The sequence below is a fragment of the Cyprinodon tularosa genome, unplaced genomic scaffold (assembly GCF_016077235.1).
Source record: "Cyprinodon tularosa strain WSP-4 unplaced genomic scaffold, ASM1607723v1 ctg79, whole genome shotgun sequence".
NCBI lineage: Eukaryota > Metazoa > Chordata > Actinopteri > Cyprinodontiformes > Cyprinodontidae > Cyprinodon > Cyprinodon tularosa.
In genome coordinates this window covers 1,698,482-1,842,660 of record NW_024039551.1, presented here as the reverse complement: position 1 = coordinate 1,842,660, position 144,179 = coordinate 1,698,482, and the positions used below count along the sequence as shown (strand labels likewise).

General features: G+C 41.2%; 1 protein-coding gene across 10 annotated transcripts; it reads right to left on the bottom strand.

Moving 5' to 3' along the window:
• Nucleotides 1–57,599: 57,599 nt before the first annotated feature.
• On the bottom strand, nucleotides 57,600–133,516 carry gab1 (GRB2-associated binding protein 1). 10 transcript variants are annotated; one of them, XM_038271119.1, is made up of 14 exons: nucleotides 133,072–133,516; nucleotides 132,843–132,994; nucleotides 86,974–87,102; nucleotides 83,286–83,451; nucleotides 76,164–76,383; nucleotides 75,206–75,298; nucleotides 74,250–74,926; nucleotides 71,443–71,537; nucleotides 71,012–71,312; nucleotides 68,813–68,905; nucleotides 65,749–65,842; nucleotides 62,315–62,390; nucleotides 59,450–59,578; nucleotides 57,600–59,337 (listed from the first exon to the last, which is right to left on the bottom strand). In XM_038271119.1, exons 2-14 carry the CDS (start codon nucleotides 132,912–132,914, stop codon nucleotides 59,179–59,181), a joined length of 2,304 nt encoding a protein of 767 aa, XP_038127047.1. In that variant the 5' UTR covers nucleotides 132,915–132,994; nucleotides 133,072–133,516; the 3' UTR covers nucleotides 57,600–59,178. The 10 variants fall into 10 exon arrangements, with proteins under 10 accessions (XP_038127047.1, XP_038127045.1, XP_038127053.1 ...); XM_038271117.1 differs by lacking the exon at nucleotides 62,315–62,390 and adding an exon at nucleotides 64,901–65,024 and having other exon boundaries at nucleotides 133,072–133,515; XM_038271118.1 differs by lacking the exon at nucleotides 62,315–62,390 and adding an exon at nucleotides 64,901–65,024 and having other exon boundaries at nucleotides 59,179–59,337; nucleotides 132,843–132,997; nucleotides 133,072–133,515.
• Between the last annotated feature and the right edge of the window lie 10,663 nt (nucleotides 133,517–144,179).

Here is a 144,179-nt window from a genome sequence, read left to right as displayed (position 1 = left end):
ATGACCTTCGGCCACTGGTATTGGACACTTTGGTGAAGAGAGGGAAGGAGCTGTCCACCGATCAACACTTGGTGGTGAGCTAGATATGCTGGAAGAGGAGGAGGCCGGACAGACTTGTCAGGCCCAAGCAAGAGGTGGTGGACACTGACAGTAAGGGATGCCATCAAGCTGAAGGAGGAGGCTTATGGAGCCTGGTTGGTTTGTGAGACTCTTGAAACAGAAAGCAGATATCATGAGGCCAAGCATGTCGCTGCCTGGGCAGTTGCTGAGGCAAAAAAATAGGGCCTGGGAGGAGTTTGGAGAGGACATGGAGGAAGACTATCAGCTAGCCTTAGAGCGATTCTGGCAAACCGTTCAGAGGAGGAAGCAGCGCTTTGCCTACACTGCTGTTAGTGGGAGCGAACAGTGGCTGACCTTGAAAGAGGACGTTGTTGAACTGTGGAAGGAATACTTTGAGGATCTCTTCAATGTGGCTGAAAAGCCTTCTGTGGTGAAAAGCTTGGATTCGTTTATCACCCAGGCTAAAGTGTTGTGGTGGTCAGAAAACTCTGCGGTGGCAAGGCTTCGTGGGTGAATTAGATCTGCCCTGAGTACTTAAGAGCTCTGGATTTTGTCAGGCTGTCTTGCTGACACACCTTTTTCTACCTCAAGTGGAGGTCGGGGACAGTGCCCCTGGATTGGAAGAACTGGGTTGGTGGTTCCCATGCGTAAGAGGGGAGAATGGAGGGTTTGTTCCAACTATAGGGGGATCACACTTCTCAGCCTCCCTGGGAAGGCCTATGCCAGGGTCCCGAAGAGGAGAGTCCAGCTAATTCTCAGACCTTGGCTTCAGGAGAAGCAGTGTAAGGACCACAGATGCATTAAAACACCATGAAACTGTATCTTCCATTAATGTCGTCCATTTATAAAATATCAAGCCTGCTTACAGAATTTCTTCTGTCATACTCGTAGGTCTGGCTGCAGGCCCGGTTTTTCCTTTCTCTCTCCTCAGCAAGGCTGGACAGGCAGGTGCTCTTCATGTGAGCTGATTACCACCCTTCTTAAGGAGCTGAAGGAGGGTGTCAGTTCGTTAGTGCTTCTGCGTGGTACAAACTGATCCTTTACCTAGCCTTGCTTTCAAATTTACCCAGATCCTAATCCCGCTCTCTGTTGCCTTCATCACAGAGCCCTGGATCCCAAGCCCGAAACCACTCCATAGAACTCCCCTCACTCTGGACTCTCGCCAGAGACACTACCAGTCTGCCTCCAGGAATCCGTGAGGCTACGGGCCTCTGATCTGCTTAAGCCCTCCTGCCCACCATCCACCCTCTGACACTACCATCGGTAACACAAACCAGACCTGCACCATCCGCATGGACCACTGGTCACATCCTCCTCAAACTGACGCAAAGCCTCCCTCTCTGTGAGTTACAACACCCCTCATCATTTAAACCAGCACCAACCCGTTGCTCATCTGTCACCTCGCCTCTTCCAGCAGAACCCAGAAAACCCTGCCAGCCGGGAATCCTCTCTATACCTACCAGAACCTTCAATAAAAACTCTTAACTGCTCTTTGTCTCCGTGATCGCTCTCATTCAGAGTCTGTCAACTTAAAACGTGACATCTTCAGAGAATTTTTGTTGCCAAATAATCCTCAGATTATAACAGGATATGCTCAGTTTGAGCGGCCCATTGGTACATCAGTTGGTTGGCAGGATTACTTGAAAAGTTATGAAAGGATTTTAATGAAATGTTTTACTAGAAAATGTGCCTTATGGAAAGGGACAATCACGTAAAAAGTTGATGATGTACGTCATAAGGACTCTTCTACATTGTGAGATAGGAATACTTGGATCTCACAATATGGGGGCGAAATAACACCTTTTTTCTACATTTCTTAATTGATAGAAAAAACATGTCAGATATTTTTTTATCATAAAATTTTCCAAGTTGAGTGGTCTCTCACCCTGAATTATCTGCATTTATCCTGAATAAAGACAACAAAAGCTGTTGTCTACTGCAACTATTTGCTTTTATAAAGGCTCCTGTCAAAGATGCTGAGCGTTTCCTCTAAGTGCTAGCTGTTTTATACATGTTTGGGCATCCAGTTAAAATGAGATGGAGGGTAGGTTGTTTATTGTTACAAGAGCAGAAGGCCTAATATCTGTTTCGTCTGCAGGCTAAAGTTTTTTTTGCTTAGTCAGTTTACTGTTTGATAAACTTTGTATTTTTTATATATATGCTAAAAGGAACTGATTTTCATGACGGATACTGTCATAAAACAAACACAAGTGGAGAGTAAACAATTGTCACTTCTTACACAATTTGGCGACATTGAGAAGAAACCAGACATTTTCACTTTTTTTTTAACCAACAGTTTAATAAAATATCCTTATACATTATCAACTGATATACATTTCCTTACACCTCGGCTTGTTTTCCTCCCATCTTCTCTCTGTTGGACCGTTAGCAATTCTACAACGTCTCAACCTGGGTGGTGCATCCGTTTAAATTATTTAAGAGGCATTCAGTCATTTGTCTGATTCTTGTCTTTTCTCCTACATTTGCAATCTTGTTCTCCTTTTTTGTATAGTTATCATTCTGCTAACCAAAACAACATATTGTATCCATTTACTCTGTTCCCATTCCCCTTCGACTATTCAAGGGTAACTACATCAGCTCTTGTTTGTTTACTATTTTAGTAATTTTCTACTATAAACTCTCATGATTAGAAGGAGTGGGATTTTCAGGCTTATTTACTTCGTTCTGAAGAAAGCATCTTTTTCATCTTTATGAACCCCCTTTTTTATGTTTCTGAAAATTTCCCAAAAGGAATTGCAGATGACCTTTAGGTTAATATCTTGCAAGTAACATCATTGTAAAACAATATTAGATAATTTAACAAATAATGAGTATATCCATGGGTATTTTTTTTTTTTATTATTATTATTTCATAGTTTCACTCTAGGAATCATACACCCTGACAATGGTAAAGATGTTACCAGTCTGTTAATATTGTTAGACTAAGAAATCTCCATCACTGTGCATCCATATTGAATTTAATATATGCAAATTGTGATATGCAATCAGCAGTGGTGTCAAAAGTGCACACATTTGTTACTTTAGTAGAAGTATAGATACTGCAGTTGGTAAAAGTTGAAGTATCAACTTGACCTCTTTACTCAAGTAAAAGTGTAAAAGTATGTGCTCCAAAAACTACTTAAAGTATAAAAGTATAAAGTAACCTTTAAAAAAACAGCCAGATGCCACTATATGAATTGAAAGCTCAATATTTTTGCGTAATTCGAAAAATTCTTTGAGATAGGACCAAAGATGAGGGAGGTGTTGTTGGTCTCCGTCTCCATTTCCCGATACGCTCTCGCCTAAAACCCTAGCCTTAAATCAATATCAGTATAAATGGCAAGAAACAAGACATTACTCCGTTTCTCTTTCGTGGCAACATACATTTATGCTTAAGAAAAATGTTCTCCAGTTTTTCGGTTTGCCGGAAAACTTTAGTTTTTAAGTCATGCAGGTGGCACCAATCTCCACTTTCCACACTTTCTCTGTATCAGAGTCCAGTTAAAGCTGCAGAACCAATTCATTTGTCCTTCAGAACATGACACCTTAGCCTTACTAATGAGCCATTTAACATCACTGAGAAGGAACAGCACTTCAACGAAAGGCCCCTTGTGGCTTTGGAAAGTGCATGTCAAGACTGGAGGAGACAGTAATGCTTCACACTGACAGGTGGAAGAATGAATAATGAGAAGTTTTGCACTTGGTTCTGAACGAGGTTAATCCCACAGCATTTTCCTTTGCAATACCTCTCTCTGGAGAAATACCAGTGCCAGCAAAGAATCTGCACTCTTATCAAATGTCCATTTATCAGAACTGATCTATTAGAGAACTGTTTAAAAATTCATTTCTGTGATTTAAATCAAAAAGTGAAACACATGCAGATACATAAAACACAGGGGAAAATATAACAAGGACAAAGGACAATATCTGTGGTACTTTTTCAGATTTTGTATATTTGTTTTTTTTTTTTTAAGTTGTGGTAAAAAGATTGATAATGTATCTCGGCTCTATCTTGTTTTTGTTTTTCTATAGCTCCAATTCATGTTATCTCAGATCTCGTTATAGATCCAATTCAACCAGATTATCCAGTCAGATTCAAGGTTCAAAGTTTTTTTATCAATAGGAAAACCAACTGATTGCATCCAGTCAATGACTTTGAAGGATTCTCTCCTCCTGGATGAGCAGGTGGACACACTAGGTATTAGATTGACTCTATAGCAGGCATATCCATTGTCCAAACTCGCTTCTTAATTACCCTTGTTTTACAGGTTTTCAGTTTTTCTAAGCTTGAGCACAGCTGATTCTGATTATTGCAATTCAACAAAAGCCTTTTAATCTGCTGCCAATGGAAATTAGCTGTGTTGGAGAAGGGAAACTTCTAAAACCTGCAGGACTTTGAACATGCCTTCTCTATTGCAATCCCTCACTATGAGCATGAATGTAGGGACAGAAGAGAGGAAAAACTCCCTTTAACATGATGAAACCTCCAGTAGAATCAGAGCCAGGCTCAGTGTGAGCAGCCTTCTGCTGAGGCCAACTGAGGTTCAAGGACACAGAAGGAGACATTAAACATAGCATAGAAGCAATGATCTATACATACTTCCTATGTTAGAAAAGTTTACCGTAATCTAGTTCCACAGTTGGCCCTGTCTGGTAAATAAGCAGTTTAGTAATAAACATGCAGAATATTGGAGGAACAGAAACTGTGTGTATCAGACATGGACTTGGTTCGTCTTCAACACAAAAGGATTAAAGCACCTTGGCTTCACAGGTCATTTTAGTGTTGCTTAACGTAAAGGAAAAAAAATTATTATTATTAAGAATCAAAAAATAATTCTGTCACCAGACCTTAAAAACTGGGAGCCATCTGAAACTGAACAAAACTCTGCTACTCTCAGCAGATGGAAGTAATGCTAAAGCAGCCTGTTTCTGGATGACCTTCAAGTTCTGCTGCATAGTGAATTTGATTAGGTAACCATAGCAACAAATGTGTTTGTTTGTAACTTTTGGGTGTACCTTTGTGAGGTTGGAGAGAACGGTACAAGATCTGCCATCCAGAGCACCTAAGCGCACCAGACCGGACGGAAGACTCTGGCACGAAGAGTCGCAGTCATCCCAAGATACCAGATACAGGGCAAAACTCCATAAGGCACAGGCTACCAAAGCACACTTATCCAGCACAAGCTCACCGCAGCTATTACACTCAGGTTGTGACAGAGGAAAGATCCAGATGCCAGAAGATACTCCACCATGTTTTTGCCACAGAAGTGAACTGAATACGATTTGGAAAAGTGGCAAATAAATAGATCGCCCCCCCTCCTCTCTATACCAAACTATTTTAGAGACAAATGTGCAGAAAACCAGTTTGAGAACAACATATTTATTTAAGTAAAGAGTGCGGAAAGACTTGGAGCAAGCCACAGAAACCCAGAAGAACTGTTTACAGGTTCTCCTTAAAAACACGATAGGATAGTCGGTTTTCTCAGGCTCATAAAGCAGATGGAGCACACGAGTGAGCAAGCACAAATGCAAAAACTTCTGTCAGATGTTTGTATTGAAAGAATAATAACTGCAGCTCTTTTCCTCTCAATTGCATTTAAAATCTCTGGGGCAGCAGACTGGGGGGAAGAGCATATTGACAAAAGTGACAAAACAGATTACTTTCTTCTGTTTATGTACCAGATGCTCTGAACCTACAGCTGATTGCATGGAATATGAAGGAGATGTAAGGATTTGACTGCATACCAAGAGAGGATAATTATTTCCAACTTTATCTGGTAACGCTGCACATTTTCATAAACATTTCAATTCTACTAACAACAAAATATTTAAACAAATCAAAAATTCAAATCATAATTTAACAAGTTTCAGTCTGACTCACTGGGCTTATTTAGCTTTGTAAATAAGAACATGTTTTAATGTTTTATTTAATCCACATGTTTGTGATTACTAATTCACATTTCTAGGTCAAAAACCATTTCAACTGCTCATAAATGTACCCGCAGCAACATTAACAGGAAAGCAAAATTATTTTCTTATGAATGAAAAGATCTTACCATTTATTATGCAATGTAAACCAAATTATACAAGGTGAAAACTATACAGCTTAATGATTAATACTTCATTATTCCTTCTCTTTTTATTACAATGTTTCTGCAGCATTTGTCTGAACTCACAATGACAGAGAGGACAGATGTGGAGAGACACTTCCTCAGACAGGACAGCCAAAACCCTCCCTGGGAGAGATTCTGGGCAGCCTGGTTGTTCTGTTTATGGGAGCTTCACCAAGATCCTGCGAACAGCTGCAGTCACTGCAGCATGGCAGCCACCAGCACCATAAAGGAAAGAAAACACTGTTCTCCAGAAAAGATATTTGTACAATGAACAAAGGCCTTTTTGGCTCTGTAAATATTGCTATGGTTTTTATGTAAAAATTACTCCAAATTGTAATGTACAAAAATCCATCCATCCATTTTCTTTACACGCTTAATCCCAAGTGGGGTCGCTGGTGCCTATCTTCAGGACAAACAACCATCCATGCACACACTCACACCTAAGGGGATGTAGAGAAACCATTTAACCTAACAGTCATGTTTTTGGACTGTGGGAGGAAGCCGGAGTACCCGGAGAGAACCCATGCACACTCAGGGAGAACATGCAAACTCCATGCAGAAAGACCCTGGGCTGGGAACTGAACCCAGAACCTTGTTGCTGCAAGGCAACAGTGCTACCCACTGCACCACTGAGCAGCCCCAAAGGCAGGTAGGATTGATTTAAAGCAGTGCTTGAAAGTGACACATTTTATTTAATGTGTAGAATTAATTTGTAAATATATATCCGATAAAAGTAAGAACAGCAGAGAGGATCATCGAGCTCCTCTTCCCTCCATTGAAGACATTTCATCCCAGCGCTGCGTGTCCCCTTACATCATCAATGACCCCTCACACCCCCACCACGGACTGTTCCCCCTGCTGCCCTCTGGAAAGAAGCTTCAAAGCATCCGATGCAGGTCCAGCAGATTCCAGAACAGTTTCTTCTCCACTGCCATTAGACTGCTGAATGTTGTGTAAAATGGGTTATTTTATTTATATATTAAAAAAAGGGAACTGTAAATACAGTCCTATGTTTATATTACTATTTTTATGTATTTATTACTGTTTTCAAGGCTGCACTTTAAAAAATGAAATTGTCTATAGCTGTTTTAAACTAAATTTCTTTTTGTATACACTAGTGTATACAAAATGACAAGTCTAAGTCTATAAGACAAGTCAATTTAATGCATTTTACTAAATAGTATTGATTAGACAATTTAAATAAGTTTCCATGTTAACAAATGCAAGTAAAATGTACTAGGATATTACTGGTAAACTTGGTGCTTTTTTCTTTGCCTGACCATGTTTGGGTCAGAAGTATAAAATATTGCTTACTTGCATGCGTAGGTTCTCTCCAGGTACTCCAGCTTCCTCCCTCAGTCCAAACACATGAGTGTTATGTTAATTAGCTTCTTTAGATTCCATTTCTGTGTGCATGTTTTTAGGTCTCTGTGCCTCTCTGTGTAAACTTTACTAACAAAACAAAAGTACATCTTTTGTTGATAGGAAAAATTTGGTATTGAAATTTAGTCGAGTTGTTTCGTGAAACCAACTGTTCTTTGTAAGTAAAAGCTTAGATTTCACTTAGATTTTAGAGTGAAATCTAACAAAGAATTTCTTGTGGAAAAAATTATCAAGCTTTTTCTAAGTAAATGTCATTACCAAAGGTTATTGGCTCTGACAGGAGGGCAACCACAGAGATAAGGGATCAACAAAGAAAGTTTATTTTATAAGAGGGTGGATGGATGAGACAGGGAAGCTGGCGGACTGGATCGCTTTTGTTCTGCAGAAAAAAACAAGTTTGCTGGTGAAAGCAAGACTGAGGCCGGTGAGTAAGAGGAGAGCAGAAGCTGACTCAAAAAGCTGTTAGGTTTTCTCCAGGGAAGATGACAGGGTTTCAGAGCGTGGCAGTGACTGTTAGTCCCGAGCAGATCATTCCTCACTATTTTTGAGAGGAAAAAAGGGTTGAACAGTGTTGGAGGGTGAACAGGCAGGAGAGCAGAAGTGGCCAGGCGACAGAGGATTTCCTTGTTCCACGAATCTCTGGCTGGAGGCACTTGCATAAGGATCTTGATTACTAGGAGAGAAACAGATACAAGTAAGGTTTATGGTTTGTAAATGATACTCCAATTTTTTTCTGTGTAGGTATGTTGGACACGGAGAGCTGTGCTGGATGGAGACGAGCGAGAAGAGAGAACACTGATGTCTGAGCTGCAGCAAACCATGAAACTGGGAGAGGGTGCTGTGGAAAAGCTGTACAGTGACCAATGAGGTTTTAAATGTTGTTTGTTGCTGTGTTTGCTCTGCCAAATAGATTTGTGTTGCTCTGTTTCTGTCAAATACACTTAGAGGAAAATAAAACCTGCTTTTTAAGGTCACTTTACTTCTTCCTTGCGGTCCAAATGGGTTGTGTTCTAAGCAAGTGCGTAGGTTTGATTTCAACTTTGGTAGTGACACTATTCTTCAGTTTCATTGGTCCTTTGCAAAAATATGCATGCTCTTTTTTATGCTTAATGTGAGCTTCAGGGTTCATTTTGTTTAAAGAGAACAGCAGCATTTCTTGCTACATTAATACAAATCATATAAACACTACATGCACTAGATGCTGTTTATCAATATTTAAAGCATAACTGGCTCTGATGAATGTGGAATTAGGACTTTTTCCACTTTGAAAAGGATTGAATTTAAATTTATCTGCGACTAAGACAGTGTCTGTTTAACCAAATATAGTCTATAATATGTGGATTTATCCTGTTTTCTTTTGATGATATAGAATTGTGCAGAGGTAAAACCCACTCTTATTTTTTTAATCTAATATGCTCTCTCTGGATCATGCAAAATAATACATTTAAGGGACAGCATATAAATGTATTGTATTTACATGTGCACTGGAACTAGAAGAGGAACTGACACTGAGCATTTAAAATATTAATATTAGAATTTGTACATATGGGCTCTAGTTACTCTGTGTAGCTAATTTCATGTATTTTATCTATGGCTGAAACAATTAATCATATTAACAAATTATTTAAATAATCGTGAACTATGTACAGTAATTGATTAATCGTAAACTGGAGTATAGGGCCACTAAAATGTGCCTTTAGCCGACAGAGCGACCCACTTAGAGCAGGAATTATACCAAGATTGTAAAATATATGTAAACATTTTGCATTTAAGAAGTAAAAAAAATAGTTTTTGTCTGTCAATATTCTCCATCCAGAACTCCTCCAAAGGAAACGTTAAAACGTTTCTGTTTCACCTGGTTTAATTTCATAAAAGATCTTCTTTAAGGAGCCTTTGGCTGATCTGATTAAAAGATAAAATAAAAGAAATCCTAACGTTGTTAACTTACATTTTTCAAGTTCCACAAATCAAAAAACTCTCTCCTGCTTCTTTACAGAATTCCAATTAGAAGCTTTCGCCAGTTTTAGCGTAGATAATATATTTTTTAATTCGGACTAGTTTCGTAGCCCAATATTAATTTATTTTAGAGTCTTTTTTTTTCGCGCTCCAAGCACCCGCGCACGCACATACAGACTAGAAAACACGCAATCAGAAAGAGAGAAGGCGGAACTTAAGGCAGAATAATCAGAGTTAAACCGCACAGCACAGTTGATGCGCTGCTATGTGAAAGGGACAGGAAAGAGCAGGCAGCTGCAGCTACCAGGCAGACAAGCTGCGAGAGGAAAAGAAGCGGCTGCTGTATAGTAAATTATAAACATGTTTTTCACATCCAATTATTGGTAGGGACAAATAGGTCCTTCCAAAATTTTGGTAGGGACATGTCCCTATGGTCCCTATGCAAACCTACGCCCATGGTTCTAAGGATGTTCTAATTCTGTCGGTCTGGCTGCCTGATCATGGCCTTTAAAATGTGTTTACAACAGTGTTTTTAAGGTTAGTCTGGATTTAGCTACTTTTTCAATGATTATTAAAGACAAAACAGAAGTAATTTTCTTGGTGTTATTTTTTTGATCAAGATCTGTCATCTCAATCCCATATCAAAGATATCTAGAATCTCCCTCTTTCAAATTCTGAAAATTTCAAAAATTTGAAATATCCTGTCCAGGGGTGATGCTGAAAACTAGTTCAAGGTCGGACTATTGTAATTCTTTAATCAGGAAGTCCACAAACTTTAATTAAAAGCCGTCAGGTGATCCAAAATGCTGCAGCCAGGCTTCTGATAAAAATTAAAAAGAGAAATCATATCTCTCCTATCTTAGCTTCTCTTCATTGGCTTCCTGTTAAATCAGAATAGTGTAAAATCTTCCTTCTCACATATGAAGCCCTAAATAACCAAGCTCCATCTGATAGAAATATGATTGCAAATTAGGTGCCTAACACTTCACTATCAATCTGCAGGTTTACTTCTAAAAGTAGAATTAGAGGAGGATCTTTTAGTTATCAGGCTCCACTCCTGTGGAACCAACTACCAGTTTTAGTCCGTGAGGCAGATTATCAGCGTGGGGGTGGACGTTGGTTGAGGACCCAAATGCAGAGATGAGGGAGGCAGAGATTAGTTTTTGCAGGTTTAATGAAGTCAAAGAGTATCAGAAAAAAAATCCAAGGACAAAACACTAGAAAACAAAAAACAGGAAAAAACACTCATGATGAGCCAAGAAACAACAAGGAACCAGCACTGAAGAACTGCACAGGTAGAGTATATATGGGAGACAGAACAAAGACTGGGGTAATCAGCTGATATGGAGCAGGTGTGGATGGAAGTGACTAGAAGGGAGGTAGGGGAAAGGGGACAGGCACAAAGGGGCAACAGACAGTAACTTAAGGCTGCTTAAATATAACACAAAATGGACAATAAACCAAAGATCAATAAAACAGAATTACTTTGATAACTGAAAACTAAAAACTCATAGTCCAAAAGGGGAGAACCATAACACAGACACCCTGTCTACTTATAAAGTTAGGCTTAAAACTTTCTTCTTTAATAAAGAGTTTAGATAACGTAGCTCAGGTTATCCTGAGATATCTCTACAGTTATGCTGCTATAGGCTTACACTGCTTGAGGACATAGATTTCACTTTTCATCATTTTGCTTCATTCTATCTCTATTCTCCCACTCTGCGGTATTTCTTAGTTCAACTACTAATTCTATGCTCTCTCTGTTTTTTCTCATCATAGTAGCTTCATCTAATCTGTTTTTGTTATGCTGTGTTTCCATCCTGGGGAGAAGTATCAGCTGTGCTGCTGCCTTCAACACCTTAGATTATAGGAGACAGAGTTTGGCCTGTGTTCCAGTGTAATCTATTTTTCCAAATTTCTCTCCTAGATGTAGCTATGGGCTCAGATTTTACAGTGACTCTAACTGGCTACATGTATGCTTGGTGTGAGGGATTGTTGTAGAAATGATGAGTTGATACAATCAACTGGTTTTCCTTAGATAGAAAATTCTGAACTAATGTGACTGTTTAATCTGGTTGAACTGTCTCTGTAAAGTTCCTTGAGATGACATGTTATGAACAGACATTTCATCATGCTGCTGACATGTCATGATGATGCTGATGCAGCAGATGTTTTTTCTGCAGCATCAGTTGGTAATTGCAGTCATAGTGGTTTGCTTTTAGCAAGAATCTACTACGTTGCAGCATGAACCTATCGTGCTGGAGACCAAAAGAGACATTTTAATTGAGGCTATGTTCAAAATGCAGGTCTTGATGCTTAATTATAAATTTTGCTGAATTGATTTTTATATGCATTGTCACTCAGACTATTACTAAAAAGCAAAATGTGACCAGCATCTACGGAAGGATGTAGACGTCACACAGCAGAGCACTGTTTACTGAAGCAATAACTGATTTCAGCAGCTCTGGATCATCATAGGTTGTTGAACGTTGGGAACCTATAAAACAAGAAAAGAAAAAAGAGAGCAGAACTATTTTCAAAGTTTTTTTGTTTGTTTTTTTTTTCATTGAAGCAGTAACTCCAGTGCGGGAGACAAGTTCTTATGGATGTGGTCATTGCCTGGATGAGAATATGAGTGTTCAGACCACAAACACATTAAACCAGCGGGGGGCAACTCCAGTCCTAGAGGGCCTGTATCCTAGAACGTTTAGATATGTCCTTGACTTAACACACCTGAATCAAGTAAATAGATAATAAAAAACACAGGCGACATTGATTGCATACTGGGAAGGTAATTCAACCATTTGATTCAGGTGTGTTGGACCAAGGATGAATCTAAATGTTTCAAGAAATCGGCGCTCAAGGACTGGAGTTGCCCACCCCTGCTTTAAACCAACAATAAGTAACATTTCAACTTTCATTGAATGTAATAACTTGACTGATAATAACTTAACTGATAATACGTCAACTTACAACTAGTTGAATGATGTCACCAGCATTAAGCAACCTTAAGGAGGGTGGCAGTAACTCTGCCACACAAAACAACTATAGATGTGCAGGCTGTTTTACCTCAATTCCCCCTTTCCCCATTCGCTATAAAGACAGAGGTGGACATCTCTAAATTTCCCTGAGAGATTCGATATTCATGTAAATGGGGCAGAGTTGTGCTTCCAACCTGTAACTGGGTTCTGGACTTCCTGACTGAAAGACCACTGGTGGTGAAGGGGGACGACGAGTGTCTGCTGTGCTCACAGTTAGCACAGGGTCACCACAAGCCCTAAACTTTTCATTGTGTATCAGCATGCCTGTGTTTCCAACCAGGACAGCAACACCAACACAAAATGGTTTGATGAAACCACCATCCTAGACTTATCAAGGGGGAGATGAGTCAAAGTACGAGGCACTGGTCATCAACATTGTTGTCTGTGGAGAGGAGAACAATATCATCCTCATCACAGAAAAGACCAGGGAAGTAATTCTACACTTGGAATCCTCCTCCTCTTTGGCCTCTCTCTATCAAAGGGACTAAGGTGGAGGGGGCTGACAGTTACAGACTCCTGGAACTGCAGATCACCTCTGACCTGAGCTGGACCTGCAACACCGCAGCCACAGTGAAAAAGCCCAGAAAATAGAATTTTGTCAAGCTGCTCATAAAAGCTGGCCTGAATTACCTCCCTCTCACCCAGGCCTACAGAGGACTGGTAGAGAGCATTCTCACCACCGGCATCACAGTGTGGTATGGGAATACCCCACAGGCAGAGAAGAAGGCTCTGCAGGGGGTTATAGAGCACGGAGATGATTATTAGGACAGAACTTCCCTCTTTGGACAGGTTGTACATAAAGCACTGTCAGAAAAGAGAGAAGGGGATCATCAGAGACTCACTCCACCTGCTCACTCTCTGCTCAGACACAAACGTTTGAATAACCTCAAACACAGCTTCTTCCCAGCCACAGTCAGACTAATATCACCTCACCTTGATAACGTGCAATTTCTCACTCCGAGCTGCCAGGATTAGTCTATTTATTTGATAGTGATTAAACTATTATGGTACAATCATTGTACTCTATTTTTTATATTCTTATATTTGCTATTTTAATTGTTTTTTTGTTGCTTGTATTGTCTATTTTATACTGTATGTTATATCAAATTTTTAAGTTTGTGACTCAGAGTTTGTGACTCACTTTGCACAAGAATTCAAATGGGCCTGACTGCTGGTTAAGCACGAATGGCAAATAAAAACCTTGGACCTTGAACATGGAGAAGCAACATTCAGTTCCTGCGCTCCACTAATCTGGAACAAACTCTCATAAGACTATAAAAGGGCTGAAAGCCTGAATTCTTTAAGTCAAAGTTGAAAACCCATTTGTTTAGAACTGCCTTTTATTGTTAAAGTTAAAATGTTAAATAAGGTATTAGTTTAAGGTTTTGGATAAACTGTTTTATTTGTTTTAGTGCCTGCTTTTATCGTGTTTAGCACTTTGAAAGTCTATGTACTGAATTGTGCAAAAAAAAATAAACTGGCCTTGCTAAAAAGAAAGACGGAAATCCTGCTAATGTATTAATGAATATCAACTTCTTAAAGACTGGTGAGAAACAGAAGTTGTGGTGTTTAATGGCACATCAGATACAGGGGTTGACGTTAAGGATTTCATTTACCCAGAAACAATTTTTACTTGCCCAGTATAATGTTTGATAAATATAGTTCCTAATATTCATTTTTGTATATATATCAATGAAACATGTTTGTTTTTTAAATGTTTTTTGTAATTCAGTATTTGTTAAGTTTCCAGGTTCCTGGTGTGTATATGCATGCGTCAGATAATGAACTCAAGCCTACATCACCGTGTTAACATGCTTTTCAATCCTTCCTGCACATTCTTTTCAAACTATACTTTGCTTTAAACTGTTGTTTGCTTGGAAAAATATAAATTTTAATGTTAAAAATCTAAAAAAAACTTGACAGGTTAAAAACTTAAGATAAATCACAAGACAGAAGTCAATGTCACAAATGAATAACTTTTATTTTAGAGTCACGGTATGTTTATGCAAAATAATACTATTAATATAATGTGACTTTTCTAGAGAATCATTATACATAGTTATTTTATACAGGGTTTCCACAGTCTGACATCATTTCAGAATTCCCTGACTTTTAACTGACTCAGGATTAGTTTTCCCTGACAAAATAAATGCAGCAACAAGACAATAATAACATAACAGGTCACCAATCTAACATGTTTAGCTCTATAACATTTAAATGCACCTCTCCAATCTCTAAGAGAAAAAAATTTAATGAACAATTTTTAATGTATGACCTGCATCACTGTACAGAAGACTGCCGTATGATAGCGCTTTCTAGCTTGTTTGTCGTTTTGGTATCACGCCATCTGGCGGAAAATCACCCAGCTTTTTCAAATCACGCTAGAATGTGTACAAAACACCAAAAATGGCGCCGGCAACGCTTGTGGGTCGTTTTCATCCAATGTCGGTGATTTTAAAGTCATTTTGAGTGATAAATAATTTTTTTTTGCCGCCGGGCAAATGCAATGAAATTTGTACTCTCCTGACAATAAAAACTACTTGCCCCGGGCGATTGGGCGATGGTTAACATTGAGCCCTGTCTTAGTATTTGTCCTGATGAATGACTGAGTATTGTTGAGGTCAGTTCAAGTTTCAAACTCAATAATTAGGGCAATAGTGCATTCTGTCATCAGTTGAAGAATTTTTTTTTTTTAAATCATCAGGGCTTGAGCCAAAAGTGTGATCTACAATGAGCATTGAAGGTATTTGTGTAAAAGAAGTATAGAACCAAGCATGCAAAGTTAAATATATACATGTCAAAGTGTAGTCAAGTATCGTAAACTTTCTAAGGTAAATTAAAACATCGAAAGAGGTACCAAATCTTTTGAATGTCCTTTTTTAAACCTGTACTCAGGTATTGTAATCGTTATCAAAGCTATAGTCAAGTATCATAATCTTTTAAGAATAATATAATCAGTTAGATGAGAATAGGGAGCAAAGGAAGCTAATGGAGAAACAGGAATTAAGATGGGGTCTGTGGCGTCTTGTGGGAACCCTGTGTCAGAATCATTGACTTCCTTTTAAGATCAATACATTTGCATTCTGGCTAATATTGGACATGTAGGTTTCACTGGCATCTCTCATAGGCTGAGAAGTCTCTCAGAAGTTCAGGGGTATATAAAGGAAGCAGGATTCTGTCCTATTTTGCTCAATCTTTTCCCCCAGCAATCGATTAACTCAACGTTGGCAGCCTAGAAGGGAATTACCATTCTGATGGGTTTAAAAAGTTGAGTCGGTTTGCCTCCCTTCTTGCTTTTTCTATTTTCCAACCAACGTTGAGAGGATTATGACAACTCGACATTATTGTTGGTGTTTCTACCTGATCAGTGAAGTTGAGGACTGACTCACAGAGGATGTGGAATTAATCTTCTCCTCCTTGATTTTTGTTTGGATTTACTATTCGAATTTCTGAACAGATTATTTACTTCACATGGACAAATCTGATGATTCATTTTGGTGTAGATTTTCAGGATTGCAAAACATTAATTGTAGCAATAATCTTTCTGTTTAATTAAATTTTGAATTATACTTTTCTCACTTTTCTATGGATTCAAAATAATATTCACATGTTACTTGACAGCACTGCTGCCTTGCAGCAAGAAGGTTGCAGGTTCGATTCCCAGCCCGGGGTCTTTCTGCATGTAGTTTGCATGTTCTCTCTGAGCATGTGTGGGTTCTCTCTGGGTACTCCGGCTTCCTCCCACAGTCCAAAAACATGACTGTTAGGTTAGTTGGCTTCTCTAAATTCTCCTTAGGTGTGAGTGTGTGAATGGTTGTTTGTCCTGTTTGTCTCTGTGTTGCCCTGGTGGACTGGTGACCTGTCCAGGGTGTTCCCCGCCTCTCGCCCGTTGACAGCTGGTGATCCTTGCAACCCCACTTGGGATAAAGCGTGTCAGAAAATGGATGGATGGATGGATTTTACTTGTCAACTGTTAGTATTGTGCTCAACCTCCTTTACTAAGAAAACGGGAAGATTTTCTCCCCTATAGACAATTATCATTACACCTGGAATATGAGTTGTCAGCTCCCTTGCCTAAATTTGGAAAGAATCTCCTTCAGTGTTCATTTTAACGTGAGGGGTTCAATGACCCCCACCATGGACTGTTCTCCCTGCTGCCATCTGGGAAGAGGCTTCAAAGCATCTGATGTCGCTCCAGCAGATTCGAAAACAGCTGCCATTAGACTTTTGAATGTTGAATGAAATGGAGAAAAAAAAAAGAAATTGTGCTGAATGTTGGAAAACTCTAAATCATATCTCAGTCTTATGTTTACATTTGACCATTTTTACATTTTATCACTGCTGCAATTTAAGAATTTTTGTATATACCCTATGTGTACAAAATTTCAATAAAGTTTGTCTAAGTCTAAGTCAGTTTAGTTAACATTATAGTGCCATTGATTTGAACTTATAACTATGCTAAATGCAGATGCTGCTATTCCCTGTTAGCAACATATTAATAAAGCATGTTAAAGTTAAGTTTGATGTGTTGATATTGAGTTTTTGAATGTGGCTCTGGGAAGAAGACAGTAAGATGGTCAATGGATTCTGTTCACCCAAGCAGATGGATTTCACAGGGTTCCTATTTGCAGTAATACCTTATATATCTAAAGATCCAAGGACACAGGTTGATAACTAAGCTGTAGCCCTAAGACAGTGAGAGGGGGGATGGGCTAGGCATTGAGGTGCAACAAGGTGTCGACTGAAAACGGATATCCCAGAGTGTATCGTCCTTGCAATGAGTGGTGGGAATTACAGTACTTTGTAAACCACAACAACTGACAGTATGAAAGGGAGTTAGGTTGTTAGTGTCAGAAAATGTGGTAAGATGGACCCAGCATTTTAGGTGAGACAGATAGTGGGAAAGCTCAAAACGTCTATTAACCCAAAACACATGCTGAAACAGAAACAGGCTGCTGTGGATAAATAAGATGATCTGGCCCTGATAGCTGGGCTGACCCATAGATAAAGCAAAACGAGCAGATGGAGGAGATGAGTGATGATTAGATACTGAGCAGAGTTAGGCAGGTGAGTGGAATTAACAATTAAGGTCAACTATCAGGGCAGATCATGACAGTTAGACGCTGACTTAAGTCTGTCAGCCAGGTCCTTTGCAGTAACCTCTAACAGAGTGGGTGGAGGAAAGGGCTTTTTTGATCACAAATGACCAGACCCAGGCAATAAAGATAGTGGTCAGTAGTTTGCACTCATCACTCCAAAAAACATCTGGACAAAGGTCAAACTCTTTCAGTAGTATGAGCTGAAATAAAGAGAGTTGGGGCCCCATCCGGATACCTCCGAGCCGGTGAGACAGACTACTCTTGCATAAATAGAAAATGAAGTATAGTGTTACGACCTCAAGGAAGTATTATGAAGAAAGAAGAAATCCACACAGAGCCCAAGCCCAGGAATCCACACAGAGAACTAGCCAGCAAGGAAGACACCTCATCCTACAATAGAGTATAATTATAATACGTTAGAGACTGAGCAGAGTTAGGCAGGTGAGTCCAAAGAAAGCCCAAGAAGGCTGTAGAAAATGGTATCAAGGATTGTGAAAAGCAATGTGACTTTTACAGACACAGAGCTACAACAATGGTATAAGTCAGTTAATATACGAGAGGTGACAGAGCAGCCGGGACAGAGAAGGTATGGCAGATCATAGCCTCAGCTAGTCAATTTATAAATGACTGTGGCGAATTGGTACCAAGATTTATGCACCTCATAGAAGGGGGAGTTCAAGCACCAGTTCGGCAGTATCCCCTAAACCCAGGTACAGTCGAAGAAATGGATAAGATCATGAAGAGTTAACAGCTTAACCCCGTCATGAACAGTCCAATACAGGCTGTGAAAAAAGATGAGGGGGCTTTGCTGTGGCAGGTCCTTAAAAATGGAACGAGGAACCACATAACATCAGACAGACAATTGACACATCTGGGGTGTTGTTATTAGCTTCTACTTTTTGTAGTCTTTAATTGCATGACTGGTAACGTATTATAATTATACTCCATATCTGTTTAGTTTTGTGTCTTGAATGTTATAATCAGCTGATTTCTTCTAAAGCACTTTCTGTGGCACATAGCTTTATAAAACGCAGTAATAAGCCCTATTAAGCTAAATCGACCAGAGTTTGTTTGTTTCTTTTGTGCAGGTCTGATTTAAGCCCAGCAAAATCTGGTCCAGACCAAATAACTGGATTGAGTCTAACTTGCTGAAATGTTCTGATCCACTTCCTATTGGACTCTGGTGCAAGTCGCTTCAGGAATCATTACAAACTGGCCTCAGTCTCACCCAAATTCAAAAAGCTCAGAGCTTTTGGGCTTAGAAAGCTACTGTTGTAGTCAATGTAATACGGAAACTATACCTGATCCACCTTATGTTGCCTAGCAACATCGCTACCAGCAAGTGTTGAACCTTCTTGGGTGGTATAGGCAGAGATGGCAAAAGTACTCACTTTCCGTACTTGAGTAAAAGTACAGATACTTGTGTTAGAAAATACTCTGGTAAAAGTGGAAGTACTGATTAAACTTCTTTACTCAAGTAAAAGTAACAAAGTACAGGCTTGTAAATTTACTTAAAGTATCAAAGTAAAAGTAGAAACCACTTTTTCCATGCCGTTGCCTACATTTTAAATGGATGTCTGCCAATAGGACTAGATCTCCGTTGTGTTCATTTTCAATCATCTCGTCGTCCATGCTACTATGCTAACGCCACCGCCACCAAGCTGCAATGATTTGCCACGAATGAATACCGCCGAATCTGTCGATTCATCTTGTAGTGGTGCGTCAAATGCAACATAGATTCCCATCCAATTAGATTGAATTTGGTATTTGTGAGAAAACGGCTCGCCAGCTCCCGTCTCACGTCAGAGGAGGTGTAAGCAGATGGCTTGCAAAAAGGTGGTAAGAACCAGCGGACAACAAAATTCGAGTTCAAAAGCGTGTAGTGGTTTATTTACTGGTGCAACGGTGAAGACAAAAAAACAACAAAACAAACAAAATACTTTCAAATAAAGAAAACAAAACCGGCCGTTGCAGGCAATACAAAACACTGACAACCTCACAGCAAGCTGACTTTAAATATAGTCTCTCTAAGCAGACCTTCAAAAGCAGTTTCTCCAACCAGTCTCTCCAAGCAGCCCCCCTAAGCCATTGGGTGTGTGCCCCTTAAATAGACCCACCAATAATCAGCCAATTGGGACAGTCCAATTAAACAGGAAGGCAAATCCCCAATAAAGCACAGTTAACATTGTAGAAAAATAAATACAGACAATAGCATCATTCATACAAAAACATACATATTTATGAAATAATTTAACCATACTAACATTACCATTTCACCTACTTATTACCATGCAAACAATTATTACATACGTTGAAATCCCACTTAACACCCCTGCCCCCTAATAGTCTTTTCCAATGCCCTGGGACAATGGATAAGAGACTGGCTCCGATGCGGTACGTGTTTCCACACGGACCAGTATGCTGACGGACCAAGGGAAGATTTGACTGGGAAGTTTTATTGCCGACTACGGAATGTATATTAAAGCTGTCGCAGTGGGTACCTTCACAGTTTGCTACGCTGGTGAGTAAGTAAAGTGTTGAATGAAAGGTGACGTTGTAATTTCGGAACTAGTGAGAATTACCGGGTGAATTGTTTGGAACTGCTGTGGTGCGTGCTGGGAAATGTAGTGAAGGATGTGATGCTGTGTGTGATAGACGGCGGCTACACTTTGGGAACAGAGGGGGAAAACTGCTCCGTTTTCACAGTATTGATGACGTGAAAAATAATAACGGTAACTCCATTGAAATGATTCAAAACTAAAGTAACGAGCCAATTTTTTTAAATGTAAGGAGTAGAAAGTACAGATATTTGTGTAAAAATGTAAGGAGTAGAAGTAAAAAATCGCCATAAAAATAAGTAGTAAAGTAAAGTAAAAATATCAGAAAAATCTACTTGAGTACAGTAACGAAGTATTTGTACTTCGTTACTTCCCATCTCTGGGTATAGGGTAGGTAATGAGGTCTTTGAAGACAGTAATACTTTAGTTAAATACTGTTTATAAATGTCTGCATTTGATTTTAAAACTGAAATACAAAACTATGAGAAATCTTAAAAAGTATTCAAGGACAATTACATTTCAAAGCAAATATTTTTCTTTGAATAACTTTTATCTGATCAGTAAAAGAAAACCAAAAATAACCCAAATTGAACAAAGAAGAAAGTTATTGTTTAAAAAAACAGCTAATCTATTTTAAAAAAATGCATTCCGTGTTCAGCAGTTGGGATTAGAATGTTCGATAACACCTGGCATGTGATGTCACAAAGATCCTGCTGATGACATCACAGACTTTGGAAGGGATCTGAGCATAAACCCACCCAGTGTTCTTATCTGTTCCCGACCTTTCATCCAGACGGATGGCTTTTGAGAAGCACTTTCGAACCTTAGCGAAACCGGCCAGACATCGTTCTCAGATATCACACGCCTTTTAGGTCGATATTCTGATTGATAGAAAGTTAGCCATGGAGCAAAAACAGTTTGTTTGTGGAAATGAAACCTCTCCAGCTAAACTTTCATGGGAAGACATGATTGACCTTCCCATCCAGGTCGACTATGATGCCATTATTTTCCCAACTGAAGATGACAGCTCTGTCACCAGCGAGCTGCATCTCAGCAAAGCACAAGATGGTCCAGAGATCCAAGGGGAAGCGGTTTCTTCTGCTACCATTGAGGCTCCCCCCTTAGCGGAGGTTCAGCTGAAATCATCTATCGCTGCTGACTCTACGTTTCTCGACTCGGATGAGGACCAGCAAGCATGTCAGCCATCTCCGAGGTTAGAAGAACCAAAGACTCACCCCAGTTCGGGTCTTTCTTCTGAGGCACCGTACTCACACCATCATGGTAAGTGTTTTATGGGTCAATACTAGGGTTGTCAACTCCATACAGATACTAAGTAAAACATTCGATACTCGATGTCATTTTCGATACCACAAGGATAAAAACAAAGACTCCAAAATTCAACAGAAATTTTCTCATTAATAAACAAAATACAATAAATAGATAAATAAATACAATAAACAACATTTTGAGGTTGTATGCTGCGCACAATATTAAGCAAGCTTGATAAAAAGCTTCCAAAATTAAAATTTAGTGTTCCTTCATTGGCTATGCTTTGCACCAGACATGGGCAATGTCAACAAGTCATCTCCATGTCATGTATTTGTTCTACCCAGCCAATTAACCAGGTGAGTCCAATCTTCACCGTGAATTAAAGGAATAGTACACCCAAAACATGGTTAGCCTTCATTTTCTACTCACCCCCATGCTGAACAACACCCTGGAGTACTTTTTTGATATCTCAAATGCATCTGGAGATCTGGGAGGCTTCTTGCTGTCTGCTGACATTCAAATAATGGAGGTCTATGGTGCCCGAGGCAGAAAGGTCCATAAAAGTCCACAAAAAACGTGTCAATATTCCTCCATACTGCTCGTCCAATGTATTCCAAGTGTCCTGAGTGGGTAGCGTCCATAATGTACTCGAAACAAAGTCATTTAGAATATTTTTAGAGCATAAACAGAAGTGTATAGGATTTCCTGAAAGCGCGTTCACGAGTCTACGGAAACCGCGGCAGACCAAACCAGACGAAAGTGCGCATTAAGCATCTGCTCTGCCGATAATGCAAGCGTAGAAGAAGAAATGTGTTTTACCTGTGCAAAGAAAGAAACAACGAAAGAAAAATGTCTGAGGACTTCAGTGTTGAGGAAGAGCATGAGTTCTTTGCCGAGCTGAATGCGCACTTTCATCCGGTTTGGTCTGCCGCGGTTTCCGTAGACTCATGACACGCTTTTAGGAAATCCTATACACTACTGTTTATGCTCTAAAAACATTCTAATGACTTCGTTTCGAGTAAATTATGGACGCTACCCACTCAGGACACTTGGAATACATTGGACAAGCAGTATGGAGGAATATTGACACGTTTTTTGTGGACTTTTATGGACCTTTCTGCCTCGGGCACCATAGACCTCCATTATTTGAATGTCAGCAGACAGCAAGAAGCCTCCCAGATCTCCAGATGCATTTGAGATATCAAAAAAGTACTCCAGAGTGTTGTTCAGCATGGGAGTGAGTAGAAAATGAAGGCTAATCATGTTTTGGGTGTACTATTCCTTTAACCTGTGCAGATTGGACTCACCTGGTTAATTGGCTGGGTAGATTAAATACATGACATGGAGATGACTTGTTGACTCCACATTGCCCATGTCTGCTTTGCACACATAACAATGACACTAGCCAAACCAGTTAAAAAACAAAAATAATTCACCTAATGCATTGTCCTCTATTCTGCACTTTAGATGAATGACTGCTTAGGTGCCACTGGTGGTAGCAATGTATCGATACTTTTGAAAATGAAAATTGTATCCAGATACAACTTTTCAGTATCGATACTTCCTTGAGTATCGATACTTTTGACAATCCTAGTCAATACAAACAGGCAGTTTGGCCACATTTTGATAACCCAGTTCATTATGTGTCTTCCAAACCAGATAAAAACAGGAGAAAGCCATGGCACACCGGGACCAACAGAAAAACTGATGTTGAACGCCCCAAGTTCTATCAAAGCAACAGGATGCCACGCCATGCATCAGCGGTTACGATGATCCCTCGCTCAATGTGCATCGAAGAGGCTATCAAACATATCAACGACCTCACTCAGCAGGTTACTGCTCTAAAACAAGAGCTGCACGAAAGAACATGTTATCTGCATGAGGAGAGAGAACAAAGAATCGAGTTTCAGGTTGACTGCAAAACTCAGATGAAACTAATCGCAGAACTGGAAAAGAGTTTAGAACTTGAACGTAGCATGAGACTCAAAAGTGAAGAGAAAGAGGAGAAGCAGGAAACATTCACTGTAACCCAGCCTAAAGGTGCGTCAAAGTTACCACGCATTCCCACAGTTACAGTGTGCGTCAGTGTCCTGCATGAGCTCGCCTTCCTGAAGAGGCAGGCTGAGAAAAACGCCAGTAGAGAAGGGAGGATGGCAGAGGCTTTTGTAGAAGAACGAGAGCTGAGGCTCAAATATGAGGAACAGCTGAAGACTAAAACTGAACATGACTCCAGACTCAAGGAACAGGAGGAACTGATCAAATCTCTGAAGAGTCAAGTCTCACAATTGACAGCAGAGTTGAAACTTCCTTTGAAAAAAGAACATCATGAAGCTTCCTCACAAACAGAGGAGTCCATGAAAACTGAAGCTTCCAGTCAAAAAGAGGCGCCCATGCAAAACAGGCCCCAAAGAAACAGATGTGGTTCCACAGTTAGAGGCCCCCACCATGAAAACAGGAGACAGAATCCAAACGGAGGCTTCAACGCAAACCCAAGCGTCTACATAAATGCTGGCCATCATCTGCATACAAGCCACCATCGAGACGCAGGGCTGTACATGAACCAAGGCCCCCCCACACATGGAAACCACCATCCGACCAGAGGCCTGCAGGCAAACAGAAGATTTCCTCCCTACAGAGGCTATTAGACAAACACAGGCCTCCAGCTTGAAAATGTTTTCTGGCCTAAATAAAGGCCACAGCTTTTAATATGCACATTAAAAAAACACAACAAAAAAAAAAAAAAGAAAAAAAATTATGAATCATGAACCGAACGAAACACACGCGAACCGAACCGAGACAGTCGAACCGAACGATTCTGCCGGTTTTCATAAATCGTCCCATCCCTAATGTGTATAAAAATTCTATTAAGAATTGATAGTTTCAGAAAAATATGTTTATTACTTTAATTGAACACAGATGTTTGTTATTTCATTGCTTTGTTTCTACTGTAATCAGCTTTGCAAAGGTTATTCAGTTTTTCAACTGGGGCAGACAAAACATGGACTGATTTTCTTCCTGCTCCCCTTTGCTTATGGTAAATGTGTGACAAAGTGCCTGTTTTTTCTAGTGATTTTTACCATGGAGCAATAAATGAAGACATTGCACCCCTGCACCTTCAGATAGGGTGGAGGTCTCTGTTTTCAGAGGCAAAGAGGTGGGAAGAAGTGCCAGACCTACTTTGTATCCCTGCAAGGAGGTTTTGGACAGCACCCATTTAGGGATTTTATCATTCTGCTCAGGAATCTTAATTCCCATGTGGAAAATAACAGTAATACCTGGAGCGGTGTGATCAGGAGCTGGGACGTGCAGAAGGGGGGGCTGAGGGTGCTTAAGCACCTGCCGCTAAGCTCCTTTATACCCAAAATGCCCTTTTGCCTTTTTTTTATTTATTGTGTGCTTGTATCTATGTGCATGTGTGTGTTTGTGTGTGTGTGCATGCCCAAAATAATAATAATTTAGATCAGGGGTCACCAACATGGTGCCCGCGGGCACCAAGGGGCCCTCAAGGACCACATGGAGTGCCCTTAGAGTCTTCTGAAAATAGAACAACTCAACAGTGAGCTACGTTTGAAATTTCACTGTATTCTGTTGCTCTTCTTTTTTTAATTGGGTTATAGAACATTTCATCATTTAATCATATATAGCATTTAAGCATTTATAGAGATTTCAAAATGAAAATGTCTAAAAGAAAATTATGAATTTAAAGAAACAACAAAGATATGTTTAGGATGTATGAAGTTTAGGTGAAAGTTGACCCTTGCAGTTCATAGGTCAGTATTGGTAGCCCTTCCTGTGACTCGGTGCCCCTGAATTAGCCCTCAACTGTAAAAAGGTTGGTGACCGCTGATTTAGATCTACCGTGCCACGGTAACCGTGGCTGGTCACATGATGAACTTAACGTGCCCTCCCTCACTCTGCCTTCACTGCACTGATGTGCCCTTCTGCAAATAACCAAGCGCTGCTTCAGAAAAACACTATGACTCCCGATTCCAGAAAAAGTAAACATCTGGTCCAGTAACGAGGTTCTGCGGCGGTGTTAGTTTGTGCATGGTGTATTGTTGCTAGATGAGTAGAGTAGACTGACCAATTAAAGTGAGCAATGAGCATCCTCTGTGCTTTCCAAATTTGCACACACCGCCTCTCTCAAGTTATAGCAGCCTGTCAGCGGCGCAAAAGTGGGTATGCACTATAATACGCCGGCCTGGCTGAACTGGAGAGAGCGCAGATCTAATCGCAGTAAAATAATTTATATTACAGGTGTCGCATCCCAGCCGCTAGCAGGTTGACTACACATGCAAAGCGTGTTATGGGGAAGAATAACGTCAGGTTTTTACTGTTTGTTTCTCCTGCCATGAGCAAAGTGCATTAGCACTAGAAATCCTGGAGAATTCCAGTTTTCCTGCAAGCCCCCCTCCCCTCTTCAAGTTTGTGTATTCACTCTACCTTGCTAAGTGTCCTTGTTGTAATGCAAATAACCTGTGATATGACCAGCCCTTCTAAGGCCCCGTCCACACGAAGTCAAACCCTGGCCTAAACGCACAAATTTTTCACCAAACCAGCCTCTCATCCACACGAAGCCGGCGTTTCGGGGGTCTGTAAACGATCTTTTTTTTATTCAGCCTTCAGAGTGGGAAGATTTTGAAACGCCGTTTTCGCGTTTCCATCTTTAAGCTCTAACCGCATTTTTTTTTTACATGCATGCGTCATAGCGTCGCCTCAGTACACAGTATCACAACAACAATGGTGCCGTACTGTGTTGAATGGTTGCTGCTAATGCTACTCACCCTGCTGTCGGGTTTACAACAGAATTTTCTTCTTCTGGAATATCTCCAGGAAGAACAGAGCAATATCGACGACATAGTTCAGCACCTGAATTTGACTGAACCACGAAAATGAACCCACAGGGCAACCATATATAAATATTAGTGCGCATGCCCAACATTTCGTCGCCTATTTTATGCTTTGGCACCACAGCGCCACTTACAGGCCTGGCATACATTTTGCAGCGTTTTCATGCATTCGTGTGGACGATCACATTTATTTTGCGTCTCCGTCTTTACGACAGACATTCTGGAAAATATTTGCTTTTCGTGTTCGTTTTGACTTTGTGTGGACGGGGCCTAAATGAGACTGGATAAAGGCTGAAACAAACTGGCATCAGAACAAGAGCATGCTCCAAACACTTTTCATTACCTGCCCCTGCAACATCAGACCTTTTTGCAGGAATATCTTGATAGGTCATATCTAAATCTTTTATTTAGGCAAACCTATTGGACAACCAGATATCATACGGGTCCTAGTTCCTGAGCTGAGAACAGGTCATAGCCATGCTTTTCCAACAAGGCAAGGCAGAGCCTATTTATATTGTTCATTTATATTGCAAAGTTCACTATGGGAAAGAAAGAACAACTTAGAAAATAATTGTATTTTGTCTTGTCTCGCCTTTTCACATCATACAACATTTCAGCTTAGATAATGGCAAACAGTATGATTTCAGTTTAGCAGTAACATTTATTCCACCCAAGGAAAAGCACTACATATGAATCTACAATTTAGCAGTTTTCACAAACCCAAGGTGAGTCCTTCCAGTTGCAGAGATTGCGCAACTGGCTTACTTATAAAAACAATTAAGAAATCTCAAAAAATAGAGTTTAGCACATTTTCCAAAAGTAAGAGTTGTAGTCTGAACTAGGTGAGGTTATCTATGTGTGCTACAAGTTTTGTGGAACTACAATGATATATACTGTAATTATCGGCTATTACATGCTTATAATAACAATGAAATAAATCTCCATAAATACATATTGGCCTCTCTTCCCAAAGTAAGAGTTGTAGTATGATCCAGATGAAGCTATCTGTGTATCCTGGAGGTACTACAGTGATCTATAGTCATTGCTCATTTTATACTTATTCTGATAATAAAATAGAGGTGCCATTTGTCATCTAGGCTTTGGAAATTCCTCAGAAAAGCATTATTTTCTAATCCAATTAATGTCATATGAATGACATGAGATGAGATACACATGAAATGAATTTGATAATAATCCACCTCTCCTTGGTGTCGCTTTTTTTATTAGAATAAGTATAAAATGAGCAATGACTACACTATAGATCATTGTAGTGCCTCCAAACTTCTAGGATACACAGGTAACCTCATTTAGTTCAGACTACAACTACAACTCTTACTTTGGGAAAATATGCTAAACTTTATTTTATTTTATTCTTTTTACATTTTTCATTGTTATTAAGCATAAAAATAGCCAATTATTACACTTTAGATCATTGTAGTGCCACCAAACTTGTAGCACACATAGATAACCCCATCTAGTTTAGAATACAACTCTTACTATAGGAAAATGTGCTAAACTCTATTTTTATTTTTTTTACATTTGTCATTGTTATTATAAGCATAAAAACAGCCAATAGGGCTCGGGATCCGCGTTGCATTGTGGGACGTGGCAGCCATATTGAGGGCTACGCGAACGTAAACATAGCTCTGATACAACATTGTTGTTGAAAGAAGAGATGTAGAAGTAAAGAGAAATAATATGTTAAAATCCTGAAAAGGATCTGGAATTTACCGGGACACATTAAATAGAGAAGCCAGGGACCGGTATGTTGACAAAATCAGCATTAGAGTGGAGCACCGATGAGTGAGTGCCTATACTTCAAAACAGATCAGAAGCTACAAGTTCTTGGAGTCTCATGTGCAGTTCATGAAGGAATGGGTTCAGGAGCATCCAAGCTAGCCGACGACTCTTTATCTCTGACACTTCGTTTCTGTGGTTGCGCCTCCAGGCAGGAAAGCAGTGGAAAGTTAACCTATTTTCTATGTTGTTCCCATGGCGATCATGTGTTGCGCTGTTACAGCCCACAATACAGCAACGGTTTACCATGGTTGAAATCAAGTTAAGGTGAAATAATTAAAACACGGCTGAGAGGAAGTACAGTATGCAGTAGTTGTAGGCAGTAGTATGAGCAGCGGTAAAAGAGGCATTCAAGATGGCGGCGACGCAAAGTGCTTACGTCATGACGACCAAGCCCTATTATTACACTTTAGATCATTGCAGTGCCACCAAACGTGTAGCACTTGTAGCACAGCACAGAATGCAGGCTGTGAGGATCAAACCGGGTACTTACAACCTTCTCAGAGCACAAGCGCACTGCTCTAACCACTAATATATTAGCCTACACAGCCCCCTCATGTCAACAGGAAGAAAGCCTCAGCGTCATTTACCAAATGGAAAGCTTCAGAGCGAAGTGTGGCGCTGCTCTGCTTCATCCCTCTCTGCTCCAATAAATCAGTCATTGTCACAACATCTGAAAGTATTTCACTGCACAAGTCCAGAGGATATAAAAAATAAACACCTGAATTCATTGTGAAACTTCACTGTTTTAATATGGAGCATATAGTTTCAGAATGTAAGCTATCTTTTACTATATAGAGCATAAAACTCCTTCCTTCCATTTTAATGTAAAGATGCCTCTAATCTTAAAGTTCAAACAGAAAGGAGTGCATCTAGAGCAGTTATAACGCGTGTGATGATAGATTATTCTTTCTTTACTCTATGTGGCTGGTCTAAACCGAGTTAAAAATGCTCCAAGTAATAGAAATCGAGAGAATTTTACAGTATCCCAGCGCCTCTAGAGCAGTAACGTGACGAAACCCAGCTGCGAAGTCAGTGTAGTCAAAGGCCATCGGGCAGGTGTGCACTATTTCACACATTGTTAAGCACTCTGAAAGGATCATTGAAACATCATTACAAAGGTCTATTGTACTGCTGCCAATTTTAGGAATGGCTTTAGATCGGGAAAAGGAATGTTTAATTATCCGAAGTACTCGGTTTTGCGTCAAATTTTGTTCCGGAAAGTAAATAGATTAGACAAAAATCAACCAGACAATCTGTGGCATTGAAACCGATACAGCAAACAATGTGCGGATTACTTTACGCCAGATTCCTTTATCATCAATCCTGCTCTCACAGCATTATTTGGATTCAATATACTAATTAAAACACAGAACCATCTGGAAAATGTTCTGACAGATAATGAACTTCAACCGGCTCTGCATAAGATCAAAGAACATTTAGCAGCGGTGATTAAACCAGCGAGCATTAATAAAACCACCAAGACTGATTGCTTCTTATTTGTCCTCATTAAAGGATAAAATCCCGACTACACTGATGTCATGGCATCCCTCAGCGGGTCACGTGACCAATGAGGAATTTAGGGTTGTCTGCTATCTTAGTGAATTATTTTATGCTATAATCAACAAAATGCTGGACATTTTTTCACTTGTGATGTATTTATTTTAAACATACTATCAAATGAGAAACGATGTGTTTTCTATTTGAAATTTAAATATCACAGATGAACAAATTGGTGTGGCAATAGAATTATTTAGGAGCTCAAACAAATGCTTCCATCTGGACTAAATACAGGTAAAGGAAGTCATAAATTATACTGACATTTCTCATTTGAATGAGGAAATCTGATATTATTTTAAAAATAGAAATATTTATATTTTACATATTATTTTATGTTTTATTTATATTATACTTTTAAACTATTCATGTTATTGCAGGGTTGTTTTTTTCTGGTAATATAAGCAGACACTTTAATCTGGTCTTAACTTCCTGTCCTGTAAAGTACTTTGAATTGTAACAAGTTAAGGTCTTAACTTGTTACAATTCAAAGTACTTTACAGGACAGGAAATGACAGAAAGAAAGAAAACAATGAGAGATAAGTATGCTTAAGATTCTGTTCAGTCATAAAAACTCAACAAAATTATTTAAAATATAAAAATTACAAAAACAATAAGTAGGGAACAATGTCAACCTGATCATCTCTTCCTTGTAATGCAGAGAGGGGCTTGGATACATTTACTGAACATATAGATTAAGAGCAAAGTTTGAGGTCACTTCCACTTAAATGATTGCATCCTGATGTGGGTCTGAACAAATTAACCTGTTTTCCCCTCCAAACACAAACACTGATAAAGCAACTGGTTTACATTGACACGGTTCGACCCTCTCACTATGGGACCAATAAAACACCGCTGCCCGAGACTGATGCTGTTCTTCAGCGTACCAGCCAGAGGTCACTGCAGGTCGACTGTCTGGGGTCTGAGAGCACGGAAGACACTTTGAGCTGTAAAAGAAGAAGTTCTTTGTAAACAGTGTTAATTAATTTAATGACCTTTTCAATGCCTTACAATTGATTCAGGAAGAAATCTTTTCAGCTCTTAACTGTATGTCTGGAAACTGTAGATCCAAAACACATCCAGAGCTTCATAAAGTCTCACTTAATATTAGAAACCTGTGTTGGGATATTTTACCTGTAGATTATGTAATTAACTAGGACTGGGAGTTCTAATTGACAGATCATTAGAAGTCAAGAGTGAAACCAGTTGAATGTTCTCGGTTAGGCAATTATAACTGTAATCCGCGTACTCACCTGGATTTTGGCCTCTTATAATCTGGGTGGCTTCTGGACCGGCTGATAAAATCCACTTATTCCCAACCAGTTTAGTGACTTAGGCTAGGCTATCAGAAGGATAATACAGGAGGGTGTTAAATCCTGCTTGGCATTTCTGCCTGTCGCACCTCCTCCGGTGCCCATGGGTCAGCTGCAGGGTCATCAGCCAGGAACCACCATTCACCAACGTTTCGCCCCTTTAATCCTGGAACGTCTCCTGGTGGCGGGGCAGTGACAGGGACGTCTCCCTGTCACCCCCTGCAGCTGAAAGATATTATTCCCTGCAACTGTTATCTGGGGGTTAGGTGTTATTCCCCCAGGTTCTGTCCTTCCTCCGCAGCCAGAGCCAAAAGCTCCCTTTCTCCGCCTCCTCAGCCAGTTCCTTTGTTGCCTTCCTCAGCCTTCCTCCCCTGACTCCCACGTCTTTCAGGAGGCGTATGGTCGACAACCCTGTGAAGCCTCGGCATCCGACCTCTACTGGGTAGATGGTAGTCTTCCAGCCCGCCTCCCGGCACTCTGCAGCCAGCTCTGAATACTTGGCCTTTTTTCGCTCAAAGGCAGCTTCGATCCCTTCCTCCATTGGCACAGTGAGCTCAATGAGGGCTACCGCTCTTGCCTTTATGGACCACGCCACAATGTCTGGTCGGAGAGATGTGGTGGTGATTTCTGTGGGAAACTGAAGCTTCCTGTCCAGGTCAACCTTCATGCTCCACTCCTGGCCAGTAGTGAAGGGCCTTGAGGTTTCTCTTTGCTTGAAGCTTCTGATTCCTCCTTCCGCGACAAAGATGGTGGGGTCCTCTGCTGGCGATGGTGTTCTACTACCCTTTCTGCGCTCCTCCAGCACTTCGGCTAGCTTTCTCAAGACCTGGTCGTGGCGCCATCTATAGCGGCCCTGTGAGAGGGCCACTTTGCAGCCTGACAAGATGTGCTGGAGGCTTGCGTTGGGAGCATTGCAGAGTGCACAATATTCCTCGTTTCCGAACCACTGATGAAGGTTCCGAGGACAGGGAAGCGTGTCATATGTTGAGCGGATAAGGAAGCTAAGTCTTGCCTGTGGGATCTTCCACAAGTCTGACCAACTGATGTTCCTGGTTGAGATTCCCTCCCAGGTTGTCCAGCTTCCTTGTCGTCCCTGAGACACAGCCTTGATCTTATAGCGGTCTTCCTCCATCCTCATCACCTCCGCCACCACCATTTCCTTTCTTTCCTTGTGTTGGGCCTTGGACCAGAAGCGTGGTGCTTCTCCCCATCCTAGGCCTGCTCTTCCTACCTGCACCCTGCCTACAATCTCCTTGTGCTGCAGCCGGCTTACCGCTTGGTCGACCTCGGTCTGGGCGTTCCACTTGCGGCCAGTCAGGACCCTGGCATTAGCATTCCTAACCAGCTCATCTGTGGACTCCCGTAGCTCGAGCACCAACCTGGTCTTTTCTTGCATGTAGCCCAGCTGTAGCGATCTTAGGGGTAGCTGGAGCATGTTCCTCCCAAATAGGCCAGCTTCAGAGAGGCACCGTGGCAGCCCCAACCACTTTCGGATAAATGAAATGACAGAAAGAAAGAAAACAATGAGAGATAAGTATGCTTAAGATTCTGTTCAGTCATAAAAACTCAACAAAATTATTTAAAATATAAAAATTACAAAAACAATAAGTAGGGAACAATGTCAACCTGATAATCTCTTCCTTGTAATGCAGAGAGGGGCTTGGATACATTTACTGAACATATAGATTAAGAGCAAAGTTTGAGGTCACTTCCACTTAAATGATTGCATCCTGATGTGGGTCTGAACAAATTAACCTGTTTTCCCCTCCAAACACAAACACTGATAAAGCAACTGGTTTACATTGACACGGTTCGACCCTCTCACTATGGGACCAATAAAACACCGCTGCCCGAGACTGATGCTGTTCTTCAGCGTACCAGCCAGAGGTCACTGCAGGTCGACTGTCTGGGGTCTGAGAGCACGGAAGACACTTTGAGCTGTAAAAGAAGAAGTTCTTTGTAAACAGTGTTAATTAATTTAATGACCTTTTCAATGCCTTACAATTGATTCAGGAAGAAATCTTTTCAGCTCTTAACTGTATGTCTGGAAACTGTAGATCCAAAACACATCCAGAGCTTCATAAAGTCTCACTTAATATTAGAAACCTGTGTTGGGATATTTTACCTGTAGATTATGTAATTAACTAGGACTGGGAGTTCTAATTGACAGATCATTAGAAGTCAAGAGTGAAACCAGTTGAATGTTCTCGGTTAGGCAATTATAACTGTAATCCGCGTACTCACCTGGATTTTGGCCTCTTATAATCTGGGTGGCTTCTGGACCGGCTGATAAAATCCACTTATTCCCAACCAGTTTAGTGACTTAGGCTAGGCTATCAGAAGAGCTATTAATTACCAATTAAGGAAACCTTGGACGTTTCTGAAATCACAAGAATGCGAGTACGGACTCGTGTCTTTGCCAAGTATGTTATTGAGAAGAACACAGGAATGTGGACTCCAGGAGAATGGGACCTGAGTGAAGTTGGCCCCCCCACCTTCTTCAAATCAGAAAAAATTAGAAGGTGGGGGGGTTGACCTTTGATGACCTCTAGAAACGTTTCTTTATATCTTTAAAATGACAGCGGCACAAACGAAAATTTTTGCTGCATAAACCAGCACAAACGTTTGACACCAATTTTGTCTAATTTGAAGAAGGTGGGGGAACTGGGTGACCTTTTGACCTTTACATTTTCATTAATATCTTCAAAGCCAAAGCAGCACAGAAGACAATTTTTGCTGCACAAACGGAGCTGAGTGAATTGACACCCATTTCATGGGAAGGTGGTGGGGGGGGGGGGGGGGGGGGGCTGGTTGACCTTTAATGACCTCTAGAAATATTTCTTTATATCTTTAAAATGATAGCGGCACAAACAAAAATTTTTGCTGCACAAACCAGCAAAAACGTTCGACACTAATTTTGTCTAATTTTAAGAAGGTGGGGGGGGGGGCAACTTCACTCAGGTGAGAATGGTAGCACGCAGCTTAAATATGGGTCAATTGGAACAGAAGCGTACTTATGACGTCGCCACATGCTCAGCTCGCCTGGAGCTGCATTTCACCTCCTATTATAAATAGTCTCTATATAACAATAGATTCTTACTTTTTTTCATTTAGTGGGGAAATAATGATTAACACAGTCAGATAAACGAAAATCAAATGAACTTTTTGCCAAATAAAACAAAAAAATCACCATTGGAGCCAGCCGTACTTCACACATGCCGAGAGAGGGCTGCTCCAGATGGACTAAATATAGCCCTGGCTGCAGTTAGCCCCGCAGGTCCGCTGGTTGACGTAGTCCTCTCAACATCTGAACTTTTTTTTTAAATATGCACTAAATCAGTAAATGGGCTATATAGTGAGGCTTAAAAGTATAATGTTCTCGCCTTAAATTATCTTAAAACGTATTTTTCTGGAACAACGGCAACAAAAAAGAGATCTTTTAACTTAATACCCGGCTGTCAGTCTTGAGAACGGACAAGTCTGCTCTGATGCGTACTGGGTAAAGAGGGAGGGGCGGAAACAACATCCATAGACTTTGACTCTTCTCTGTCTTCTTGCTTTGGGTGTGGGCTAATTTCAGTCCACGCCAGTCTGTCTCCAAAACCAGGTCAGAGATTTAGATCAGTCTGATGCAAGCAACAAGGGAATTGGTTGGGCTTAAATCCATGTACTTAACTTACCTTTCTCCTCAAGGCAAAGGTCCGTTCAGCAGTGCAGGACAGCTGTTTGTGAGGTGGAGGCTGCCACTTTCTCACCTGGGATGAAGCTATACTGTAATCAGTAGCTCTGATGGCAGGATGAAGGAAGGAGCTTTGATAGCTTCTTCTAGACGTAATCCCACATAGAATTTATCTCTTCCTGGTAGGCCAGAATCCCTGGGGAAAAGAGGCTGAGCGGTTTATGCTTGTAGCTTTCGAAGTTGTATGACGTTGGGAGGTTGTCTTGCTGCATCACAGCTTTCTTACAGTTGATTGGTCTCACAGGCATGACGTCTGGTAGGGGTCAGTAGTAATTTTCCTGAAGAGGGGGAATGGTCCCGGGCACTCACTCACTCAGTGGCTCTGATCAGACTGATCATTTCAGCAATGTTGTATCACAACACCTGGAAATGTGGCCGTTAGACTCAGTTCAACCAAACAAAACCACCAAGCAGCTATGAGTAGGTGGACTGGGCTCCCTCGCTGGCCTTTGATAGCCTGGGTGCCATTCCGAACTTAGTCCCCCCCACAACGTTTAAGGTCGGGAAGTTCGGTCTGGCATTGCTCAATATTAGCGCGAGTATGTTGGCACAAAATCTGGCGGGCCAATCAAATTGTCAGGGCGGGCTTTATACGATGATGGACAGATGATCAACAGTAACGTAATCAACCACGTCACCAAAGCGCGCTTGGGTGACAACAACAATGGCTGCCGGTGGAGAGTTTAGATGTGTAGATTCTGCTATTAGGTCTGTTCTAGAAGATATTGACAGCAAATTAATTTTAAAAGAGGAAAAGAGAAACGCGATCAAGGCTCATCTTCTTATTCTAGGCGTGAAACTGCACGCTTTGATTTTTGTGGACAACAACTATGCGTCGCTTAACATACGTCACGCACTCTGTTGCACTTATTGGTTGTAGGTCTATCCAATTGAGTGCAGAGGCATTTTTTTTCCTGGTTCGTTCAAAACACGCCCCATAATCACAGCTCTATGGAGCAGTATCAGACTCATATTCTGACTAGAATTGAGTCGGACTACGTCAGGCTAGGCCTTTGAGCCCCAGAAGCAAAAAATCAATCAGAATAATTTTATCAAGCTTTAAACCAACAAATATTAATAGTTTAAATGTTATTTTGTTCAGTTGATTCATACTAATGCTTTATTTAAAGAGCACATTAAACACCTGCTACAATCTTATTGTCGTGATTTTAACCAAAGTCATATTATTTGCTTCTGTTTCCCAACTAAGCCAATTAAGGTGATTGGATCAAGTCCCTCTGAGGTTGGATCTTGGGTATCTCTCCTGTTTGTGGATTTTGTGATGAACATTTTGCTCCCATCTGGGCAGAGATTTTATTCGTGAAGTGGACTGAGTCATCTTCATCCTCACGGTGACTGTGAAGATGAACCTGGACCAAGGCTCCTAGGTCCTATCCTCACAGCTGGTAGGGAGGCACTGATCACTGGCTTTCAGTTAAAGTCTAGAAACTTCTCCTGTTGAACTTCCTCACACCTCATCATGATGTTAATCCTCTATTGCTGTTGAGTCCCTTACTTAAAGGAACTACACCTGATGTTTGATTGTGTGATTAGAAAAATCTTTCTTACATTATTAATTATGAATGAAAAAAATATAATTTGGCTAACTGATTGGGTACTGGAATGAATATTTTTTTGAGAATAAGCAAGTAATGGGGACAACCTTGGATGGCTTTTCTTTGCTCGGCGAGCAGCAGTTCCTCTGGCAGGACAGGGAACCCAAACAGAGAAGCATGGTGTTGGGATCCAGAGGTTTGCACTCCAGAGGGCGACGTGGATCCCATTCTGTGGGCTTCTGTTTCTGTTGAGATCCAGGGGTTTGCCCTCCAGAGGGCGATGTGGATCTTTCCCCTGGGAGCTGCTGTTCAGCACTCACACCTGATCCCCATCAGCTCTGCTGATTAAGCTCTCCCTATTTAAGCTGAGTGAAAGCTCCCCCCTCGTTGCCGGATCGTTGTCATTGTCATTGTCCTGTCCTTGCCATGGAAGCAAACCTGTGAACCTGAAGGTTTGTAAATCTTGAATCCATAAACCTGTGAACCTGATCTGCTCTGTCTTCTCTGCCTTCCAGGGCAGAACCCTGTGTGGACCCAAATAAATATTCGACTTTAATCCTGCCTGAGTTTTCTGTGAGTCTGCATCTGGGGCTAGAAATCCTGCTAAATCATGACACATGGTTGCTGTAGTGATACCACCTGTCCCTGCACACAGAGATAGCTAAACATTTACTGTAAAAGGAGTAAAACAGATGAAGAGAGACCTGAAGCATGACGGAGACTAAAGAAAAGAATAAGGTCCGCCTTGGATTAGATTTGGACTCAAATCTGATTGCAGTTCTGCTAGACGAGAAGCTTATCAATGTGTTATTAGCAGACTGTGTTACTTCCTGCTTCAGAACATTTGATTTAACACTGTCAGTGAAATGTTGCACACGAGCTTGAGGATCGTGTTAAGACCCATGCATGTCTGACACAAGGTTTCTCATTGGTAAAACACAAGCATCTGGGGCCAGGGCCTAAGTTCATGCTGTGAATAATCATTTTATAGTTGCTTTAAAGCAAATGAATGGAGATTTGATTCAAGTTCATCTGAAAAACACCTTCAACAGAAGCTGACCTTTTTTTTGTTTTGCTTTTTTACTGTTTTTTACATTGTTTTCCTATCTCAGGTCGTATCACCGTGTTGAACTCATGGTTTATGTTGACTGTATCATAAACTTTCAGGAGATTCAGTTTCTTTACTCAAACTGGAGGTCATTTGCCAGAGCAGAGCTGGTTTTATTCAGCTGCAATACATGTCTCTCCTAATAACTTCTCACACTCTGTCTAGTTAATATTTAGCAGTTCTTGTGTCCTTTAGCATAAAAGATATAAAACAGTGTTGTGTCAAAATCCAGAATCAAACCTCCTGTGCAAACTGAGAGTGGGAGAGGTAGTAAATATCAGGCATGAAGCATCAAGGTAAAAAAAAAAAAAACAGCTGAAAGAAACACGAGGAGAAAAAACAGAGGGATGAAAACTGAGGGGTGAGTAGAGGAGTGGAAACAGTTGAGATGAGTGCTGGATAACCAGTGGCGGAGCTAGAGGGTGGGGTGGCAGGGCCCCAGTTAGGCAATCATTGGCCACCCCTATAAATATTTCCTGGAACCGCCAATGTGGGAACTAAGGGTGAAGGTTCCAACAGAACGAATAACCAATGACCAAAATATCCCCGCCACACAAACCTGACCTCAGGATAACAGATTATGGCTGTGATATCTGTAGTCTGAGGGATGATTTCTTCATTTGCTAAAGAAAATGAAATACGTTTAAACTTATATTAGAGTAAACACAATTATGTTTGATTATATTTAAAACTAAACTTGAGAACATGTGGAGAGTCAGAAAGAAAGAAAGAAAGAAAGAAAGAAAGAAAGAAAGAAAGAAAGAAAGAAAGAAAGAAAGAAAGAAAGAAAGAAAGAAAGAAAGAAAGAAAGAAAGAAAGAAAGAAAGAAAGAAAGAAAGAAAGAAAGAAAGAAAGAAAGAAAGAAAGAAAGAAAGAAAGAAAGAAAGAAAGAAAGAAAGAGTACAGAGGTCCCTCAGTGGACCATCAGGGTGTGGCTCTGCATTGATGCGCAGGGCCGCCTTGGTGGGTCTCCTCCTTCCAGATGCTGTCGGCTCTCAAAGTGAACGGCTGATTGGCGGTGACCATTGACAGGGCCTATTACACTGATGGATGACTGCTTCCACTGGGGAAGCAGAGCCCAGATGCACTGAGCCATGTTCCCTGTCAGAAGTGAAGCCCCGTTAAAAACACTGAGGCTGCTCTGATCTGATGAGGTCCAGCTTTTATGCAGCTTTATGCACCAAGCCGCTGCTTCATCACAGTTACAGTGATCTGGTCCCCTGACCCAAAGATCCAAGAGATGACTGCCCGCCATCCCCGACAAAATTATTGCTGCTGTTTGTGTCAGTCTTTTTATACACTGAGATGCCCCTTTCCTCTTTTACACATTTTGAACTTTTCCCCAAAATAATTAACATGTTTTAATGTTCTAACTGTTCTGCCATCTTGTAAGAATACTCAACTATGAATGATCTCACATTTACTAAATAAACAAAAATAAACTCAGGGCAACCGGCTCTCCCTTAAAGAGATAGGATGAGGAGCTCTGCCATCTGGGCGAGACTCAAGGCTGGTTTATGCTCAGGAACCAGGTCGTCTTCATGTGGTTCGCAGTTTATGCAGATGTTGCCCCGCCCCTTCCACAGACACTCTGGTGCACCTCTCTGAAATTGTAGGTGACCGCAGACAGTGCCGCAGAAAGAGGACCGTTGATTGGCCAAATCTACATCCACTGTCTTGAAACGAGAACAGATGGACCCAGTATTCAAGGAGGCAGTTAGTAGGCAAGTTAAAAACATTTATTAAATGAAGAACAAAACTAAAAATGGGAGCTGCTAGGATGTGTGGCACGCGGCGACTGCAGGTGGGGGGTGGAGCACCTCCCCATGTCAGACACTCCGTTTATGGGAGAAACACAGTTAAGTGACCACGATCATCTGACAGAGGATGATTATCTGAGTTGTTCCCTTACCTGGTTTAACAGTCCAGTCCAAGGGTGTCCCCAGTGCTGCAGTCCCAGAGGTCTTGCAGGAAGCCGATCCTGGTCAGGGATCCAGAACAGAGAGGAACAGGCAGGATCCAGGCCTTGTAGAGCTCCCAGGCAGGTTCAGAGTCCAGCAGAGTCCGAAGCGTGACCAGGCAGTCACGCACAGGAGCAGACAGGATCAGGTGCAGACGGGGAAGCTCAGTGGAAGAGGGTAGCTGAGGCAGGACGTGGAACCAGAACTGACTGCAGGACCTTTAAACTGGTCTCCAGCTTGGAGCCAGGCTTACTTGGATAAAAACTGAACCAGCACAGAGCCAAAAACCCAGAGGACTCAGCAGGGGAGGAACAGTGGACGAGCAGGAGACGAGACAAACACAAAACCCTCCTTCCACTGGCTGCCAGGATCCTGAACATGAACCGTGGCCTCAAATGAACAGAACGGGACAGACTAACAGAAAAACAAATAATGATCTGGCCAGGAATGCTCAGGCTGAACAGAATATAACCCAAAGGAAACAGGTGAGAGGAATAAATGATAATTGAGACAGGGAGGGAAAACGACAGGTGAAAGAAATAACCAATTAAGGGAGAACAAACAAGCCAGATCATGACATCCACTCTACACTATGCATATTTCCTGTTTGGTACTTTAACAGCTTGTTTTGTTTGTATGACCGCCATTGTGGAAAACGACTCATGAAGATGAACCAGCTAGAAGAGCGAGGTGCATGAAAACGCTGGGACCCTTTTTCCACCTGGATCCCTCCTCTTTTTCACCCTCATGTCCCTCCGTTGTTGCACAAACTTGCCCCTTGGGGTTTTTCCACTTCCTCACTGCCTTGGCCGCATCTAGACCCACAGCTAGATTGTGATTGTCCCTCTTGTGTTGTGGCGTGGAATAACAGCACTAACCACGCTTCAAAATTTTGTATAAATCAAAAATATCTGTATCTTACCTGCGACAAGCTCACTGCGACACACTGCTGCGGGAATATAACCAGCCCTTCAGAGTAGAGCAGCTACTTCTCAAGGACAGCCAGGGGAGGGAGGGATCTTCCAGACAACAGCAGCCTTTCATGTAAACACATAAGCAACATGTTAGTGTTACAGCTATAATTAATCTGTCAGTCATAAGCTGTTTCTTTATGAGGTTGTAATGCATTTTTCTGCATCAGGGCAGCATATGTTTGCAGGTGTACGCTTTTCTGCATGTCACCGGTGTTATGCTGTTCCGTATTTCCCCTGTTGATCATTCTTAACAGTAAAACCACATTCAAGCAAGTATAAAGATGTGAAGGGGATGAGAAAAACGACCTTTGGTGCTTCTGTGGAGAGATGGAGGACGTAGACTACCCCCAACCTGCTGAAAAGCTTTTCACCCTCTAGAGGATCCACCCTTAACAATTAGAAATGCCCTCTAGTTGGGAAATAATGGCAGAATGCTGCAGTCTGACAAACCAGGATGTTTGGAGAGTGAGGTTCCATTTTCTCAAAGTCTGGGATGTTTTCCGTTTTCCATCACATGCTGAGTTTTTAAGAATAATTACACTTCATCCAGACCAGTCCTATTGGAAGGTGAGCCTCAGCTCCAGTGTTACCTCTCAATGAGCCTCTAACCAGTTCATCTCCTTGGGTTGCTCTTTGTTTGATGAAAAAAAGCAAACCCCTCATCATGATGCAGTCACCACCATGTTTTCCCATCAGGACAGTGTGTTCAATGTTATCAAGTGCAGGGCTTTATAGAGTGGGCGTTGGAACCCTAATTTTTGCTGGCAAAAACAGGTTGTTTTCTGTTTCTCTTTTCATCATAATGTCTGCATGCTCTGAAGCAGATGAGAAAAACTATTTGGTTTTCAGCCTGGTCAACCCTTGTTGCCGGCTACAAAACAGTTCTGGCCCAACTGTGTTGCTGCTGCGCCGCTACTACGAAGCTGACTGAGGAGACATCCTCTCAAAGCTGCTGTAAGTGATGAAATTAAGCCTTGCAGATCTTCCTCTGTTGTTTTGCATCAGACTAATTTAAGTCTCCCTGAGAGCTGCCTTTTGGACGTGTGGGCTAGGATTTTGAGACGAATCAAGCTAGATGTTCCCTCCTCCGAACCTGCACACAATAACCCTCACTTTACCCTCTTTTTATCCAATGCTTTCTGAGGTATTCTAAGCTTGGGTGAGGTATAGAATAGATAATTGCATATAGTTATCTGAATTAAGCTTTTCAATTTAAACTGTTAAGGGTTTTTAAAGCTGCAGTCTGTAACATTGAGAAGAGAGCAGACTTCGACTGAAAATTTGAAGAAAAACAGGTTTCACGCCACTCCCCCACCCTCTCTGCTTCACTCATGCCCCACCTCCAAGCTCCACCCCTCTCACAGCATCTGCGCGGCTACCGCATGCGACCAGAAGCGTCCAAGCAGCGTACGCGGCATGGAGTGTGAACCGGTAAGAGCGATAACAATCACCTCCAAGCAGCTAGATATAAGATGCTGGTTATACCGAAGTTTGCCGTGTAAGCAGTTGTCGGCAGGGGCAGTAAGGGCAGTTTCTCTTTCACTGGTGGCTGTCGCTCCGCCATGACTTCCACGCGCGTCCTCCTGACTGCGGCAGCCGGGCGGCAGCGGCAGGTTAAGCGGTGTGGGGGGGGTGGGATTCAGCGTGTGTGAGCTGTGATTGACACTCCATCAGACGCTCCTCTGGTTGTGATTGGTTGTTTTGACTCGTCTCCGGATTATTCTTTCCAGATTGAAATACAGGCAGTAGGCGGTACCAATTGAAGCAGTTTTTTTCACAGGTTACATATCACATGTACTGCTGTCTGGGCATAGGGACAGTTTTAGCCAATATGACAAAAAAGTGATTTTTAAAAACTTACAGACTTCAGCTTTAAAGCTACAGTGTGTAATAATTACAGACTTATAAAGTCAGAAATTTAATATATTATACATAACTATGTTATTTATCATCACCTATGAGCTCAGCCTTTTAACCATAATATTTGCGTTGCCTTAGAATTCGTTATTTATAATTACATAGGAGCGGGTCTCGCAGCCATGGAGGCAGACATCTTTGCGCTACGGCAAGCGCAGAGGCAACAAACTAGCGATTGCGAGATCTCCCATGACGCTCAAAAATAACTACGGCAAGTTGAGAGAGATGAACTGAGACGGTACTGAACAGTAGATGGCAGTATTATGCCTGAGAAGCGTTTAGTCTGCCTGAAACCAAAGAAGAAGAAGAAGCAGGTATACTGCGCATCAGTAACAAGAAAGGTGAACAAGGCGGCAGGCGTGAGTGACTTTGCAAACTGTTTGGCACTGTGTGGCCAAACATCAGACGAATGGAGGATCATGCCTACTCTGTATCACAACGAAAAGCGGCTGACACCGAACCCCCGTCATCTAAGAAGCGGAAACACGACGAGAATAAACGCAAGCGTGACAAGAAACGACAAAAAACACGGATCAACATTGGCACGGCATTTACACGATGGAAGTCACTGATGGAGGAAAAAGGTTTTCAAAGTGACGCTCAAGTTGCCAGTTTTCTGTTGGACAGGTAATTAATCCTACACACACAATTGTCTAATATCACTGCAGTTAGGAGTACAGGATGCTCAGACCTGTCTAAAACAATAACATGCTGCGGCGTGATGATGCTGTTCCTCTCTAGTATACTTATTCAGCAACGTCCCTGACGTTTCATAGGTAATGATTCAGTAATTTTCTGTAAAATAATTTTCTGGATATATACCTCGGTTACTTCTCTCCGGCTCCTTTGGAGATCTTCAAGTGTTTCCTCCTCTGCTCTCACCCCGCTGGCACCCCTCTCTCGCCTGGCCCTAGCTGCACGGCCTCCCTGCCTTCGCCCTCGTCCTCTCCCTCTTCCTCGCGTTGTAACCCCCGTGCCACCAAAATGACTTGGACTCTGTAAACGGGGAATATATATTCTTCCAGCGAACACAATCTCGCTGTTAAACTAATGACTACAATTACTTGTATATCACCATGCAAAGCAGCTCACCAAAACGTCACAACGATGTAGAAAAAATAACGGGTATATTTCTTATCTTAAGTCTACATGAAATCTATACCCTACACAGACTAATGAAATACTATCTGTAAAATTATCTATGTAAACAAACCTCATCACTTGAGAGGGTAGGTGATGTGGACGTCGTGGAAGAAATTTTGTCTCGTAACGCTCGCCGTACTGTTGGGGGGGAGAAGCGGTGGGGGGGAGATGTTCATGTTGCTGCGGTCTGCAGTCTGACCGCTAGATGTCGCTGAAAATTACACACTGTAGCTTTAAGTAAAATTGTGCTGAACTGAATGCTAATGATGACTGCGCCGGACTGAACGATTGGCGCTCTGTATGTTTGTCTATTATTTCCCTTTGTCTGACGAGTTAATTTGCTAATGTTGGATTGAATAGCATTGCTGGACTCAAGCTACCTCATCTTCGGCCACGCATATGCGTGGTGGCAGCCATCTTAGGACAACGTTAAAAAAACAACGATAAAAAGACAAATTCCTTTGGTTGGTGATTAAAAACTGCTGATTTTGACATTGTTTTTCAGTTTTTTTTTTGTTTTACTGGACAAAAGACCTATGAGCCTATAGGCCTATTTAAAATACAATAAAAATAAATATGTAAATAGATTGAGATTCCCCACTTTATGGTCAAAACTTCAGTGTAGAAAACCAGGGTCTGTAACACTCAGACATCATAAGTCCTCTGGTGAATATATGCACTATTAAATAAACTTCAAAATAACACTATAATGACGTCAATTTGGTGAGCTGGCATTAACCTGTGGAAATCATTATTTATTATACTATATTATTATACTATATTATACTCTTATTATACTCCATTAGACGAAGAACATAAGATTAAAAAAAAACACTCTAAAACACTATGGTTACGTTAAACTGCACAAATAGATATGGAAGTGCGTGGCATCACCATGCTCTTACTTTAAGCTACAGGCAGGCTGCCCTGCCTGGTTACAGGTGCCCAAATGTTCAGGTGCGCGCTGAGGTCGTGGAGATAAAGTCCCTCACAAGCGGAAGAATACGAAATGCCTTTCTGTGCCTTTTTTCCTCCTGGTTTCTATTATTAGATTATGTAAATTTACTAGTCTGTTGCTGCGAGCAGCAGACTTTTTAAATCTCCCTCTCGCCACTTCCTGCGGCCATGGAGTTTAACAGCCGGTCCTGGAGTCAAACCTTGGGTAAAATACTAAATAATTTTGTTGAGTAAGCAGATTTATGTTTTAATCATTTAACTAATAATCATTCATTGGTTTTACCCTTGATGTTAATGACCTATCAATCAATTATACCTTCCAGTTCTAGTTATTCAGTATATTCATAATCTGCTAGTAAAGTTTTCGTACTCGTACTCGTCGTCTCCCGCTTTATCCGGAAACGGGTCGCGGGGGCAGCAGACTAAGCAGAGACTCCCAGACTTCCCTCTCCACAGACACCTCCTCCAGCTCTGTTGGGGGAAGCCCTAGGCGCTCCCAGGCCAGTCGAGAGACATGGTCTCTCCAGCGTGTCCTGGGTCGTCCCCTGGGCCTCCTCCCAGTGGAACGTGCCTGGAACACCTCCCGAGGGGCATCCGAAGAAGATGTTTGAGCCACCCCAACTGACTCCTCTCGATGTGGAGGAGAACCGGCTCTACACTGAGCCTCTCCAGAATGACCGAGCTCCTCACCCTATCTCTAAGGGAGAGCCCAGCCACCCTGCGGAGAAAGCTCATTTCAGCCGCTTGAATCCGGGATCTCGTTCTTTCGGTCATGATCCAGATTTCATGACCATAGGTGAGGGTAGGAAGGTAGACCGACCGGTAAATTGAGAGCTTTGCCCTTTCGCTCAGCTCTCTCTTCACCACGACAGACCGGTGCAGCGTCCGCATTATTGCAGCAGCCGCACCGATCCGTCTATCGATCTCCCGCTCCATTCTTCCCTCACTCGTGAACAGGACCCCAAGATACTTGAACTCCTCCACTTGAGGCAAGGACTCTCCTCCAACCTGAAGGGGACAAGCCACCTTTTTCCTTGCTGGTAAAGTTGCACAACAAAATTATTTGATGTACAAATAATTATAGTATGGCATATTTATGTGAATTTTATTGGGTCGCCAGTTGGTTTCATGTTTATTTTGGGGGTTGAGGTTTCTCCAGTCTATTCGTACAACTTTTTTTCTTGCAACTCCTCGTGAGTGAAGGTCATGTTTGAGGAGAGGTGTTCTGAAGGTTGTAATAAAAACAGCTTCTTCCTCCTGAGTTGTGGATCTTCACAGCTTCTCCCGTTACCAAGTTCATCTTGGCTGCTTCTCTGATGCTCTCCTGTCACTACGTCCATACCCACTGACCAGAATCCTCAACAATTCTTCAAGGCTTTATCTTCTTAAGGATACATTTTTGTTTTAAATTACTATTCATTGTTTATCTTTAAGATCCTACTTCCTAGTTTCTGTTTAATGCTCTCTACATCCTGTGTTGGCATCACAACTTGCACATCAGTTAGACTGGAAACTCCAGCAGCTGCTCTGATGCTTTATCATGAAAACCATCTGTTTATCTTATATGTAGGAACCGTGTGAATTCCCGTTATTACTTTATTTGGGGGGTGTGAGCTGCAGAATTTTTAATCTGATACGTGCAGAAAAAAAAAACACGGCAGAATATTTCTTGAGGATAAATAGAGGTGTAATATTCTGCTATCCAACTGACCAGGTATTAGTCTGGCGCTGAGGTAAACTCTGTATTGTGTGCTTATGTTAATTTAGTTATTCTTAATTGGAAAAAATTCTGCTAATAGTTACAGATATTTTTTTCTTTTTGTGAGTTAATCTGAAAACGTTCCCTCAGGAATACAGAGCTGGATCTTACAGAACAAAGCAAATTTCTCCAGTGGTTCCCAACCCGGTTCCTCAGGGACCCCTGTCCTGCATGTTTTAGGTGTTACCTTGTTGCATCACACCAGCAAAGAAGGGCTGGTTAACAGGCTTCAACAGCACTAGATTGAATCAGGGGTGCTGGAACAGAAACATATCTAAACATGCAGGGCAGGAGCCCCTGAGGACTTGGGGACCAGGGCCGGGAACCACTGGATTAATCACTGCTGAGCATTTGTTAGGCACCCGGTTGCTCTATGGTTCCTCAAAGGGACACAAATAAAATCATCACAATTGTCCCCCACATAATTTGTCTTTATGTAGTTTTAGTTTGGAACAAGAGTAAAGCAGGTTTCTACTAAATTCAACATTAATCTATAGGCCAGTTTGCTAAACCTGTGGTTAGTTTTTTCTTAAATTTCAGACTCTTATTGGTTTTTACTTCCCGTGTTCCTCTGATTAATAGACATCCTGACTGAGACTTTCTACTGACCACAGTGAGGCTGAAAACCTCATCTTAAGAGGCTGTGGAGGAAGAACGGCTGATGTTTCAACAGGCAGAAAGTGGCGAAAGAGGCAGAGACTCATCCAGACACGCCCTGGAGCAGATCTTTAGGTCTGTGGATACAAACACTCCTGTTCCTCTGGAGGCTGTGAATCAAAGACAGAGACATAAATCTGCTTAGCTTAAGGTTTGCTGAGCTGAGGGGTAAGCAAATCTTTTTCATGAAACATTGAACTCTTGGGCAACATTTAGACCTGCGGTGCATGGAATAACTGAGCATCATTGCACATGATCAGATGGGATAAATTTAGGATCGTCTTCAGGCAAACTCCTAAAGCTATAAAAAATTAATAGTGCCTCATTATACTGTGTGAAGTTAGTATCTGGGGCAACATAATGTGCGTTTTTATTCTTGCTAAAGCACCGATCATAAGCTAAGTTAATGAACCTGTACCGATGTGCAGCCAAACTGAGGTGACAATGATGGAAAATCACAAGCTGAACGATGGTTCTGTTCAGTTCTGTCCCTAAATAAAATCACCTCTCTTCCCTCGGCTGTAATGGTTTTACTTCTTCAAATCTCTGCTGATGACATTGCAGCTGCACACAAAAGCCCACTCCTCACACCTCGGCTCAATCTGATTAGAGACAGCTTTGGAGCCGAGGGGAAAGAGAGAGCCTCCTCCCCCCTCCCTGTGGCCTGTTGCCAGGAGGCAGGATATGAAGTATAATTTCGAAAACATGGCACACTCAGGCGGTGGGGGCCATGTTGTCACTGAATGCTGGGAATGCTCCGAGGGAGGGGGGGTGACTTTGATCCTTCTTCTTCATGTAATGTAAAATATTCAAACAGAGTAAATAGATTGTAATCAGGAAACAGCTTCTGGAATCACTATAAAAAATATTTCTATACCTTTTCTATACTTTGAACGTCTCTAATCGTGAAAATGATTTTGAACACAAAGGAGGGAAGTTATCCCAATTTATCCAGGTGTGTGAAAAGGATAAAGAAAGGGGGGCTTTATCCAGACTGGTCATAACAGTGCATCTAATAAGGGTGAACCCTGTCTAATTGTGTAAGTGTGTGATCCGTTATCAGTGGTTACGTTTAACAAGTCCACAGGATTTGTTCTCAAATCTCTGCTGCTAATTCAAGGTGTTTGTTGTAAATCAGACCTTTGAATTTCCCTCTATGAGCCTTTTCTGACTCTCTTTCTTGTTACTGATATTCTTTTCACACTATCACCTCCAGAACTTGGTAGAAGGATCTGTGCAGCCGAATCATTGTTACCTAAACCTTCAGCTCTTTGAGGGGTCCACCATAGCAAACTGGCCTCTATGTAGGATTCAAACTGGTAGTAGTTAAAATGATATCACCACACCCCCCACCCCATCACAGAGGAACGAGGGACCTACCCGCTCCAGCCGGTGAACAATACCTCCTTAACAACCGACTCTTAACAATCATAGACAGGTTTCAGGTATTACAGGAGACAATCCCCCCATTAACGGCAATCCCCCCCCCTTTAAAGACCGACCTTCAGAATCATAGACAGGTTTCAGATATTACAGGCTAACAATGGAACCAAACGATACACTCATCCGTTACCGTTTGCATGTTTCCAAGCAATACGAGGCCTTGTCTATATAAGACTCAAACTCACTGCGGATCCAGACATTTGAATTGAGAAAGCTTCCTGGAGAGGTGGCGAAACGTCTTCAAATCTTGGAAACCAAGTCCAGTGGATATTTTTTGAATTTTTACGGAAGTAGTTAAAAACCTTTGATGAATGGCAGTGTCATGGTTTTGGTTATGTTGTGCTTTACTTTGCTCCTTGTTTTCTAGTTTTATTGGTTTAATTTCTATTTTGTTGTAGTTTCTAGATTTATGTTCTCAGGTTTTTCGGTTGTTTTCCTCTGTTGCCCTCGTGTGTGTTCCTTTCCCCTTGGCTTCCTCATTGTCTCCTCACACCTGCTCCTTGTCAGCTTGTTAGCCCTGCCATTGTCTCTACAATGGCAGGGCTAACAAGCCCTGCCATTGCCATTGCTACAAATACTCTTCCTCTGCAGCCACTCCTTTTTGGTTCCTTTTTGTTGCTGGTCCTTTCGTCGCTGTTCTCTGCTCACCTCGTCTCTCCCTGGCTCCTTGTGCGTGTTTTCCCCTGATGTCTCCATGGTTCTGGTTTGCTTTACATTTTTAGTTGGATTTTTGGATTCCTGCCTTTTTAAACTGTTTCCTTTGATTAAATCTGCAAGAACTCACCCCTGCCTCCCTGTCTCTGCAGGGAGGCAGCACAAGCTGATGTATGGTAGGGATTTGGTGAAGAAATGGACAAGGACTTTAAAATAGTGTCTAGAAATTTCTGAAAAAAGAAAAAGACTTGAAAAGAAAAACAGGAAGAACCTTGGATTGTATGGGTTTCAGTTGGTGATGACTTCTGACCTTTCCTGAGGAAATCAAACAGGTTATGAGGTGGGAGAGGAGATTTGAGGATCTCCTGAATGGGCTCAGCATGAGTGAGATGGAGAGCTGGAGGACACTTTGGAAGAGTGAGCCCATTGGAGAGGAGGTGGAGGGATTGCTGAAGACTGTGGAGGTTGATATAACTCCTTGATATTTCTGTGCCTCCCTGAGAAACTTTGAGACATTTTTCAATATGAATTTATTTATTAAATTTGAACAATGAGATAGAAGGAATTCTAGGATTTCAACCCGGCTGGCATAGAAACAGTGGTGCTTGGTGACGGACTTGTTCACTACCCGATCTGAGATCACAAAGGTGCTCAAAATACTCTATGTTGACAAGGCTTTAGGAGTGAAGACAGCAGCTCTGAGAACCACAGGTCTCTGGGTGTTGAGCTGTTAATCATTGAGACGCACTGGACTGGCAGAATGAGGTGATGGTTCCCCTGCATACAAAGGGGGACCAGAGGGTGTGTTCCACTACCGGAGGATTACATTTCTTAGCCACTCCCCACCCCCCTGAAGGCCTATGCCAGGGCCTGGAGAGGAGAGGGAAGCTGAGGGTCAAACCTTGGCTTCAGGAGGATCAGTGTGGTTCTGGTCCTGGCTGTAGAACACTGGATCAGCAGACCAGCTCTTGCAGGGAGCTTCAGGGTTCATAGAAGGTAGCCCAACTGGTCCACTTAAATTTGTTGGACCTGGAGAATGCATTGGACCGTGTCCCTCATTGTGCTCAATTCATTTTAAACTCTCCATGTAGCTTTACTCTTGTTTTATACATTTGCAGCAGTTGCTCATATTTATTTTTTTTTTTTTTTGCCACAACATGATAGATCTAAATTGTAAATCCCTTTTTTTTTTTTTTCAATATCAAATACATTCTGTATATAATCTGTTTTCTTTTTGCATGCTTTTTCCAAACCATTTAACCATGGTTAACATCTGTCTGAGATCCTTCACTGGACAGTGTTTATCTTACATTTTCAAAATTGTTTGCAGAAAAAGCATTTATGTCTTCTGCATAAACATCCTGCCAGTCATTATTTACAAGTTCTATTGTTAGAGCCCTAATTGCCTCTGGTGATTTAATTCTTTTAAAGTTACAACTGTATTCTCCAGTACATGACACCAATTCATCCTCAACAATCAATATTGCAAAAGCTGGTAAATGATCAGTTAAATCTTGTCATAATTCTGTCCTTTATCGACTTTTGGTTCTGTTTAAGTTTTCTTTTTGGGTTCTCAGTTATGCTTTTTTTTTTTTTACGTTATTCTGTGTTTGTCAAGACTTATATCATCTTTGAATTCTTAGTTTTACTCTCCCGTGTTATTTCTTTCATTTTTCTCCATTCTGCATTTTAGTATTTTTTCTTTGGTCTAGTTTTATTAGTAGTTTTAGGAATATTATTCAAGGTGTAAACAAAGGGCTTTCCATAACAGTAGACATTAGTTTCTTTCCCCTTTAGCTTGATTTATGTTCCTGGTGTTTCCCCTGGTTATTCTTTGTTGCCCCCTAGTGTCCTTTTCCTTTCCCCTTACCTCCTTTTCTAGTTGCTATCAGCTGATTAGCCCATCCATTATCTCCAATAGGTACACCTCCTGTGCAGTTCCTCATGGCTGGATTCATTGTTATGTTTCTCTTGAGCGTTTCTTAGTTTACCTGACTTCCCTTTATTTATTTATTAAATTTGTAAGAAACCCCCTCAGCCTTCCGCCCCTGCATTTGGGTCCTCTACAAAACTCCACAGATCCTGACATATCTGTAACAAACAATCCACTTTTAATCTTCAGGTTGATTTTTATTTACAAAATAACTTCAAGATTAAGGGATAAAGATTCAAACCGAACATGATCTTTACATATTCTCCGGTTTTCACTTGCTGATTTGTTTTCAACAGATTAACCTCTTAACATCCACATTGTAACATCCGTATTAAAATCACCAAACAAAAGAGTAACCTTGTCTTTATGCTTTTTAGATAAATCAGAAATTCTTAAACTTAAAAACAAAGGACTCTTTTCTTCTATAAATACAGCTAATTATGTGTTTTGTTTTTTCCATCAGATTGTCTATTGCTACCATCTTATCAACAACCTTACATTTAAATTCTGACCTCAAACCAAGCCACAAATATTTACTTTATTAAACAGGATAAACGCAGAAATCTACACCTATACACCTGAAAAAATCTAAATCTGGATAGGTCATTTTTTCTTAAAATAAGTGCATTTTTTCTCTGATTGAGAAGGTAACAGAGACATTTTGCCAATGGAACAAGACAATTTACACTTAAAATAAGAAAACTCAATTGCATTGTCGTATTTCTAGTGGATATTATCTAATTATCTTTTAAGAGTAAAAACATTCACAATCATTCCATTGGCAAACTATCTTATTTACCTACTCAAATTAAGGGTAAATACACTTAATTTAAGAATATTTTACTTATTTCTAAATTGTCTTCTTCTTTAATGCGATCATTAGTTCATTTAAAGTGATCGTTATTATGTCTGTGACCTGTTCTTGTGTGACTTTCAGTCTTGTCAGTACTTTACACTTTCTTATCCAGGTGTCCACAATCTTCATCTCCTTTTTCACGATTCTTGCTTTTCTTGCAATTTCAACACTTCTCCTTGTGAGATGCGCAATCATATGAACTGCTGTACCCTTCAGTGTCCTTCCCTGCTTTAGCAATTTAATTTCATGTTTCCTGTTCAGAAATCGAATGAGGATATTTGGCCTATTGTTAGACTTCTGAGGTAAGAGGTGACAGGCAGTCCAAAGCAATGTTTTTGTTGGAGGAAAATTAAACAACCTGCTGTTAAAGTGAAAGCAGCTCACCTCTTGGTGCATCTTCTCCTTGCTTGTCACTTGCTGTAATCGGTGCATAGGAGCGGTGGATTGTCTCAAGGCCAGAAATCCCCAGCTCATCCGGTCTTGTATATTGCTCCAAATCTTCCATTTTTTCCCCCAGTTTTTTTATTCAATCTTCTTGTTATTTTCTTGGATCACAGCCTTCAGTTTCCTTCCCGCCTTAACCCCCTTAGTTCCTCTGACATGAAGTTCATTGACTTTTTCACTTCATCCCTGCCAACTTCTTAGTTAACATTTCCTCAGTTGGTTATTGAAGATCAAGATCTTGGCCTGTAAGATTGCAGATTGTATAGTATTACAAGTGCTCAAAACTTTGCAACAAATACAAACAACCCCATAAGTTGAAGCTTTAGTTACTCATTACGTTAAAGAGTTGAACATAAACTTTGGATGTCAAGTTCTTTTCTTAATATGTGATGATATTGCACATTTCTTTTGAGCTGATCTACAAAATGTGTCCAATCAGCAGCAGATTAGCAGCTTGGAAACGCTGCATCTAGATTTTAATCAGAAATTATCTGCCTTATTTCACTGATTGGAGAAAGTGGGTGTGTTGTAACTGGTTAGTGCACTTTGGGAATGATTTGGATGGAGGAGGGGCATCATAATAGTATGATAAAGGCCCTTTAATGTGAACAAGCTGCTGTCCGGTGAGAATCAGAGTTAAGATTTTCCTGCAGCTCTTGACTTGTTGAACTGCATGTTTTTCTCAGGCTCATCCAGGTCCAGTAATCTAAACAGTGCTGGACAGCAGATGGAGGAGCTGGGCAGAGAGTAAACATTGATTTCTGTCTGAAACACGCCCAAAGAAACAAGAATTATGTACCTGGGCTCAGAGCATTGACGTTATGTTGGGGGAGGTAATATAATTAGAGGTCTGAAACAAGGGCAGAGCAAAGGGAGCTGGAGGTAACAAGACAAAGAGAGGCTGCAGATAAATGGCGGAGCACCAGAACTATTTAACAAGCAGCTGCAGAGATGGGAAGATCAGGCAGGTGTGGTTAGAGATGATGCAGGCCTGCCAGGAAGTGGACTGTGATGACAGGCGTCTGATTGGCTGCACTCATTTCAAACGGCTCTCAGGAGACTGAATACCAGTTTGTAATCAGTGAAGGTTCCCAACATCAGGACTGGTTTGCTGCTGTTGAGCCTTTTTATTCAGCTGCTCCATATAAGTCCTTTAGAGAAAAAAATACACTTTTAAACTTTAGCCTTAAAGTGCTAAGAAATATTTTCCTCCAATATCAATTATTAATGTGTTACTATGATTATCCACCCTAAGAATTCATAATAAACTTTCACCACAACCCTTTTAAAAAAACAACTTTTTCATAAAGCTGCTCTGGTTTCCAAAATGGACCATTTTAAAATATTCAAATAAATTGCAATGGCAGTGCTTGCATACTTTTTGTCAGCAAGTGGCAAAAAAATCAGCTAAATACAGAATCTGAGCAGATTTTATTTTCTTTATTCTAAAAAAATCTTTACTTTTTCAATTCAAAATTAATGACATTTCAAAATTTGGTGAACTATTTTACTTTGCAAGTTGTGTTTAAATTACATAACAGTATAGTAGCAGCATGTTCGAAAGAAAGCATTTATGATCAGAAGGGATCAGAAATTGTCTGCTTTTGTATAAACATTGCCTTCATATAGACAGTTGATTGATGCTTAGTGTCTGATGGTTTAGTGAGGATTAGATAGGTTGTTTTTCATTAAACTTCTCCTACTTTAGTTAACATGTGACTGAATCAGAAGGACTAAAAGTCCAAACAGACTTTGTCAGCATGTCGATGATGACCGTTTACAGACACCTGATCTGAATGACTTCAGGCTCCTGATGTGGTTCAGATCACAAACGCCAGTTAGTTCAGGCAGAAGATCCAGGGTCAGCTATAAAAACCTCCTGCAATGGGTCTCATTTGGAGGTTATAACATATTTTACAGCTTTTAAATAATCACTCTGCTGTTTTCTGTAATAATTGAAATCAATCATATAAACCTGCAGTTCTACCTTGTTATTGTCCTAGTTCTGTTTTAAACCCCACAATATTTAACATCTAACCACAGCCACAGCAGTCAGGACACTCTTGTCTAATCTTTGAGGTGCTCCTACACTATCGGCCCTCAGCATAATGCCTCTGAACACGTGTATAACTGTTACAAGCCCCCTGAGATGCAGCACCTTAAAGATGCTCCATCAGTCCAGACAGATGTCAAAGCTCCACCCATTAAAGCTGACTTGCTTCCCTCTGCCCTAGAAAAGGCTCTCAGCTTGCCTCCTAATTATTCTGCTGGCCTGGTTAGGAAGCCAGAGATGTTCTCCTTCCTTCCTGCAGCACTCAGAGCCACATAGCTGCTCCCGTGTTTGAAGACGATCAGGAGGCTCACTGGGACTTGAGTTGCAGATCTCCTCCCTGAGAAACATGCATGGAGCCAATGAGATGCTCATTCTTTGTAAATAAATCGCTGGAAGCCTTTCAGTGATTAAAAATCATTGAGGCGTCTCCCAAAACACACTGCATTTGAATTTGCTTAAAAGCATGACAAACAGAGGAGCTTGCAGGCCCCTAACGGGACGCAGTAATGACTTGGAGTTTCAGTCATTACTGGCTGACGTGGAGACGCTTCCTCACAGTTTGGATGCATGAATCATGAACGCTTAAGTGCAAGAAGCAATCTAGATAAAATGTTAAGCGGTGGGGAATGGGCTGCACGTCAGGTTCTTGTGGTCAAGAATGGGGTAAAAATAACTGCATTTACAACAGTCAGATGAGGTGGGGGGCATATGATGACATTAGCAGCACTCTATTCCAATGCATTGGCCAGTAAAAGCAGATAATGGCATAAAAGTGGAAAAAGTTTAAAATGAAAGCGATAAATGCAGCTGAAAAAAGGAAACCTTCGGCTGTTCAAAGCAACGAGCTGGAGGTCAGATTTCTGTCCTGCTGCCTACAGAGCAGCAATTATATCAACGTAAGGTTGACATTTGCTTTAATTGAGGTGTTTGCAGAGCGATGAGGGGGGGTTCGGCCTTCTGGTAAAATAAAATAACAGATTGACATGGGAGGGGGGCACGTCGTTGTTCCCAGAATGGGAGATTTACAGAATTATATGAGATTATTAAAGCAGTCGGCCCATATGGTGGGTTTACTGGAAGCTCCTAGTCATCCCCAAATCCATGATAACTGGCCAGCAGAGGGAGCTACACATCAACTTGATCAAAGAGGGGGAAAAAACAAAGACCCTAATCTTCAGTTTTGAAGCAAAAAAGGAGACAGAAAATGATCCTAAAGTTTAAACGCTCTCTTCCACTCATTTGGTCCCTCCCTCTTCTTTCTCTTTAATACCAGGCTGTGATAAAAGTTCCAACATTTATGTCAGTTTTTTGAACCAACATTTAAAGCATAAATTCATAAATAGCTAGGAAGATAGAAGGCATCTGTCTGGGTTAACACACTCACCCTATGGAAGAGCTAATCTCTGCTGGCTGCAAAGCCAGTCTGTAGATTTCTTTTATGATCCACATCTAATCACCCCGGATAAGATTGAACCAGAAGAGCAGAAGCTCCCCTCACCCCAGACCGAAGCCTTCATCAATGCAGACAAAGCTCTGGTCCTTCTGCCCCTGCTCAGTTCAATTAATCTGACAGAGACTAAAAGAGAATGGAGATCTTGGATCAAAGTAAGAGCATTTAAATGTTAGAACCCAGTTTCTTATAATCCAGCTAGAAAGCAGCAATCAGGCTCTAAATCTGGTTGTAGTGATGCACTCAGACCTGAACCTTCAGAGGCTCATAAAGACAGGAAGAAGGTGGGCCTTCTATCACCTAAAGAACATCTCCAGGAATAAAGGATTAATGTTGAAAAAAAATTCCTGTTTCGTTCATCTTCAGTAGAAATTATCCCTGCAGCGGTGTCCTCACAGGTCTGCCTACAAGTGGATCAGCAGCTGATCCAGAATGCTGCTGCCTGTGTCCTCACTAGAACTAAGAAAGTGGAGAACATGAGTCCAGTTCTAAAGTCCTAAATCTGGCGCCCTGTATCTCAGAGAAGAGACTTTAAAATCCATCTTTTAGTCTAGAAATCACTGAATGGTTTAGCTCCAAAATAAATTCCAGACTGGTTGGCAGTGGATCAACAGCCAGACCTCTCAGCTCTACTGGATAAGAACCAAAGATGGAGAAGCAGTTTTTAGTTATTCTGCTCCACTGATCTGGAACAAAGTCTCAGAAACCTGGAAAAGAGATGAACCCCTCAGCTGTTTTAATCCAGGTTAAGAACATATCTAGAGAAACCTTTGAAAGAGATATGCGCATTATTTTTCAGTCCAACTTTATTTTCTGTAATCAATAAATTTTTTATTTTCATATATAATTGTCTTATTTTCATTTATTCATTGTATTGCCTTTCCATTACCTTTATGCTGCTGCAGTTTTTCTTCTCATGTTCAGGATTTATAATTGTAGTTCAATTAAAATGTTTTTGCTTTGTTATTACCGGTAATCAGATTTATGAATCCAGATTTTCTTCCAATTTCAAAACAAGAAATAACTATCTTTTATTCTTTTTTTTTTGTTTGTTCTTTCAGCTGAGCAGGAGTAGGACACCCCCCCTCCAAATAAACAAATAAAGAGTCGCGGAAGATAAGCAGAGGAGGAAAACTGGCTAAAGATCTGAAGCTGGAGAGAAGGAAACAGATGCAACAGCTCCACCCAGTGGACAGCATGATAACAATTTGTGACTTTTAGAAGTAGCCATTCAAAATTTGCCCACTGTCCTTGATGGGTCCTTGGCTGGTCCCCAACAATTCCTTTTTAAATATCAATCTTTGTAAAAATATATTCTGTCATGATTTGTGGACATTAAGATCTAAAGAGAAGCACCTTCTCCTGGTCAGATCCTGTAATTCAGTGAAAGGGTCGAGTCAGAGTAAAAAAATATGCAAACCAAGGCGAAGGAGGGGGTCACTCCAGTGGTTGCAAGTTGTAGGGGGACTCTGCTAGGAGTTGCAGGGAAGTGGGCTGCCGTTCAGCTGGGGTTTGACTGGGAAGAGCCATTTTGAATGGCTGCAACTGTATGGTGACGTTTCCCTCCGTTGAACTAAACATGTTAAAGCAGTAATCAACCTTAGAGTAAAGAGACAAAAGAAAGTAGATTTTTTTTTTCTGCAACAGCTGCTAAATGGAGTGAGACAAGAACAAATACCCTGGTTAATGAAATGAATGAGTCCTTAGTGGCTCTGAAGTATCTCTTCGTTTAGAACTTTCTTCTTCCTAAGATACAAAACCTGACTAATAGCACAAAAAACTACTTCACAGTAAAAACAACTTTACTTTTTAACATGGAATTCTACAAAATGAGAAAATAAAGTTTGTTTACCAACTTCATGAACATATCAGACCCCGGGATCAGAGATGCACGCCTCTCTCACATTTTTAAAATAAAACACTTTAAATTTAATCACATGAAGGCAAGGAGATCAAACGGTTTCATCAAGACTGCTGCTGAAAATAAAAACAACCCAAACCAGGAAGAAAATGTTGGATTTTATTAGTTCAGTTTTCAGATTTAAAATTTCACTTGAGATTCGTTAGAAAACATCATCAGTTCTGCAGTCGGCATCACAAAGAACCTGCAGCATAGAAAGAGGGAAGTCCAAAGAAAGCGACTTTAGGAGATGTGTGTTAATACAACTGATGGAAAACTATTTACAGCAATGCTTTGATCTGATGGCGGCGACATGCTTTGGAGGCAGAACGGTTTAGGAGCCAACTAGACGAGGTTCGTCAGATCAGTTCAAAATAAATTAAACCCCGAGGAGAAAGAAGAGAGAGAAATGAGTTTCAGCTTCTCATCAGATGTCGAACTAACAAAGGATACTGAGTGAAAAACTGGTCACGACCCAGAAATAAATTAGAGATGGAAATATGTCTTAGTGTGCATTTCTACAAACTAAAGTACCTGATTTTCTCTCGGTGAGCCCGCTGCAATCCCTCTGCATAACTTATAGAAAAGTCACAGTCATCATTCATGAATCGGCCGGTAAGGAATTCCACCCTGCAGAATCCGTCTACCTTCCAGTCAAAACACGGCGCAGATTCATACAAATAAAGGAAACGTCTCCTGTTTATTTACACAAACACTTCTGTCCAGGTTTCACTTCCACAAACCTGATGGAGATCTGATGGGATTCATTGATTAAAACTTCAGGAAACCTAAAGCCGACTTTAACACTTGGTTCTGTTCGCCTGCATTTGAATTCAGCGACCTGGACACTCTCCGGGTCCAGGTCTTTCCACAGCTGTTGGGGTCTTTAGGTGGATGCATCCATGTGAAGCTCATCGTGGGTTTTAACAAATGGTAATCTGAAAAGTGTGGAGTGCATTTTTGTTCAACTCCCTCCAAAAGGTTTCAGATTCAGGACAATTAGAGGGCAAACATGATGAGGGCGACCAAGGAGGACAGTACAGAGGCGGAGTCTCATGATCTCATGATCTGGAGAACAGGAACCTGCTATAAAGCAGCAGACTTGAATAAATCATGTCAGAAGGATTCTGTGTGTAAAATGACTCCCTGTGAAACCGAACATCTTGATGAGAAAAGATCGGTCCATCAGCTGAAAACAGAGCTGCTGAGAGCTTGTCTTCCTGAACCCACAGGCTGAGCGAGGAGAGCAGCTAACTCTGGAGGAGCTGCTTCTGTTTCTGCTCATTAAAACGCAAACAAACATCCACACAGGATGAGAAGATGTTGGTTTTTACTGGGTGTGAATACTTTTGCAAGGCACTGAACGCAACGTTAAAGAAGTAAAATAGTGTTGAATAAACACCCCCTGCCCCTACAGAAAAACACTGTTAGCCTGCGCCGCTATGTTGTGGACTAGTGAAGAACAGTCAGAACCAAAGGAGATGTTAACTCTGGATCTGATGAAGAGGATCAGGCCTTCATCCTCATTAAGGGCAGCGAATGTTTGGAGTTCAAAGTCTGGTTCAAGTTCGGACTCATTGGGCCCAATTTAAAGCTCCACACCGCGCTCTCCTGGGCTCTGGCTCTCCAGGCCCGGCGGGCTGCAGCTCTGGGTTTGGGCTGGTGGTCAGGGTCAGGCTCATTTGGGGACTTTGGAGGGAGTGTCCGTCTCTGTGAGTTGGCGGTCTTCGCTCCATGCCTCCCTGGTGCTCTTCAGGGCCTGTGTGCGCTGCTGGTCCACAACCACATAGTCGACACGCTCATCTGACGCAGAAATGCTGCTGCCATTGTTTTTCATCTGAAAACACAAAAGAAGTCAGAGAAGAAACATTCAAGCTCCTCAGATAAAAAAAAAAAAAGACTATTGTTCTGTTTTGTTTTTTTCTTTTTTGGAGTGCAGGGTCTCCTACCTTCCGGGGTGGGGTGGACTTCCCAGACTCTAGATCCAAATCCAAGTACTCCACCTGTTTGTCTCCCTTGGGCTTCACCATGGGGCTGCTCCCCCCATCCACAGGCAGGGGGGCGGCCATCTTCATGATCTGTGGGAACCAGGACAGGATGAGGGACCGGCCCGATCCCAACGTGTCACAACAACCACAACTCTTTAGGACTGACTGATTGGCCGGACCGTCCAAGGTTTAACCCGTTTAAAAACCAGTTAAGTTTCTAGTTTGTTCTTTAAAAAATAAAGTAAAGAGTAGGGAACAACGTTTGGTAAGACCTTCACTCTGGATGAACACACCAGTCTATCAGCCATGAGAAAAAAAAAGAACCAAGCTTTCAGTTAATTATTCGTTTTATAAACATGATGATCCTGGAAGCAAAAGATCTGATGATTGATGGGAAACTAAAAGTCTAGTTTAGATGCTGTTCTGATCTGAGACACAATGACTAAACAGCAGCTAACGGTCAGGTTAAACAGAGCCGGGTAACAACTAGTTAGATTGACCCAATAGAGGAAGGAAATAACTAGTCTGATCAACGCAATAACTAGTTAGATTGACCTCACAGGGGTGGGTAATAACCAGTCAGATTGACCAAACAGGGTGGCTAATAACTTGTTAGATTGACCTAATGGGTGGGTAATTAACCATTTCCATCAACCTAATACCTAGTTAGATTGGTATAGGTAATAACTAGGTAGATTGACCTAACAGGGGTGGGTAATAACTAGTTAGATCAACCTAATAACTCTTTAGATTGGTATAGGTAATAACTAGTTAGATTGACCTAACAGGGGTGGGTAATAACTAGTTAGATCACCCTAATACCTAGTTAGATTGGTATAGGTAATAACTAGGTAGATTGACCTAACAGGGGTGGGTAATAACTAGTTAGATAGACCTAATAACTAGTTAGATTGGTATAGGTAATAACTAGTTAGATTGACCTAACAGGGGTGGGGTATAACTAGTTTGATCAACCTAATAACCTAATAGTTATATTGGTATAGGTAATAACTAGCTACATTTACCTAACAGGGGTGGATACTAACTACTTAGATTAACCTAACAGAGGCAGGTAATAACAAATTTGATCAACCTAATAACTAGTTAGATTGGTTTAGGTAATAACTAGTTAGATTGACCGAACAGGGATGGGTAATAACTAGTTTGATCAACCTAATAACCTAATAGTTATATTGGTATAGGTAATAACTAGTTAGATCGATCCAACAGAGGCGGGTATTAAATAGTTAGTTTGAACCCACTGAATGACAAACAACACAGAAACTGCTCATGTTGGTGTTAAAACGAGCGCTCTGGTTCATATCTACCGTATTTTCACGACTATAAGGCGCACTTAAACGTCTTTTTTTTCCCTCAAAAGGTGCGGTGCGCCCTTTGGTGCGGTGCGCCCTATGTGTGTTGTAACTGCGACTTTTGAGACCACCTCATTGAGGAGATGATGAAAGAGTGGCTGAATGTAAGGAGACCAGGTGTTTTTTTTCCACTCATCACCATCGCTGTTAATCTGTGACTCCATGCGTGCCCATCTCACAGCTGATGTGAAAAACATGGGGAAACAAATTAACGCAGTGCTCGCTGTTCAACCGCTCGACATCGGTGTGAACCGGACCAAGCAGGTGCAGCAGAAGCAGCGAGTTTACATGCAAAGTCAATGGTTGACGTGCGTATAGGTGCAGCAAAAGGTCCCGCAGCGCGTTTTGAGCAGCAGGCGCAGCGCGTCTGGAGCGTTTAAGCATCTGACGCACCGCCAACGCGCTGCTGCTGCTCGAGATGGAAAAATTGAAGTTTTGCTGCTGGACGCGCCGCATCAACCAATCAGAGAAGCTGATCTGGGAGCTGACAGCGAGACAGACAGCGCTCTGATGACATATGATATTAACGCAAATGAAAAAGGCTGGATGGATGAGGAGATGATGAAAGCGTGGCTGAGGCAGGTGTATGTTAGGAGACCAGGTGTTTTTTTCCACGCATCACCATCGCTGCGTGCCCATCTCACAGCTGATGTGAAAAAAAAGGTGAATCAAATGGATGCTGTGCTCGCCGTTATCCCGGGGGTCTGACAAAGGAACTTCAACCGCTCGACATCGGTGTGAAGCGGCCGTTCAAAGTAAGGCTGCGAGCGGCGTGGGAGCGATGGATGACAGACGGAGAGCACAGTTTCAGGATAAGTGGAAGGCAGCGCCGGGCAGTTACACCACCGTTTGCGGATGGATTGTTGATGCTTGGACTAACGTGTCTGCTGGCTCTGTTGTTCGAGCTTTCGCAAAAGCCGGCATTATTTCTGAGGAGCCGCGCTGCACAACGTCCCACAGCCTGGGACTTTGCAACAGTTGACTTTTTTATTTCCATGAGCTTATAAAAAAATCTGTGTCATGTGATCAAATTAAAGTGGTGTACATATATTAATGGTATATAAACAGTCGGTGTCGATCATCTCACAGAACTAAACCGCTGCAGGAAGTTTAACCTTCAGCCACTGGACGGAACATTTCTAACCGTTTATGGCAGAGATTCTTCATGGTTCTGACTGAATACAAACCGTCATGGACCAGAATGAAGAGAACATTTCTACAGAGCTGTAAATAAAGACACATGTCCGCTGTAATCCAGGCCGGCAGAACAAAGAGTTGTGGTTTTGTTAAAATCAACAGAAATTGTGGTTTCAGAGCTGGAGTTAATTCTGCTCTACAAGTACGGTGGAGATATTAGAACTAGGATGAGACTAAAATAAATCAATTACAATGACCCCCTCCCCCCCTCCCAGGGCAGGCTATCCATGTGCAACCCATGAGCAGCCCTGCTCACCTCCTCTATGGTGTCACGTTCCTCCACCTCCCTTTTTACGGGGGTGATGGGGACGGTGCAGTAGAAGGACTCCTCTCTACAGAACGCAAGAAAAGGTGGAAGCAGCAAAAAAAAAACAAAGGAACAGGAAAGCAGATGGTTAGGACCAAAAAAGCAGGATAAAGGAAATGGTTGAAGGCAGGAGTTGGAGGAAGCCCAGGAGGAGGAAACTAGAGGAGAATAAAAATGATGTGAGAGATGAGAGAGAAAGGGCAGCAGCTGTTAATAACCAAGAACAGGCAGAAAATGGAAAAGCAGAAACCAGAGCAGTGAATGAATCACTGGAAACCTCTGGAGCCTTCAGTGTCTAAACTCTGACCTCCCATCATCAGGAGCTTATGACCATCACAAAGTGCTGCAGAACTGTGAGATCTTCAGAACAAAAAGTGGTGTTTGTTTGTCTTCAACCTCTTTTACTCCAGTGTCCCCTAATAAACGCTGGCATAATCAACAGACCTCAGAAGGGGACAAACTGATTGGAGTCTGGTCACCTGTTTGCAACAGAATCTCGGTTTCCAGCCAGATGTCCTACAAGTCACGGCTAGACGGATAGAGCTGAACACCTGCCCACCTCTAATTCACCATAGAAGCAGTCTAGTGCTGATTTATTCTCAGAAACCAGGTCGCTTGTGTGTGAGTCGCAGTTAATGCGTAGTGCGGGAAAACGCTGGGACCCTTTTCCCACCTGGATTGCCACTCTTTTATGCCCTTGTGTCCCTCTGTAATTGCATAAACCTGCCGCTTGCATTGTTCCACTTCAGCACCACCCCGGCCGTATCCAGACCCACAGCTAGTTTGCGATTGTCCTCTTTGCGTTATGGCGTGGAATAACATAACGCAGACCACGCTTCAAAATTGGGCATAAATCAAAAATATCTGCTCCATACCTGCAACAAGCTCACTGCGACACACTTCTTTGAAGTATAACCAGACCTTAAAGGGGAACGCCGTTTTTTTCACATTTGGCCCTTGATTTTACATTATTACATCATGTTCTACTCACCCATATAAGTTTTGTGTCATATGTTCTGAACATATTCCGTTAGGTTATATTCAAGTAACGTCTTCCTATGGGCGATCGACTTGAAGGCACAAACTAAACTCTTTATACTTTATTCTTTATGCTACACCAGCAATGTTAACATGTAGGCGAATCACTGCCCCCCAAACATCCGATGTTATATTTTTTATATTTATACGTTTTAAAAACAAAGCGATGACGTCATCCACGCACTGGGGTTGTGACAGGCAGCCTGGGCCACAGGCGGCTACACTCTACCCCTTCTATTCATTCGAATAGCTAATCTGAATCGTTCAATTCCATTTAGAGAGCGAGATCATCTGTGGTCGTAGCACTAGACATCTTCCAGGTTGTGAGTAAAACTAGCAGCAATTCAGCGGACAGGATGAAGGAATGGTAGCCGGCACACGTGGATGACGTCATACAAGCGCCGCTTTGTTTTTAAAACATAAATATAAACCGCGGATGTCTGGGGTACAGTGATTCGCCTACATGTTATGAATGCTGCCGTACCATAAATGATAAATTATGAACAGTTTAGTTTGTGCCTTCAACTCGTTGCTCATAGGAAGACGTTACTTGGATATAACCTAACGGAATATCTTCAGAACGGCTCCAAATGACACAAAACTCATATGGGTGAGTAGAACATGATGTAATAACGTAAAATCAAGGGCCCAATGTAAAAAAAAAAAAAAAATCGTTGTTCCCCTTTAAGAGATCATAGAAACTCTGGAGGAGCTGCAAAGGCCAGCCACTCAGGTTGGACCATCAACCTATCGGTCCAAGAAGGTCATAGTGAGTCCAAATGAGAGAGATGGAGAACGTCTGGCCTGTGGAGGTGACAACACCTCCCTACCAGGTCAAACTGGTGAGGGATAGTTAAACTGGGCCAGAGGTTCACCTCCCAGCACCACAGCGACCCTAAAGAGCAACAGCCTAGTCAAAGTCTAGAATCAGTTTCAAGGTTTACAAAGAACAACTTGAAAAGACTCATAAAGCCTGAAGTAGCTTTACATGGTTTGAAGTCAAGGGTCTGAAAACAAACACACCACACTTTTTAGATTTTCCTCCTTACAATAACTAGTTTCTTTCTGCAGCTTCCAGTTCTGCTACTTTATGTCCAAACCAGGCGGTCATAATGTTCAGAGTGGGTGATTACTTGAACTGGGAAATAAAACAACACCTGTAAAGAAAAGGGAAATCAAATAAAGACAGAGAGGAAAGAAAGAGGAAGAAACTGCAAAGAAAGGAGTCAAAGTGCCGAGGAGTCCATCTGTAAGAGTCACTACCTGATCCCCAAGTAGCAGCAGAAATTATCTTTATTTTTTTTACTTGTTCCTATTTCACGGCCATATTTAAACTTTCAGAGGCTTTTATGAAAAATATCCCTGCATATGTTATAAACTCTTTACTCCTTTAAACAGACAATAAAAGCTAAAAAATTACAATTTGGTCATTAACTTAATTCAAAGCAAAAACTGTAATGATTTTGGTTTTCATCAGAGTGGTTGTGTGTTACATACTGGTTCATCTGTGGGTATATTAGGATCCATTTCTACATAGTTCTCTGCAAAGTCCTCGGAGTCAGTGCTGGAGGCCGTGCTATGCACTGACGGGGGTCTCGCCGGCATTGGGAACCTAGAGGGACTGAGCAGCATTCACAACGTTTACAGAGGCAGAGACAGAAACAGCAGCCGGTCCATAACCCGCTTCTAGCAGCAGGTCCACTTCGCTCAGACAGTGACTATGCTAATGCATGAAGAGTTAGCATGTACTTCTTCAGTGATTCACTAAAAAGGCCACGTTCTCACCAGGCTCTGCTTCAACCGTGAAAATCATCAACACTGCAAAAAACTGAAATCGAAGTCAGTAATTCTTCTAGAAATATCTCTTTGCTTGTTTTGAGCAGTTGGGAAAGACAGTTTTCAAATTGAAGAAGAGGATTTATGTTTATATATTCCTTCCAGGGGCAACTCATCAGATTTATAAATTGAGGCCAAATATGCATAAAAATAAAGAATATTAGACTTATTTTAACATCGGTTTTTGCAGTGAGCTACAGTCCTGGAGGTATTCTCTGATGATAATGATGTCATTTGAATTTGTGGCTGTGGATTATATGTGCATCCTTAAGGTTTTTAGTTCACAGCATCCAGATGGTCGAATCACTCACCAACTGTTTTGTCAGGGATAAAGTTCTGGAGCCAGACTGGAACCGTATCTGGAGCCAGTTCCAACAGGTTCTGATGAGAAACTGTTTAGATCTTGTGGTGAGGAACCAGGCAGAGGAGAGCGAGCGGTGAGAACGTGCTCTTTGACGTTAGTGGAACGGAGAACTATGACAGGAGCGTCCAGCAAGTCAGATACTCACTCTCTGGCGAATGAGCGTGTGACCGGTGAGCGGACAGGTGTGCAGGGCTCCTCCCACTCCGGAAGGGGTATGATCTCCAACGGTGCCGGTTTCCCTACATTAGAGACAGAACCCATGGAGCCGTCAGAATAAACTCCTCATTTCACCTCAACAGTGAAACAAAGCATTCATCTATAGACGAATCACCTGCTGGTGTTTAACTGGACCAACAAAAACCTGCAATAACCAACTAATAACTGCTCATCAGAGCTAAGGCTGCAGTAAATCCATCTGCTGTCGTCATAACGACCACCTATTCTACATCTAATAATATGCAACCATAAAAGATGCATAGATGCAATCTTTTGGGGGCATGGTTTGTTGCAAGTAGTATTTTCGGTCCTTTAGATCAGGGGTCAGGAGGCAGATTTCACAATCGTAGGAAGAGATTCCTAAAAAAAAAAATATATATATATATATATATATATATATATATATATATATATATATATATATATATATATATATATAATGATTATTTTTGAATGTACGCAGACAGGAAATGGGACCGAGAGAAAAAGGAAAGAGCAGAGATGCTGATTTTAAGTTCACGTCACTAATGTTTTGGGTTGACGTTCAATAAGAAATTAAACCTAATGCACTTCATAGAAATGAGTTATTTGAATAATAAACTTGTTTCCTTATTGTGTGACATTTCTGTGTCTTATACCTTTGGTCCATTTGTCAGTAAACCTAGGAAGTCTACGGTATGGTGGCTTGAAGTATTCATACCCCTTGAACTTTTCCACATTTTGTCAAATTACAACCACAAACATATTTCATTAGAATCGTACGTTGAAGACAAACATAGTGGTATACAAGGTGGAGTAAAAGCGACATGAATGATTTCATACATTTTTAGTGCAGTGTGCAAAGGTTTTCAGCCTCCTTTTCTCTTAGGGCAACCAAATGCCTTCAGTGGTTGCCTGATGATTGCTAATACCTGAATAGAGCCCACCTGTGTGTGATCTAATCTCAGTATAATCCAGCTGCTCTGTGATGCCCTTAGAAGCTAAGAGAAGTCTGGCGAGCAAACAGCACCATGAAGTTCAAGAACACAGCAAACAGAATAAAGCTGTGGAGAAGTTCTAATAAGGATTAGGCTATTAAGATTTCCCAGGATCTGAACATGTCACTGAGCTCTGTTCAATCCATCATCCATAAAATGGAAAAAGGATGGACCCCCTTTAAAGCTACCAAGACAAGGGCGCCCTCCTAAACCTACCGGCCGAACAAAGAGAGCACAGGTCAAAGAGGCTGCCTGCAGAGATTCACAGCTTAAGAGGGGAATCTGACCAAAGGACAACTATTGGTCTTGGAAAGTCTTGAAAGAAAACCATCAGAATTAGCTTTTTCAGTTTGCCAGAAGCCATTCTGGAAAGTGGAGGAAAATCACTCTACACAGTATCCACTGTCAGATATGGTAGTGGCAGCATCATTGTTTGGGGTTGCTTCTCTTCAGCAGGAAGAGAGAAGATGGTTAGAGTTAATGGGAGGATGGATAGAGTTAAAAACATGAAGAAATGCTGTTGGAGCCTGAAATTCATCTTCAACCAAGACAATAACGATAAACATAAAGCCAGGGATACAGTGGCCAGTCAAAGTAAAAGTCCAGACCTAAACCTGATCCAGACAACTGCTGTTCATCAATGCTCTCCATCTAATCTAACTGAGCTGGAGCTGTTTGGCAAAGAAGAATGGGCCAGAAGTGTCAGTCTCCGGATTTTCAAAGCTGGGTAGAGATAAACACTAAAATAATTAAAGCTGGAATTGCGACAACAGGTGGTTTGAGGAAGTACTGTCTCAGGTGGGGGTGGAATTCTTTATTTCCTACTTCACAATCCCATACCACTTTCTGTTGGTCACATCAAAATAACAACAATATATCAATGTCTATGGTTGTAATGTGACTAAGTGGGAAAAGTTTAAGGGGTGTGAATACTTAAGCTAACTACAGTATTCCCTGTAACTAGACCAGGTAATCGGAGATACGACATTGCTAATCTATGAGCAAACAAGGATTTAAGTTCCCAACCAAAGATCTGGAAAGAAAGAGGAAAAGTCCAAGATTACATCTGAAAAAAACAAAAGAAAAATAGAGAGAGAAAACGGGAGTGGCTCTCAGGATACATGATGAACGTTTAAGAAGCTGCCAAGATGATGGATCGGTGAGTTAGTCCTGCCAGCAGATGGAGACGCTGTACCACAATGTTTATGTCTGCTGATGGCGTCCGGGAATCCACAGGTTAAAAAAGGACAAAGTAAACACTATGAGGGCAAAGGGTTGTGGTTTACTGGGAGGACTTAACCCTCGTCTACGTTCAAGTAGGAGCCATTCTACATCTCCTCTCTTTCCTTGATGGGCTCTTGGCTGGTCCCCTGCAATTCCTTATAAACATCAATCTTTGCACTAAAATATTCTTTCTGTCATGATTTGTTTGGCTCTCTGTGCCATCTAACAATGGTGGGAAGTTCAGAGAGAAAGGACAGGCAGACTCTTATTTTCCTCTGGGATTATTAAATTATGTCTAATTCCGATTATCTGTTGTCTTCATACATTAAATCAATGGAATATAAACACGTAGAGAACGGGTCATGCTCGGCTCCGTTCCTCAGATTGTATCCTTTCAATTTCCTGAAAAGTCATGTGGTCTTTCCAAAGGCATGAAGGTGTTTGCTGTTATCTCCTAATGTGCTGTGCAGCAGCCATGTGCCGCATTACAAACATTAATGGATGATAAGAAAGTTTGGAAATATGTTAGTATTTCATCTGATTGCATTTCAGACACACTGTTAGTGTTGGGGAGTATTGTGTGGATCCAAAGTGCATGAAGGCCACATTCCCAGCATTTCCTGCAAACATTTTCAGTCAGACTGGATTAGTTGGATCAATTTGACATTTGTTTTAATCAAAGCCCTGCAACATAAGAAGGAAGATTCCCAATTAAGGCATGCAAAGGGTCCAGATGAAGTGTTGTGTGCAAAGAGGTTTCAGATACACAGAAGCAGTGGGGGGTGTACGTACCCTTGCGTCGTCCCCTCGGGAATTCACCTACGGTTTGAGAGTCGGTTCGCTCTAAACCGACAACCTTTGCTCTTATTATTTTAGGACTTTGACCTGATTGGTGAAAGAAAACTTTGCTTATTATAAAATAAAAGGTGATCACAACATTTCAAGCCTAAAGTAGGAGCCGTTCTGCTCTGCCATGCAAAGCAAACCACACCGCTCTGTTGCACAGCGAAGCTGCGCCCTCACCAATACCAGTCACCTTCGATTCTTCCATCAGCAGCACAAATCAAGAGAGTGATCGTCATGACAACAGCGGGGACCAAACTGCCCAACATGCACCACACTCCATGCAGCACGGCTTCCCACACAAAGACTGACATCACGGCTGTGCATGCACGGTCGGTGTGGAAGAAAACATTTAAAAACCAGGTCATGGTGAAGAGGAGGAACAGAAGAAGAACACAAATGTAAAGTCAGGAAACCAGGAGGAAGTCACAGAAACACTCCAACCGCAAACGTGCCAGAAAGTCAAATATGTTAAATGGAGCTGGATCAAAATGGTTGGGGTCTTCAGAGCATCTGATGAATCCTCAGAGGATGAAGTTCACTGATGATGAGCAGAACTGATAGATAAATTAAGAGACTAAAGGTACAATTAGGAGGAAGTTGTGCTGGGTTTGGCCTCATGTCTCATATATGCATAGAAATATTAAAATGTAGATGTAGATGATCCTTTCTGGAATCAGCAGAGAAATAAGACCAGAGCAAAATTCATATTTTCCCTTTGTTTAAATCTTAAACAAATTTAACACTGAGTCTTAAATTCAGCTTTGCTTCAATCTGAAGTTTTAATTTTTTTTTTCCTCTTATTCCTTTAACCGTGTCACATGTCAGAGTTTTGGGCTGTGGGGATATGAGGAAAGAGGAAGTCCTAATTGGGTCGTGTTAGTCGGGAAGAAGCAGGCTAATGTTCTGCCCTGACATCTCCTGCCATGTATTTGATTGGGTCTGTGTGATGTTCTCCCCTGGCTGCTTCTCCTTGGCGGCTTCCGACTAAAGAAACCGCTTCGCCATCAGGTCTCTAATCAAAGGGCTGCATTGAAATGATGGAACAAAGGAGGATGGAGGAGATCTTTCCAGGCTTTGGTCCCTTCATGGTGTTATTTGGGGGGAGGGGGACTAAAATGGGGCCATAAAGTTTGTTTAACAGCCTTTTTTTTTTTTACTTTTTATTAAATTATCCTTTGCCTGCATTCTTATGATTCATATATTAGAAGCATGATCTAACTTTACAACATAAAAAAGCAGAAATAGTGGGACTTTACTTTATATGATTTATCCCCATAATTATAAATACTTTTTTTTCCAAGTGAATTTTTTTTTATTTTAAACTAAAAACAATAAAACATTGCAAAAAATAAGAAAATTTTAAAACTACTTTTTAGATTCACGATTTTTTTTTTTTTTTTTCATTTTCAAGCTACTGGGCTTTGCCGTGGGGGCGGGGCTTAGATGACAGTGCGTGTGGATGATGACCGACAGTTTACGTGCCTGGAAATGTTTAAAAAAAGAGCATCAATATTCTGTGTTTATGTGACTGATTTAAAAAATGAAACTGTTTCTCTGATCCCAGTCGTTTGTGTCCTGTGGGGAAAATGTTGATATTGAGAAATTACCGCGCTGTTGGACGTTTCCCATCGTCTGCAGGTGAAACGGAGGAACCTTCAGAATGATGGCAGCAGAAACTACGGGATTACCATAAACTTAGATCAGAGAAGCAGGTTATTTTCTAAGGTGTCACCAGTCTGCCTCTATGTCATCTAAGCTCCGCCCTCATGCAGGCCAGCCAGCACTGTAAAAAAAACACTTGAATCTGAAAAATTTAAGTTTTACTTTTTCTGTGTCCAATTTTTTTTTTTTTTTTTTTATTATCTAAGGTTACAAAAAAAATGTAAAAAGTTTTGGGCTCCAGTTCAGCTCCCTAGAATTAAAGGGTTAAAATGTGACTGAAGATGTGGTGGAAACGTCTGACCAGCTCAGAAACATGCAGACACAGCGTGATTCTACAGACATCTGCAGTACAATATGACCCGACTGTGAGGTGAGAGGAGGAGCTATCTGCTGCAGGGTTAGTTAGTGGACAGCGAGGCTGACGTAAAGCAACGACAAACAGAACACCAACCACAGCCGCATGCACGCAGCCTCAGGGCTCACCTTTACGGTCCGGCTTCAGGTTCCGGTCCACAGGCGGAGGCTGGCACTCGCTGAGCACCGGCCGGCGGGGAGGGGTCTTTGGGCTGGAGCGGAAGCCCATGTGGGCGGGCGGGGGGACCTGCTTCCCCAGGGAGGAGAACTCCATGGTGCTCGGGGTCATGGGAACATAGTTCGTATCGTGCGTCGGCTCTGGCAAACTGCCCGAGTGGTGCTGCGACGGGGAGTTAACGCTCATGGGGACGTAGTTCTGCTCCACCTCCTCCATGGAGTGGCTGCTCACTGGCATCATCCCTTTGCTCTTCTGTGGAAGAGAAGAGAAAACAAGAACACGGTTCAGGAAAACGGGCGTGCGTCCCTCAATGGAGAGTCCCTGTCAGGGACTGCTTCCCATCATAGTCTGATAATCTGCTAGAGCTAAAGGAGACACTTACAAAGTAGCTGTTGAAGCTTTCGTTGAAGTCAAACGAGCAGCTTTTGTCTGAGGGGAATGATCTGGGAATGTCATAGAAGTCCTGGGATCCAAAGTCTGCAAAACATGAAAAGATAAATAGGAAAGTGGACAACATCTTCTTAGGATAAAGAGTTAAGCACAGCATGAGCCTTGGTGTGTTATTGAAAGAGACAGCTTTTAATAACACACCAGGGCTCATGCAGAAGGAAACTTTTTAAGCTTTTAACCTTTACAAAATGTTTTAAGAATCAAAAGCTGCATAAAAAAAAAAAAGAGTCCCTGAAGTAGACAAACATCTCTGGTTTAATCTGGATTTATCTGAGCAGAAATAATTTTAAACTTTTATTTTACAAAAGCTTTAAACATCTAAGAAAACTCAAACAATATTGAGAACATAATGACAATGAAAGAATCCCAGGCTTTCACTTTTCATGCTGTTTCATCCTGACCCAGAGTCAGGAACAGTGCAGGACGCTGTGGTTCTCTGGCAGTGAGCTCTAGAGCTGGTTCTCGCCATCTTCCTCACTGCGTACGCTGGTGAAGAACTTTAACGCCTCGCCAGGCTGACAGAGCAGAGGCTGAAAGAACCTCTGTAGGAACCAACACAACTGAATTTATTGAGATAAGCTTTAGATTTACACTGAAAATGTCTCATTTCCATTTAGTTTAAATTTTCTGGGAGGAAAACTATTTTTATAAACATTTAGGACTTTTAAAGATATATTTATAGTATATCCCCAAAATCTCTATAAAGCAATTAATTTGACAGATTCCTGCCAATAAATGTGGGTTAATTTTTTCACCCTACTCCAGCAGTTTTTATTTGTTCTCACATAGGTTCCTTTTTTGCCCAATCAAGGAAACAAAATCCAAGAATTAATTTAGAAATGAAACTGTAGCTCAGGCAGATGAAGGAGGAAACGTCTGCAGCTCCAGCTGCTGAAAGTGAACCCTGATCAATCTGAGCTACTTCCTGTTTCTGATAAGTGAGGAGCAGATCATCTTTGGTTTAAATGATTTCTGGAAGAACTTCCTTTTTCCCCCACAAGGGGGCATAACGAGTGGCAGGAGATGTTTTTCTTCCCTTTCTTTTAACTCATTTGTTTTGGTTACATGTTAAAACTTCCTTTCCTGCTTCAGATGTTTGTTAAATAAATTATCTTATTTGATCACTGCACTTTGTTTTTTTTGTATTTTTTTGCTTCCCTTAGGGAACTACTAAAACATCTCAAAGCATGGGTAAATTACTAAACACTGAAGGTAGATCTCTCAGAACTTTAAATATAAGAGTTTAGGGCACCAAAATTCCCTGGAGATTTTCTTTTGCTCATATTTTGGGACGTTCTCCCCCAAACTTTAAAAACCCTTTATGGGAGTTTCCAGACCAAAGCCTTTAGTAGGATTAGGTTAATGAAGCGTAGAAGTGCTGCAGGTGTTGGTGTTCAGACCCCCTGCGGGGAAATAACCGTTAGGAGCATATCTGCTGGCTTTGCTGAAAGTTTGAAGGCTCTGAATAATGTAAAATTCTTTTCTAAATAATCTCTGCAGAACAAATTTAAATATATTCAGTTAAATGTAGGAGTGGACAGATGACTGCGCCTCCATCTCAGACTCCCATCGCCTTGGCAGCACAGTTAGCAGGGCTGAGACAATTAATCAGATCAATCACACAATAACTGACAAAATGTCCTAAGTAGCAATTTTGGCTATCTAGACTTTAATGGAGTACATGTGTTTTTAAACAGCTTTTTACTTCTACTCCTTCCTTTTTTTTTTTTTTTTGGAATTATCTCTACTTTCTACTCCTTATATTTTAGAAATAAACTCATTTGTTTCGTTTCATTTAAGCCATTTTGTTTATGGCCTGTTTGTATTAAAACAAAACAAAACATCAAAATAATTAGATTCATCCAGGCAATTTCTTTATGGTTATATAAATAGATTTTTCAAGATAATGCAAAGTTACATTTGACATTGCTGCCGATAGTTATAAAACTCAGAAAATTAAGTATATGGAAGTTATCATCCAGAATTTTAGAAAAATGTTCCTTTAATAGGGCAGTACAGTTTAAGGTTTAAAGCTTCAGGATTGCTTTAACTTTCATACTCCAAGTAGTTTTAAAACTGGTACTTTTACACTTTTACCCGAGTAAAAAGCTTGAGTTTATACTCTTAACTTCTACAAAAGGAATTTTAAACAGTAGAATGTATACCTCTACTAGAGTATTAAACATGAATACTGTAACAACTCTGATGGTTGTGTAATTCAGTTATGGATCAGTTGTTAGCTGAGAACCAATCAGAGCAGTAATGATGCATTAAAAACATTTTAAATTCACTTTCTTCTCTGTTCTATCCAGGACTCCTGCAGTGACGTAGTTTTAGCTTCAGCTCCTTTAAATTCGGTATCGGATAATAATTTAGGCAGCTTCCACAGTCCCTTTATTAAACCAAAAAAGAATCAACAGATGAATCTATTAGCAGGATGAAGGTTGGCTGCGGCTCTCATGTTGAGGAAGGTGAACCTCAGTCTGAGCTCTAAGCAGCGCCGCAGCATGATGCTGCCACCACCGTTCTTTGAGTCAACCTAACACAACTTTACACACAGAGGAGCTCTTCTACAGGTGGGGGTTCTGGAATAACCTCAGTGTATCAGTGAGGAATGGATCAAAGGGCGGCGCCCCGCAGAAGGTGGCTGCTCAGTGTTATAAAGTATCAGTAAAAAGACATTTTTTTAAATCTGGAAGTGAGAAGTTCTGGAGTGTGAATACTTTTCGAAGCACCAACCTTTACGGAGGTGTGAGCTGTCCATGGTGCCGATGGTGTTGCTGCGTAGCGCCTTGTTCCCGGCGCTGGTCGGCACACAGTAGTTCCCGTCCGTCTCCGAGGCCGAGCGCGGCACGCAGTAGGTGTCCGTGGGCGAGCGCTCAGCAGGAGGCGGTGGGAGCCCTGGGGTGGAGCTGAGCGACGGCTTAGGCGGTCTGGGAGGGGGGACCACATCCCCCCCGCTGTCCGGGCCACCCGTCGATGACGACAGCGTGCGGGGTACCTGGTAGGTCGAGTTGGCGCCTGGCGTGGGTGGTATGTCGTAGCTAATGGAAAGATTTCTCATTTGCGTCTCCACGCACGACGTCTTTCTGGAAGGCGTGTTGAAGACATAAAGTTCGGAGGCATCGCCGCCGTCTGGGTTGGGCGGGGGGGATGTGGCCGACTTGGGGAGCAGCACGGTATCTTGGGAGTAGCTGCGAGGGAGGCTGTAGATGCCGGCATCAGAGGAGAGGGAGGCGCCACGGGACGGAGGAGAGTCGTAGAAGGAGGGGGCAGAGGCTGGGGGCTGCGGGAAGAAGCCGTTGTGCGAAGCGTGTTTGGGTAAGGAGGAGGCGGACGTAGGCGTGCGGTGGGATGGGAGGTTGTCGTTCAGGTCCGTCTCTGAGGAGGTAGACTTGGAGCACTCGGCGTGAACTCTGAGGACAGAACACAGGTGGATGAGAGGAGCAGAACCCCCACCCCCATCCCCCCCAGGGTCACAGCAAACCTTCACTCCACCCAGATTTAATCCATCAACATCTAATCTAGCTGCTTCTGCCGTGTTAGTGTAACTTTGGTCAAACCCAGTAAAGCCCAGTGCAACGGCGCCGGCAGGAGTCCAAACATGCTTGTTTTATTACTGAGTTAGATCTCATCCATCTGCAGCACTCCACACAGGCAGGCAGGCGGGTCCAGTCCGCTTTCTGGACACTCACTGACTGTTCTGTGGAGGTAGAGTCCTGCTCCCACACTCCTCCAGGAGCAAATACTCCTGACCGCCCCCCAACGGAGGCCGAGGCTCCGCTGGGCTACAGACAGCAGCAGAGAGGTTAAAACACTACAGGTTCCCCTGGAGCTTCATCATTTATACACCCTCTCCTCTCTGGACAAAAAGGCCAATGATGCTACTGAGGTTTAAGAACATTTCTGTCCAGACGCTTAAAAGTACTGCCCCTGCCCCACCTGTTGCTGACAAACTACAGGTCAGCTAAATGAAAGGAGAACGCCCTTTTCTGCTGCTAAGAGATGAACAAAGAGTTAAAAAAGCAAACAGAGATAAAAACAAACAAAACAAAAGTCTGTTAAAGTAACAGTGACTTAAAACAGCAGTTGCCAGGCAACAGGTGGCTATCAGCAGCTGATTGGTTGCCAATAAGCACTAAAGACTCAACAGTAAAGACTGCAAACATAATTATTAATAAAATAAGTGAGTTTATTCTTTGACTTTCTGACGCCTGTGTGTTTTTAAGGAACCTTGTCATTGGTGGAATAATCTGATTAGGTTTTTTTCCGCTGTGGATAATAATTCTTTCTATGCTTTAATCAAGCAGATTCTAAATTTCTTCAAATTTATTTAATCCTCATCATGAATCTTTGTCATTTTCTGATCATTTCATTCAAGCAGAATTTGCAGTTTGTTAACTGAGGTATCAGCTTGATGCCTCGTCTTTTGCTCTGCTTTGTTTTTCATCTGAAAGACCTAAAATGAGCGTTGAAGGAACATGTTTACAGGCTTCATCGAATCTGGACAAAAAGCTGTCAATTCACAACTTTGTTTTAAGTTACATTAGATGATAACAAAAATATTATCCGTCTTAGAAACTGGAGGGAAAAAATCATTTTATTAGGCTGTGCAGCAGCCCTAACAGAAGAACAACACCCCCCCAAACACACCTGTTGGGTTCTGGCTTTTTGCTCTCACAGTTGGCGAGCCACAGGTAATCCTGGGGGTCCTCTGAACTGGACTGGGAGTCCAAGTGTCTCACACTGACCGGCTGGTACGGGGGAGGGATGCCCCCCAGCATCGACGCTCCTGGACCGACCAGGTTACCTAAAACTGGGTGTGGGGGGGTGTCCACAACAGCGGCTGATTGCTGAATACTTTTAGTAGGATCTGCAGGAGGAAAGATGAAGGTTAATTACAGAGAATATTTGAACACTTAAGCTTTATACAAACTGAGGGGTTCCTCTGAAATTAAAATCCTTTCTTTTAACAGAGTTATTGGATAAAAAGAAGGAAGAAAACATCTTCATATTATTAAATCACCCTCAAGAATCTTTAGTTTGAAGGTAACAGTACTCAAAGAGACAATTTCAGTTAATTTAAACGGTTTCTGAGGCTGGGAGGAAGCAGATAATTTCTGCTCTAATTCACTCTGAGAAACAGAGACAAAGAGAAGCAGAATTGTGAGAGAAAGCTATACGGGTCGACATCTCTCAGGGTCATTTCAGAACCGGAATGGGCCGCAGTAGACTAAGCAAGGCCTTCTAAATAAAAATGAATAAGTGAGAAATCTTTGAGCAGCTGACGCGGACCAACCCACCAGTAAAAATTAAATCAGTGTTTGTGTTTTGACATTTTACAGATTGCACAGAACCTCAGAAAACAGAGATAGACGGACAGTCCAACATCCGGAGAAGAAGCGACAATCTACGACAGATCTCACAGTCCATCAGACCAAAAGGTTGGACCAAACATTTTAGCCGTTTTGTCCAAAAGGTTTGAAAGTGATGTTTTGCAGATATCTACACATGTGACCCAGCACTATTTATTTTCATCCACAAGAAAACACTGAGGGGATCTATTGAGGTTTCCTGAAGCTGGAAATGTATATTCATTTGATGCCATTAGTATTAAGAACAAGTTTAAGACAATAAAGATGATTTGATAGCTACAGAGGCTTTCAGTTGCATCAGTAGAAGAGGCTCCAGTATAATAAACAACTACATCATCTGCATAAAAATAAACAATCACAAAAAGTTCCTAGATGGTTTATGTAAAACATTTATAGAGCATGACCCAATGTAGTACCATTTTTAGTAGATGTAGTTTTGTTTTTTGTTTTTTTGTTAATTTGAAGACGTAGGATTAGAAAAAGAGGTCAGAGTATAATGTAACTTTGCATAAATACAGCAAATAGAGATCCAGCATATTGGAATTTCAGACAATATCCAATACTTTTTCCCTGGACCTGCTTTACTTCAGCATCTGTAGTAGCTTGATTAATTGGCTGGATTTGTGACTCAGCAAGATCTTATCTAAAAAGAATAGTTCAATCACTAATTCACTAATTAGTTTGTTTTATGGAAGTATGTATTATACAGTGCTCAAAAAAATAAAGGGAACACTCAACTAACGCATCCTAGATCTGAGTGGATGCAATATTCTCAATGAATACTTTGTTCTATACAAAGTTGAATGTGGTGGCAACAAAAGCACACAAAAATCACCAGTGGAAATCAAATTTATTAACCAATGGAGGCCTGGATTTGGAGTCACATATAAAATTAAAGTGTAAAAGCACAGCAGCTCATCCAACTGTAATGTACTGTCCCTAAAATAGGTAAAAATGAGGCTTGGTGTGTATCCTCCACGTGTCTGTATGACCTCCCGTGCATGCTCCTGATGAGGTAGCAGATGGTCACCTGAGGGCTCTCCTCTCAGACCTGGACTAAAACATCTACCAAAACCTATACAGTCTGTGGTGCACTGTAGCTGGTGGATGGATCGAGACATCATGTTGTGGTGAAGAGAGAGCTGAGCCAAAAAGCAAAGCTCTCGATTTACCAGTCGATCTACGTTCCTAGTCTCATCTATGGTCGTGAGCTTTGAGTCATGACTGAAAGAACGAGATCCTGGATACAAGCGGCGGAAATGAGTTTTCTCCGTAGGGTGTCTGGGCTCTCCCTTAGAGTCAGGGTGAGGAGCTCAGTCATCTGGGGAGGACTCAGGGTAGAGCCGCTGCTCCTCCACATCGAGAGGAGCCAGTTGAGGTGGCTTGGGCATCTGATTAGGATGCCTCCTGAACGTCTCCATGGTGAGGTGTTCCAGGCACGTCCCGCTGGGAAGAGGCCCAGGGGGAGACCCTGGCCTGGGAGCGCCTTGGGATTCCCCCGGAGGAGCTGGCCCAAGTGGCTGGGGTGAGTGACGTCTGGTCTGAAGCTGCCACCCCCGCGACCTGACCCCGGATAAGCAGAAGAAGATGGATGGATGATTTCCCAGATGTGTGCTCAAACGGATTCAGGTCTGGGGAACGGGCCGGCCAATCCATAGCTTCAATGCCTTCATCTTGCAGGAACTGCTTACACTCAAGCCACATGAGGTCTAGCAATCTCCTGTATTAGGAGGAACCCAGGGCCAAATGCCCAGCATATGGTCTCACAAGGGGTTTGAGGATCTCCTCTCAGTACCTAATGTCAGTCATGGCTGTGCTCCCCCATCCCTTCTTGCACAATGGAGGAGGTAGCCGTCCCGCTGCTGGGTAGTTGTCCTCCTACAGCCTCCTCCACATCTCCTGCTGTACTGGCGTATCTCCTGGTGGCGCCTCCGCCCTCTGGACACTACACTAACAGAAACAGCAAACCTTCTTGCCACAGCTTGCATTGATTTGACATCTCGGATGAGCAGCAACACCTGAGCCACTTGTGTGGGTTGTAGAGTCCGTATCATGCTACCACGAGTATGAAAGCACCAACAATATTCAAAGGTAAACAAAACATCAGCCAGAAAGCAGGTAGTGAGAAGTCGTCTATGATCCCCAGCTGCAGAATCGCTCTTTTATTGAGTGTTTTTCTAATTGCCAAAAGTTTCCACCTCTTGTCTGTTCCATTTGCACAGCAACATGTGAAATTGATTGTCAGTCAGTGTTGCATCCAAAGTGAACAGTTTGATTTCACAGAAGTTTGGTTTAATTTAAGTTCTATTGTGTTGTGTACGTGTGCCCTTAATTTTTTAGCAATGTATACAGTTTCTGATGGTTACAGCTTTTCTCTTTTACCAAAATGTTCCACCATCCAGTTTCTCTCCCACTCATAAAAACTGAGGATTGGTCGCAGCAGACCGGCCTCATCATTAAGGACCATTTCCTTCATGACTTGTCAGTTTAAATCTCCTCGGAGGTGCTGGGAGGCAACAAAGGTTTGGGAACTTTTTTTTCCTCCGCTGGGAACATGTATGGGCCAAGCTTTAGGCCTGGTCTGCTGTCTCCACAGATCTCTGAAGTATATTGATATTTCTTGTGTTTTGACATTTTATAGATTGCATTTCTTCAATGATTCAACTCTGGTGAAACTTAGAAATGTAAATGGTTCCTCTCGACTTCCCTTAAGTTATTTACCATTAAGTTCCAGCTTTATTCTTAATTCCTAATGTTCCTCACAGTCTGCAGGTTCCTTTGTGGTTCCTAGAGGTTCTAACAATAGAATCGGAGGTCGATCTTAATGTGAAAGGAAGAATAGCCTTAAATCTGACTTTTTAAAGTAATTAGGAGGACCAGAACCATCAGGATGTGACCGACTAGATAGTGGAGATCAGTCTGGGTCTGGCTTCTAGCAGACTGGACGATACCTGAAGGAGGCGGTATGAGGAGCCCGGTCCGATCTCCAAGACCTAACAGCTCAGACCTAAACTCACATAATCAGAGAGGAGATTGACTCGGGGCATTGCCTAGCAACCTCATATTAATACACCACAGCGGCGTACAGGAACCTTCGAGCTGAACAGCATCAACATCTGCTGTGTGTCAAAAAGGGAACCAAAGCCGTTCAACACCTTCGGATCAGCCAGAAAGAAACGTTGGAGAAACGATGGAGAACGAGGAGGCAATCAGCGGCGGCATGCGCTGCCACCTCATCAACAAGTATCCACGGCTCCAGCCAATGAAACGTTTTGCAGGAACAAGATCATCCTGATTGATGCTCCGCTTTGTCAAGGTCGCTGCTTTGTCGCACAGCGACTTAAAGCGTTTTTTTTTTTTCAAAACCTCTGACTGCAGCCTCTGTTTAGAAAAGTCTGACAGACATTTCTTCATCTCTACGTCGCTTTGTTCTGTCCTACTCATCGCCTCAGAAATGTTCCATCACGCCACAGCAGCACACTCTGGGATAAACTGGGATGAAGAAACAGCCTAACTGGGAGATATTACACTAATAAAAATCTGTTAACTTTAAAATCATCTCTTTTCAAAGCCCTTTTTTCTCTGATACTCCTGAATAAATGACATCCAGAGTTAATCTGCTTTAGCATCAAACGAGCAACAGATGAAACTTAATAGCAGCTTGAACCTAAAGGTGAAGGTGAAGGAAATATTTGTGTTTAACTAACATATTATGGGGTGTGAAAACTTTTGATCAGCTAATTTAGTTTAAAAAAATTAAGGCATGAACTTCTAGTTCTGATACATATTTGATGTATTTTATTTTGCTTTTTGACCCAAGCTCTTTCTTGATTTTATATTCCTTTCCAGCCTCTAAGCAGATCGTCGGCCTTTGTCTTTCCTCAAATATCTACTCTAAACATCAGGATAGCCCCACTCGAGTGGGAGCTGGGTCACACATGCAGAGAAAAGCAAGCAGACAAATAGAGAGAGAGGAACAGAGCGATCCAAGGACGGCGTTTCATGAGTGCAGCCGCTTTCTCCTTCAATCTGCTGCTTTCCTCATGCTGGGTTAGAAGTGAGCTCTACTAGCTCTGGAAAAGAAAAAAACGAAATGCTGATATATCATCGCTGCCCTGCAACATGAGCCATGAGAACGAAGAAGAGGTCTGCTTTTTAGGGAGGACCCTGCAGCAGCATAACCAGCGACTGATTTACAAAGATTCAAAGAGGAAATCATTCTCCTGAAGTTCAATGAGACGACCGACTGCAATCACACAGCGGAGGAGAAGAAATAAGACAGCTAAGAGCACAGTACAACCAGCACAGCTAGCAGCTTGGCTCAGAGACAAACAGGAGGGAAGGAGAAGCAGATAAAAGGCCAGGAGCGAGAGAAAGTCAGCAAGACCTGCAGGCACACAATGCTTTGATTATCCAGAACCGGGAACAAGAGTAACGTGAGCCTCCGTGCTCTCATGCTTCATTAGGCCTTGGCTGAAAACTCTGCTGAACAGAGACTTTCCTGCACATCCAGCTCAGCTCTGCCTCCAAACTGTCTCAGAGAACACACCATTAGAGAGCCAATGAATTTTAAGAACCAGCAGTGAAGCTTAACGTTTCAGGCCTCATGGCTGCTAACCTGAACTAAAGGTTTGAACAATGACCCTGCGTACAGAGAACATTCAGAGAGCCTGCAAAGGAGCCTGAGAGTGGTTTCATCAAACTGGTTTAGTTTTTAAGGCATCGTTTTTTAAGCCAGGCCAAGATTTTAAGTCAGGCTTAGTTTGTCATTTTTTCCTAAAGCTCACTAGATCCAAGTCTGACTTGGTTACTATGACGATTGATCCAGTGAACTCAGTCTGGTCAGATCCAGGTTCAAACTGTGTCTTCTTTGTTGAACCCAGCACCAAGGGGCTCCGTCATTTGGTCCAAATGCATGAAGTTATAACATATATGTCATGAAATTAATTGTTATGCATTAGAAAGATTATATTTTATCTAAATGTTTCTTTCAAACTTAAAGTTGTAAGGAAGCGGCTGTTCCAAACGCATTTATGAATTCTCCCGAGTGGTGACCGGCTTTACCAGAGTGAATAAAATGAATGTGATTGGTCATTTATCCAGGGGGCAGGATTGTTGTGGCAGAAGGTTCGCAAGCAGTTTGGTTGTAGCCGGTTTGTCGAAAGCATCTTGCTAACCAGTTAGCAACTTAGTGCTAGTAGGTTCCCAATAGGAAATAACATTGCGACCAAGTAGCAGTTAGCAACGACACTGTTAAAGAACGCTATGGACAGCAGAAACATGCAAGAGGAGGAGAGTTTTGGGTCGGAGGGCGTGGATGAGTTTCCTTCGTCATACATTTTTTATTTAGAGGAGGAAAAAGAGGACAAAGATGTTGTGGAAGAGGAGGCCAGGGCGGCAGAAGCTTGGTTTGGTGTAGAAGGCTTACAGCTGTACATCTTTCAGCCCTCGCCTCGCAACGCTGCCAGTTCTGTTAGCTCTACGCCTGCTGAAGACACAGACGTCCATCCCCGTTATTATTTCTTATTTCAACTGTTGCGTATATTAGCTGCGACATATGAATCAAGATGCTATGACCAAAAAAATTTGATTGACAGATGACCGTTGATATATGGTTGGCCGAATTTAGGTGTACAAGTTGACGTACAACTAACTGGCCTGCATAAGATAACGAAAAGACAGGATTTTTTAAAAATGGAAATTTTCTAACTTTTTGGACAATATAGTCTGATAAAGAGTACATTTATATACATGTTTAAGCTAGAATGATTTGACATTTAAATATTACTTCCCTACAACTTTAAGCTGATGTAGCCAACACAATAACAAATCAGACTAAATATCTGAATCTGTTGCGTCTTTGGTTTTGTGGTTACGGCCTCCTCAGAGTCACGCCTGTTCATTTATAGAGAAGTGAGCTGAGGTTTGAAGGAGCGCTCGCCTCATTTCTTCAGAAGGCAAAATTACACTCTGATTGAATCTTATCTGCAGTAACATTACTGATTTTCTAAGGAAGAGTTGATTTATTGACCATCATCATTGGACCTCAGCTGTTACACAGAACCACACTAACCCAGTAATATACATTTGGGCATTGCTGTCCTACAGTTTTTGTTTCTTTGTTTTTCCTTGTGCAGCTGCAATTCCTTTGATATGAATTTATGAAAATGGTTATTTAAACTTGAAAATCTGGTCCAGATTTCTAGAGCCTGGATGTTCTTGTTGCTTTGCTGCAATAAAGGTAGTCTTTGGTGGAACCCAGAAATCACTGCTGGACATTATGGACCTAAGCTGAACCAGGACTGGATGTCTAAGGGTGCCTTTACTCAAATCCCCGCCTGGACTGTGGGTAGGGGCTCAGCATTAACACCAACAGAACACCCCATGCAGCAATCGTCACCTTCGTCCGTAGGGTTGAAGCCACAGATGTCGCAGATGTTGCGAACCCACTTATTCATTTCGTCCTCTGTGTCGGCCACCAGGTAGAAAACACGGTCGATGGTCTTGATGTCGAAGATGAAGCTGTGCTCCAAGTCCTTCTTCCTGAAGGTCAGCCCAGCATCCACCTACAAAGAGAAATTATCTGGATTCACACTCCCAGACAAACCAGCACTACCAACTGGTTCTCCACCCAAAATACCTATCAGATAACATCAACTAACTTCAGATGGCTAAAGGCGACAGATGTAGCTTGAAATGTACCTTGAGATGGGTAAAATATGGAAGCTTTGCATTTCATTTTCCATTTTCTCCAGCAGCAGGTCACAGAGAGGCGTCTAGTTTGACACCAATAAGAAAGGGTGTTGGAATATAACTAGTCTGACATGGATTAGATTCCCAAACAATTAACAGATCGCTATTATTTCTGTCAAACCTTTCAATTCCAGCAGCAAAGAACAGTTCAAAACCCTCCACCTGCAGGAGGACCGGGTGGCAGCAAACACTGAGGACTGAGTAAACTCTCCTCTAAAGAAGGTCCACAGGAGCTCAGAGACATCCACTCTAATTTGAACTCTACAGAGAAGCAGGTTAACAGAGGAGATGGACTCTGCTCTGTAGAGCTGGGATATTTCAGAGATTGGGAGGAGGAATTGCTCATACAGCATGGCTGCATCATTCCACAGGACCAAGAGAAATGACATATTATAGACAGATCTGCAATGTCACTGAGCAATATAAACCAGGATATAATTTCATTTAATAAGGGTGATCTGATATTTGAAAACATTTAAAGTATTTGTATATATGTAGCAGTGTGTGACTCCAGCGTTTGTCACTGACGTACGCTCTGGATGAAGGCGAGTTGAGCCGATGGGAGAGAGCCACAGCTGGTGAGCAACAATGTCCACCACAGACAGGAAGCTGAGCTCTACAGCTCTAGTCTGAGCTGCTGCTTTATCATAGTAAATTTTAAATACTAAATGGGCGCCCCTGATCACATGGCCAAATGTCCCGTTGTGGTTGGCCGGGAGCCGACCGAAGCCAGAAATGGAATGAGAAAAAGATTGCTGCGTGAAGAAAGCGGAGAAAGAATGTTGCTGGAAAAGCAACAGCTTGTTGAGGAGCTGGAAACTGCGATTAGGGGAGCTAAGCTGAACGCAGCAGATTGTATTTAAGAAGATCTTTAAAGGACCGATAGAAACGAGTTCGCTGTGAGCGAACCAATAGAAACGAGTTCGCTGTGAGCGAACCAATAGAAACGAGTTCGCTGTGAGTGAACCAATAGAAACGAGTTCGCTGTGAGCGAACCAATAGAAACGAGTTCGCTGTGAGCGAACCAATAGAAACGAGTCTGCTATGAGCGAACCAATAGAAACGAGTCTGCTATGAGCGAACCAATAGAAACGAGTCTGCTATGAGCGAACCAATAGAAACGAGTCTGCTATGAGCGAACCAATAGAAACGAGTCTGCTATGAGCGAACCAATAGAAACGAGTCCGCTATGAGCGAACCAATAGAAACGAGTCCGCTATGAGCGAACCAATAGAAACGAGTCCGCTCTGAGCGAACCAATAGAAACGAGTCCGCTCTGAGCGAACCAATAGAAACGAGTCTGCTATGAGCGAACCAATAGAAACGAGTCTGCTATGAGCGAACCAATAGAAACGAGTCTGCTATGAGCGAACCAATAGAAACGAGTCTGCTATGAGCGAACCAATAGAAACGAGTCTGCTCTGAGCGAACCAATAGAAACGAGTCCGCTATGAGCGAACCAATAGAAACGAGTCCGCTGTGAGCGAACCAATAGAAACGAGTCCGCTGTGAGCGAACCAATAGAAACGAGTTCGCTGTGAGCGAACCAATAGAAACGAGTTCGCTGTGAGCGAACCAATAGAAACGAGTTCGCTGTGAGCGAACCAATAGAAACGAGTCTGCTCTGAGCGAACCAATAGAAACGAGTTCGCTGTGAGCGAACCAATAGAAACGAGTCTGCTCTGAGCGAACCAATAGAAACGAGTCTGCTATGAGCGAACCAATAGAAACGAGTCCGCTATGAGCGAACCAATAGAAACGAGTCTGCTATGAGCGAACCAATAGAAACGAGTCTGCTATGAGCGAACCAATACAAACGAGTCTGCTATGAGCAAACCAATAGAAACGAGTCTGCTCTGAGCAAACCAATACAAACGAGTCTGCTATGAGCGAACCAATAGTAGCGAGTCTGCTCTGAGCGAACCAATAGAAACGAGTCTGCTATGAGCAAACCAATAGAAACGAGTCTGCTCTGAGCAAACCAATACAAACGAGTCTGCTATGAGCGAACCAATAGTAGCAAGTCTGCTCTGAGCGAACCAATAGAAACGAGTCTGCTATGAGCGAACCAATAGAAACGAGTCTGCTATGAGCGAACCAATAGAAACGAGTCTGCTATGAGGGAACCAGTAGAAACGAGTCTGCTATGAGCGAACCAATAGTAGCGAGTCTGCTCTGAGCGAACCAATAGTAACGAGTCTGCTATGAGCAAACCAATAGAAACGAGTCTGCTATGAGCGAACCAATAGAAACGATTCTGCTCTGAGCGAACCAATAGAAACAAGTCTGCTATGAGCGAACCAACAGTAACAAGTCTGCCATGAGCGAACCAATAGAAACGAGTCTGCTCTGAGCGAACCAATAGAAACGAGTCTGCTATGAGCGAACCAATAGAAACGAGTCTGCTATGAGCGAACCAATAGAAACGAGTCTGCTCTGAGCAAACCAATAGAAACGAGTCTGCTATGAGCGAACCAATAGAAACGAGTCTGCTCTGAGCAAACCAATACAAACGAGTCTGCTATGAGCGAACCAATAGAAACGAGTCTGCTATGAGCGAACCAATAGAAACGAGTCTGCTATGAGCGAACCAATAGAAACGAGTCTGCTATGAGCGAACCAATAGAAACAAGTCCACTCTGAGCTGACCAATAGAAACAAGTCCACTCTGAGCTGACCAATAGAACTGAGTCTGATCTAAGTGGATGAACACAAAGCAGCTTTTCTATTGGTCCGCGCTCTGACCACCCAGGAAGGTCGAGGGTCAGATTTTGAAAACAGGATTTAAAAGGAAGGAAATTTGTAAAACTATGATTTTATTTTTTTTAAAGACTAAATCTAATGCAAAACTTAAAAGTAAAATCTAATAAAAGGTTTAAAAAAACTAAAAACATTTGGGGAAAAAGAAAAAAAATTAAATATGAAAAAGCAAACAATAAAAATATTGTGAAAACATTTGGATACAGATTAGAAATTCCTCTCACAACCCTTTTTAATGTGCTATCAATTTATAGAGTTCTTCTTTGTTGAAGGAAGCCTTTAAAGTTCCTTTTTTTAAACAAAAGTTTTGTATTTTTTCCTTTTTTGAAGGTTTTTTTTTTTTTTTTGCTTTGAATAATATTGGAACAGATTTCTCTCCATACTCGTCACACAGAAGCTACCTGCGGCTTTTGGAAAACAGTTTCAAACATTAAAAATCTGATCAAATGTTTTATCAGATAGAACTCTGGATCAGACCTTACTGTCTTTGTTTTTCTGGACTAAAAGCGGCTCAGAATTGTAGTAAAGTGTCAACTGGATTAGAGTTCAGTAGGTTGGAGAGAAACCAAACATACTTGTTGACATAAGTTCAGATCAATCACTCGAATGGGCTTCTTGGTGCTGTCATTCTTGTAGTACTCCAGAACATCCGGGTCGCCTGTCATTCGGCCGCTTCGGAGAACAAACCAGCGCTTCTTCCATGCCTGCAGGGTGGGAACAGAAAGGAGGTCAAAGGTTAGATGCATGTTCCAACATTACCCCAAAACGCCTCATTTTGGGCCCTTTCCACTGGCTGCGATGCCCTCACTAAAGAACAGCCAGACCCAGAGGGAACAAGCCTGAAACCAGAACTATGCGTCTGGGTTAGCCAGAACAAAAGCCACATAGTTTGCTCTCACACTGTGACTTTAGTGAACGACCAAATCTATAAAGAGAAACAAGCAATTGTCCGTTTCCTTTCACAGGCATTTTGCTGTCTCTGCAAAAATAAAAAACAGTTCACTAAAGTTTCGATTTGGGTAGAGGAAAGCAGCTGAAAGGGAGACGGGGAGAGCTAGGGGTAGGGCTATGGGGTTAGGGTTAACTTATGGTGAGGCTGTGAAAACCAAAACCACTGACAGACTTCAGCAGGAACCTGATTTCCACACCTGAAGAATCTCTGGTGGTAAACAACCCACACTCTTTGTTTCTCGTTCATTTGGCCTCAGCTGCTAGAATTACAGAACAAATGTTTGGCACTGGTTCTGCTGACGTTAAAATTATAACTTTTAGTCCAACAAGCACCAACAGCCAGAGCTTAAGGTCTGTAATATGTAAGCAACAGAAACGCCAAACCCTGCAATTCAAGAAACATTTAAAACACATGAGATACAGTTCTGGGCTACTAAAGTAGATGTGAGCTGAAGGTACCAACAGGTGAAACCTCTGTGTTCAACGTGAAGGTGGAGTGAGATGTGTGCGGCATGCTAAGTGGGTCAGAAAGGCTCAGCCGGGCCCAGTTCTAGTGGAACCCAGGCGGTAGGCTGTCTGACCGCTTCAGTGTCATTGAACTTCTGAGATGTTTCTACAACGTTTTGGAAAACAGAACACAGCAGCAGAGCAGGAGAGCCCCTGAACCGCAGCTTTCAGCCACAGACTTTAGAGTAGGGCTGGACTTTGACAAGGACATGCTAACCTATGCCTCTAATTGGAACTCAGCTTCTGTGTCCCTGCAGAAGACAAACCATCCAGCTTCCACTTCTTCTCACTTAGTTCTATTATGAAGCTCTGCTTCAGAGTCTGACCCATTAGGGGGGAGCTCCTCGATGTTCACTGATGTTTTCTAAGGAAGCTCAGAGGACCAAAGAACAATCGGGTTTCTGAATGAACACAGGTGGACCAATTAGATCACCTCTGAGGGCAAAAGGTTGAGCTGAATTTCATCCATAGAGTTAAATCCATATGAAAACTAAATGTATCATTTACAGTCATCAAAATCACTGCAGGTCATGATGAACATAGCGGCTTAGAGGCAACAAGTGTTGGCTGATATATTCCAAGTAGGGATGGACTGAAGCCTGTTTTAGTACAGATACCGATTATTTTGACTGGTCAGATGTGTGCTGCTGATAAGGAGAACGGAGGGAGCTTCAATAAATGAGCACTGCTGAATGTTGCACATATCGGCTGATACCAGTATAACAAAATAAAGAAATCCAGGCAGACATCAAAAAACGTTGAAGTCTGCTGGAAATGAGACAACGTGGAAAAGTTCGGGTCGTACCAAACGAACGGCTGGGAGTAACTCAGAAATATTCTACTAAATCTAACCTCCAGATACTGAATCTATTCCACCACTCACCTCTAGACTGAACCTGGTTTTAAACTGTTATAATAATAATCTAAATTGGGAGAATAAGTGTTGATGTTGGGCATTATAAAAATAAAAATAAGGCTCCAGTATAAAATATAACTATAGAATTTATAAGAATAGTATAAAGGAGTGGTGGCTTGGTTGGAGCAGGGAGCCTCTGTCCTGAGAGGGCTGCTACCCCCCCCCCCACATGCTGCCGCTATACTAAGAACCAGAGCACTAGGTTAAATGCAGAGGACAACGTCACCAGAACAAAAAACATCTGCTTTAAATGAACAGTAAAGAAACCAGAAAAGTGGCTTCAGAATCCAGCCCCTTCCTGTTCCTCAGCTTTCTGAGCTCTCACCTCAGTGCCTGTTCACTTCATCACTGCTGCATACAGACAGAGAGCTTACAGGTTAGCAGGAGCGCTGCAGGTACTGCATCAACCATGTAGCATCCCAGCACATTAGCATCCAACACAACCAGAAATCTGATTCAGTCTGACCAGATGCGCTCTGATTTAGATCTGCCCTGCAGGAGAATATCACCTCAGAGTCTCTGCATAGAGAAAGTGAGATCTGGGTTTCTGCAGCCTAAAAACAACAATGACATCCTGAAAATGATCCATGGACTCTCCGTGCTGATGTGAGCATCCTCTGTGCTGGGTTCAAGAGGAGAAAAGGGCAAAACAGAAACCTTTAAAGTCCTGTTAGTGAAGTCCTACTCAGCTGTAGCAAGGTTAACAGCTCCTACTGTACAAGTTAGCTGCACACTGCTGGTCAGCAGATTAAAGAACTGATCATCTGCTCTAAGGGCATCCAAACTTGGCTGCTGGTTAATAAACTAAAGGAGATCTGCTCTCTGTTACTTTTGTCAGTAAGTATAAAGGTCTGGAATTCCACCTGAATGAACAGAGTGGCTCATTTAAATCTGATTTGTTTTTGTCAGATTTGTCAGATATTTGGATTCCTAAAGACCAGAAGTGCAAAAAAGGTTAAAAAAAAACTGGGAGCTGCTATCGCACAAAAATCAAAATAATTAGGGAATGTTGTAAACAATACCTGCAAGTATCTTTTTTATAACCTCTCAGGAGAAAAATGTGTTTTCTTTTCAAATGAAAGCAGGCTGCAGCAGGTTCTGCAGATTCCTTTGCAGTTTAAGCCCCAATACCAGAAAGTTCAGGCAGTTCTACTCCATGTTGGTAAACAGCAGGTCTCATCCAGGGCTGTGTAATCCAGCATAATCTCAGGTTTCTCTGGAACAGAAATAAAATCCAACTTTTCTCCAGATGGTTTCCTTATTCCAGGTAGACAGGATTTAACCAAAGAGGCTGGAACTGAGATCCAGGTTTACAACAAGCTGAGGAACATGTTTTGGTTCTGTTTTGAACCAATACCTCCAGTCACTGCTCACCCAGGCCCGCTCGCTCCATTGTAACCAGTCCAGAACCTCGGGAGTCAGAAAGCAGAACGAAAGCCTGCAGGACGAACCCACATCCTGTCCAGCCTGAGTAAGAGCGACCGCCGAGGTCAGAACCTCCACATCCAAAAGATGAATCCAGCGTTCATGGCTCCAAGTCTCGCAATGGGACAGTACCGAACTGGGTCAGTTCAGAACCACTGAGCCCATCTGATAGGACCAAACCTAGGACGGTGTCCTTCTCAGTCCCACCCATGTCCCTCATCCAAACGGGGACAGACAGAGGGAGCATTGAGAGAGGGGGGGGGTCAGAGATGCCATCTGAGTGGAGTCATGCTGCCGTCAGAGGGGTTCTGACCCGGGATCAGTGGAGCAGCAGGATGGTCTTACAGAGCTCCAGATGGGGGGGGGGACGTCTCTTAAAATGTGGACGTTTATGTTTCGATCAATTTGAAGCAAACCAGTTTAATTCAAACAATAGTTTATGAAACTGAATAGAAGTCAAGCTTTTCTTAAGATTCACATAAATATAAACTGATCAAACTAAGGATGAATCCTTCCTGCTGCTCATTAGAACCTGATTTAATGTTTGGACCTATATAAAAGAAAATCATCCAACTTGAGAACAAACTAGCCAGATCAGATCTACTGATGGCTGATGAGCATACCCGGTCAGACCAGCATATCCATAGTCAATAACAGTTTATCCCTTTAGTTTATCCCCATTCATCCCTTTAGTTTTGTACGAAATATACACTTTAAACTACCTCAACGGGCATGAATCCCTTTAGTCATGTAAAAAATAACTATTTAATTATTTACTTTTTGGTGCTTTTTAAAGAATATGACAATCTGACCCTAAATTGTTCCTTTTTTTTTGTACATGAATAAAGGGAATCATGCCCGTCGAGGTAGTTTAAAGTCTATTTTTCGTACAAAACTACAGCGATAAACGCAAATCTGACGTCTTACTCATTCGTATTGACTATAGGTAAGCTGGTCTGACAGAACACCGGCTCTGACTGTCCCAGAACCAACCCAAAACAAGCCAGCCAATCATGATGCAGTCATACTGATGAAAGTGGGTCATGCTGCTGCTGCTATCCTCTCATCTTTAGACACCCAGAAGTTTGGTTTCTATCGCTGAACAGCCACTAGATTTAATGCTTGCTTCATTATTAACCCTTAGAACCCTACAGACCCACCGGTGGGTCCAGCTGCTACGTGACCTCGTAATTTTAACAAACCCCCAGTATTGATGTAAAAAACACATTTGGCACAGTTTGGTGACATTTTTGGATAAATGTGCCAAAATGGCCCCTCCGCCTAAGAAATTTCTCACTAATACCATTCTAAAATAAATATGATTCATCTGATTGAGTCCAAATTTGGTATATTTTTACACAACATTTAGATTTAAAAGTCTGTACTACTTTTTTGTGCTATAAATAATATTTTAGTAGTGTTTTGCAATGTTTATTTCAAAGAAAAGTTTGGCGAGGTTCAAAAAAAGCAAAATATTTAGTATTTTGTCCCTAATATTTCAGGCAGGGTCAAAGCTACAATGGTGCTGACACCAGAAAACCATTCTATGACATCTTACCTTTACAGACGTACCAAAAGTTTCTTCTTAAATCTAATAGCTGTGAGGCTATAAGTGATTTACTTTTTGTCAGGCAGAAATTTATTTATACCCCCTTAGGGTGTAAGAGGTTAACATCCATCCATGCTTTCATGGTATTAACAGTGAAGGAAGTAATTAACAATAATGTTGTTGGGATGCATTGATATAACGGTATGATAAAGGATTAATAAAGGTGATAAGATGACAAACTAGCTTTTTGGGAGAAGATAAGTCTGCAAAGTTTAACTCTAGTGTTTGGGGGGAAAATCCACCATGCATGAAAGGGAGGAACATTTCCGTCACTTTCAGAAGGGATTTGGTAAAAACAATAAATAATTCATTAAAAGATGTTCTCTGCTTCATCTGCAAAGCTTCAGTTCTGCAAAACTTAGCTAGTAAAGAGTGCAAAACACACACAGGGACAACCATTTGGATCAAATCTGAGCTTCGGCTGTTCAGACATGAAGGAAAGATGTTGGCTTTGTCAGCAGCAACCAAACAGAGCGGAGACTTTTGTGGTTAGCACCCCGCCATCGTCTTCATTGTAATGAAGCATCAATTAGGCTTTAGGATAAAGAACCATTAGGGAGCTCATAAAGGATGAGCTCATAAAGACTAGCTGGAAGCCATTAGAGGTCAGAGCATTAATGAGATCCAACGATCCACAAACTGAACAGGAACCAAAGCAGTCTTCACCATCAGAAAACTCAGCAGCTTTGGTCTGCAGAGGCCGAGAGGAAAGGCAGGAATCCCCCAGTTAGACTTCACCTTCACAGACCGACGGGTAAAAGGGGACAATGTATCCACCAGTACGTCTACTGGATCCTTACTGGTTCAATCAGAGCAGCAGAGATCTCTTCCAATTATAGAGCATAAAATCCGTTCCCACATCGAGCGGAAAGAAAAGCAGAAACTGAGACGGGAAAAAGTTCAAACTTCCATTATTCTGTCAATACCCAACTGCTTAAAATATCAAAAATCAGTCTGATCAGTCAACCACGACAAGGATGGACAATAAAGGGGAAATTAAAACAAGCAGCTAATTAACCACTCTGCACCAATCAGGCTTCTCCATCTCTGGTTTTACAGCTCTTCAAAGCCCAGCGGTAATTCACGGGTTGGACGGCTTAATGCAGCATAAAAGCTCTCTAAGTGCACCATCACTGGCTGTTATCCTGCTCAGCTTCATCTTTATTGGCTTCAGGACGACTGAATATGCCAGAAGCAGTGAAGAGGTTGGATGTGACTGAAACAGGAAGGTTTGTTGGCTCCATATCACCAAATAAAACTCAACTTCAGTCACTTTTGTTTCCCAGTGTCAATTTTTTTTTCAACCACTCATCCATCCGCTGATTTACTGGCGTTCACGTTTCCAATCTACTGAAAGCATTTAAAAAGCATGAAGAAAACAAAAAGCTGTGTGAGAAAAATGGCTGGATGTTCAGCTTGATTCTAACAAGTGTTTGTAAATATGAAAAAATGTGGATTCTTTAAAAAAAAAATAAAAAAATCTCAGACATGAATAAAAAACATCTGGTTAGAGGAGAACCCATCAGGATTTTACTGGAAATAAACTCAGAACCACAGCCTCTACCTGACACAAACCAGGACATCCCATCACTGCATCAAAGCTTCCTGCTAACCTTCATGCTGCTGCTATTACAGAAAAAAAATAAAAAGATAGAAAAATCTGGGCCAATGATGAACAATATTTACAGATGTGTGTATTTCCCAATAGTGGAAGTAAGCATTAACACTATAGAAATGATTCTGATAGGTTGGAAATGTGCTGGTACTGATGGCAGCACAGATTCAGATCATGTTCATGGTTAGGTTGATGCTTTTAGAACTTGGAACAGGTTTGGGACCAAAGTTCTGTTTCTGCTCAACGATTTCATGATCAAACACATTATCAAGCAACTATAACTTTTCTTGAATCAAATGTAATTTCCCTTGTTTTGAGCAGGTAAGTCAGATAATTATCCAATGGAGTAATATTGTTTATTCTTAAGTGATACAAAAAAAAAAAAAAAACACTCAATAGCTTATTTCAAGAATATAATTTCTCACAGTTGTCATCTTCCGCTTTATCCAGGACCGGATCGGAAGGGCAACATTCTCAGCAGAGGCTTCCAGACTTTCCTCATCCTCCTACCCAACATATTATACACTTTAAAAAGCCCCCATGAAGAGTATAATATCTTATTTTTTGAGAGCAGAACATACGTTTCCTTCTCAAATGAATGCCAAATACACCGATTAAACCAGGTTGAAAGTTTAGTTTCATTTTTCATCTTTTCAGAGGATTTTAATTAACTGGTTCTTCTTTTATGTAGAAAGTCAAAGATCTTAGGTTTAAGATGCATTGGCCCAAGTTCAACATCTTGGCTGCACCAACCCAACTTGGAATCAGACAGCTTCTCTGCTTGTTCCTCACTGGGAACAATGGGGGCGGGTGCTCCATGCGAGGTTAATGCAGAGAAGGTGAAGATTTGGACAGAGATGATGGACTGATCATTGAATTAAAACGATAGACGGGCGTGCAGGTGGCGCAGTGGTTTGCTCGCATGACCCATGTATGGAGGGTTTAGTCCTTGACGCGGCGACCCAGGTTCGAATCCGGCCTGTGATCATTCCCTGCATGTCTATCCCCCCTCTCTCATAACCCCTTTCCTATCAGCCTGTCAAAAAAAAAAAAAACAAGCCAAAAAAAAGGAAAGAAAGTGACAGACACCAGTTACTCCTTCAATTCTATTTGGATGTCAGTTCATGAAGCAGAGCAGTGGATGAGGGAAATGAAAACACCAGGATGTTCAGCCTCAGAGTCCTTCCTAAATGTCCCACAGCAGGTCTGCCCAGAGTCGGTCCTAGAGGACCGCTGTCCTGCAGGGTTTAGAGGTTTCTCTGCTTCAACACATCTGATTCTGATGATTACTTTTCAGCAAAAGCCTGTTGATCAGCTAATTAGGGTAACTTAAACCCTGCAGGATAGTGGCTCTCTAGCACAGACATCCCTATTCTACAGGGTTCACTTTGTTTCTCGTTCATTTTGCCTGGTCTACTTATGTTTGAGAGTTTCCCGATTATCCAGGTCTGACTCTGCAAAAACTGACAAAAACATCTGAGGAACCACAACTGAATGAGAAAGGAAACAATCCTATTGTTACATTCCTTCCTTAGTTTTATTAAATGAAATTACAGACAATCTTTGATGATATTAATAATTTCACAATCTGAAACATTAAAATGCAATGAGTAAAAAGACTTTTGCAGGATGGTAATAATCTATGAAAAAGCTAAGAAATATGAAAATATATAAATAAATGATCCCGCCTTAACATTCAGCGACAATGAGGACGGTCATTAAGTAATTAACAGTGCTGGAATCTGATTCACAAAATCAAACCCATCCAAACAGTAGAGTTGTTTTTTTTCCAGAACGGATGCGTGAATAAAAAATAAAATAAGAAAATCGGTCAGCGTCAATCAGCAGCAGAGCAGTAAAACAGCAAACCTTTTCCCTTTGAGCCGATGGAAAAGGAAAACAGCTTCAGCATCAGTTTGACATTCTCTGATATTGGGGTAAATACCAGAGCTTCACATAACTCCATGTGCTGACGCTGAAGGCCAAACAGAGAAAGGCTTCAACACAACGCTGCTCAAAAAGAAAGAATTTTTTGGAGGTTATTTTTGTTCACTTCTGCTCAAAGTTTGGTTCCTCAGACAGAACTAAAGACGGGCTGTTTGCAGACGGCCATGGAGAGCGTCACCAATGTGGCGAGGTCTGCAGCAAAGAGCGAGGAGGAAGGACAAAAGCTCCTCTATGGTTGGAGCCACAACTTGGATCAATTAGGCTTTGTTAGCAGCGCAGGACTGGGATTCCTGCCGAGATGCTATTTTTACACCCATGAGCGATAAAGAGGGTGGTTAGCGTACAAAGTGGGCGTGGTCTGCCAGCAGGCAACGTGTATCTGAACGCCACCTGCTGGAAGATGGCGGGACGATTTAGCTTTAGGCAGCAGTGGTTCAGAGAAAGCTAAGCTACCAGCAACCTTCAGCTTCAACACTGCAAAAACAATGTAGAAATCAGTAAAAATGTCTTAAATTAAGTGCATTTACCCTTAATATGTGCAGGTAAATAAGATGATCTTCCAATGAAATGAGCATTTTTACTCTTAAAATAATATAATTAGATAATATACGCTTAAAAAACGACAATGCAATCGTTTTTTTCTTATTCTAAATGTAAATTATCTTGTTCCATTGGCAAAGTATCTCACTTACCTCCTTAATGAAAGAACAAATACACTTAATTTTACGAAAAATGATTTATCTAGATTTAAATTTTTACCAGTGAAGGCCAAGTCCAGAACTAAGTGTTTTAGTGAAACCATTTTCACACGCAGTCAAGAAGAGAAGAAGATTCCCAAATAGACTCAAAACTGCATCCAGTTGGTTTGATCTGATGGTTTTAAAGTTTTAATGATGGACATAAATATCCATAACCATGCTCGGAGACTGAGTTCAGATTACAGTCCAAAAACCAAACCTGTGAGCGCCCCACAGGGCTGACAGACCCAATCAGAGACCAGAACCGTCCTGAACAACATGCTGATGTTAAAACTTCTCTTTTTCAGCTGCAGATGCTACTGAATTTAAAGTGAATCCAAACTCCTGCTTCGAAATGTTTAGATTTCCTTTGTTTTTATAATCTAATCATTTGCTGACTAATATTTTCTTCTTTTGAATTTTTATTGCACATAAAATAAGGTAGTAAAATTAAATCTCTGCAGAACGAGCTCATTTACTTTCCAACAACTTGATTGATCATCAGAATAATCAATAAAAAATATGAAAATTATTTCAATGCACCTCTCCTTCTAAAAAGGAAAAGTTAAATTCATAAAAAGTCTGAATGTGTTTTAAATCTATCAATTGCATCATGTCTAACTTTTTTTTTGGACTGTGGTTCTGATCCAGTTCAAGGTCAGAATTCGTTCTGGAATCTGACAAATTCTGACTCTGAAACAAAAACCCAAAACAAAAAAACATCAAGAAGATGAGACCCAGAAAGACCAGCAGCCTCCAGAAACCCAGAGCGACCAATAGATGAAGAATCTTCATAACTCAGAATTCACTATAAAACCTCAACTGACGAGTCAAAAGGCTCTGCTGGAAGATCGCTGATGGAACAACGTTCACAGAATGACTAAAAGCCGGTGAGCTCACCCTGAAGGCTTCCCTGTCCCAGAACCCTCCGTCTGCTCCACCTGCTTCGCTGACTGACAGTGAGCAGCAGCGTCTGGCCCGTTGTTGATGTTGTTTGCTCCTTCTGGCTTTATCAAACGCTGCAGCGTGTTGTGGCGTCTGCAGCTCGTGACCTCTCCCACCTCTGACTTCCTGTTGAACGTAATCAGGCTGGGCCCAGACCCGCTTAGAGCTAAATCATCGGGGCGAGCCTTAGAAGGCGGCAGTTTACCCGCCGGAGAACAGCACTTGTTGGTCAGAGAGATAACAGCTGAGAGCTTTCAATGAAAACCTTTTTCTATGTAATCCTTCTATAGCGGGTGTGGATTATGAACATTCATTTTTAATTCTATCAAAGAGGCTTCTAGAATTTCCTTCTTTCATTTCAGGAATATTGCAAAAAAACTGAAATATCATATCTAGGGCTAATAATGGGAAACTAGTGCAATACTTCAAGGCTGTACTAGGGTTGTCACGATACTAAACTTTTCAACTCGATACCGATACTAAGGAAAATATTCGATACTCGATACCATTTTCGATACCACAAGGATAAAAACAAAGACTCCAAAAGTGTACAGAAATATTTTCATTAATAAATGAAATATAATAAATAAACACAATAAAGGTTGTATGCTGTGCATAATATTAAGCAAGCTTGATAAAAAACTTATAAAATTCAAATTAAGTGTTCCTTCCTTGGCTATGCTTTGCACACATAACAGTGACACTAGCCAAACCAGTTAAGAAACAAAAATAATTCTCAGCAGCTGCACCTGTTACAAAAAAAAAGTCTGAAACTGAAAAGTGCACAAAATTATTCAATCACAGTGTTCTGAAAGTGCATTGTCCTCTATTCTGCACTTTAGATGAATGACTGCTTAGGTGCCACTGGTGACGGCACTGTATCGATACTTTTAAAAACGAGTATTGTATCCGGATACAACATTTCAGTATCGATACTTTTTTGAGTTTCGATACTTTTGACAACCCTAGGCTGTACTATTGTAATTCTTTACTATCAGGAAGTCCACAAACTGTAGTTAAAAACCTTCAGCTGATCCAAAATGCTGCAGCCAGAGTTCTAATGAAAATGAAAAAGAGAGATCATATCTCTCCTATCCTGGCTTCTCTTCATTGGCTTCCTGTTAAATCCAGAATGGAATAACATAACGGCCAAGCTCCATCTTACATCAAAGATATGATTGCACTTTGCTCTCAATCTGCAAGTTTACTAGTGGTTCTAAAAGTAGAATGGGGGCCAGATCTTTTGAGCATTATTCTCCTCTCCCATTGAACCAACTACCATGAGGCAGACACCCTGCCTACCTTTAAGGCAAGGCTTAAAACTTTCATTTTTTATAAAACTTATAGTTAAAGTGGCTCAGGTTATCCTTAACTATCTCTATAGTTATGCTGCTATAGGCTTAGACTGCTGGAGGACATAGGGACCCCCTTACCTCCCTTTTCTGCTTCATTCTCCATCTCATATCTATTTTTCCATGCTTTTTCTCGTCATAGTAGCTTCATGTGGTCTGTTCCTGTGTTCATCTGTACCAAATTTGATAGCAGCACAAACCATACATACTTTTATTTTTAATTCATTGGGAAGGAAAGTTAGAAAAGGCTTGAGGAATTGATTTTACTTAGAAAGCAAATGTCAACAAGAACAACAGGGATAAAAACAACTGATCGGTTCCTGTAACCTAATGGTTAAAGAAACAATAAGCTAAAAGAAGCAGAATATTCTACAGTGAATAAGATAAAAGCTAATAAATTAGGCCAAATGTATACTCATGTCATCATTATCAGCCTTCAGCAGCTCAGGACTCTCAGCCAGGCCAGCTCTGGTGAATTCTGCTTCTACCTCTTCTATCTTCGATGAGTGTTTTTATTCTACTATCAGCTGTAAAACAAACTGCCCTGACAATAAACAATCCTTGAACCTGGAATAAAATCATATTTCAATGCATGTTGATATTGCATTATTGTCAAGCTTTAATAAGATGATAAAAATCATTCTGCTGTCGACTCGATCAATTAAATCAGAGACAGTTTCCCCATAAAGGGAAACCTTCTGCTGTTTAAGAGATACTTAACAAAACAAACTCTATTGAAGAAATAGACTGAATAGATCAAGCCATTTTCATATTATTTTTTTCAAATCAAATGTGTGCAGCTCTATTTATCAAGTGGACTCTGTGAGGGAGATGGATAGAAAAGTGAAAGCGAACTGACGTCATCAGACCCTAAGTGCTACTACCGTGTTAACATTAGAGACTTTAGATACAGACTGATTGAATCAGACATTTGTTTTCTAGATGATAGAGGACTGATTCCTAGATGTGATCAGGACCTGAGGAATGGAAATCATGATGGTAGAACAGGTTCTGCCAGAGCAAACAACAATCCAGATCCAACCTTAAACATCAGAGCCACTTCGCCCCCCCAAGAACAGACTTTGATCATAATTGGCCTCCTGTGAGCTTCTGTCAGATTCCAAAAGGAGCCATGTTTTCATACAGCGCTGACCCCGCCCATTCCTACACTGAGCTCATAGCCCACTGTTCAGTGCGATTCAATATTAATAACTAGAAACCGGCAGTAACTCAGATGGCCATATGAAAATGATTGAAAAAGGATGAATTCTCTCTTACTTTATACATTTTGCTAGTTACTTTTAATCCAAAATGCTGTTAATGTTGCAAAGATTGAAAAGAAAAATGACAAAGGCTTCCACATCTATTGTCGTCTAACTTATATTAAAACATGATGGGGGTTAGCAGCAACAGCTATGGACTCATAAAATTGTTTCTAATTTCATCTAGAACAGCGGTCATTATGTGCCTGAAATACTGCAAACCCTGTAGCTGTGATGTTTTTAACAAAAGGTTCACAGCAAACGACATTATCTACCATAACAGCCAGGTTAACAGCAAATATCGGCCCTGATGTTCGCATCGGAGCATCTTGCCTTGGCTGTGTGGAGGGAAAAGCCGTGCCAACCCAGACAGCCAGGTAGCGACAGGTGCAGGCTCTACGGCCGCCATGATGCCGCATGAAACAATGAACCAGTTTTCCTTCTGGCTGATAGGAGCAGATTGTGAGCTTTTACTTGATTTTTATTTTCCACATCCCTGCCTGTATTTTCCAAATTGTGGGAGATCACACTCAGTGCAGTCATGGTGGGATCAGAACCAAAATCAATGAGACAAGAGGGAAAAATCCAACTAGAAAGGAAGGGATGAGCAACGAATGAGAACACAAGAAAATATGACCTGAATTAATAAAAAAAAAAAGAGAATGAGCTAAAAACAGGACCACCCAGGAAAACTAACACTGCCTCTGTGTCCGAGTCAAGCGTTACCCTGAGCACTCGCATCAGAACCTCTGACTCCCAACTGGGTCCAAACTCATCACAGCCACAATGTGTCTGTGTTTCCAAATCAGCTTCATTTCTTCCCTTTCTGGGAGAAAACAAGAGCAAATCTTTGTTGAACAGGAACGTCACGTGGTTCCGTCTCCCACACAGGTCAGAAGCACAACTGTAGAGGAGCTCAAACCTCCCATCCTCTCAGGGAAACCAAAGATTTCACCTAAAACAGGAACCAACATTTAATAGGCTGCAAAAATAAAACTGCTGTTTGGTCCAGAAAGCTTCAGGTCTGAAAAATGAGATCTGAAGCTTTAATAAATAAGAAATAAGACTTGAAGCCTCAGGCATGAACAATGTGGATACAAACTTGTCTCCTTTACCTCCTCAATCCAAGAACAAATGTGCTTATTTAATGAAACAATGACTTATCTAGATCGTTTTGTTTCCAGTGTTTATTGATCTCACATTGGAGAAATTCACCTTTGCATTTAACCCATCCCCCTGGGGAGCAGTGGGCTGCCATCGTGGGGCACCGGGGGAGTTAACCACTAGGTCACCACTCCCCCTTTAATCCCCCCGAATCAAGATTCAAGATATAAAAACAACAAAAAGGCTCTAAATGAGGGAAACTGTCGGTCAGCTATCAGCAACGAGGTTCTGGATCTGGAAGCTTCCTTCAGAACCACTAAGTTAAATGTTTGCTGATGCTAAACTGGCCAGTAGAGATGAAAGTCTTCGCTCCTTAAACCAATTCACAGGGTCATTACTGAAATCCTGCGTCTCATTCAATTTAATTCAATTCAGTTTAATTATATAGCGCCAATTCACAACACATATCATCTCAAGGCACTTTATAGTTCAACCAGATCATCCAGTCAAATTGATTCAAAGTTTTCTATCTAAGGAAACCCAGTTGATTGCATCGACTCATTGACTCGAATGCAATCCCTCACACTAAGCATGCTTGTAGCGACAGTGGAGAGGAAAAACTCCCTTTCATCTGTTTAATAACTGCAACAAAACTAGAAGCACCCAATTTTCTCTGCTTCAGCAAATTCTGCTTGAAGGTTAAGCAGTGTTTCTTCAATGAATGTTTGAATAATGGAGAAAAAGGCTAAAAGCTGCAGAACCTCAAAGAAAAACCAGCGAAAGGCTGATAAGCTCGTCTGTGCCACTGAGTTCCCAGTTTAAGTGGGACGGCCAACCACTAACACAGACCACAGAAGGGAGGTTTCCTCTACAGAACCTGTGGTCCTGAATTACCACTAGCATAGGAGCGATTCCTGACAGGTGATGCATTGATAACAGCGCCTTTAAAGGGGCCTTAAACCAGCAGATTTTGGTTTCCCCGAACAGATGTAGCTGACAGAACCGGTGCGGTTGCATAGGAGTGAACAGGACAAACAGAATATGCTGTGTGCAGAAAGTGAGGCTGAGGGGCCGAGCAGGGCAGTTGTTTGGTGCAGCTGGGGCATGAAGGTAACATTTGTTCATTCCTCTGTGGACAGAAATAAATGGCTTCACCAACATCTGTTGTAACAAACATGGCTGCGTGAGCCCGCTGCTGTAGGCAGAGCTTATTAAAGGAAAAGAACCCAAACAGAAAACACCTGGTTCCGTTTCAAACAGCTTCTGCCTGTTAATGGTGCCGCCACAGTTTTTATCATCAAATAACTTTGTGGACTTTGTGTTGAAGTGTTCTTATTGTGGCAAAGAACAGAAACACGTGGGATCATCAGATTATCCTGACCTGCTACTTGGGCAAGAATGCAATCTGTTTACATTCTCTGTTTACACTGTTGCCTTCAGGCAGACGATACAGAGCAATCAAACCAAGAACCAACCGCCTTAGAGAAGGTTTTTACCCGACAGCAATAACAAAACTAAATGCAACCAAAAATAACCATTAATCATCATGGATGATGTGTGTGAGAATGTACTACTCTTATTAGTTGCTTTGTATCAGTTATTGTTCTTTATTTCTTACATTATGTGTAAATGGTGGTGACAGTGATTTTTGTTTTTGTTTTTTTAAGCATATGCACTGATTGATGGCACTTTTTTAAAATTTCGTTGTTCTTGTGACAATGACAATAAAGATAAATTGAAAATTGAATTGAAGACAGTGAAAGACTGATTAATCTGCTACAGGAAGAGGAGGATGCATCAAATACATGGACTGACTGCTAGCAAGCATCAGGAGAGAACGCTTAACGATGCAGTACTCACAACATCGTATTAATTGATTATTGAAACAATCATCAATTAATTTAGTTATCGATTAATCGTGAACTGGAGCGTAGAGACTCTAAAATATGTCTTTAGCTGACAGAGCAGTAATTATCCCAAGACTGTAAAAATATGTAAAAATGTATCTAAAATGAAAGAATATTGAATCTGTCTATATCCTCTATCCAGAACTCCTCAAGTGGAAAAGTTTTAGTTTCACCTGGTTTAATTTAGCAAAAACTCTTCTTTAAAGGAATAGTACACCCAAAACATGATTAGCCTTCATTTTCTACTCACCCCCATGCTGAACAACACTCTGGAGTACTTTTTTGATATCTCAAATGCATCTGGAGATCTGGGAGGCTTCTTGCTGTCTGCTGACATTCAAATAATGGAGGTCTATGGTGCCCGAGGCAGAAAGGTCCATAAAAGTCCACAAAAAAACGTTTCAATATTCCTCCATACTGCTCGTCCAATGTATTCCAAGTGTCCTGAGTGGGTAGCATCCAGAATTTACTCGAAAAGAAGTCATTTAGAATGTTTTTAGAGCATAAACAGTAGTGTATAGGATTTCCTGAAAGCGCGCACCTCCGAGTTCACGAGTCTACGGAAACCGCGGCAGACCAAACCAGATGAAAGTGCGCATTCAGCGTCTGCTCTGCCGATAATGCAAGCGTAGAAGAAGAAATGTGCTGTTTACCTGTGCAAAGAAAGAAACAACGAAAGAAAAATGTCTGAGGACTTCAGTGTTGAGGAAGAGCACGAGTTCTTTGCCGAGCTGAATGCGCTGGTTTGGTCTGCCGGCTTCCGTAGCGTCGTGAACGCGCATGTGCGCGCTTTCAGGAAATCCTATACACTACTGTTTATGCTCTAAAAACATTTTTAAATGACTTCGTTTCGAGTAAATTCTGGATGCTACCCACTCAGGACACTTGGAATACATTGGACGACCAGTATGGAGGGATATTGACACGTTTTTTGTGGACTTTTATGGACCTTTCTGCCTCAGGCGCCATAGACCTCCATTATTTGAATGTCAGCAGACAGCAAGAAGCCTCCCAGATCTCCAGATGCATTTGAGATATCAAAAAAGTACTCCAGAGTGTTGTTCAGCATGGGGGTGAGTAGAAAATGAAGGCTAATCATGTTTTGGGTGTACTATTCCTTTAAGTGAATTCTGGCTATCTGATTATTAATAAATTAATCAAAAAAAAATAAAAAATCAACTCATTAAAAATCGATGAGCAAAATAACCGTTAGTTGCAACCCTAGTGCCGACCCAGAGTAAAGAAATGGAAACTTGCAGGGTTTTAGAGATTGTTCTGGGTTCTTTCTAGGCTCCTGGGCTCTGGATGAAAACTGAATAAGCTCATCTTAGTAGAGATGCACTGATCAGATATCAACGCTGTCATTAACTCATTAGCTGGATTTGACATCAGATGAATGACGCTGATCCAGTTATTTCTTGTTTATTAATACCAGACACAGCTCTATGGGTACAGCCTGTTTAAGGCAGCTGCTAAATTCATGCAATCTTTTAAAACATCGTTTTGCAGCCGTCTTTACATGGAATACTTTCTTTTTTTCTTTTTTTATGTACATTTTATTCTTTCATTAATAATATAAAGAGCATGTATATCAGTGTTCATTTGTTACCTTTTTCAAACAAGGTTTGTTTAAGCTGATTCCTTCCTTCCCACCGTGAGGTAAACAGTTTATTCATTCATCAGAAGTATCGGATCGGTATCAGCCTGTCCGCTCAGTCCAGGTATCGTATCGGTTTTGATCGACGCATCTCTACTGGGAAGCCTCATCACGCTTCCCTGCATCAGCGTATAAAAGCTCTAACTGGTTTGCTGGCAACTCAAAGTCTGCAAGACAGTTTTAGTAACTCCTCGTCTGCATTTGGAGAACGTTCAGCCTACTTCATGTCGACAGGATGGTTCTGTTCTTCTTAGTCCTTGGTGATTTTTCTTTTTACACAGAACCAACCCAAACCAGCTCATAGTCGTGTGTGTGCGCTTTCATGTGCAGCTGTAAAATTCCCAGCAGGCAAAGTTTACTCTGACCTCAGTCCTCCAAAAATACAACATCCATCAGTCGTTCTGCCATCTTTCTACTACTGGTTATCTGAAGGGCTGACAGGTGATAATCTCTGGGCCTTCACAGGTAACCTATTATTAGATTACTCAGAGTATTTGACATTACAGTCCGGAAATGCATATCTTTCCCCTTTGGGATGAATGAAGCATTTTTCAATTAAATCTTCTACTAAAAAAGTTGTTCCCAGAAAAAAACGAAACCAAAGGATAGAAAAACAACCTGTTTACCAGCAGATCCCGCAGACAGCGCCAGAAGACTTAGATATTTCCCGGTGAGTCCTGCGTCTTCAGTCATTAAACGTCCAGGCAATGCTGTTGTGTCAGAGCTGAACACATAAACGAGGCTCCAGGTCTTCCTTCCTTCTAGCCGTCAGACAGAAACCGTCAGACATACCATCGTTCCTTATCTCAGACAGGCATCAGACAGCTAGTCTGATGCACAGATGGATATTAGGCGGAAGTATGTGGGGAAGGAAGAGACAAACCAATCAGTAGCACTCAGTGCACCGCCTTGAAGCATTCACCATGAGTGAAGCATTAACCCGATGGAGCAGGTTTAAACATTAACACCAGTGAAGGAGCACAGGAGCACTGCGGCTCACCTGTTAACTGGTTCACCTCGCCCCTCTGCTTTCTAAACCCTAACCAAACCAAAAACCCCTCACCACAGGTTTCGGCTGACCTGCTGCTCAATCAGAGCTCAGAGAAAAACACACACCGAGCAAAATAACATCCCACAGTGGAAGTTTCCACTTTGTTAGCGCTTTTTATCTTCCTGGTCCTCTGTTCCCGACACACATTCAGAGCTAAAAGGCTTCCTGTTTTGCCTCCTTCTGTCACAATCGTCGTGTTGGGGGATTGTCAGGGTCTAACTTTAGGACCTCTGCTAGGATCTGCTAACATTAGCTGATCCTGGCTGCCTGCTTGGTACTGTGCAGGAAAAAAATAAGGGAATTCAGCAGGAATATAAATAACTTCAATTAAATCTGGTTTTCTATGAGGTCAAAAACCCTCAGCTGTTTGTTTGCCCTCCTTAGACAGAAAAGGTCCAAAGTAGTCGAGTTAGGTCCATTGCAGCTGTCATTTTCCAGTGTTCTGATAAGTAAACTACAGTAGCCAAGGAGTCTCACAGAGCATAAATACTTCTTTAGCTTGCAGAGATAAATAAAGTGCAAGATTTCCACATTTGTGCAGGCATCCAAACAAACCTTACAACTCCTGCTTCAAATGCAATATCTTAATGTTCCTCTCACACAAGAGCTGCAACTGAGAGACTGACGGGACTCGATGGATCGGTAACAATCTCCACAAATAAACAAACCAATAATCAGATCCTTTTACCTGGTTCTGAAGAGTCCAAGCTCAGCTCGGCTGAAAACGGAGCAGAAAAACAAGCAAAGGAATCCAGTCACTGACCAGTCACTGTTGTCCAGTTGCTCTGACCGCTTTCCTGCCTACTCCACTCACTTCCCTCCCCTCCTCTCACTCTCCGAAGTCTGCAACACCCAGCTCCAATAACCCATGACCCACAGGAAGTAGACACAATGGACTGAAAATAACACATCACCTCCCCTGGCAACAAATGCCCACCACAGCCCCCCGAAGCACACGGCCTCTGCAATAGCGAACACCTTTAGAGGCCGGTGTGAGATGGGTGGGAAGAGCCAAAAATATCTCGATACGTCCAAAACCGGGCCGCTCTGAACTCAGCTTATTTCACTTGTTTCAAAACAAAGCATGTTTTTAATTCAAGAGATAGATGAAATAGAAACATAATAAAAAATATAAAGTTTACCCTAAATGATCATTTTTGAATGTCCCATCCTGTTTCTTCTGACTGAAAGAAATAATGATGTTCTAGAGCAACAGCTGATGGAAAATTTGTTTAGATATACAGATGAGGGTGAATACAGTCTCCCTGTCAGAAACCAGCGTCTTGGATAAATCCAGTCGTTTGAGGTCATTTCTGTTGTTCATATTGTACTTTCTTATGATGCTCATGCATTTTTATTACATGTGAAGCAACCCTTGAACTTTGACCTTTTCACCTCAAAGAGAGCCTACGTTGTCATGGAGCCGATAGGACCTGTGAATTAACGACTGGAAGCGACGGGAGTCAAATACATTTTTAAAATCTAGTAGAGAATAAAGTTAGCATCTCATTAGCATTTCTTTCTGCCATTCCAAGCTGCTGTATTGCTCCTTAATATGAAACATCTGCAGCTGTGCTGGACCTGCATGGGACATATTATTGGATCTCTAACCCCTCTTTTCCTTTCAGGCAGATAATCCATATGCATTCATCTAATGCTAAATGTCAACATTCTGAGGGTCCGAACGTTGCTTGTTTATCTGCTTCTCAGAGCAAACATCAAAAGTAGAGGTGAGTGTGGGTTAGGGGTGTAAATAATAATCGTTTTGTGTCGATGAGTCGATCCAACAGCCGACGATCAATCGACATGTACGCAGTATTGATTCATGTTTTTTTGTGTTTTTTTTTTTCCCTCGGGTCTATTTTTATCCATTTTTTCCTGGACGTAATTCTGACTCCCGTGTTGCGGTGGCGCCAAACCTATTTTGCCCTCCTACCTCGCTTCCTTTAGCCACTACCCTCTTTCCGCTTGCACACACACACTCATGTAAACAGTAGGCAAGACAGACATGGCGAAGTAAAATGAAGATGATGTATTCTTGAGTATCGAAAATAATCGAATCGTTGGGTCAGGAAATTGATACTGAATCGAAACTCCATGATTACGATTTACACGGCTAGTATTGGCACGGACGATACGAGTCACTATACTTGGGTCACAATACAATTATCACGATAAGGGCTGAAACAATTAATTGGATTAATCGTGATTAATCGATTATTGAAATATTCGCCAACTAATTTAGTAATGAATTAATCATTTACCGGAGTATAGTGAGTGTAAAACATGTCTTTAAAGGCAAGGCAAGGCAAATTTATTTGTATAGCACATTCAGTACAAAGACAATGCAAAGTGCTTTACATGATTAAAATACAGGAAGATAAAACAGAATCAAAGCAAGTAGGAAAAAATAAATGAAATAACATAAAAAAATGCAGAAACAAAAAAGAATATTAAAAACAGTTGGACTAAAGAAATATGTTTTAGTTGAACTGTTTAACCAGAACAGTCGAAGGCAATCCTAAACAAATGTGTTTTTAGTCTTGATTTAAAGGAACTCAGGCTTTCCGCACTTTTACAGTTTTCTGGAAGTTTGTTCCAGATAAGTGGAGCATAGAATGACAAAGGAACCTATTTAGGGCAGCAATTAAACCGAAATTGTAAAAGAAAATATAAAAACATTTTGCAATTAAGATAAAAAATAAAAATTTTTGTCTGTCAATATGATCAATCCAGAACTCCAGTGGATAAGTTTTAGTTTCAACTGGTTTTATTATGTAAAAAACCTTTAAGAAAACCTTTGGCCATCTGGTTATTAATTGATAATTTGAGAAAATATTTGACAGATTAATCAATTTGCAAAAATAATCGTTAGTTGCAGCCCTAATCATGACGTTGTAATACTACAATATATTGTATTATTTTTCCCAGCTATTAAATCAAGCATATAGATAAAAAAAAAAAAAGAAAGTGCTGTAAATGTTCATCAGAATGTATTGATCATGTAGTTATTTCGGTATCCATGTTGTTTGGGGATTGAGTCAGTCTATGTCTTCCCCTGTGACTGCCTCAAAGACATGGCGCCGCGCCGCACAGCAAAATGGATCCACGGCTCTATCTGCCAGAGTTGCGGTGCAGAGGTAGCCCACTTTTCCCTATTGTTTCAGATAAAAAGTTTTTGTTTTTAAAAATAAATATCAGGAAATGAAAGGTCAATATTATGTCGGGCAGCCGAAAATCACGATATATGGCCAGAACAATGTTTTCCCCACACCTCTAATCAAAACCTGGGTCTGAACCTATAGAGCAGGGGTGTCCAACTGGTTCCAGAAAGGGCCGTGTGGCTGCAGGTTTTCTTTCCAACCAAGCAATAGCACACCAGACTCCAGTCATCTCATCAAGTGAGTCCAATCTGAACATGATGACTTGATGATATGAATGCAGTCTGGTGTGCTATTGCTTGGTTAGAAAGAAAACCTGCAACCACACAGCCCTTTCTGGAACCAGTTTGACCCCCCTGCTATAGAATGAGGAGCTGGTACCAGAATCCCCAGTTTGCTGGGCTTTCTATGAGCTCCTGAGGACAGAGGAATCCTGGTGAGGGTCATTCCTCTGCGGGGGCTGAACCACGGAGCTCAGTAGGGTTCAGAGGAATGGAGCAATTCTATCTGGCTCAATCAGCCAAATCCTTTACCATTCTATTACCATTCTGCTCTGGTCCCATAGCTCTTTCTCCCATCTCTTTAAAGCTTTTTTTACAAATAGGTCATAAAAATCAATCAGATCTTCAAAAATGATCCATCTCTCCACATCTAAGACCCTTCACCTTTTCCATGGTGATGAATCACTTCCGGCTGGTACAGGTCAGCTTGGTTCAGTCCTATACGTGCGGTTCTCCATTAGAACCAGGGGACACGCCAACCTGGGTGCAGGCAGCACAGCTAAGGCCAAATATTTTATCAGTTGGAACAAAGTAGGATTAAAGTGCTTCCATCTTTGTTCAGTTTCCAACAATCTGCTCGGCAGCGGCAGCTGTCTAAAATATTCCACATCTGATTCTCGTTTTAGTTCCACAAACATTAGCCAAGGTCTAATCAATGTTTTTAATAAATATTTTGAAGTATGCTATTAGAAAATGTTAAGAGAAGCAGCAAAATTCAAAATATATGAATTGAAAGTCTCTAAAGCATTTTACTGCTTTCTTGAGGCGCTTTAATGCTAATGCTAATAATAGGGACGTAGGGAACACTGGATATTCCTAAATTTGGCTTTTCTCTGCATTTCTGGAAGGCAAGTACAAACTAATTGAATAAAAATGTGCCCAATAAGACGGCATTCCTGAGGGATCTGTGCTCCTAATGTCAGCCTGGAAGATGATTACGGTGAACGGGATGAAGCCAAATCCACCACATATGGACCACTGTAATGAAAATTTGGGGTTAATGTGCATAAATATTGATGTAGGGCACCTGTTGCAGTCTGAGGATAAAAAGGGTTGTAATGGTTTTTTTTGTTGCCAATTAAATTTAAATAAAATGAAAAAACGCTCCTGTTCCACTTATGTGGGGAGTGTTGGCCTAGTGGTTAGAGCAGTGCACTTGTGCTCTAAGAAGGTTGCGAGTACCTGTATCGATCCCCCACAGGCAGCACTCTGGGTGTCCCTTAGCAAGACCCTTAACCTCACACTGCTCGCTGAGCACCGCTCAATGGCAGCCCACTGCTAACCAAGGGGATGGGTTAAATGCAGAGTTAATTTCTTCATTGCGAGTTCTATAAAGTTCAATTTCTATCTTTTTCTATTTGAACCTGAGAAGTAAAATCTCTTGAGAATTAAAAAAAAACACTTCTTCCATTGACTACTAAAACATGAGCATGTGATACAGTCACTTTAAATGTTAGCAAGGAAGGCCATTATGGTGAAATGGGTGAGCAAGGAACCCCCCTCCATTTCTTTATGGAAATCACTAATATCTGATGTTATGACTGTGTTTAGACTTGGACATTACATTGATGGAAGTCTTCAATTCTTTACAAATACCTGGAGGAAGCCACTGAAAACACTGGGAGTGGAATGTAAAACTAGGGCTGCAACAACGAATCGATAAAATCGATAAAAATCGACTTTTAAAAGCGTTGGCAACGAATTTCATCATCGATTAGTTGTGTCGCGCGATTAATGCGTCATCCACCGTTGTCGTCATCGCTGCCACTTGACTGAAACAGGGGAAGAAAAAAAAGTACGGCAGAGCGAGCCAGCCAGCGCCGCAGGTGAGCAAAGGCTGTTTTCAAAAGGCAGTAACGTCAACTGTTCTAATGACCGATACCGCAAACGCAAGCTGCGTCTCAATTCGCAGACAGCCTGCGCTTTGTAAAGTGAAAAAAGTCGTAACATGCTACTTTTGTAAAAACAAATGAACATGGCACGGAACCACTGTTATGATGCAGCACCTGAAAAGGAAACACGTTGGAGCCTTCAATGGCAGAGAAGAGAGCTGATCAGCAGGGTGAGCGACCATGTTTGTTTCGTTTTAAAGTGGGGAAACGTTACGTTAGTTTCTCAGGTAGCTCATCTGATGCTTTCCTTACCGTGTTAGTAGGTTACAGACAGGGATAAGGTTGACTACTTATTTTACTTTTAATTTCATTTGAATTAGCTTAAGCAGCGTTTATATTTTCTTTATAAATAAATTAACTTGCAAATTATGAGGGCAAGGCTTTTAAAGTTTAAATCTTCTAGCAAAGATAAAGTAAAGATCCTGCAATTTATGGAAGTAAAGCAGAATAAAATCCAGCAAGATCAGTAATATGTCAATTAATTATATGTCACATTCCCATGTAAATATCTGTCTTTGGAGGATGTGTTTTTTAGCACCCCTAGTTCTCTCATTTTTAGTCCAAATACAATTTATAATTTGAATCACAGGGCTATTTTTATCTCTATGGTTCAGTATTTTCTCAAGTAGCAACTTTAACTGTTATACTTTCCTGTCTTAAAAGGCAGAACTCTTCTAGTCTAAAATAACCTCATTTGTTGAAATGGGGGGACCTATTGTTTGAACCCCTTAGGGGCTTTAAAAAAAAAATGTATTTTTTGCACTTTATGAAACAAAGTACCCTATATTTTGTGGATGTACAGCTACATTTCTCATGTAAGTTTGCGTAGTTTTAACACAAACATTTATTTTTCATATTGCACCAGTACAGTTAATGAGCAACCTGTACTTGTGTGCTTGTTTGTTCTGTCTAAAATGTTTATTTTGGAATAAAGAGGTTAATATAAAAAATATTTTTTGTCCGATTCATCGATTAATTGAAAAAATAATTGGCCAATTCATCGATTTTTTAAAATAATCGTTAGTTGCAGCCCTAAAATGGACTCTAACGAACAATCGCTGTGGACATAGAACTCATGGATGGACTCTTGTATATACATGTGAGATGTATTGCTGATATTGTTTTTGACCAGTCTTCTAAAAAGTTTGTATGTTTGGGAGAAATTAAATAAAGGTTTAAAAAAAAAAAAAACATTGACTACTAAATGAAAATGTGGGCTTAATGTTTCCATTTCCATAAGTTAAATTAGTAACTCGCATGACTAATCTGATGTCAACAGCTGGTGAGTTCAGTTAGCTTCCGGACATTAAAATCATTCAGTGTGGCTGATAGTTCATCTGTATTTAACACAGTAGCTGTTTGATGGGACGGTAAACATGGTAATTTGCTTCTGGTAGATCCCAGCTATGAACATGAGGCCTTCCAGGCTTGGTTTAATAAAACCCTCTCCTGAAGGAGATATGGTGAATCACACAACAAGAATGTGTCAATTCCAGTTCCCTGAACAAACTACAACAAATCAGATTTAGCTTCTGATTTCTGCAGCCAGTTTGCAGGAGAGGCTAAATATTGAGTGATAAATGACTTTGGATGGGGCTGTTTACTGCCATGAATCACGGGCAGTTCAGACTGGATACTAACACCTTAGCCAACACGCCCAGCAAATGATTACTGTAGCCACAGAGGGACAAACAACTGATCTAACAAACTGGGAGGGATCTAGAAGAAACTTCAGTGCTATGATGTAAATCCTGGGCATGTTTCAGACTCATTAAGACAAAAAAACAAGATGAATGCAGTTATTTGTTAACATCCAGCAGGTAAAGCCCAAGCACTCCTAAAATAAAAGTGAGTAGTAGAAACATTAAATTATAAATGCATATGCTTTGGCTCCAGTCTAGGAGCTGCAGATCCACAGCGTCCTCTTTGCTTTCTGCAGCAGAGGATCGCTGCGGAGTGAGAACGATGATGACTCCACAGTCAGGCGTAAAAACCATCTGTGGGCGAGTGTGGGTGCGTGTGTGTTAACGTGTGAATGCTTTGCTTACTTGTTACACAGTATGCTCATATTCCTTTCTCTCAGATTAATCCACAGAAGCGGTGCTTTTCTTACAGCTTTCTGTTCCCATTCTCTGGATAAAAGCCTCCTTGTGGGGGTCGACTTGCCTCGCTGCAGGTGCTTCAAACCCACTCTGATCCATGAAGTGAGCAACAGCAGTCTAATCGAATCACGCCAACGAAAATTATTCCAAATCACATTAAGTGGCCAGTGAGAGGTTGCCTCGGACAAGATCTGATTAGCAAGAGTCAGTCCATGAGGAAATGGCTGGAGATACCGAACATATAATAAGGAAATGGACTCTGATAACATGTCTGTGCTGCAATAAAAGAAGTGGAGCCTGGCTGCTCAGCTGAGGATCAGCCTCCAGGAGCCTTCAGGTTCCTGTCAACTAAAGAAAACACCTGAGGCTCATCTGTTATGTGCTTTGGGCACAATTATTTTTGCTATAATTTAATATTGACATTTAGTTTAATTTTTGTTTCGTATGTTTTGGAGTTACTTTTTTTCCTCTCTGCCTATAAAGGGGCTGGGTTTAAAGGGGCTCCGACCTGCCATGCGGTATTTTTGTTAGCCTTTGCTTGGAAGCTGTTTTCGTTTTGATTTCGGCCTGGTGGGCCCGGTTGTCCTGTTTTTGATTCTTTATTTTGCTTAGTGGTTTATTTTTGTAGTCCAGTACCAGTAGGGGCTTCGACGGCCCTGTATAGGGTTGGCCCCCTGCTGTACTATTTTTTGTTTTTGATCGGCTGACCAGGTCCAACTTTCTGTTAATACTTTGTTTTGTTCTTTTTTTCCCCCTTTCTTTTGGACAAAGAATCTGAGGATATTTAATTTTGTTTTTCTCTTTTTCTGTTTTTTTCTCTACAGAACATCCCCACAGCTGTCTTGAGAAAGACGTTTTTTTTTTAAAGAGAGTGAACTACAGAATAAATAAATTATTTTGTACCCTCAGTTTTGTCTGTGTCCTCAAATATGTTGTGCCCTTGTGGACGTAACATCATCCAAAATACGTAGAAAATAGCTGAAAGACCGCGGTAATGGAAAAACAAACACCACTTTGACTTTAAAACGCAAATAAACATGAATGGAAAACGGTTGGATTTAATATTGAGCCAAAAAAATAAAACTGGAGGCATAAAAATCATTTTAATAAATGAAAATTAAAATCCCAACATCCTTTCTCAACAAATGTTAGTTAGAGAAGTGTGCTAATAAATGCTAAATCAAATCTAACCCAAATATAACACAATCTAAAACATTTAAAGGGGTCATAGAATGATTCTATAGGGTATTTGGTGCTCGTCCTGTAGGTCTCTGAATAGGCTGCTGAAAATTACATATTTGCTGTTCTATGAGCCCTAATGTAAGCCTGTTTAAAAGCCCTAGAATGAAACAACAGGTTTTCTTCCTTTTATGCTATGCTCATGAATATTTAGATGAGCTGTGCGCTGATTGGTTGGTTTACAACGAGCGAAGCTGCTGGTCAAAGACGCGTCATAGCAACAAGCACTCACTCACTGAAACATCAAATTGTCGTGACCAGACATCTTTTTCCCAGACATCTCCTACTTTTCATACCTAAAACAAAATGTCTGGGGGGGTTATATGGGTTATTTGGTCATATCGGCATATAGTGCAGCAGAACCGAGCCGCAAGCTCCGGGCTGGTCTGGGAACCCCAGCAGGAGGCTGAGCGACCGAACCCGACCCAGTGACTGTAGCCTGGACAACAGTGACCCCGTGCATACCATCACCGGGTCGGGTTCAGATCAGCCCCGCAACTGACGGCTCGGTTCTAATCCCCGGTCCGGTCGAGTCAGGTGTGGAATTGTGAGATTTGCAGAGAACAGAGGTGTTGATGGGGTTTTATCTTCTCTGCACGTCTATTTCACCCACTGAACTATCATTATTCATCTACGACAATGGAAACTAGGTTTTGCATTCTATGACCCCTTTAAAGGTTTTCTGAGGTTTTGTCTTTTAACCTATCCAGAAATTTAACATTAAAAATAACAAATACCCAAACACTTATTTGAATTAGTATTGTATCCAGATACAGCATACAGCATCAATATTTTTAACAACTCTGGATTGATTAACCAAATCGAATTTGATAAAACATGGTTTAAGGCCCCTTAACCTCTCAAAACCCACCAGTTTTAAAGGGTTTACAAATAATAACTCAGAATGGATGAAAATTACCCTGGTAAAATGTTTACCAATATAGGCATGTCAGACATTGTTGGAAAGCTTAGATTGTCCACAATTCAACCAAGTTCATTTTATGGACACAGCGAGCACCAAAGCACAATTAACACAGATATAGCAGCATGTCAAAAGGTAGCATGACAAAGCAGCTACAACAAGCAAGCATGTCTTTATAACTGCTGTTCAAAAAAGACCTATTATTTTCGAGAATAAAAAAACAACTTTGAGTCGTGTTTGAACTGATGCAGCTTGGGTGTTTTACTCACCCAATTTTCATGTATGTATTCAGAACTAGAAGGTGTTTGCTTTCAAATAACATATCAGACGTGTAATTTGGGCTCACAGTTCCTCAGTTATTTGCTTTTCCATTTGGGTATGCAAAATGGGCAAATTTCCCAGAAATGAGGAGGATATTAAGAGGTTAAATCTAATAACCTTAAATAAATAGAAGTGAAACAAAGTTTCTCCAGAAGTTTCTTCAAACCTTTGATTCTCTCTGAACACAGCAGAATATAAAAGCTTGCTTGAAAGAAAGAAAAAAAAAGGAAAAAAATCAATTCATAATCAAGTTTAGTCGGTCTATCATATAAAAATCATGAAAAAAGGATCAGTGGCTTTAAAGCTCTGAGTCGTTCCAGCAGCGTTTAGTAAACTTCAGCAGAACCTGCAGCTCTGTAGTTAGGTGCCGTTTCCTCAGAGCAGAGCTGCCAGCCTGCCTCAGCTTGTCTCCCAGCCACGCCTCCTTTAGAGCCAGACCCTGAAACTGGCACAACCCTCCACTCGCTGGAGTCGCATTCAGATGATACCGGTTTACTTTCAGAAGAGAGTGAGCGCGTACAGCACATACCTCGGGAGGTCGTCATGTGCTGCGTGTGTGCGCTCCGGTTTTCCCCGTACGCTGATTCACAGCTTTGGGAGGAACTTGTGGAATTTGTCAAACGCAGTAGAAGCAGCTGCAGAAAGGAATGCTAAATATTTCTTCAACTAAACTATTACTTAACAGCGTCCTGACAACATCACCTCTCTAGGTCTCTGAGGGTGTGTGCCTTCACACCTGTGTGTTCTGATAACCCATACTCATTCATATTAGACTTGTTTTAGTTGTCAATTATCATTAAATCCTAATTTATCTTTACATATAAACATCCAATCGAAGAAAGAAGAGATTCTATAATTAACACGCCCTCCACTTTGTTTGGGTTTTTCTGTGTTTCTCTAAAGGGCATAAATATTTTACCAGAAGCTGCAATCAGTTTAGAATAATGCAAATCTGGCTTTTCTTTTCATGCTCTTCCTAAAATACGGTGCTCCTTGTGCTTAGAGAATGCACTGAAAATATAAATATTTCTATGTTTTCACTGATAGAACATTAACATTTCCATGTCCTTTTTAATTAAACGGTTCATGAGGAATAAACATCACAGGATAAACATCGGCTTGATAAAGAAATCCTGCGATGCTCAAATCTCACATGACGTCAGGGGACGTCGGTAAATCACCAAACCTCATGCATCAGACAGTCGATATACAGATAAGGGGGCAAAATATAAAATATACTGTAATTTACTGTAACAAGATGGAAATCTCCTGGTTTGGGTTTATTGCAAACAGAATCATGCAGTGAGCCGTCTTAGCTTTAGAAATAAAAACAGCTTAAATACAGGATTTCTAATCATTTTACCAAAACATCTTTATGCACTCAAAATATCTGATGCCGCTTTAAATTCAAAGAATTGCAAAACACAATACAACCCTACAGAGCCAGAATGCAGTGAATCATAAAGTCAGCTAGAGTCTATCATTGTGACCAATTTAACCCCCAACAGGCAGCTTCAGAGGCGTCTTATTTACAAATCCAAATCTAAGAAGGGAATAGAAGAAAATCAATGTTTTTCAAAAATAAATCTGACAGAGGATCTGTGGGTTGAGCTCCAGAAGGCTGTAGCTAAGAGACGTTGACAAAGCTGATAAAAAAAATGTCTCACTCTGACAAGAGATGACAGACAAATTAGATTAACTGTTAAAGTAACTAAAAGGTGCTTCAATACAGTGTTTGTTCACACTGATAAAATAGGTATTAGAAATGCTCAATTCTATGTGAAAATGTTCAGAACACCTGAAACAGATCTAACAGAGATCTGTTATCATCATCTGATTTCATTCCTACATCTGTATATATACACATATATACACACACATATAAAAAAAAAAATATATATATATATATATATATATATATATATATATATATATATATATATATATCTCACATTGGAGAAATGTACCTCTGCATTTCACCCATGCAGAGGTACATGGGTTAAATGCAGGGGGTAAGGGTCTTGCTCAGAGCCCTAGAGTGGCAGTCTGTGGGGGTGGGGCTTAAACTCAGAACCTCAGGAATTTTAAGCTCTATGCCCCAACCACTAGGCTGCCGCTTCCCCCTTTATCACCCTCTGATTTCACACCTATATCTCCATCTGATTTAATTCCTTTACCATCATCTGATTTCATTCCTCTGGCATCATCTGATTTATTCCCTCCACCACTGTCTGATTTCGTTCCTCCACCACCGTCTGATTTCACACCTATATCTCCATCTGATTTAATTCCTTTGCCACCATCTGATTCCCTCTATTATGGTATAAATTAAGCCATGTATCAATGTTATTGAATTGATCCCAATCTATAAAATCAAGACCATAATAAAACAATTTCAATGGCTCAATTTTCTATAACCTGTAAGCAGATTTCAATTTAAAGATTCCTGTTGGGAGAACCTGAATTCCTCAGTCTCGAGTTCTAGGGTATAAATATATTTTTCTTAGAAATAAATAAAGTAGAACCAGTCTTTATTGGTGGGTAGCGTTGGGCATCGAGAATAGATCAGAATCAGTTCCAACCTTTCAGTTCTCCTGGAATTGTTTCCATAAATTTTTCCCCCCCGATTCCTAATTTCAATGCACAGTTTGCCTACTGGAAATAGAAGTTTCCAAATACTAGTGAAGAAGATTCAACAGCATTGTGTGAGCAGCCATCTGTTTACACTGCAGCATTTCAAAGTGTAGCTTCAATTTAAGCACGGAAATGACAAGTCGGCTTCGTGTAACACTGGCTATGGGATTATATTATTATGATAGCTGTTGTAGGTGGGCTCCTTGAATTGATTCCTCCTCTAAATTAGTGCAGCTTCTGCAGAGAAAGTGGAGCCTACTCTATATTTTCAACCTCTCGCTTTACTTTTTGGATAACGGCCCGTTTCATTTTAGTTAATTTGGAATCTGTTTCAAATGATAAAACCCACTAACTGAAGGATGGAGAATGAAATCTGATCGTTCCTCTGTCCACGAAAGTAAAGCATCGCTACTTCCATGTCTAATTAAATGGAGTTCAGGTCCAGTAAACAGGGCTGAGGATATAAACTCTGTCAGGATGACTCTCTGCGGCTTTCAGGTTTTTGGATAAAGCTGACATACAGAACTACTATGTCTAATATATGTGAATCAGTGGCGGCGTCTGCTTTCTGGATCAAGGGAGGCTCAATGGTGTTAATTAAATCCAAACATCATGTATTGCATTTACAAATGGTGACACTAATAAAATAAAAATAAAAAAATCACTAAAATGGGTAAAAATAGCTGCTTTGAAGCGCTCCGAAATAATTAACTCCAGAAACCACGGCAAGAGTCCAGCACAAAACGACTGTTCTGAATAAATGATAGTTTCTCCTGCTCGACTCATGAGGAAAACCTCCTCACTGTCAGGCCACTGTCAGTCAGAAATCCTTAAGCATGTATGCCAATCAGCATCGAGCAGCCAAGTTTACGACCCGCCTCTGCTCCATAGACCCCCTTAGAGGTTTAACCTTACTATAAGTGACGTAATTTGATGTGTTGTCCAATCAGGGCTCTACTTTCTCGCTGCATACCTCAATAGACTGAGCCTCAAACCTCAACAGCGATTTCTCGTAGACGGGCAGAATCTGCTCCAGAGGCAGATTAAACAGCCTCAGAGAGTGGGCACAAAAGCTGATTAATGTGCAACATACTCATGAAATCAGTCGCATTTCAGTGTAGATTTAATGCAGTTTAATGAATACATTTATGAAATTCAAATTTGTCCAAGAATTTTACGAAATTTACACGTAAGGTTTAGCCTCCTTCGTATTCACTGAGAAATTGCAACTGATCCAAATATATTTTAGTTAGAGAACTCATTCAGGAAAACACTTTTGCGCCCTAGATGCACAAAGGAGCATTACCGCAGATCCTTCCTGCCAGCTGCTATTGCATTGATAAATCTCTGCTGCTCGGATAGAGGTAAACAGTCAGATAAATGCAAACAGACATGATGTCAGCAACATAGTTTTTTGTTTTGTTTTTGTTTTTCTGGCTGCAGTTTTTTTTTCCCTGTTTTAAACTGAACATTTCTTGTTTTTAACTGAAAATTGTGTTTTTAATATAAAATGCACAGTATGTTTCTCTTCCTGCCATGCACTTTTACCATTTGCATTTTTAAATGTTCTTTTTCTTTCCTGTTTCTTAGTCTTCCTTTTATATTAATTAAATCTTGAAGGGAAATCAGATGTTCTTGTGGGAGCCTGTAAATTTTCCTGCATCACACCCGATTTTCTTGCTGCAGAACAATAAACGTGTTTCTATTCTATATTGATTCTCCTGAAAACTCGAACTAATACTGACTCCACTCAGCACAGCAAGTATCAGGATGTCTTGAGGGCTAAACCTACATTTGAGCAAAGATTGGATATAAAAAGTGACTTGCCGGTTATCACAAGGCTGAACATAGCAAAACACTGATTCCCTCCAACCAAAACGACCTGATGCTGAAAACCATCCCCAGACTTAGTGTCTCTAATCAGGCCTTTTTATACCGTTCTCCATCCAAGCTGCTCACTCTGAGGACGGTTTGTGAACAGATGGCAGCCTACACAGAGCCATGGGAATGAAAGCTGTGCTACAGATAAAACAAACTCATCTGACTTCAGGATAGGTTCCTCCTCAACAAACAGTTTATTACATTCCCACAGTATCTCCTGTTGGTATTCCACCCAGATAAGTGAAAGGCCACGCTTTTCTCCTTCACAACCTTGACATTTCATCATACAGACCCTTTTTTTTTCTGTAATCACATGCACTTGCCAAAGCTGCATCCTTAAAATGCAACACATTCCTCTGGCATGGCAGCCGAAGTTCACATGATCACAAGATTCCTTCACTGCTGACAAAAAGGCCTCACAAAACCTCCTTTCAGTCTAAACACAAACACTAAAGGCAATGTGTAAATAAGGGGTTGGAAAAATAGGCCATGCCTAAGCTGGTGCATTTAGGGCAAAAAAACAAAACAGAATCAAAACAAGAGTTGATCTTAAAAAAAAAAAAAAAATGTAAAAAAAAAAAAAAAAAAGATGGAAGTCATTCTGTAATTTTAGACGACACGAGCCGTAAACGTTTGTTTTAAAAAACACGCAAGAACTTTCTATTGTTTTTATGAATTCTTATCAAAAAAACCAACAGCTACAGCAGAAAGTTTAACTAGAGTCAACAGCCAGACCACAGAGACAACTGTAGATATTACTGAGTGCAAACTTAATCAAGTAAGAAACTATTTTTCTCAATACATTCAGCCTTTTTTTTTTTTTTTCATCTGTGTCCAAGTAATATGTTGAGAACGTCTGACTGCAGATGAGACAAAGAAAGAGAAGCCATCTTGCATTTAAAATGTTCCGGGTTTTAATCCGGGTTACTTGTCTGCTGCACATTGTGCCAGTGGGAGGGCTGATGTCTGTGAGCTTCAGGAGAGGATGCTGGTCAGAACCGGAGAAAAATACGCTAACCTGTACATCTCTTTCCTCATCTATAGCCAGACCAGGCTCGCTGCCGATCACTTCTGTCAAAATGCTTTTTACTGGATAAATCCAAATGCTGACCCCAGTCACTAACAAACTCAGGCTACAGAGTGATATCGCTAGTTTTCTCTCACCATCTATAGCATCCATGCATTCCTAATGCTAAAGGGGAACACCGTTTTTTTTATACGTTATTACATCATGTTCTATGGGTGAGTAGAACATGATGTAATAACATAAAATCAAGAACCCAATGTAAAAAAAACTTGCGTTTCCCTTTAACAATGTCACTCCTCTGCAACTTCAACCCTGCATTCTGCTAAACCTCTTCCCAATTTTTTAAAGGTAAAGCTAGGCAGCGATAGAGTATTTATTCAGACTTCAAGGGTCCATCAAGAAAGTAGACGTCTTTTCTAAGTCCTAAAACTCTTGGAACCTTCTTAGTTCTCAGACCAAGCACTGGAGCTGCACCAAGAAACTATTGTCTCTGCTCTGCTGGCAAAATGTATTTAATTAGTTTTGGTCCAGAAAGAGGTTAAAGTGTGATACTAAATACAATAAGATCAGTTCTTGAGATGTATCCAGTGCAAGTTTGATGGTGCAATGTTTATCTTTGCTCAGTTTTAGGAAATTTCACAGACTCCTAAGTAATTAACCTTTGTGCTTATAAACAATCTGTTACCAAGAAACAAAAATAATGAAACCATTCATCAGCTTTCACTCTGATGAAAGCAGAAAAGAAAACATAATTTATACGTGTGGAATATAGTTCTGCATCCCTGCCATGATACAGATTCAGATTAAACTAAATTCAGTCAGACTAAATCTGATTAAACAAATGATATTAAAACTAGAAACTCTGCTAAACTGTGATGGCCTTTTTTCTTATTCAGCCCAGAGTTTTAATAAAAGCATGACATTTTAAAATTATGAATCGTCTCACTGCTTCATTAAAACTTTTAACCTTTTCTGCTCTTCAAAATGGATCCTAACTCCTCCCTAAACATCTGGAGACCAAACGGCTTCAGGTACTGAAGTGCTTCTATTTAACACCTGAGATATGAATCTATGCCTGGTTAATCAAGCCTCCTACATCACTAGTATCAAATAATCTGCACTCTTTGGTAAAGAAAAAGACAAAAACTGGAATTTTTTCATTGAATTTCTAAACACGTTTTCAAAAAACTGACCCACCTTTGAGTTCTACCTCTGGTGGCTCCTCAAAGTCCCATTTGTTGAACAATGAGGAAAAATTAGGGACTTGATTCCAGTTTTCCAGGACATGAAGACAAGGACTAAAGGACATGTGAAAGCTCCTCGGAATGGCAGCAGAATACGTCTGTCAACATGGAGAGAAAACGTCCACACAGCGTCCAATCTGTCCCCACCGGGATCCGTCCCAGAAAGCAGGGGTCTCTCAGCTTTTCTCAGGGTGTCTGTTTGCCTGTGCATGTCCTCTGGCTAAGGGCCAGGACTAGGATATCACTCACAGCCATCGTAGCTCTAATGCAATCAGGGACTGTGGCCAAACCAGAACCTCTTCGTCTAGATCAGCAAACTTCTTTCACTTTCATATCAACAATTATTGAGCAACTGCAAAAAAAACATGAGGAGTAATAAACCCAAACGGCTGTAAGACGGGAACAGAACTGACTTTGCTCAGACTGTCTGCGTCACAGCTGCATGGGAAATAACACAAGTTGATAACAATATTTCACAGCTAGTCGAAACACCCTCCCCCCCCCCATGTAGTGACGCCTGCAGCAGAGAGCAGGTGAAGAGGGCAAAAAGAAGCATGACAGCAGTGGGCTATATTAAGGGGCTGTGGGCGTAGCAGCTAGGCTCAGATCACAGAGAACGTCATGACAGGAATGCCTGCTGTGGGGGGGGCTAAAAGGACAGGTGACCTGCTAAATTTAGCAGCAGGTACATCGCAAATAATTAGAGTGAGTGAAACTGTTTCATGGATGATTTAGACATACGGTTTATTTCTAATTATTTGGAAGTTTTAAAAACCAAACTTTGTCTCAGAAGGTTGATTTAACATTTTTTAATTGTTGAAGCTTGTGGTGTTCCACCCTATGACACAACTCTAGCCTCGTCAAAATAATCTATACCTAAATATAATCGAAAGTTAAAACATTTAAAGATTTTCTTTTAAATTGATATCAACTTTAGGCTCCGCCCCTTCCCAACCTACAGGCCTTATCAACGCTGGAAGCTGGAAAGGCTGCAAACATGCTGACAACGCCGAAAACATGCAAAGATCTTTATGGACAGAAGCATTGTTCGGAGGAAGTCCATATATGATAGATGGACGAGATAAATGCTAAGCTAGTGTTATATGCTAACCTAACGATACAGCGCTTTTATTTTGGAGCAGCGTAAAAAGGGCAGTGACATAGTAAAGCTTCAAGGAGCTGAAGCCAACGCTGGCTGTTATGATGTCAACGGTTCAGTCAAATAAACGACACAAAGCACAGTCCACAGAAGAGGGTCATTATGAATTAAAAAAAAAAAAAAAAAACATGGAAAACATCCTGATGAAATAAAAGCCTTTTGAAAATGCACATTTTAAATGAAAACTATTGGAGTCAAATAAAATTTACCTAATTGTGAAACAAATAATACTTTTTAAATTATCTTACAATATATTTTCTAATAATGAGCAGATCATTTTATATTATTTAAATATATTAATAATTCAATTTCATAATTTTTTATGGGAGCATGGTGCCTTTAAGTTTTCAGACCAGAAGCGCTCTGAATACATGAGGACCGTTGCTGTTCACTGAAGCAGGAGGTAGAGCTGAGGAAGCGGTAAATGTTATATTGACGGATACCTGAGCGAATGCTGCCAGCAGAGGGCGACGGCGTACCAGAATATTTATGCCTGCTGACAGTCCCTGGTAAAAAAATTATTTTTAGTCTCAAAATGGAGAAAGTAAACACTGTCAGCACCAACGCTTGGTGTATATTGATTAATTAAGCCCAATTTATGCTTCTGACGCATAGCTTCTGCAAGCGGAAGTGCGCAGTCAAAAGGCAGCTGTGACTGGTCCTCTGTATGCCTTTCCGGCTGTCTGTGTGGTCGTCCTTCTCGATTCGGTGCCGGGGCGCGCCATTTTTAAAAATCGAGGAACATCTACAATGGACAACTACGACGAAAGGTTAATCTGCCTTTTTGCCAACTCTATTAACAGAACCTGTTCCGTGACCGTGATATCCTGCAGACGCGCCACTGTTCTCTCCAACTTACGCTTTGGCAGGAAACTGCTGTGCGTCGCTAGAAATTCCAGACCGACGGTGCAGAAGTAACAGAAGATAGCGATGAGAAAACTAAATGCAAAAACATCACAATCACTTATGTTGCTGGAGTGTCTGAAAAGCTCAAGAGGATTTTCTCCAAACACAAAATCCCAGTACATTTCAAGCCAGGCAGAACCCTTAAACAGAGGCTGGTGCATCCTAAAGATAAAACCCCCAGACCGAATATGAGCGGAGTGGTATATGCTGTTCAGTGCAGCGAGGAATGCTCTGATCTTTATATTGGAGAAACCAAACAACCTCTCCACAGATGCATGGCCCAACACAGAAGAGCAGCCTCCTCTGGACAAGACTCCGCAGTACACCTACACTTTATGGACAAAGGACATTCTTTTGAAGACCAGAATGTTCACATTCTGGATAAAGAAAATAGGTGGTTTGAGAGGGGCGTGAAGGAAGCCATCTATGTTAAGAGAGAAAAACCAACTTTAAACAGAGGTGGCGGACTCAGATTCCAGCTTCCAAAAACATACAATTCAGTTATAGAGACGATTCCTTCAAGATATCACCAAACCCCCCACCCCATCACAGAGGAACAAGGGACCTACCCGCTCCAGCCGGTGAACAATACCTCCTTAAAGACCGACTCTTAACAATCATAGACAGGTTTCAGGTATTACAGGAGACAATCCCCCCCCTTTAAAGACCGACCTTCAGAATCATAGACAGGTTTCAGATATTACAGAAGATACATAAGGAGCCCTGGTGCAAAGTAACGGTACCAAAGGAAAACCCTTACATCCACAGAGTTGAGACAAGTAGGTACCAGTGGGAAAGGGTTATAATCACATGTTGATGTTAGCATGTAGCGATGGACCTGAAGGATGCTTTTTTATTTTTACATGAGAGCAGTAAATTGGATCAGAACCTTTATTTCAGCAGACGATGGAAGTGGAACACCTCCACCTGACCAGACAACCACTATTTAAAATATAGTGTTTTCTGTCATCTAGTTTAATGTCCGTCGGAGGAGGAAGCCCAGAGAGACTGCAGCATTAGCCCCTGCTGCCCCTCCCCAACTTGTTGAACAGTGTAATGGATCTACATTATTAATGCTTTCACTGTTAGAAACGGAACAAACTGCAAATCTGTGACTAGAGAAGGACTAAAACTTGTATTAATTAAGAAATAATCAGACTTCAGATGCATTTTGAACTCGCTTAAGTTGTGCATCTAAACATTTAAAGGAATAGTACACCCAAAACATGATTAGCCTTCATTTTCTACTCACCCCCACGCTGAACAACACTCTGGAGTACTTTTTTGATATCTCAAATGCATCTGGAGATCTGGGAGGCTTCTTGCTGTCTGCTGACATTCAAATAATGGAGGTCTATGGTGACCGAGGCAGAAAGGTCCATAAAAGTCCACAAAAAACGTGTCAATATTCCTCCATACTGCTCGTCCAATGCATTCCAAGTGTCCTGAGTGGGTAGCATCCAGAATTTACTCGAAACGAAGTCATTTAGAATGTTTTTAGAGCATAAACAGTAGTGTATAGGATTTCCTGAAAGCGCGCGCGGGCGCGTTCAAGACGCTACGGAAGCCGGCTGACCAAACCAGATGAAAGTGCGCATTCAGCGTCTGCTCTGCCAATAATGCAAGCGTAGAAGAAGAAATGTGCTGTTTACCTGTGCAAAGAAAGAAACAACGAAAGAAAAATGTCTGAGGACTTCAGTGTTGAGGAAGAGCATGAGTTCTTTGCCGAGCTGAATGCGCTGGTTTGGTCTGCCGGCTTCCGTAGCGTCGGGAGCGCGCATGTGCGCGCTTTCAGGAAATCCTATACACTACTGTTTATGCTCTAAAAACATTCTAAATGACTTCGTTTCGAGTAAATTCTGGATGCTACCCACTCAGGACACTTGGAATACATTGGACGAGCAGTATGGAGGAATATTGACACGTTTTTGTGGACTTTTATGGACCTTTCTGCCTCGGTCACCATAGACCTCCATTATTTGAATGTCAGCAGACAGCAAGAAGCCTCCCAGATCTCCAGATGCATTTGAGATATCAAAAAAGTACTCCAGAGTGTTGTTCAGCATGGGGGTGAGTAGAAAATGAAGGCTAATCATGTTTTGGGTGTACTATTCCTTTAAGAACATCGGTCTACTTTACAACCCGATTCGGTGAGGTGGTTCTGTTTTCAGCTTAAACTGAGCTCCATGAGTCAAAGTTCTGAGTGAGAGGAGGGAGGAAAACACCTCTGGTTTCATGTTAGGTAGGCGACTCCTGCAGGGATCGTTCATCTGTCCAGCGAGTCCCTGGACATAAAGATACCCAATGTGGCCTGCCTACAGAACGACAGCAGCTCCTAAAAGAACTCAACCAGACCTCCTGATGGGAAATAAACTACCTGCTGGAGAGAAAGAATGACCAGGTTCAAATAACCAGCATAGAAAACACCAGGAGCCCCCCCACCCCTCCCCTTTCTTTCCCTTCACTCGCCATCTGGTAGCCATCAGAGGCTCACACAGGAAGGGGCGGCCGGCTCTTACTGGGCGCCAGGGAGCGGCTCGTCTTCTCTCTTGGTGTTAAGAGAAAAAACAATAGCCTGAGCAGGGCAGGGTGGGGCAGGGTGGGGGGGCGCGGCCCATCAGCCCAAACTGAAACAGTCTGCATCAGCAGGCACTCACCCCCCTGCAGCCCAGCCAAGTGCAGCCCAGAGCGGCCTCACATTCCAGTCAAGAGTCTCTGGGAAAGAAAAGAGGCCGTCCTCTCTGCACGCCGCCTCACCAAGCTGCACTGAGGAACAAGCTTTTTCCTCCTTTAATCATAACGTCAGTTATTGATTGCAATCGCTGCAATCGTTCTGGTTCTTCACACCACGCTGCTCTGTGCATGCATCCATTAAATCTGACAGCTGATCATTTAGCATTTCCAAAATGACATGAAGGCCAGTCTGATGGCAGCCCTCTGAGCCATCTGGGCCTCCGTACTGAACTGTTTTGATGTCCTCACCACACTACAACTACGTTCTGCAAATAGAAAGTAGCCTCATGGCACACACTAATTTTACCGCTGCCGTCTTTAGCTGACAAGTTGGAACATGAAACAAACTGAAAGCCCGACTGAAGCATTTGATCATTTTGGTTCACAGCCTGGAGCAGCAGAACGGGAAGGATCAGAAAGCAAACAAGGAACGGTGCAGGAAAGGTTTGGACAGTGAAGAGCAGATTCCAGGAGGAGCCCTGACCTCCAAGTTCATCCAGTGAGGAAAACCTGAAAGATCCCGCCTCTCAAACTTGGACAGTGATCCAACTTCCATCTGAAGATTCTCTGTTTCTTTTAATTATGCAGTAATCAGACACTGAAGCATCAGGATCAAGATATAAAGGTAAAAACCAGAGGTGAACAGCTTCAACGCCCTGCCAATCGATCTAATCTATTACTGCAAAGCTCCTAAAATCAGCTGCTCCAAATTTAACAGCGTTAACTAGTGCAGTTAACCATTTTACCTGTTTATTGTTACACTGGTATTATCCATATTTCAAATAAAACAATAAAAAATGTCATTACTAAAATATCAGTAAAAAATTGGAATCAGCATGTTGGGCTTTTGAAAGGTCAGCGACGGCCTAGGACACTTTAATGGATGCACCCCGGATGTAAATAAAATTAAAAAAACTTTTTTATCATTAAAGAGATTCAGACTTTAATGTAATTAAAAGGTAAACTACTAGTGTGATGAGAGGATCACATGGACTGGATTCAAACCATCTAAAGCATGTAGATCCTCTCATCCTCAGTTCTGGGGGCGGGCTTTCCTCTGGAGTCGGGAGCAAAGACGCTTTTCTATTGGTCTGCAATGTTTGATTGGTCCAGAGCGAGCGTTTGGATTGGACTGGAAGGGAAAAGAATGGGATTTGGAGAACGCAATTTGAAAGAGAGCAATTTGCAAAACTCAACTTGAAAAACTGAAAAAGAAAAAAAAAGAAAATATAAATTGTATAAAAAAAAAATATCTATATATATATATATATTTAAAAAAAATATATTATTTTTTGAAAAAAAAAATTACGAAACAGCAAAGTTATTCTCAAAATAGTTTTTTTAAGAGGTTTTCGGAGTTGAATTTATTTGGTTTAAATTTTTTTTCTCAAATTTCCAATTATAAACCTTCTATATGGTTTTTCCAGTGTAGTCCTGTTTCTCTGACTGTGACTAGCTGGATGTGCTCTCTTCATCCTCTGACATGGGAGCTGGCTCTGAGCTCGTCTGCCTGGCTGTGTGTTTCCTGGGACTGAACCCCAGTCGGCCTCGGCAGATGGCCGCTCACACTGAGCCTGGTTCTGCTGGAGGTTTCTTCCTGTTAAAAGGGAGTTTTTCCTCTCCACTGTCACTACAAGCATGCTTAGTGTGAGGGATTGCATTCGAGTCGATGAAATCAACTGGTTTTCTTTAGATAGAAAACTTTGAATCAATTTGACTGTATGATCTGGTGAACTGTAAAGTGCCTTAAGATAACATGTGTTGTGAATTGGCGCTATAGAAAAACGCTCCACATTTACACAATGCTTGATATTTTAACTTAAAATCCTGTTCAAAGAAAAGCCTGCTGTTGCTTCTCAACATGGAGGCATTTAGGTGACTGTGGTTATGCAACAACACATGTAACTCACTATGAGGTTCACCAAATGAATAAATGTGATTAGTTGGATCTGAAATTCACCAAAGCCGGAGAATAAAACTTCTTTCCAACCAGATCCTCCTTACTGACTTTTACGTAACGCCAGCTGGGATGAACCAACCATCAGTTTTTATGTGTAACTCCTGTCTTGCAAAATAAAAGCAAACATTATCAGGAGCCGCTTTTTCCCTGCAAATAAACCCGGCTGAGGTAGCTGCTGCTGCTGCTTCCTGTTCATGGATTTGTTTGTCTTCTGGAGGCAGTGACATGATTTCTGGCTCGCTACTCTAGAAATACACAAACAAAATTGCAGACGCACCACAAACACGTTCACTTTTGTCCTGTTGTGAAACAAAGAGCACTTCAGGACAGAGGAGCCTCCGACGTTTCAGGCAAACTTTTAAAACAAAAATGTTTCACATCTAAACCGGTGAAGCTGTTTTAACTTCCCAATGAGTCTTTGAAACCGTCTGTTTACCAGTTTGGCTGCTGGGAAACTGATCCCCTCACACCGGTGGAACCAGTGACAATAGTGGGATGAAAGGAGCTGGGACACGGAGAACTCGGATCAATTTTTAATGCTCATTTGTTTGTAATGGACTTGAATTATTAATGTCATCTGGAATCCATTTCCAGGCTGTGGTAGATCACACAGAGCGCCACAGCCAGGACGCCGGGCAACAACAACACCTCGTTAGCCTGATAGGCTAACACTGTACACAGCCGCCTCTGTTCCAGCCGGACCGGATCGCTTGTTTGTTTGTGTCTTGAAGCACATGCAGGGGGGGGGCAACAGAAAGCGTTTGTTCTCTGTTCCACTTGCTAAGCAGATTTAATGAATCCTCTACTGAATGGAAGAGCTGGGCCTTTGTTTCCCTGCGGCCGTGCCGTCACATTTGTTGTGTTCAGGTTTCTGGGTCCAAATGTTGGAAAACGTTTCATCCCTGGCAGGCAGAGAGCCCCGAGCACTCGAGATCCGGCCCCCCAGTCTGCCTTTTTACTGCTGTCGGAGGAGGACCTCTGGGGCCCGCTTACACTGGGGCCCTTTAAGGGAGACAGGAGTTCCTCAAAGTCCAAACATGCCACAGAGGAGAAAAGTCAGGAAACACAGAAGTTGTGCTGATCAAGAGAAAAAATAAAAACATCCCTGTCGGAATAACAGGAAGTCCATCAAAACATGAAGTGAAACACGGGCCAGGATAAGAGGCTCACAGAACCAGAACCCAGATCAGAGCAGGAAGCAACAGATACTCCAAGAGATCAATTTATAGATGTTTACAAGAATAATAAAAACATTAAGGAACAGGTGATATAATCAGACAGTGCTGCAACAGGTGGGGGAGGGAGAGGAGGTTATTTTCAGGCAGTGTTTCTAACTAGTCTGTGAAGGACCCCCCTGGCCTGGGGGTTGGGTCTCCTTCACCAACTTGTCTGTTATCATCTGCTTCGTATTTAAAATTACTTAGAAAAGCAAAGCTGAGGAAATGAACCCACACACAGACACACCAAAATTCCCACTGGATGGGGATGGAAAGCCTCCGACGCGTCCTGAGCCTGACTGTCAGAACCAAAGTCCACTTTGACCTCTGCTGCTTCACGTTTACACTTATGCTAAAAACTCTGATGGAAAAGAGGAAGCAGGAAGTTTCAGTAGAAAAGGACAAAAAGGTTTTAAAGAATAAACAGTTTCTGATCAGAAACCATCAGAGGCAGCAGCGATGGTCAGAATATCTCCTAAAGCTCAGGAGCCAACATCACAGCTGCCCTTTGTTTAGTCCAGAACCAGAACTGTTCTGGGTCTTGAAAATGTCCTAGTATTCCAGAGAAATTAATCCATCGGGACTTCGCTTCGACATGTCGGTTCTGAACAGGACGTCACGGCGGCTCGAGCTCAGAAACTCTGGCTTAGTCTGAACATCCGCCCTAACCCCTCCATCACTATATGGAGCGGGGACTATATACTGAACTGAGTTAACTGACCATTTCAAACAGATGATCACTAGTTTTCGCTCCTCGTTGGTCACGGGCCTCCGGGTCCCCGCACGGTGCCTGTACTAGACATTTGGACACTCATATGAAAGTGTGTAACCATTATATAGTACTCTATATAAGAGTTAACAAGGAAGACGATCTGGTGCTTTTCAGGCAATGAAGGCACCAGAACCAGAACCCACAGGGCCGTGGTTCACAGCATCGTTATCAGAAAGACGTCAGAGAACTGATATGTTCAACCAGCCAGGAAACACCAGCTGGTTCTGATCCACTGGGATTTCGGAAGTCTTCCATCCAATCAGCCGTCTACCAGAACATTCTAGAACCCTATTCTAGAACACTGTAAACCAGAGGTCACAGATTAGCAGACCGCAGTCCGGATGCAGACCCACCTGCTGGCTAATCTGGATCCAACCTGATTTAAAGCATTTATAAATTACCGTATGTTGTGTGACGGCTGTGCCTAACTTCACTTGCTCTGCTTCTCCTGTCATATGGTAAAGCCGTTGGGACCAGGCTGCACGTGATAAAAATTAGCCAATGAGCTGCAGTCAGTCTGGGTTGCTGCTGCTGCTACTTTTAGACTCAGCAGGCAAACCTGTGGCAAGCCGTGCGATGGGAAAGAAGGAGAAGACGATGAGAAAAAGAGCAAAGAAAGTGTGGACTGCTGGAAGAACCGCAGTGAACTGGTGAAAGAGGATGTTTGGCTCAACCTGCTATCCTGAAGCAGGATTCTCCACCATGAACAGAATCAAAAATAAATATTAATCCAGGCTCAAAATGAGCTCCTTGATATGTGCTTTAGAATGGCTTTCTCTATTCAAACCCAGTTTAAAGCCTTGCAGGTCAGCATAAAGCCCACTGCCAACATTAAGCCATGAATAAGAAAGAAAAAAAGAAAGAAAGAAAAACGGTCAGTTCAGGTGAATTATCAAATACGTGAATAATGAAATTGTCTTTATACCAAGCTAAACGATTTTTTCTCTACTTCCAAAAACACTATAGATTTTAAAATGGAAAAATTTTCTTTTTTTTTTATACCTTTACATAAAGATTCTATGTATAACATGGATACATAAAAACCTAATTTTATTTCAGTGTTAAATTCTGTTTAAAGTAACAGATTATAATTTAAAAAAATGTCTCCAGACCTTTACTGGTTTTTGATTTTCTTTATTTGGACCCAACTGATCTTTAATTGGTTAGCCCTGCTGTAGACAGTACCAAAGGCCGGTCCAGCTAATTGGGTGCTACTGAGGTTCAAGGTTTATTTTTGCTGATGCATTCATAACTTTTTGATTAACCCGTTAGTTATTACCAAAGGAGAGTTTCTGACAGAACCAAGTGAAGCTGAAAATTTCCCTCTGAGGAGTTCTGGATGGAGAATATTTACACTTTACTTAAAATATTTAAAATGAAAGTCTGAATTTTTCCATTTTAGTGAGTTCTTCCTTCACCAAACGTCACGTTCTACAGCAGGTTCCTCAGTTCTGGTGCTGAAGGTCCGCCGTCCTGCTCCATTTAGATGGTTCTCTGCTTTAGAACCTGTCTACTCTGGTTCATCAGTATCTGACCGACTGATTAACTGAGACTTATTTCAATACTCGATTAATTTGACTGAGCAAAGATAAACACAGCCTTGGCTTCTATTGGACCCGAGCAGAACCTCAGGCTGACCTCCAGCACGCCGTGCTGCATCAAGTCAACTCTATACAATTCACTTCTACAGCTCCAATTCACATCCCAGGTACTTTATAGAAACATTTCAATCAGATCAGCCAAAAGTTTGAGATTTCTACCAGAAATAATGATCCTTAATCTGATCCTCTGAGATAAAGACGTTAATCGTCTGTAAAATATAATCAAAATGACAAATTACATTCTATGTGGTGTATATCTATAGAATCAAAGGGTCAAACACAGTTCAAACCACAAAGAAGAAGAACTTTGTTTTTTTCTTGATGTAAACAACACTGGGCCCCTGGCTCTCTCTTATTGGGGCCCCTGGCTCTATCAGCCCCACTAAAAGGACCGGAAGCGGACTTACGTAACGTCTCAACTTTTTTTCAGGAGGAGACTTTCGCAGCCAGCCCTGGCACACCACCTCCCCCCCGCTCATCGCGGCCCCTGCTCCCCGGACTCCGCTCGGCTTCGCTGGTCGTGGGGAGGAGGGGGTCTCCGCCCGCCTCAGCGCTGTCACTGCAACACAAGAAAAGTTGAAAATGAAGCATTTTGGGGGCCACAGAGCCTCGGTCCCTCCTTCCACAGACACTCACCGACAGCAGGGAGTTTCTCAGAAATGAACACAACAGATTCCCACCAGTTGGAGTCAAATCCACGCACTATTTCCCACGCTCGGAGTGAACACAGTCCTGCTCTGTTTTGCTTTTATACAAGAAACAAAACCCCTAAAAAAGTCCAACTCTGTTTCAGAAATGAAGAACTGGTTCTGAAAAGGTGAAGTTTCTCTGCTTTGTTTTTCCATAAAGCTAATCCCAGTCCGGAGCGGAGCGGCGGCTCCCACTTGGTGACGGTGGCTGCAAACGTCCCACGGCGACCCGGCGCATAATGCTCGAACCGCGGCAACCTTTGGACGGAACCACGGCGCTCACAGCCAGCTTCTCCTGCACTTTACTGCCATGGTCCCTTAATAGTGATTGACAGCGTGTCTTTCCCTACAGCCTCCACTAAAACACAGCTGAGTCAAGCTAGCTGATGCGCACGCGCGACAGAACGGAAGTTTGAGTAGCGAGCTTTCAGAATAAAAGCACGGTGTAGCAACTTAGAGCATGGATCTCCAACGTTTTCCAGGCCAAGGGCCCCCAAACTGATGGCGAGATGGAGCGGGGACCCCCTAATTATATATACTGTATGAAATTGTGTTATAAGTTTTTCTTTTTATGTATTAATGTTTTTCAAGGCTCCACTTTAGAAAAGGAAATTGTCTAGAGCTGTTTTAAATTAAATTTATTTTTGTTTACATTCATGTATACAAAATGATAAAAAATCTGTCTAAGTCTAATATCAAACTGGTTCTTGTTGCTTTTTGTATCTCTGCTTCTGTCTCCTTGAACCCCAGTCGGCCTCAGCAGATGGCTGCTCACACTCAGCCTGGTTCTGCTGGAGGTTTCTTCCTGTTAAAAGGGCGTTATTCCTCTCCACTGTCACTACAACCATGCTTAGTGTTAGGGGTTACATCCGAGTCAATGAGTTGATGTAATCAACTGGTTTTCCTTAGATAGAAAACTTTGAATGGACACTCTAATTATATATATTGTATTAAATTGTGTTATATCAAACTGATCATAGTCACTCTATTACTGATGGAGTAATGTAACAAAATACATTTCGCCCTGGGATTATTAAAGTATTTCTGATTCTTATTCCTCATTGATGGGACAGGAGTTGTGGATGAAACGGTGCCCAGCTTGAAAGAGCTCCTGTGTGTCTCTGAATGTGTGCAAAGATGACTGAAAGACATCTTCCGCCTCCATTTATCTGTTTACTACAGTGTGTTGAATTCATGTTAATGTTTATTTAAAGATATTTCAATTAATGGAAAAAATTGCAGGGGGAATATAAAAAAAAGTCTAATCAACCACAACGTTCTCGACCCCCTTGCAATACCCCCGTGGACCCCCTCATGCAGACCTCCCACTTAGGACAGCAATAAAAACAAACAAAAAAAAACATGTTTTTGACTTTCATATCCCCTTATATAAGCATAAGCCTATACAATACAACATAAAACTAAGCCATGTGAAAGCAAAATGATTAACAAAATGATTAAGCCATGATAAGAGGTAGTGTTGCAGCGATACCAGTATCGGTCGGGGCCCTGATCCAGCACAAAAATGGTGGTCTCGGCAAGTATGGACAAATAGGGCACCGATACCATTTTGAGAGCTAAAAGTTTATCTAACTATTGTCACCCATTCCAGGTAGGGAATAAAAAGTTCTACTGGATTCACTTTGTAATAGTATTTTTCCTGCTTAACAAAGGTAGGCAGCAGCTTGACAAAGCCATGAAGGAAATTATTTTATATCCAAGTAGTATGCAGATCTTCATATATACACACACATACAACAATTTGAAACCAATGGTACCGGTATTGGCCGATACTGCAGAGCCAGGTATCAGATATCAGTATCGGGGCCAAAATATGGCATCGGTGCAACACTAGTAAGAGGTATACAAAGAGGTTTTTATATCAGTGTAAGGTGAAAGCTTTGCGGCATGTATTTCATTATGTATATAAGCAATAATAAAATTGTTTTAGGCTACACATTTTAGAAAAAAAATATGAAATATCTCAAATCTCAGCTCCGATGATGAACAATGATTAAATTTTCAGACTTTTTTACCGGTTTCAATCTAAATATTTATTAATTTAACAGTTTTACGAAAAAAACACAAATAAAACAGTTAAATATTTGTTTTACTGCAGAAACATTTGACGGATTTAAGCTGCCTTTTATTGTGAACGAGAAACTCCAGGTTTCGTTAAGGTTTGTGTTTATTATTTTGAAAATCTCAATCGAAAAATTCGTGGAGGTCAAACTTTTTAGCTTGATGTCTTGTAGCTTGGAGACCTTTGGACGGACTGGAGAGGCGGCGTGCAGGAAAATAGAGTTTAAAAAGTGATTATCGGGATTCTGGCCCCTCCTGGAGTTAAAATAGGTCTGTTCTCATGACTGAGGCCCGAGTTAACAGAGATATGTCTGCTTTAGAAGAAGCAAAAGCTGGATCTGGATCCTAGAGACGCATAATGGGCCCATCTCAGGGACACAGCCTCAGGTGTCCAACAGAACAGCCGCCATGCGCAGAGGAGAGCAGTGACGCAGGAGACAACCTCTCACCTAACATCAAGGATTTCCTCCAAATTATTCAACTAATTTTAATATTTACACTTTGCACATGTGGGATCAAAGGTTTAGATATTTTTCCCAACTTTTTGCCTCCAATTCTCCTGATCCAAGCTTTTTAAATCAGTTTCTTGATTCTTGTCATAAAAAAACATGAAAACTGTGAATCTTTCTGCTCATTTCTTTTACAAAATCTCCAATACTGTTGTATCTTTTTCCTCATGTTCTCCTTAGATTTCAGAAAAAGTCCTCTCTCCCAGAAATCAGCAGAAAATCAAAAACCAGTAAAGGTTCTGAGACATTTTTAATTTATCTGAAATAAAATTAGCTTTTTATGCATCCATGTTATACAATGATTTTTTTCTAATAAAACAATATATTAAACAAATGGATTAAAGCCACTAAGGGTTTCAGCTCTTTTTCAGTTTTGTGGAAATTAATTCCAGATAAGTCGAGCAGAAGAACTAAAAGCTGCTTCTATATGTTTAATTCTGATCCAGCAGAGCTGAGAGGTCTGGCTGTTGATCCACTGCCAAACAGTCTGTAATGTATTTTGGAGCTAAACCATTCAGTGATTTCTAGAATAACAGAAGGATTTTAAAGTCTATTCTCTGAGATACAGGGAGCCAGAGGAAGGACTTTAGAATAGGGCTCATGTTCTCCACTTTCTTAGTTCTAGTGAGGACTCAGGCAGCAGCATTCTGGATCAGGCAGACCTGTGAGGACACTGCTGCAGGAATAAATTCTACTAAAGATAAACAAAACAGGAAATCATTTTTCAAGATTGATTAGTCTTTTAATTCATGAGATATTCTTTAGGTGACAGAAGGCCAAATTTGTTCCTGTCTTTATGAGCCTCTGAAGGTTCAGGTCTGAGTCCATCACTACACCCAGATTTAGAGCCTGATTGCTGCTTTCTAGCTGGATTAAATGAAGCTGGGTGCTGACTTGTAAACGCTCTTCTTTTGGTCCAAAAACTATTACTTTGGTTTAGTTTGAGTCAAATGAACATTTTATTCCTCCATGGGTAGATTTCTTCTCTGCATTCACCCAGAGCTGGAATCGGTTCATAGTCACCTGGTGACATGGTGATGTACAGCCGGGGGTCATCTGCATCACTATGGTAACTGATGTTGTTGTTTATTAAGACCTGAGTCAGGGGTAGCAGGGAGATACAGAATAGAACGGGCTCTAATGTGGTTCCCTGCGGAACGCCACATGGGGTTTCTATGGTTCTGATAGAAAGTTACCTACAGACACTAAACAGTCTCTGTCCTTAGGAGGATTTAAACCAGTCCAGTTCTAGACCAGAAAGGTCAACCCAGCTTTCCAGGCTCTCTAATAAAAATTATCAACAGTGCAACAGCTGTACTAAGGTCCAATAATACCAGGACTCTGGTTCTTCCTCAGCTGATAACAACACACACCTTGATGAGGTCAGTAGAGGAGTAGATCTGGTTAAAGGTTTTAGCAAAACTCTCCTTAAAGATGCATTTTTTTATGATATCTCTCTTTGGCAAACCGAGTCAATGGAAATCCTGTTTTCAACCATATCCCATCAGGAATGTTTAGACACTTAGTGATAATCAAGTCTGTTTGTGTGTTTGCTGTTGGTTTAAACCAAGGTTTCCTAGAGTATCACTTAGTTTGATACTTTCAAGTAGAAAGTATTTCTGTTCCCAGAGTCAGACTGAGGTCATTTTCAAGGAGTCCCTGTCGTAACATAGACAAGCCTCCTCAACGTATAACTATAGGAGTTTTATATGCTTTTGGTTAAATATTTTTGCAATTGTATTTTATGCTTGTTGATATTTATGTCATAAAAGCTGTGTTTTGAAAAGTTCTATAAAAATACATCTATGATATAGACAAGTTGACATGCATTGTTTAATCATCACTTAACATCAAATCAACAGCGAATATACTTTATCATATATCAGCTAAGCAGCTGTTTAAAAACTGCATAGATGTGCTACAGACTAAATATTCCTCTGTTTGAGCCCAACGAAGCAAGTGGCTGCACTCATCTGAGGGTGATCCAGTCCTCCCGCTCCTTTCCCCTCAGACTGGTATCCAAGGAATGTTACTGGAATGCTATTGTTACACAAACACGTCCACTGAAAGGACACAGTACTTCTTTTAACATTCTTTATTATATTGTGGTAAGCCCAATTATCAAGACGGAAATTCTGGTTTTCACATAAAGTAAATGCAAAACATAATATCTCAGAGTGCAGCAACAAATAGCAGCTTAGGCTTGGTCCCTGGTGGGACATATTGGACTGATTTTAGTTTAATACGTGTTGCTTTACTTTATATAGCATTGGATGCTGATCATGTTCTGTCTCTTATGGTTAAAATGCATGTTTGACGTTATTAAGGACTGCTTTATAAATAGTTGGAGAGCTAAACAGGAAAATTATTGGGTTTATGTTGAAAAGCTGAGCCTCTACCAGCCATGAATCCAGCATGATGAATGTTTTGTTGTTAGGCCAAATATCTACCAGCTGTGGGTCCATTAGAAAGTTGGAACCTGCTGTTATGGAAATCTGACCTTAAAAAAAAGTCATGCTTTTTCTTTTGAAAGGCTTTAACTTTGATGTATTAAAAAACAGAAGCAAACATAATCACTTGTATTTTTAGGAGGGGAACATTCTTTCGGAACCAATATTTTTGGGGTCACCTTCTCCCTGATAACTAAAATCCTGAGCCTCTTTTCCTTCTTCAGTTTCAGCAACACTCTAAATCTGATGGATATTCTTTCTTGTTTATCTTCTTTTTAATTTTTGTCTTTAATCTGAGAAAAGTAGCATAAAGAAGAATCAATTATTTTATCTCAATCATGGAGCTACTAGGATTTAGCAGCTGAGCTCGACCTACCGTTCCCATTGGAGCAGGACATCAACGTTGGCATGGTAACCAGAAGTAAATATTAATATTTTAGACCCAACAAAATAAAATAAAAAATGCTTATATACTGTTCTCTGGATGTATTACAATTGAAAAATTAAAAAAAAAATGTTATGACCTTTGGGAAACCATCCTATCTATACCTGGGCTGTCCCAAATGGTTAAAACTTGAATTTAAAGGAACAAGTAAATATTTTCTCTGACAAAAAAAGAGGCATTTAGAAGCTAAATAGCAGTGCGGAAAAAAAAAACCAAAAAAAAAAAACGAGCGGAAATGCTTGTCTGATTTTTTATACTTTATGCAAATATCTAGTTTTAATACAGAAACATGATGTTTTACTGCTCTTCTTTGATTTGAGCACACGTAGGTTATTTTATGCAAACTTCAAAAAAACATCTTCCAACGAGTAAAGAAGCATTATTTGAAAATTATTTTATTTGTTAGCTGCAACAATAAATTGGCAAAAACTCTAAATCAATCAATGGAAGAAATGTTAGCAGCCATAAAGCATTTAAATTTACCTTGTGGATAAAGATCCAGATGTTGGTTTTCTAGGTCAATACAGAGTGAGTGTTAACATTTGCCCTTTATGTTGAAATGAACATAACAAAAGGAAATAGTTATATTAACTATGTAAATGTAGCCAACCTAGGCAAACTAACAATAAAAAACTAGTTGATTGAAACAAATGTGAACTGACCCCTCAGGCGATTAAAAAGTTTGTATAAAATGTTGTGAACTAATAAAATGTATAACAGGAACTGATAGTGTAACATAATATGAATTATTATCAAAGCAAGTTCCAATTATTTAAAGTTTTTTTTACAAATTGTACAGATTATTATACATGTGTGTCTGTTTTGATTAAAACTATGTAGATGTTTTTGTTTTGTAGTTTTCACCGAGTTGCTGTTTTTGCTTATCTTGTACCTCTTGGAATGCCGTAGCCGATAAGGTGGGCTAGCAAATCAGTTGTACCAATGAATGGCTGGAAATTAACTGTTGGCAGGGGTTCAAATATATGCTTTGCATTTCCCAGCTGAAAGTGAAGCACATATCTTGTTTTGTATTATGAGCCAATGTTCTTATTATTTAATCTTTGCATTCTTTAGTTTTCCTGTTGATGATTATAATGATATGGATGGAGAAGGAAAATAAAAACCTGAAAATAACCTGTTGAGGCTGCGCTAAATATTTTCCCAAAGCTGAGGGGCTGTTACATGTAGGAAAACAAAATAAATACTTCATAGAAAAACCAGAAGGCTGAGACTCCACTTGCAGAGATCAGGTCTGAAAAAAGCAAAAGCAAAGGAAACAATTAAACACCTGAAAAAACGGATATCAGACGCAAACATTCAGCTAAGACAAATCCTACATAGCAGGTCTCTACTTTACTGTTCAGGGCACTGGTTGTTCTAGTGATTTCCCAGTTCCCCTTTTCAGGCCCAGTTTGTCTTTACCCACTTCCATTTGAGCAGAATAGTTTTTGCAGTCCAAGCAAAAATATCAAACCACAGAACTATTTTGTTATTTCCTAATCAGCTGCTGACTAAAAGCAGAATATGATGAACTAATCACATAATAAAACCAAGCTGAGGGATTTTTTTTCTTAAAGACAAAAATCTGAGGAAGCAGAAAAAGAAAAGGCTCTGATCTGCTATAGGTTTGTGTTTATAAAACTATGCAATGTTGACCTAAAACAGCACTGCAACGATAGTTGACCTGACATTATCACAAAGGCCAGTCAGTGCAGTCCAGTTAGCCTGTTTAACATGCTGATCATCTTTGCTGATGAAGAGTCTCAGTCATCATAAGCTTTCTAACATTTGAATGACATTTGAATTGAGAAAGCCTCCTTGACGGATTTCCAGAATGCTGATCATCAGAGAGTGTAAAATACTGGGAGGAGAATATAAAATGTAATTACTTGCCATTTCTCAAACCTTAAACAGACTGTGGATGCAGTGTTTGCCTCGTTTGAAAGTCGGTGCAAAAACATCTGTAATCATTGTGGCGAAGAGGCATTTAAGAGCAGTAATAGAAGGAAGGGAAACAGCAGAAAAACAGTTATTCCACTTCTTCCTCTTTTGTTAGTGTCTTTTCTGTTTGTCTCTCTTATTCTGTGGAAAGCAACCCTTACTACATCCGCTGCAAATCCATCCATCTCAGTTCAGGAGAATTTGAAATCATTCTTATTAATAAGGTGGAGAAGTTGCCTTCAGTTGCTGGAAATTAAGATTAGTAGAGACATATAGGCTGTGTCTGAACACCCGCCCTGACCCCTAAATTCCTCAATCAATATATAGAGTGGGGACTATATAGTAGAATTTATAGTAAACTCAGTTAACTGACCATTTGGACAGATGATCACTACTTTTCATTCCCTGTTGGTCACATAACTCCGCGTCCACTGCACGCTGCCTGTGGCATCTTTGCTATCAGTCACTGCTATCGGGTAGCGACAGCGGGACGCTCTGACAGGAAATCCCATAATGCTTTGCGAGCAGAGCTCTCACCGCAAAGCATTTCAGGATATATCTGCTCGTCTAGTGACCATGGATGATCACTTCTTTTCAAGTTGCATTGTGGGAAATTTTGGGTCCAATTCATCCACTAGACATTAAGGCACTCATTTAAAAAGGCCTAACCACTATATAGTGCCCTATATAGTGATTAGGGCGGACATTTGGACACAGCCATAGTATATGTGGCAAATCTGTTGTTGGGATAAACTCACTGCAATGTTTTATTGTCCTGTGTCTGGATCGATCAGTATAGCAGTTTGTAACTTCTAGTTTGTAACTTCTTCCAGAACTGTCCAGTAATGCGTTTTCTTGCACTTGTCTGTTCGTACATTTTTAATCGCAGTTATAAGATCAAATGGAAAACGTAGCAGCAAGTCTGTCTCTTGAATATGTAAATAACCATAAAAGTATCAAAGTGCAGCACTGCTGAATGGGAAGATTTTCCTTTCCCACAGATGAGTGGACATCTCTTTGCATTTAAAATGGTAGAGTGCGTTACTATGCTTCTCTCTGTATGCTGCTGACTTATAGCAGCTGTCTGCTGAAAACTCACAATCTTTAGTGGCTTCTTTCATCTCTTGGCATCCAAGTCCCACCTTAGATATTATAATCACTGCTTAGAAAAACTAAAGGGTTTGTCTTTAAATTAATTTTGTAGTTATCAAATTGTCTATTTTTTGGAGAACAAATGCTGAAAGAAAATGTTTTTCCCCTTTTAATAAAATAAAAATTCTAAGTTCCCCTTTTATAAAAGAAATAAGAACCGAAATTCTCCATTAATTAAAAAGAAATGTTTTGTGCATTGCTAGTGTCAGAGAAACGTGACGTGGTAAATGTGTCTTTCGGACATTTCTTTAGATCTGAATCAGTTATCTTGACTTGTTGTCTAGGCTGAAATGATTCAGATGTTAAAAGCTCCTCCACCGTGTTTCACCTCAGAGTCATTTTATAGGCCACTGAGCCTGATTATTACTATTATTCTCTTCTCACACCATCAAGGGAGATCCTTTTTCCTCTACACATAATGATCAAGCATACCATCTGTGTGCAGTTCTGCTGCAAAATGTTTCTGCCTTTGGGACGCAGGAAATAAGATCAGGCCCCAAGTCTTGAAAAGGCAAATACATCCACACCTGATTTAAATGTTTGTGACACAGAGCAAACTTCTGCAGAAATGACACCAAAGGAAAAACAAGCAAACATTTTAAATACATTTTATATACAACTGCTCAGAAAGAGCTGATTAATGGTTCCATGTTTGAGCCAAGTAATCCTCAATGTTTATGGAGGAAATCCGACACCAAGTCGTCACCTCGCCAATCTACGTATAGAGGGAACTGGTAGCAATAATGATGACATTGTCTTATGTTATTAAGAGTGTGAACAATGCAGTTAAGTGAGATGATTATGATCTGAACCTGGGATTATTTCTGTGAATCCAGGTGGAGGAATGTAAACCTCAAACTGTACTAAAACGCTTCAGCTGAGTATTAGATTAACAAACTAGCTGGTTTGAATATCTGATCAGGTTATCCTCTTTCCCACTGAAATTAGCAGGTTAATGTTTTTTTTTTTAAAACATCGGTGGACCCGCTAACAATCTCCATTTGGCTCACTTTCCATTGGCGAAAGAAAACTGGTTCTGACTCCCCGCTGGCAAGCTGCATGGGCTCTGACGCCCACCGCTGTGTATCTGGTAAAGGTAATCAGGGAAGTAAACAATGGAGGGCGACATGTAGTGAGCCAGCGCATAATCAGTTTTCTTGAGTGTTTCTTTCTTTTCTCCCTCCAAATGTCTCTCACCAGTACTGTGCCATGTCTATCAAATGTGCGCAGAATTGTTTGATCAGAGGCGACTAGCGCGGTGTGTTAACGTCCGTACTCTGCGCTCAATGGTATCATGTAAATTAGCGTGTCGACCCGGGTCTTACGCTCCAAATATATGCCATCCAATTCAGAGTCAAGCCGTTTGAAGGCTATTTTAACCCGGTTCAAATGCCAAGGGACACGCGTCAGTGAGCTGTTCACACTGCCAATAAAAGCCAATGGTTCCCGGGTTTAAACTGGTTTTTTGGCCAATGGGAAAGGGGTTTATGTCTTCTCCATAAGCTTTCCAGAAAATAATCACCCAGAGGAATCTCCTGAGCAAATCCCAGATCATAATCTCCAAGAAAATGTTGGAGCAGAAAGATGTCTGGGTTTCCCTTCTGTTCCTTACTATAATAAAGGATTACACACAAAAGATTTCTTGATATATACTTTTTTTCTTTTAATTGCATGAAACCTTAAAAACAACAAATGACGAAAAACGAAGAAAATTTTTGCAGCTTCTGATGCAAAGTCTCCAAGCTGTGCTCAGAAGAACAAGGTCATAAAAACACTTCATCCTAAGTCAGTTCTTCTATTGGTAGGTTGAACAGATCACGCATGGATCATCATGTTGATAAGTGGGACAGAGTATTAAAAACACACTCATCAGCCAATCAAAAGTAGCTTACATATTTAGAAATAAACAAAAAAGTGCTTTAAAATGAAGACCTATAAATGTACTGAAGCTGTTTCTCTGCATTTCATGGAAGATACAGATTGAGCATCAAACTTATATAGACTGTAGGAAAAGACCTTTTTTTTTTCCAGCTGTCTGATCTTTAATCAGACCTAATTTTCCAGGTTTATACGCATTATGTAAATATTAATCATTTTCCTTTTTAAAAGCCTGAAATTTGCAGCCACTGTGATTTCTTTACTTTGCTTTTAAAGGGGTCATAGAATGCCAAACCGAGTTTACATCGTCATAGATGATTAACGATAGTTCAGTGGGTGAAATGGACCCGTCACCCGCTGGCTCCCTCCCCCTGTCGCCTGGAGTTCCCGGACCAGTCCCGGAGCTGACTGCTCGGTTCTGCTGCGCTGTAGTCGACCAAAATCCCAGAAGATTTTGAAATTCCCCCGACTTTTTTTTTTTTTTTTGGGTATGAAAAGTAGGATATGTCCAGGAAAAAGACGTCTGGTCACCCTACCATTTCAACAATTTCGATGTTTCGGTGAGTGCTTGTTGCTATGATGCGTCTTTGCTCAGCGG

Excerpts from the sequence above, each read along its gene's own strand:
- gab1 (XM_038271117.1), bottom strand. The coding sequence starts at position 132,914 with ATGAGCGGGGGGGAGGTGGTGTGCCAGGGCTGGCTGCGAAAGTCTCCT. Across the intron at positions 83,452-86,973 it reads ATCTGAACTTATGTCAACAA|GTGGATGCTGGGCTGACCTT; the intron begins GTATGTTTGGTT and ends TTCTCTTTGTAG. Across the intron at positions 59,579-64,900 it reads ATATACCCACAGATGAACCA|ATCATGAAGATGGCCGCCCC; the intron begins GTATGTAACACA and ends TGGTTCCCACAG.